This window comes from Callospermophilus lateralis, chromosome 4 (assembly GCF_048772815.1).
Source record: "Callospermophilus lateralis isolate mCalLat2 chromosome 4, mCalLat2.hap1, whole genome shotgun sequence".
Lineage (NCBI taxonomy): Eukaryota > Metazoa > Chordata > Mammalia > Rodentia > Sciuridae > Callospermophilus > Callospermophilus lateralis.
This window is the reverse complement of record NC_135308.1, coordinates 76,196,059-76,322,554: the sequence shown is the minus strand read 5'-3', so window position 1 is coordinate 76,322,554 and position 126,496 is coordinate 76,196,059. Positions and strand designations below refer to the sequence as shown.

Genomic DNA, 126,496 nt, shown 5'->3' with positions numbered 1-126,496 from the left:
ATAAATGACAGAGAATTGGACTGTTAGCTGAATGTGCCTATAATCACAGGGGGAAAAAAAATATATTTCCCAGGTATGTTTTGTGAATATGACATACTCCTGTCTTCCCCAAAACATTCTTCCAGGTGTGCTCTAACCTCTATTCTTCAGACTGTCAGAAATTCCATTAATTTTTTTCTCCCTGTTGTCTTATTTTTATAAGAAAAGACAAACATAAAGAAGAGCAAATTAAACAAATACATACAAAAGTGTTAGTAATTTATTTCTAGTAATGAAAGTTTACTAAAAAATTAAAGTGGGCTGGGGATATAGCTCACTTGGTAGAGGGCTTGCCTCACATGCACAAGGCCCTGGGTTCAATCCCAGCACCACACACACACACAAAAAAAAAAAAAAAAAAAATCAAAGTAAGAAAACAGAAATTGGGGGCTTGGTTTGTGGCTCAGCGGTAGAGTGCTTGCCATACTCAACATCACATAAAAATAAATAAATAAATAATAAGTGTGTTGTGTCCAACTACACCTAAAAAAATTTTTTTAAAGAAAAACAGAAATTGAAACTCTTAAGAATAGATAAGATCACCAAATGAAAGTGCATAAAGTTAGTAGAAAAGAAGAAGAGAAACAAGGATAGCATATTGATAAAAATTAATAGAGTTCTGCTTCTGGTCACAACAGAGTGGTATTGAACTTGCCGTCCAACCAAAAAATTACACATGCAAATATACACATTAGCACAAACAGGCTGCATTGTGATCCTCAGGGGAAGAGAAACCCAAATGCAAGTGCTACAGTGCATCATCATAGTTTCCTGCATAGAGGCACTTTCTGACACAGACAGGAAAACAAATCCTAAACAGAACAGTAGTCTCATTAAACTAAAGGGGCAGAGATTGGAGTTATGAGCTGCTTGAGTGGCTGGAATTTGTAGAGCAGGAAAACTGACAAGAGAGAGCTGCACAGAGAGAGAGGGTCCTAGGAGACTGCATGAAAACTAACCACAGGTTCGTGGCTAAGAGCTAAGTTGCATGCTCAGGCTAAGACTGAGGGCTGGAGATGTGTCTCAGTGGTAGACCATTTACCTGGAGTTTGTGAGGCTCTGGATTCGATACTTGGTGGGGGGGCGGCGGGGGGGGCCCGGAATCCAGCTCATATAAGTTAAAACAATGCAACCCCTAGTGGAGAGGGCCTCCCTCAGAGTCAAAGGCTAAACAGCCAGAACAGACATGCATTTCTTAGCAGCAGTAACAAACAAACAAAAAAAAGCCTGACAGTATCAAAAAGATCCACCAGTAATTTGGCTGCTTATAAGAACAAATTTTGATGCCCTTAAAAGGAAGGGAACACAAACAAAAGGTGTTTGACAGGAACTGGGAGGAAGGGAGAAAGGAAAGTTATTCAATACATATAAGGTTTCACCCTTGGGGAGGGAAAGGGCCTGGTATTGTGGTTCAGTGGTAGAGCACTTGCCTAGCTAGTGTGAGGCCCTGGTTCAATTCTCAGCACCATAATTTATATATATATCCACTGACTACTAGAAAATATACTAAAAAAAAAAAAAAAAAAAAAAGGTTTCAGCTTTGCAAGACAAAAAGTTCAGATCTGTTGCATGTTTGAAACTTACTTGTATTAGCCTTCTAAGGCTGCCATAACAAAATACCACATACTAGCAGATTTAAGTAACAGTAATTTATTTTCTCACAGTTCTGAGACTTTAAGTCCAAGATCAATGTGTCAGCAGGGGTAGTGTCTGGTGAGGGGCTCCCCCCTTGAATTGCAGGCTTCTTGGTATATTCTCAAATGTCCTTTCCTCATTGTGTACACAGGATAGTGAACTTTGGTATATCTTTTTTTAATATTTATTTTTTAGTTGTAGTTGGACACAATACCTTTATTTTATTTATTTATTTTTATGTGGTGCTGAGGATTAAACCCAGGGCCTCACACTTGGTAGGTAAGCGCTCACCCCTGAGCCACACAACCCAAGCCTGGTATGTCTTCTTATAAAACACTAACCTATCAGATCAAATTTGACCTCATTTAACTTTAATAACTTGTTTAAAGGCCCCATTTTGGAAAACACTCATATTGGAGGTTAGGGTTTCAAAATATATGTATTTTTCGGGGGACACAAACATTTAGTCCATAATAGTACTTAACATTACTGATCTGTATGCTTAAAAATGGTTGTGGAAAAAAATAAAAGGAAGGCAACACAAGAGCCAGAGTTTCCTTGAAGAAATGACTAATTCTAGGGCTAGGGCAGAGAAAACTCAAAATGAGCTTGGAGCCTCTTAAAGTCTTTTAGTATAAGAAAGTTTTTTTTTTTTTTTAATTGAAGGCATATCAGGACACATAACTAACCCCCAAAAAAATTCCCAATAGAACAATTTGAATCACAAAATAATAATTCATATTGAATTATAACTCAAAGAAAAAAAGACTGTGAATCCATATTGATTTAATAAATGAGGAAGAAGTAATAAATTTTTCTTACCAAAGATCTCAAATAATATATGTAGATACTATCCCTTCAGTATGTAGAATATTATTCCCCTCCTTTTGAGTGTGGCCAAGACTTAAATACCTGCTTCCACAGAGCAAAACAGGTAGAGGCAAAAAGTGACTCTACTGAAGAGAAACCTGGTAAATAGTACCTGAACCACATGAACATCTGAACCACCAATGATGAATCTTGGTGATTTCATATACCCCCAAATATGACACAATGAGGATACCTAGTTATTAGGTATTTTCCCCAAAACCAATAACCCATGTGAAATATCAAGAAAAAAATGAAATAACTCTAAATTGAGGAGGATTCTATTAAATACATGCCCATTACTTATCAACTATATCAAGATAATGAAAAATGAGAAAACACTGATAAACTGTCATAGAACAGTGAAGAATGCGTAACAAGATAAATAAATGCATATGGTATCCTGGATTGGATCCTATAATGGAAAAAAGACATTAGTAGAAAACTGGTGACATTCAAATAATCATTTTAAAGGAATGAAGATTGTCTATTTAAAAGAACTCAGGAAAATTCTATGCTTTTCACTTAAGCATTAGATATTAGATATGTAACATTAGATATGTTTCTCTGTTAGAATTTCTTTCTTTCTTTCTTTCTTTTTTTTTTTTTTTTTGTAGTACTAGGGATTAAACCTAGGATCTGGCACAAGCTAAGTAAGTGCTCTACCACTGAGCAACATCCCAGCTCTTTTTATTTTTGTTCTGAGACAGGGTTTTGCTATAATAATGTAACAATGTTAATTTTTTACTTTTGACAGTGCAGTGATTATTTAAGAGGTTAACATAAAGAAATATGGCATAAAGAGTATAAAGGAATGCTCTGTAATATATTTAAAACATTTCTGTAAATCTGAAATTATCCCCAAATAGAAATTTTATTTCAAAAAGGAAAAAGGCATAATGCAGGCTAGCTATAAATATCATATTTAAAGCCAAGAATAGAATAAAATTTATTAGAATGCAAAAAATAAGAAAATGTGGGCCATGGTCCAGAGAATAATCAATAAATAGAAGATAAATGAACATGACATAGATGTTGCAATTAGCAAACAATAAATTTACTAAATGTATCAATATGTTCAAAGACTTAGAAGAAAACAGTCATAATGAATAAAAAGCTGAAGAATTTCATCATAGAAATAGAAGCTATAAAAAGAATCCAGTGAATCCTCTAGAATAATATTCATAATTTTAAAAAACAACCAAATGGTACTTATAGCAGATTGGAGAGGGAAGAGAAAAGGTCAGTGAACATGAAGACAGATTACTATAAATTACCTAATATGAAGAATAGAGGGAAAATGAGGTGAAAGATAAACAGAACTTTAGTAACCTATAGGGTAATACCAAGTAATATAACATATATACAATTGAACTCCAAGAAATAAACAGGAGCTATAATGGAGTTAGAAACGAATTTGAAAAATTAATGGTCTAATGCTTCCCAAATTTGGTGTATAACTTAAATATAAGAAACTCAATGAATCCCAATAAACATAAAGAAAGTAACACAGATCACATAAAACTGATTTTAAAAATATAAAAATATTAAAAGCAGCTAATAAAAAGAACACATTAATAATTATCACATAAATGATACCTGAATTTTCATCAGAAATCAAGAGGGAGAAAGATAATGGAATAAATACCATCTTAAAATGGTAAGCCATCAGGGCTGGGGTTGTAGCTCCGTGGTAGAGCATCTGTCTCACATGCATGAGGCACTGGGTTCGATCCTCAGCACCACATAAAAATAAATAAAATAAAAATATTGTGTCCATCTACAACTAAAAAAAAAGTTTTAAAATATTTTTAAAAAATGGTAAGCCATCCAGAATTCTACATACAGCAAAAATATCCAGTAAAAATGAAGAGGAAATAAAGCCATTTTCAGACCAAAGAAAACAGAATTTGTCATGAGCAGCCCCACACTATAAGAAATGCTAAAGGAAGTTCTTTGAAAAGAAATTCACTAAAGGAAAACTTATATCTACAGAAAAGACAGAAGACAAGAAATGGGAAGTATATAGGTACATACAAAATATTTTATTGTTTTCTCTCACTTTCTTTAAAAGAAAAAAGAAATTAAATCAGGTAAGACAAATTATAAGCAAATAGCTTAAAATGATAAATGTAAAGCCAGTAATATCAGTACGATCAAGCATTGTTTAACAACAGGAATATAATTTTAGGAAATGTGCCATTAAGCAATTATCATTGTATGAACATCATCATCGGATCACTGTCATATATGCAGTTGCTGAAATGTTACTATGCAGTGTTATGATTGTAATTGTATTCACCTAAATGGACTAGCACACCAAATAAACAGCAGAAATTAAAAGACTTGAAGAAAAATCAAGAACCAATTCTGTCTATAAGATACGCACTTCATCTACAATAACACAGATAGGTTGAAAGAAAAAGATACACAAAGAAAAACATCAAACAGTAAGCAAAAGAAAACTGTAGTTGTGTATTAGTTTTTTTATCATAGCTGTAGTGAATTACCTATCACAAACTTATTAGCTTAAAATGAAATATATTTTTTTCTTAAAGTTCTGGAATCAGACACCTCAAGTTAAGGTGCTGGCAGGACTGCTTTCCTTCTGGAGGCATCAGAAAAGAATCCATTTTCTTAATTCTTCCAGCTCATGATGTAGGCTTGCATTCCTTAATTTGTGGCTTATTCCACCACCTTCAAAGTGTATCCTATCAGAGAGTGCTAAGAGTATTTGCCTACCATGTGGAAGGCCCTGGGTTCATTCTCCAGTGCCACAATAAACAAAAGTCATCCTCAGCTTCCACTATCATATTCCCTTTTTCTGACTTTGACTCCACTGTGTCCTTCATATAAAGTCCCCATAACTACACTAGACCCATCTGGATAATCCAGCATAATCTCTCTGTCTTAAGATTTTTAATCATCTATGCAAAGTTTCTTTTGCCATATAAGGTAACATATACACAGGTATTAGAGATTAGTACATGCACATCTTTGGGATGGGGCACCATTAAGCCTATCACAAGTAGTCATATTAACATAAGACAAAATAGACAGATATATTTCATAATATATGAGTCACTGCATCAAGCATACTTAACTACAAATGAGCATGCCAAAACTGGAACTTGAAAATGTATGAAGCAAAAACTAACTGAATTAAGAGAGAATGAAATAAGTCCATAATCATATTTGGAGAGTTATTGGTTACTTTTTCTCAGTAACTGATAATTATTAAACACAAAAATCAGTAATAATATAAAATATCTCAACAACACTATCAGCTACCTTGACCGCTTTTTAATTAAAATGTCCCCAATGACATCTAACAACTAAGAAAATATGTAAAAAAAAAAAAAAAAAATCCACAAAGATCACAATTTCCCACCCAGTCCTGGAATCATGCAGACACACCTTTCAGATTGACCCACCACACACTCCCGATAATTGGGGCCCACACATGTCCCCCAAAATCCTCACACCTATGTCAACCCAGTGTATTGTGTAGACCACCCAGTCCACATATGGAAGTCTTTCCCAAGTGAATGTAATCTGTAGAGACTGGACAAGGTAACTGTTTTTTCAAACACATAGGGGCCAGCACAAGGCTGCAAAAATAGGAAAAGCATTTTTTTTTTAATTTTTTTTGTGGTGCTGGGGATTGAACTCAGGGCCTCACACATGTTCAGCAAGTGCTCTGCCACTGAGCTACTACCCCAGCCGGGAAAAAAAGCAATTTTTTAAATGATATCACCAAAATAAATTTTCAGTTACTAACCCCAAAGAAAGGGAGACTTATAAAATCCCTGTCAAAGATTTCAAAATATGTGTTTTTAAGGAAACTCAGTGAGCTAAAGATAACACAGATGGATAACTCAATAGTATCAGGGAAATAATACATGAACAAAATGAGAAGTTAAACAAAAAAAGGTAGAAGTCATTAAAAGAACAAAACAAATTCTGGAGCTGAAGAGTATACAATAAGTTAATGAAAAAGTGAAAAACAAAATTTTATTATGGATCTGGAATGTCCCCCAACTTTACATGCTGCAAGTGTGAGCCCAATGCCGCAAGATTCAGATGCGAAGATTTTTTTTAAATGACTGGTTCATAAGGCTCTGAATGAACAACTGGGAAGTGGAACCTAGTTAGATGGCCTAGGTCACTAGGCTGGGTCTTGGAAGGGTCTATGTTCTCCCTGGCCCCTTCCCTCCACCCTACATTCTTTCTCTTTCCCAGCTGCTATGAGCTGAGCAGCTAGCCTCCTCTAGGACCTTCTCCCATAATTTTTCTGCCTTAAGAGTCATCATCCATGGCCTGAATCTCTGAAATTGTAAGCCAAAATAAATCCTTCCTCCTCTAAATTGTTAACCTCAGGCATTTTAGTCACAGAAATGAAAAGCTGACTAACACAACCTTCAACAGCATATTTAATCAAGCAAAAGAAAGAATCAACAAACTCAAGACAGGTATTTAAAATTTTCCAGTCAGAGAGGAAAAAAAGAATGAAAAAGAGTGAAGACAGTCTGAGATTTTGGAGACATAGCAAACCAATAAAGAATGTATTGAAATCCCACAGGAAAAGAAATGAAGATTCAGAAAACTTATTTTTTAAAAAATGATCAAAAACTACTCAAACCAAGGGAAAGATATAGACATCCAGGTTCAATAAGTCTGAAAGATCCCAAATAGGTTGAATACAAAAATTTCTACACTTAGATACATTATTATTAAGTGGATAAAAGACAGAGAATTTTGAAAGCCCTGAGAGAAAGGTGGTTCATTACATATAAGACTGGGATTTCAAAGAAGAAACTTTACAGGCCAGGAGAATGAAATGATGTACTCAAAATTACTAGAAGAGAAAACTGTCAACCAATAATACTATACCTAAAAAAAATATTTTTTTTAAAATGGAGAAGAAGCAGGCTTGTTGAATTAACCTGTAATCCCAGTGATTTGGGAGGCTGAGGTAGAAGGATCACAAATTTGAGGACAGCCTCAGAAGTTTAGTAAAACCCTAAGCAACTTAGTGAGACCCCCCCATCTCAAAATTTTAAAAAAATAAATAAATAGAGCTAGGGTGTAGTTTATTCATTAAGTGTCCCTGGGTTCAAACCCCAATACTGAAAAAATAAAATAAAGATAATATTAATTTTTTCTGCACCAACAAAAATTGACAGAGTACAATCATTATCAGACCAGCCTTACTGGAAATGCTTAAGAAAGTTCTTCAAAACTTGAAACAAGACACGCTAAACAGCAACATGAAAACATATGAAAGCATAAATCTCACTGACATAGATATAAATATCATGTAACACTGTAATGATGGAGCATAAATTAATATTAGTCATAACATAAATAATAAAACTTGTTAATCAATAGTACTATAAAAAGAAGTAATCTCTGACTTCAAGAATACAAACTTTATGGGCTGGGGATATGGCTCAAGTGGTAGCGTGCTCTCCTGATATGCGTGGGGGCCCTGGGTTAGATCCTCAGCACCACATACAAATAAAGATGTTGTGTCTACCAAAAACTAAAAAATAAATGTTAAAAAAACTCTCTCTCTCTTTAAAAAAAAAAAAAATACAAACTTTAGCAAGATGCTGTGGCACATGCCTGTAATCCCAGCTCAGGCGGCTAAGGCAAGAGGATCTCTAGTTCAATGGATCCCAGCAAAAAGTGAGGCACTAACTCAGTAAGACCCTGTCTCTAAATAAAATACAAAATAGGGCTGGGGATGTGGCTCAGTGGTCCAGTGCCCCGGAGTTCAATCCCCACACACACAGGAAAAAAAAAAAAAAAAGAATATAAACTTCAAAAGAGATGAAATAACAGTGTAGAGATTTTGTACAAAATTAAGTTGTTCTCAGCCTAAAATCACAAGGTTATTTTACAAGGTCTTCTATTCAAGCCTCCAAATAACTACAAAGAAAATTCAATAATAAATAAAACAAAAGATAAAGAAAAAAGAATAAAAGCAAATCACTTCAGAAATCATCAAATAACAAAGGAAGACAACAAAAGAGGAAGAGAGGAACAATACAATTGCAAAACAACAAATGATAAAACAGCAATGATAAAGCTTTGCTATTAAATATAAATGAATTAAATTCCCCAATCAAAAAGCACATACTGGCCAGGTGAGTGGAGCACACCTGTAATCCCAGCAGCTCAGGAAGCTGAGACAGGAGGATTGCAAATTCAAAGCCAGGTTCAGCAAAAAAGCGAGGCACTAAGCAACTCAGTGAGACCCTGTCTCTAAATAAAATACAAAATGGAGCTGGGGATGTGGCTCAGTGGCCTAGTACCCCTGAATACAATCCCCAATACCCACCCCCACAAAAAAGCACATAATGGCTGAATGAGTGAAAAAAAAAAAATGGGTTAAAAAAAAATCAAGACCAAGCAATGTGTTTTCTGGGGGGGAACAATTCACTTAAGGACTCACATAAACTGAAAGTAAAGAGATGGGAAAAAATGTTTCATGCAAAAGGTAACCTCATAGAGCATGAGTAGCTATACTTACATCAGACAAAACAGACTTCATGGTCAAAAACTGTCTCCAGAAGTAAAAATAATTTTCTTATGATAAAAGAGTCAATTCAACAGATAATTGTACACTTAAAAATGTATTTTCTCCCAACAAAAGAGCACCTAAATTTAGAAAACAAGTATTAATATATCTAAAGGGAGAAATTGATAATAATACAATAATACTATGATACTTCACTATCCCACTTTCAATACTGAATAGAACATTCAGACAGAAAATAAAGCAACAGCCAACTTGGACAACATAATGAATCAAATAAACTTAACATGTGTACAGAAGTTTCCACCCAACAGCACCAGAATACTACACCAGTACAAGTGGAACACTCTCCAGAGTAGATCATATATTAAAAAACAGATCTTATCAAACTTAAGGAGGCCAAAATCATTCCAAGAATCTTTTAGAAACACACTCATAACATAATTTGCTTAATTTCATTCACCAGTACATGTGCTTTCCCTTCTCACCTCCCTCCCCCTAGAATCCTTTCCCTACTCTACTGGTCTGCCTTCTGTTTTCATTAGATTTCACTTCCTTTTTTCTTCCTTTTTTCTCTGTAGCTTTCATATCAGAGAAAATATGTAACCCTTTCTCATTCTGGCTTATTTTGCTTAACATAATGCTCTCAAATTCTATCCATTTCCTGCAAATAATATAATTTCATTCTATATAACTAAGTAAAACTCCATTATATGTATATACAATATTTTCTTTATCCATTCACCTGTTAATAAACCTAATTGTTGATGGACGAATGAATAAAGGAAATTCTCTCTCTCTCTCTCTCTCTCTCTCTCTCTCACACACACACACACACACACACACACACACACACACATGCACACACAATGGAATACTACTCAGCCTTTAAAAAGAAGAGCCTGCCATTTGTAATGGCAGCATGGATGAACGTGTAAGACATTTTGCTAAGTAGAATAATCCAGGAATACAAATACTGCATAAGCTCACTTACTAGGTGGTATTTAAAATAGTCAAATTTAGCTTGGCATGGTGGTGAATGACTGTAATCCCAGATACTTGGGAGGCAGAGGTAAAAGAATTGTGAAATTGAGGACAACTGGGCAACAGAACTAGACTCTGTCTCAAAAATAAAATAGTCCTGAGAACAACCACCTCATTCACAATATCCTCAAAAAAAATAAAATACTTGGGAATTAACCTAACAAAAGAGGTGAAAGAACTACACAAAGAAAACTACAAAACACCAAAGAGAGAAATAGAAGAAGATCTTATAAGAGGGAAAGATATACCTTGTTCATTGATAGGCGGAACTAACATCATTAAAATGGCCATATTACCAAAAGTACTCTATAGGTTTAATGCAATACCAATCAAAATCCCAACGGCATTCCTCACAGAAATAGAAAAAGCAATCATGAAATTCATCTGGAAAAATAAAAGACCTAGAATAGCAAAAGCAATTCTAAGCAGGAAGAGTGAAACTGGCATTATAGCGATACAGATTTTAAACCATACTAAAGAGCAATAGTAACAAAAACAGCATGGTCCTGGTACCAAAACAGGCAGGTAGACCAATGGTACAGAATACAGGACACAGAGACCAATCCACAAAATTACAACTACCTTATATTAGACAAAGGTGCTAAAAGCATGCAATGGAGAAAGGATAGCATCTTCAACAAATGGTGCTGGGGAAACTAGAAATCCATATGCAACAAAATGAAACTGAATCCCTTTCTCTCGCCATGCACAAAAGTTAACTCAAAATGGATCAAGGAGCTAGGGATCAAACCAGAAACTCCGCATCTGATAGAAGAAAAAGTTGGCTCTAATCTCCATCTCGTGGGGTGGGGCTCCAAATTTCTTAATAGGACATCTATAGCACAAGAGTTAAAATCAAGAATCAACAAATGGGACGTACTCAAACTAAAAAGTTTTTTTCTCAGCAAGAGAAACAATAAGAGAGGTAAATAGGGAGCCTACATCCTGGGAACAAATATTTACCCCTCACACTTCAGATAGAGCTCTAATCTCTAGAGTATACAAAGAACTCAAAAAATTAAACAACAAGAAAATAAATAACCCAATCAACAAATGGGCCAAGGATCTGAACAGACACTTCTCAGAGGAGGATATACAATCAATCAACAAATACATGAAAAAATGCTCACCATCTCTAGCAATCAGAGAAATGCAAATTAAAACCACTCTCCGATACCATCTCACTCCCAGTAAGAATGGCAGCCATTATGAAGTCAAACAATAATAAGTGCTGGCGAGGATGTGGGGAAAAGGGTAAACTTGTACATTGCTGGTGGGACTGCAAATTGGTGCAGCCAATTTGGAAAGCAGTATGGAGATTCCTTGGAAAGCTGGGAATGGAACCACCATTTGACCCAGCTATTCCCCTTCTTGGACTATTCCCTAAAGACCTTAAAAGAGCATATTACAGGGGCATAGCTACATCAATGTTCATAGCAGCACAATTCATAATAACTAGACTGTGATACCAACCCAGATGCCCTTCAATAGATGAATGGATAAAAAAAATGTGGAATTTATACACAATGGAATATTACTCAGCACTAAAAAATAACAAAATCATGGCATTTGCAGGGAAATAGATGGCATTAGAGCAGATTGTGCTAAGTGAAGCTAGCCAATCCTTAAGGAGCAAATGCCGAATGTCTTCTTTGATATAAGGGGGATGACTCAAAACAGAGCAGGGAGGAAGAGCATGAGAAGAAGATTACCATTAAATAGGGATGAGAGATGCATGGGAATGGGAGAGAGAAGGGGAATCGAATGGAAGATGGAAGGAGACCCTCATTGTTATGCAAAATTACATATAAGATGGTGTGAGGAAGAAAGAGAGAGAGAGAGAGAGAGAGAGTGAGAGAGAGAGAGAGAGAGAGAGAGAAAGAGAGAAAAGTGTCATAGAGTGGGTAGAGAGAGGTGATGGGAGGGGAAGGGTGGGGACAGGGGAATAGGAAGGGTAGCAGAATACAATAGACACTAGTATGGCTGTATGTATAAACGTGGCTGTAAAACCAATGCGATACTGCAATCTGTGCATGTGGAAAAATAAGAATTCATACCCCACTTGAATCAAATGTATGATATGTCAAGATCATTGTAATGTTTTGCGCAACTAATAAAAATAAATAAATAAAATAAAATAGTCCAAATTATACAAGCAGAGAGTAAATGGTGATTGTCAAGGGAAGTGAGAGAAATGGAGAGATGGTCAAAGGACACAAAGTTTCAGTTATACATGATAAATAAGTCTGGACATCTAATATACAGCAATATGACTACATACAACAAGACTCCATTTGTCCTGGAGATTTGCTAAGAGTATACATAAGTGCTCTTACCACACTAAAATTTAAATTAAAAAAAAAAAAAGGAAAGAAAGAAAAAGAAGACAAAAAAAATGTGTGTCGATGTGTATGCAAGCTAAGTGATTATAATTAGTTCACAATGTATACATATTAAAACATCAAGTCCTATACCTTAAATATATACAATTTTTGTCAATTACATCTCAATAAAACTAGGAGAAATTCTCTCTTAAACAACTACTTGGCTTGGACAAAATAAAAATAGAAATAATAATAAAATTTTGTCAGGCATGGAGGCACAGGCTTGTAATCCTAGTAACTCAGGAGGTTGAGGCAGGAGGATCACAAATTCAAAACCAGCCTGAGCAACTTAGCAAGGCCCTGTCTCAAAATAAAAAGGGCTGGGGATGTGGCTCAGTAGTTAGGAGCCCCTGAGTTCAATCCATAGTACCAAAAATAATAAAAATTTTTAAAATAATAATAAAATGTTTTAAAAGACTGATCAAAACACAAAGGAAGGGCCGAGGTTGTGGCACAGAAAGAGAGGGGGGAGGTAAGAAAAGGAACTAAGGAGGCAGAGAAGGAAGGAAGGAAGGATTGAGAGTTCAAAGCCAGCCTCAGCAAAAAACAAGGCACTAAGCAACTCAGTGAGACTCTGTTTCTAAATAAAATACAAAATAGGGCTGGGGATTTGGTTTAGTAGTCAAGTGCCTCTGAGTTCTATCCCCAGTACCAAAGAAAGAAGAGCAGCACTCCTCTGCCACACCATTCTGCCATGATGTTCTACCTCATCTTGGGCCTAGAGCAACAGAGTTGGCCAATCATGGACTAAATCTCTGAAACTGTGAGCCAAATAAACTTTCCTCTCTTAAGTTGTTCTGGTAAGGGCTTTTGATCACAGCAATGTAAAGCTAATAGAGCTCATTTTGGTTTTAATTGGCATTTCCTTAAAGATATAGTAATGCTGAGCATTTTTCATAGCTCTTCTGGCCATTTGTATCTTTTGAGAAATATTTTTTCAGATTCTTCATCCATTTTTCAATTGAGTAATTTGTTTTCTTGTTATTATTTGAGTTCCTTATATATTTGAATGTCAGCCCTTTATCAGATGTATTATTTGCAAGCATTTTTTCTCCTTTTTTTATGTTGGAAAAAAAAAAAAGTATATTTAGACTTAGACAGCTGGACTCCGTTTAGATGATCCCAATTTTGTTGGCAACATCCAAAGCACCATAATCAGGAGCCAGTCAAACATATGCCTTTTTCTCTCCATCAGGCCTGATCAGGGTGTTAACCTTGGCCACATCAATGTCATAGAGCTTCTTTATAGTTTGTTTGATCTGGTGTTTGTTGGCCTTGACATCCACAATAAACACAAGTGTGTTGTTGTTTTCAATCTTCTTCATGGTTGACTCAGTGATCAGAGGGAATTTGATGATGACATAGTGGTCAAGCTTGTTTGTCCTGGGGGCGCTCTTCCCAAGATATTTGGGCTGTAAAAGAAAAGTGACCACAACACTCGGAGCAACCAAAAGATCTTTATTGCAGCAGTGCAACAGAGGAGAAAAGAAAGAAGGAGAGAGACAGAGAGAGAAAAGAGAAAAGGAGAGATGAAGAGGGAGAGAGCAAGAGCAAGAGACAGAGAGAGAGCACAAGAAAGACAAAGAGAGCAAGAGAGAGAGAGCAAGAGAGAGGGGGGCCTGGCAAGAGGGAGTTTTTATAGCCCAAATCTAATGGGGCCTCTGGGTCTGCAAGCTGCCTTGTTGGCCCAAGGCGGGGTTAAGTGTTCAGCCTTGGGCAGGGTTGAATGTTCAGACTTGAGGCAAACAGGTGATAAAGGACCAGATAGAGGGGGGTTTGAGTGTGTGGGCTATCTTGCAGCCAACATCTGTTCAGCCTGCCTTGCAGACAACACAGTTCAGCCTGCTCTGCACCCAACAGACTGCCTCTGGAGCCGCAATGTCTTGGGTCCCCGAAGGTAGGTGATGTGCAGATCATCTTTTTATGACTGTGGACACGCTTTGACACTGCCTTCTTGGCCTGCAAAGCTTTTGCTTTGGCTTCAGCTTTGGGAAGGGCAGGAGCTTCCATCTTAGCTTTAGGTGTCATCTTGGTAAAAAGGCTCTCCTTCTTCTAAGGTTGTCTTTTCACTTCGAAGTTTCTTAGGCTGCACGAAGGTTTTCAGTTCGATGTAATCCCATCAGTCTGTTCGATTTCATTATCTGTGCTTTCAAGGTCATATACAAAATATCATTGCCGAACCAATATCATGGAGCTTTCCTGTTTTTCTCTATTAGTTTGATAATTTGGAGTCTTATAACTTTAATTGAGTTGATTTTTATTATAGCCTATGTTATGGTTTGCATGTGAGGTATCCCCCAAAAGTTCATGTGTGAGACAATGCAAGAAGGTTCAGAGGAGAAATGATTGGTCTATAAGAGTCTTAATCCAATCAGTGAATCAATCCCCTCATAGGGATTAACTGAGTGACAACTGAAGTGGTAGGGTGTGACTGGAGGAGGTGGGAATTGGGGCATGGCTTTAGGGTATATATTTGTATATGGCAAGTGGGGACTGACTCCCTGCTTCCTGACCACCATGTAAGCTGCTTCCCTCCGCCACACTCTTCTACCATAATGTTCAACCTCATCTCAAGCCCTGAGGAATGAAGCCAGCCTTCTACCTATTAAGACCTCTGAAACCATGAGCCCCATATAAATTTTTCCTCCTCTCCAATAGAGTCTTTAAGTCACAGCGGTGAAAAAGCTGACTAAAAACGGCATAATACTAAGATTTAATCTTATTCTTCTCCAAGTGGATTTCTAGTTTTCCCAATACAATTTATGGAAGACTCTGTCCTTCACTCATTGTGTGTCCTATTTAGCACTTTTGTCAAAAATTGATTGACCATAAATGCATGGGTTTATTTTGGAATTTTTCTATCCTATCCCATTTTTTGATGTTTCCGTTTTTATACTAATACCATGCTGGTTTTGGTTTATTTTTTATTCTGTTTTTGGTTTTAATCCAGTTCTGAGGAATGAGCCCAGGACCTTCTGCATGCTGGCAAGCACTCTAAAACAGAGCTATACCAACAATCTTTTATTATTTTTTATTGTGAGATAGAGTCCAGTTTGCCCAGGCTGACCTCAAACTTGTGATCCTCCTGCCTCAGCCTCCTGAGTAGCTGAGTTTATAGGCAGGCACCACCCTCTGGTACCCCATTGTTTTGATTCCAACCATTTTACATTTTGAAATCAGGGAATATGAGATCTCCAGGTTTGTTTATGGTAATTGTTCTTTGCTTGTTTCGTTTTGTTATTTTGGGGGTTTTATCATTTTGGGTTTGGGGAATTCCACATACGAATCCTAAGGATTTTTTCCATTTCCATGAAAAATGACACTGAAATTTCAACAAGGATTGGATGAATCTGTAGACCAATTCTGGAAGTGTAAACACTTTTACAATATTAATTCTCCCAATCCATAAAAATAAAATTATCTTTTCACTTTTTTTTAATTTTCTTTTATCAATGTTTTATAGTTTTCAGGATACAAGTCTTTTACCTCCTTGATTAAATTTACACCTAGGTATTTAATTTTTTAGTTGTTATTGTAAATGGAATTGTTTTCTTGATTTCATTTTCAGGTAGTTTGTTATGAGTACATAAAAACATTGCTGATTCTTGTATTTTGATTTTGTATCCTGTAACTTACTGACTTTATCAACTCTAACAGATTTCTTGATAGTGTCTTAGAGGTTTTTATATATAAGATCATGTCTTCTGTAAATGAGACTACTTCAATTCTTTTTATTATTTTTGTTTGTTTTACTTAGTTGTACATGACAGCAGAATGCACTTCAACTCCTCATACACAAATGGAGCGCAACATTTCACTTCTCTGGTTGTACACGATGTAGAGATGCACCATTCGTGCAATCATACGTGTACCTAGGGTAATGATGTCCATCTCATTCCATCATCTTTTCTACCCTCATGACCCCTCCTCATCCTCCCCTTTGCCCAATCCAAAGTTCCTCCATTCTTCCCATACCAGTCCCCATCATAGATCAGCATCCACTATCAGAGAAAACATTTGGCCTTTAATTTTTGTGGACTAGCTTACTTCTCTTAGCACAATATTCTCCAACTCCATCCATTTACCTGCAAATGCCATAATTTTATTCTTTTTTAACGCTGAGTAGTAATATTCCATTGTGTATATATGTACCACAGTGTCTGTTCATCTATTGATGGGCATCTAGGTTGGTTCCATAGTTTAGCTATTCTGAATTCAGCTGCCATAAACATTGATATGGCTGTGTCATTATAGTAGGCTGATTTTATCATGACAAGGTGTTGAATTTTGTCAAATGCTTTTTCTGCATCTATTGAGATAATGATCATATTATGTTTATTGATTTGCATGTGTTTGACCATTCAGAGATAAATCCCACTTGATCATGCTGAATGATTTTTTAATTCAGTTTATTAATATTATATTGAAGATTTTGTATCATCAGGGATATTGGCCAATGATTTTCTTTTCTTGTAGTATTATCTGGCTTTGGTATCAGAGTAATGCTATTCTTGTAAAATAAGTATGGAAGTATTGCCTCTACTTCAATTTTTTTAGGAGTCTGATAATTGGTATTAGTCCTTGAAATGTTTAATAAAATTCAACAGTGAAGTCATCCACTCCTGGCCATTTCTTTGACTGGAGATTTTTTAGTACTAATTCAATCTCCTTACTGGTTATTGGTCTGTTCTATTTTCTATTTCTTCATGATCCATTATTAATAGGTTGTATGTGTCTAGGAATTTATTTCTTCTAAGTTATCCAAATAATTGTTAGGCACATAATTGTTCACAGTAGTTCACAGGAGTTTTCATTCTCCTCTTCCCTCTCCCCCTACCCTCCCCTTCCCTCCTTCTCCTCCTTTTTTGAGAGTCATGCTAAGTTGCCCAGGCTGGGCTGGAACTTGTGGTCCTCTTGCCTTGGCCCCCCAAACAGTGCCACCACATCCAGATTCATAGTAGTTTTTTATGATCCTTTTTATTTTAGTAATATCAATTATAATGTCTCCTCTTACAAGATTACATACAAAATAAAACTGTAAGGCTTATTAGAAGAAAACACAGATAAAACTCAAATACCCATTTAAAGTATGGATAAACAAGAGTGAGAAATATGCACACAATATACTACAACCCAACCAAAAAGAAAAAAAATTGCTACTGATACATGCAAAAACAGAATCTGGGGGCTGGAGATATAGCTCAGTTTATGCTTGCCTTGCATGCACAAGGCCCTGGGTTCAATCCCCAGCACCACAAAAGGAGAAAAAAAAAACAAAAAACAGAATCTGTAAATATTGTTGAGTGAAAGAAATCAAACGGACACAAAAGGTACATATTATGTGATTCAATTTACATGACGTTCTAAACTAGGAAAATTATGATGAAAATATTAGAACAATACAGGGCCAGGAAAAATTAGTGGAAAGGAATATGTGAAAATTGGAGGGGGTGAAAATCTTGATGGTAACAGAGTGGTAATAGGTATGATGCATTTGACAAAATTCACTGAATTGTGTAACTAAAAGTTGTACTCTTCATGATATATAAATTTTTCCTCAATATTACACAACATATAAAAACATCACATACTTCAGTATGTATATATTTATATTTTTGTCAGTTAAAAATAACTTTAATTTACAGGTTAAAAAAAATCTGAAATGTTAATCTATCCCCTTAGGATATCACTGTGTAGCATGTGATCTTCTCTGCTGCTAAAAGTGTAAATAGGTTTTAACACCACTCAAACCACATCAATTTTCCCATAGGCTTAGGTATACATTAACTACTGCAGCAGTTATACCCTTTCCATTACAGATATCCAGACTGAATAGAAATTTTAATTTCCATCTTCTCTCTTTCCCTTGGTCTTTTCATATTGTTCTGTCTATATAAAACAGAATGTTAAAGAAAAAGCAGACTGGCAATCTGCATATAGGCTGAATTGATTAAAGACAACTACTTGATTATACTACTGTTTCTTGAGTGTGTTCTCTCCCTGACTAGGTAGAAAACACCTGTTTTTATTACTGTTGTTATTGACCATGTTACTTTTATAAACTTACATAATTTTACTGATAATGAAATTACAGAAACTGAATGTTATTAAATTATTTATATTTTAATTTTTAAAAATATATTTTACCCCAACAAGAAAAAAAAATAGAACTTTAAACAAACACTGAACACTACTTAATAGGCATGCTTTACATAGTGCTATGATTTATCAGTTATAAAACTACTTCCTGTGCTTTCTTTTGTGTGAACAAATGTACACAGTAATTATGTTAAGTATACTGGGAACCTGGGTCATTCTCAGAAATACACATAGATTTCCTAACTCTGCTGAGAGGAATTAGAGCAATGGCATATAAGTAACAATAAATACCACTGTAATCAGGTCTTGATTTCTCTGTTAAAGAACCCCTTAAGAAATGAAGGATTCTAGGGTAAGAAAAGTACAAAAGTTTTTGTTGTTGCTGTTATTTTTTATTCTACATATTTGTAATATCTTTTGATTACAGACACAGAGAGAAGTGACTACTATAATCAGGGAAATTAACATATCCATCATCTCATAAAATAACCTATCCACTTTTTTCCCCATGTCTTATTCTTCTTTTCCTCTTTCCCTCTCACCCTCTCCCTTTCTTGGGAAGAATACCTAAAATCCACTTTCTAGCTAAATTTCCAGTATACAATATGATATCATTAACTACTGTCTTCATATTATGTATAAAAAACTATATTTATTCATCCTATATAACTGCAAATTTGTACCCCTTGACCTACATTTTCTCATTTCCTCTACCCCCATCCCTGGTAACCACCTTTCTGATCTTTGCATGTAATTTTTTTAGATTGATTTATAAGATTTCATATACAAGAGAAATCATGCAATAGTTTTCTTTTTGTATGTCTTATTTCACCTAGCATAATGTCCTTTAGATTCGCCAATGTTGAAAAGTATAAGATAAACTTGGAATATCTTATATGTCTCAATACTATAGAATTAATCAAAAAATAATATGAACATATCAAAAGAATAAGAGAATCACCATAAAGAGACTCCAATTGGCTATTCAACAGTGGCCCATATCCTCCAAAAGCAAAGTCTCTGCCTCATCAGGGGGCTGCCTGTTCCTGTGACAGGAACCACACCCTCTCCTCAGAGGTCTGAATTTCTGAACTTGTGGTTGGGGAGGGGAACATTTCCTTTAAGTTTTTAAGTTACTTCCTTTATTGCTACTTCTGTATAACATAGTCCTTTTATCATTTTTTAGTAATTGATCATATCTACTAGAAAATAATTCTTTAAATTTTTCCTGTTAAAAAAAAAAAAAGTTATTATGCCTGATATCCCAGTTGCTGGTGAGGCTGAGTCAAAAGGATCACAAGTTCAAGGGTAATCTAGGCAATTCAGGGAGAGCCTCTCTCAAAATAAAAAATAAAAAGGGCAGGGGATGTAGCTCATGGTAAAGCACCCCTGGGTTTAATCACCAGTATTGGCCATAGGAGGAGTAAACAAAAGACAAATTCAAACTGAGAGACATTATACAAAATAAGTGGACCTTCAAATTTTCAAGGTCAAATAAGATAACCAACTAATTGCATTAGGTGCTTCTAGTTTGGCTCCAATGGTTGGGGAATGGAAAGTACTATAGAGTATTTATTGGGACAGATGATGAAATTCTGAATATGGACTACAAATTTGATAATATTATGTCAAGGTTATAGTGCTTGATTTTGATAATTATATTGCATTAATGCAAGAGAATGCCATTGCTCTTAGGAAACACACCCTGATGTATTTATTGGAATTAAGAATTTATTCTTAAATTGTTCAATATGAACCAATGGGGAGGGCAGATTAGTGGGGAAGAGAAAATAAGTAAATGGGGCAACAGGTAAACTATTGAAGAATCAAGGTAGAGCATATACCAGCGTTCTTTGTACTATCTTCCATTTTTTAATAAATGTTAACTTATAGTAAACTGAAAGTTACCAAAACAAAAAAAAAAAACCTAGTCTTTGAAATATGTTAAATGGGATTATTTCAAAAGGAATCAGTGAAAAATGTTAAATTGAAATCTGGTTCAAGATAGCACACTGAATACATGCATAGCAAGATTGAGAAACCACCAAATAAATTCCAAAAGATCCCTGAGCAGATCAGAAACTGTAAGCATGAAGGATTTTTTTAAATATTTTTTTTTAGTTGTTGATAGACCTTTATTTTATTTATTTATATGTGGTGCTGAGAATCAAACCCAGTAACTTACACATGGTAGGCAAGCGCTCTACCACTGAGCCATAACTTCAGCCCAGGAAGGATATTGTTAACAGTGAAACCAGGTCAAAAATCTGTAAACACAAGGTTCACACAGAAGAACAGTGTCAAGAGGTTAAAGAAGTCATTCCCAGAAAGGCTCCCAGATTAGACTCAACAACTTTTGCCCTTGACCAGAACCTCTCTTCTGAAGTTCAAACACAGAAAGCACCCAGAACATGCACTGAGACCCTACATGCAGTAAGTAATCTAGTTTATTTGCAACTGATTAGGAAGAGAAACCCACCTCGGTTTCCACCCCCAGAGAATTTCTGTAGTTATTATTTGAGTGGTTATTCTACCTACTAAATGCATTTCTGACCTATTCTCCACTTTCAACATGTACACTTCTCACCCACCAACTCAATGCTACTCTAGGCAATGACCAAGAGGCACGCTTTCTGAAGTCAAACTTGAATTCACCAACAAATTAATTTCAATTCTAGAATGAAAGTTTTTGGTTTTTAGGATTTTGAGGGTTTTTTGTTTGTTTTTGTTTTTTTCTGTACTTGGGACTTAACCTAGAGGACCTTTTTACATCCCCAGTCCTTTATTTCTTATTTTGAAACAGAGGCTGCTTAGTTCCTAAGTTGCTGAGGCCGGCCTTTGAACTTATGATCCTCCTGTCTTTGCCTCCAGAGTCACTGAGATTACTGCATGCACCACTGAACCCAGGTGGGGATTTTTGGTTTTTTTAGTTGCAGATGGACATGATACCTTTGTTTATTTATTTTTAGGTGATGCTAAGGATTGAACACAGTGCCTTTGCACGTGCTAGGCAAGCACTCTACCACTGAGCTACAATCCCAGCCCAGTTAAAGGTTCTTTAAAACAGGAACTTTTGTCTTAGTTCTCTACCCTGAAAACTTATAATAAGGCTAGGGCTAATAGGATGTAGCTCAGTGGTAACACACTTGCCTAGCATGCATGAGGCCCTGGGTTCGATCTCCAGCACCACAGGCACACACACACACACCACACACACACACACACACAATTACATAATAGTTTTGGCACATAGTAATTGCTCAGTGAATGTTTATTTATAAAAGCAATTCAATAGAAAAACCTTAAATGCCCAACATTTATAGATTAAATAACAATTGATAAAATTAAATATTATGCAGCTATTGAAAAATTTATTTGAACATGCTGGGCCCTGGATTTGATCCTCAACACCAGAAAAAACATGAAGTCTATCTGGAAAATTAATGATATGGAGAAGTATTGGATATACTCATTTTTTTTAAGAAAGGAAACAACTACTTCCAAGAAGAAAACATGCAACCTTTTGTTGTGTTTATGTATGATTTTCTGTTGTTCTGTTTTCTGATCTCAAATTACTCTTATTATAAGAAGGAAAATCACATTTTAACTTTTTTCCCTGAGGAAACATCCAATATCCAATCCAGAACTAAATAGATCAATTAATAAACAATTGTGGTATGGGGGGTTTTATTGTCCTGGAGACTGAATCCAGGGGGAGCTGATTAGCAGTTTTTAGTTTTATTTTGAAATAGAGTTTCACAGAGTTGCCAAGGCTAATGTCAAACTCAATCCTCCCTCCTCAGCCTCTCTAGTCATTGGAATTATAATAGGCACACCAATATGCCTGGCACTAACAAATGTAGAACAATATACAATCAATATGGTGGTTCAAGGATTAAGAGCGGGATTCTGGGGATTATGTGCCTAAATCTGAATACTTAATAGCTGTGGCACCCAGAGCAGGTTATATAACTTAGCTATTTTACTCATCTGAAAAATCACATAAGGTACTTCTTCATAAGGATGGTGTGAATTAAGTGAACTACTTACTACTTTTTTAACAGCACTTACACAGTTGATGCTTGAGCCCAAAGAACAACCTTTGAGACAGTGCTAGGAAGCAGTCCCAGGAACAGGTGGCATTAAGATCCAAATGGAGTCACAATAGCCCAGGAACACTGCACTGCTATCCAGGACTCTAAATATATGGCCACATGGCATACTACCTCAGGCTTCACAGGGCCTTAATTTGCTAGTAGCTTCATGCAATATCAGATTTTCTATTTCTGACTTAAAATTCAAATACTTAGGGCTGGGGATGTGGCTCAAGCGGCAGCGCGCTAGCCTGGCATGCCTGCGGCCAGGATTCCATCCTCAGCACCACATACAAACAAAGATGTTGTGTTCACCAAAAACTAAAAAATAAATATTAAAAAATTATCTCTCTCTCTCTCTTTAAAAAAAAATTCAAATACTTAACACTTAATAATTAAACTTAATTTTCATCAAGGGATTCAAATTTTCTAATTACCTGTGAAATCGTGGCCCACCTGGGTAATGCTTGGACTTTCCCAAGCATTACCCTGTGTGACACTCAGGGGGAAATAGAGAAAGGCATTAGCAGCTGTGAGTTACTGTGAACTCCCCTACCAGAAGTCTGTTCCAGATTTATCAAAAAAAAACTTTAGCCACTGTGCTGATCAAATTATTTTCTCAGTAAAATAAAAGTTGGGTTCCTTCTAAGACATTAAAAATTTTTTTAAAATTTAAAAAGGCACTTACAAAAGTGCCCAGCCCCTCAGAGATGTGCACATTTTTGGTGATATTAATATTATTATTAGATTCAAAACACTGTAACAGTTCTAATAAGGGGGCCCCTATTTGCATGGGAGACACAAACAAGTCAAGTAATGTCAAGCAGAATAAAACAAGATAAATGAAGCCACGCACAAGCCAACAAACCAGCGTTCTGAGGAAGGAAGAGTTCATTGTGGGAGTGAATCCAGGAAGTTACAGTAGCAGGAATATCTGAACTAAGGTCTAAGAACAAGCAGGGCTTCGACAAATAGCTAATAAAACATAAGGAAACCGCAAAGGATCTTACCAAAGACACAAAGACTAGAACTGTGTTGCTTGTTCCCCAGGACACCAGAAATGCAGAGAGATGAAAAGAACAGGGCATGCATAAGAAACCTCTGGTGAACACCGATGGTTGCAGAGTATGCTTATCAAGCAAATGCCACAAGATGAGAGATAAAAATAACAGTAACAACAACAACAAAACACCCCAAGGTACTACACCGTAAAAAGGACGTAAAGAAAAAAGTGTTAACAGAACCAAGACACCAACGACCCCATCGTTCTATAGCGGCCACCCGTACGCAGGTACACTCAAGCCCACAAACGGCGGAACAGCGGCTCCCACTGGCTGCGAAGAATCTGGGGAGACGCTGAACGAGAATGTTTGGCAAAAGAACTGCAATTCCCAGAAAGTCCGCAGCGCGGGCCGCTTTGCTTCCGCCTGCGCCCTCACGTACCCTCTTCAAGCGGACCTATCAGAAGTCGACCTGGGGCGTGACCCCCGCGTGACTTGGGCGCGCGAGCGAAGCGTGCCCGGAGGCGGGACTCTGAGACTCCATTGGTAGAAAGGCGAAGGGAAAAGCAGACCCCAAATTTGACAGTCTCCATTGTAATTGGAATTAACGGTAGGGGCGGAGCTAAACACCCTAGGATATCGGCCAATCAGCGTTTAGGGTTGTCAGTGAGACCGGGAAGGAGAAAAGGGAGAAATGGTTCTGTAGTCACATGCCGCGGGGTCTAGTGGGAGGAGCAGTTGCCCACGGCCGCCTGGCGCTTCCTGTTTCCGGTTCCCTGAGTAGAGCACAGCAAAGCGCCTGGGGAAACGCTGGCCTCTGACACGATCTCTGGGACCGGGGTCTGTGGCTGGCCCCTTGCTAGCCCGGTCTCCCATTCTCAGAAAGCTATTCGCCAGGGGGTTCTGAGCTTTGGCCACGCCATTTGCCCGTGACACGTGAGTCTGAGGGGCGTGGAGGAGGAGGCGGACTGGGGTTTGCTCACACCTCTGAGCCGGGATCGCAAAGTCTCACTTGGCAGTAGTTTTCTTCCAAAGATGTGGCACATGAGCCCTAGAGCAGAATAGAGGTGAGGGCGGGGAGGCGCAGACTCCCGAAAGATATAAGGGAGATAGGACTTCAAAGACTAGAAAGAGGACTTAAAGATATTTGGTAGACAGGGAATAGAAGGTCCCCAGCTATTATGGAGTTAGGTTTGAATAGTCACTGGATACTTATAGAAGGAATTTGGGCATGCATCATGAAAGGAGGTGAAGTGGCCTCGTTTGAATAAGGATTGGCTCCAAGCAGTTGGAAAGTGAAAATCCTACGAGAGGTTTAAAGGAAATGTTTGCTTTGTGTGGAGAAGAGTAACTGGGATTGTCTCGTGTTCCTTCTTGTGGGGAGCTTCACCTCTTGGGACACAGAACTACTCCTCAAGAGTTTCTTTCTTTCAACATTGGGCTTTTTGACCAATTGAGGCTGTTCTTCTAAATGTGTAGGTTACTGCGGGAGAGGAAATAAGGAGTCAGAAATGAACCGGGCGGGGGGGGGGGGGGGGAGTAAGAATTTCCATTGATAAGTGGAAAATGGGCATGGCTAGTCGTGAAGGTGAGGAAGTGTGCTACCAAGGCCCAGTGGTGTAACTGCTTCCCAATTCCTGGCATTGCCATTGGCAATCCCACTTAAGGAGAATTTTTCAGTATTGCCAAATAGATCTGTCTTTATAGAATAAGAAAATTAAAGATTTTTCAAGATTCTGAAATCCTCTCCTTTTGTCCAAAGTGTTTAGACAAACGTTTGTATCTTGTGAATATAAGTGTAGCATATCAAAAAATGGATTACCCAGCCCTTGGATTTCAATACTCTTTATAATTGTTGTGCCCTTTTGTTTATCAGTTGTTTTCCAGTAAATATCTTTATGCCGTGAGTTGTCCAGGTTGCTCTGATAACTTGTATAGCATTGAACAAGTAACTCTGTAAGTCTTGGATTCCTCATCTTGAACATGGGAAAAATTATACATACTTTTTCTGGGTTGTGAAGGTTAACGAATATAACCTAGGCAAAGTATTTAGAGCATAGGCCACACTAAATCAAAAAGAAACAGCTTAGCCAGAAGCAGTGGCACATGCCTGTAGTTCCAGTGGCTTGGGAGGCTGAGGCAGGAGAAGGCAAGTTCAAAGCCAGCCTCAGCAACTTAGCAAGGCCCTAAGCAACTCAGTGAGGCCCTGTCCCAAAATAAAATATAAAAAGTGCTGGGTGTATGGTTGTGGTTAAGTGCCCCTGAGTTCAATTCCTGTTACCAAAAAAAAAAAAGGAAATAGCTTAAATTGATAATCAAACCTTAAGCAGAAAAGAAGGAAGAATGTTAATTTACTCTCATTCTAACTTTTTGAACCAATAAGAGAAAAAAAGGTAACTCTTAATGCCAGCTGCAGGGTATTTAGCTCTCCATCTCTTCCCAGTTTTGTGAGATTCTTTGTTCTCATTTGGGAAGAGAAACCATCAACTGTTTACAAATAAGGAACTAACTTTGAGGCCAAAGAACACAGCATTCTTTGTGAGCATCCTTCCAGAAACTGCTTCTGGAAAAAAAAGATCTTGAGAGCCTGAAGTTAACATTTCAAATTAGGCCCCGAGAGAACATAAGGTAAATGGCATGCCAGATCAATCTAACAAAAGTAGTATACTTTCTTTTTATGAATCAACTGGTCACGTTGTGTGTTGAGTGATAGGTTTACTTAGGGAAAGTGGAAGTTTGAGATCTGAGTTCTTTATTCCACCTCCTATTTAGTCAACTGGGTGAGAAGTCATTTCCCCTTCTTGCTTTGCTTTTAAAAAAAAAAAAAAAAAAAAAAGGCAGGGGCGGGCAGCACAGCTTTGGCTGCCTACTTTCATTCCCCAAAAAAATTATGCATAGACCATGAGTTCTGGAAACAGACTATCTGGTATGCTCCACTAGCTGTGTCGGTTTTCTTATCTATTAAGTAGAGACAAAAATTGTATTTCTTGCATAGAGTTATATGTTAAGTGCTTCCAGCAATGCCTGGCCAGAGGCTTTTATTTCATTAAGTGTTTCCTGCTCTTGTGGTTATGGTGCTTTAACTATGTTATGGGGGCCTTTGACCTCTTGGCTAAGGAATTATTTTATGAAAATATCTTAATTAATATTTATTCAATGAATTGATGTACACACAGTCAGGTAGATAACTTCCTAAGCATTTGATGGCCTAATGGGGTGTGAGAAATAGATGGTAAAATGTAAATTTGTTGAGGGGAGAAGGGGAAAGTGCATTCAGGGCTCAGTGTTGGAGGTTCCATTTACCCATCTCAGGTGAGAAAAATTTGGAAGAGTTAAGCTTTGTACTGGGAAAATTAGTGATATTTTATAAAACTAACAAGAAGCAATGGTCTGAAGGATTAATGGATGCCAGAATGAAATCTTTTGCAAGATTAAACCAGTGTGCCTAGATACAAAGATGGATTAGAGAAAAGGAATTTGAGAAACAGAGTCACAATGTTGTTCCATTCCTGGAGTAGTACAAGCATCAGATGAACCCAGAGTTGCCATCAGATAAGACTGTCAAAGACAACTATACTTACTGAAAATATAAAAGCCCCTGAGATTTTGTGACTTGTAGTCAAAATGTAGATGTGACTTGGTTTTGGGTGACTTCATGAAACCACTTATTTTGATCTATAGACTTTTCTTTTTCCTATAATTTGAATGATTTTTCAAAGATGAAATATTAGAGTAGATAAATCTCAAGTATTAGGTGCTGCCAATGTATTTACCTGTATTCTGCATTCTTAGAATAAATATGAAAGAGGATTGTTAAATGTTCCTGAATAATGATATGAGAAGTTAGGGCCAAAATATTCAAGTTTTAATAACTTCCAACTAGACATAGTCAAGGGTTTATTTAAATCATAATGACTGTTTTCTTAGGGAAGGCCACTGGTTTAAGCTTTATTTGTGAACTAATATTAAACTTTAATGAGGCAATCTAACTTTTCTCCAGACAGTAAAGAGGCAAGGATGGCTACTCCCAGGCTAGCAAAATTAAATAATTCTTTTACTCTTCCTCTTTTCCTTTTTCTCACCCCCAGTTTGTTTTGGAAGATTCCTCTGTAAATTAGACTAAAAGTTTATTTTTGGGCTTTCTGCTATAGGTGTTCTTGTTAAAATGTAATACTTGTTGCTTATGCCAAAGAATCATACTTTCTGCACAATCAGAATATCATTCATTTATTACATGTTCACATGCTTTATCTCTTTCCCTTTTCTCCTGATCCTGCCTGCCCCTCCGTAATACACACTCTTCCAAAAGGATGTTCCCTTTCTATAGCTGGAGGACTAGACTGCTACTGCTGTTGTTCCTGGCTGTGGCAGTGAGAGAATCCTGGCAGACAGAAGAAAAAACTTGTGACCTGGTAGGAGACAAGGAAAAAGAGTCAAAGAGTGAGTTGGCTCTATTGCAGAGGCTAACTCCACTGTTTAACAAAAGGTAAATGAGAAGAACTGTAAAGGGCTTGGGAGAATATCTTTATTAATAAAGAGTCTTCTTTTTACTGATTTTATTTCACTTTTAATCTGGAGGAAATCCATGTAAAATAACAGGTTCTGATCTGCACTTAAAATATTAGTTTTAATGAACCATGATACCCTTCTTTCTTCAATGATATAGAGAAAATTCTCAATCCAGTTTTTAGTATAACATGGTTCTCTTAACCTTTCACAGTAGAGTAGCTGGTTCTAAGACTGGATTCAGAAAACCAGCTTGTGGAAATCCAAGCATTATTTGATACCTTCATATAATAGGACTTTAGTAGTATCAGGTGAACATCTTTAGGCCTGTACATATCATTGTTGGTGTCAGGAATCTTCAGATAAATCTGAAGGTGATCCTTAAGAAACAGTGTCTTTGTGATATATGGTTCCATAATCGTGCCATACTGGGAAGAAGGATTTAGTATTTCTTTCACTGAAGAGTTTTACAAAATTATGGTTGTTTATAAAACATGGTGTAGTATATATGGTATGTGCACTCTGTAAAAATAAATTTTGTCTTAAAAAAAAAAAAAAAGCAGTGTCTCTCATGTTCCTGAGGAAGTAGTAAATAACACTTTAGCATAGCTTAGAATAAGCATTCTAGAAATATCTGAAATATCTAGCTGCAATGGGTGGTATATTGTGATCATGTATCAACAATTATGGTCTATCAGGGTCATGAATATTTCATAACTCAACAAATACTACTCAGCCATGATATCAGATAAATAAATGAAGCATGTTTTTTAATTATTGTCAAAGAAAGGGAGGAAAGCTGGTTCTTCCTGAGGCTAATAGCTAGTAACTCTATTCTTCCTTTCTTCCCACTTTTTCTTACAGCTTTGAGAGCACCGTGGGCCAGGGCTCAGACACATATATCTACGTATTCAGGGTATGCCGGGAAGCTGGCAACCACACCTCTGGAGCAGGCCTGGTACAGATCAACAAAAGTAATGGAAAAGAGACAGTAGTAGGGAGACTCAATCAGACACACATCTTCAATGGAAGTAAGATTTTCCCTGTTGATTAATCTCAAATCAGTTGTTTTAACAGTCTTATTTTTATTTTTTCCCAGTCTTTTCCAGTATATGTTATGTGTAGTTTGACACATCCAAGACTATAAACCACAGGACACCTAGTTCCACTGCTCCCTGAAACCATAGTTGAGAACACCTACATGTATGAAGGTAGTGAAAAACCAAGTGTAGCAGTACATGCCTATGATCCCAGCTCAGGAGGCAGGAGGATTACAAATTCAAGGCCAGCCTGGGCAACTTAGTGAGTTCCTGTCTCAAAATAAAAAGGGCTGGAGGTGTAGCTCAGTAGTTGAGTACCCCTGGATTTAGTTCCTAGTACGACCACACACACACACACATATACACATACACATATAAAAAAGAACAGTCTAACCAAAATTGTGTGGCCTGTAGACCTTTTATTCACCCAAATACTTACTTAGTTCCACACCAACCACCACCATTTCCTACCAAATTAACCAAAGCTTTCCAGTTAAATTTTAAGAGATCAAGACTTTTTGGAAAACAATTTATCTATAAAATATTCCCCATCAACTTGTGCCAGTGGTGATATTTCTCAAGTCATAAAATCATATTGCTGTAAAGGAGTCTGTGAGCACTTATGGTCTAATTCCATCCCAAAAACAACTAAGGTCTCTAGTAGAGATATTTATTCCTTTAAATAATACAATAAACATAACACAAGAGCTTTATGGCTAGGGTCAGGTGAGTGGGTTCTTTACTGCTCATTATATTTCCTAATGCTATGACTTTGAAAAATTGTTTTACCTTTTTGACCTTGTTTTCTCACATGCAAAATTGGAACCCTGTAATCCCAGTGGCTCAGGAGGCAGAGGCAGGAGAATCATGATTTCAAAGCCAGCCTCAGCAACAGCGAGATGCTAAGCAACTCAGTGAGACCCTCTCTCTAAAAAGAAAAAAATAGGGCTGGGGATGTGGCTTAGTGGTTGAGCACCTCTGGGTTCAATCCTCAGTACCAAAAACAAAAAAAATTAGAAGCAAAATCCTTACCGTATTGACCTTACATGATTGTTAAGTCAGGTGATATTTTTTGCAAAAGAACGTTGAACATAATAAATGCTAAAGAAGAGAAATGCATTACCATTTCAATAAAATCATCCACTTTGAATTTGCAAATAATTCATCTTCTCCCTGATGCTCCTCTTTTGGTAATAAATGATTTATGATTACTTCTTTTGGTATTAGCAGGTGTTCTGAAAACGTGAATCATTGTTAAGGTATGGAACCTTAACAAATATTTGTTAAAGTGAAAATAATTATTTTCACACTACCAGTTGCCTATCTTAATGTGGAAAATTAAGATGATTCCTACATAGATATGTGGTTCTTAGTTCCTAAAACAAGGGAACACGCTTTGTAAAGAAGCAAAGTTTTAGCATGGCACATCTGATATAGAGCTCATTCCCATAAGGGTTATTTTAATTAAAACTAATTTCACTGATTCCTTTATTCCACTCTGCCATACTACCTAGAGTTGCCTCTCCTTTCCCTCTTACCCCATAGCACCATTTTCCTTGTCCCTCCTCAGGTAATTGGATCATGCTGATCTATAAAGGGGGTGATGAATATGACAACCACTGTGGCAAGGAGCAGCGTCGTGCAGTGGTGATGATCTCCTGCAATCGACATACCCTAGCGGTGAGACACCCTGGAAAACATAAACCTAGGGAAGAGATTCAAAGGATTGACCTGAGGTGGAATATTCAGAGGGGATAAGATTCTTACATTGGGGTGGACAGAAAAATATAGGTCAATTTTCCCTGTGTCCAATACCTATTTTCCATCTTAAATGGAAGTAGACTACTGAACCAGGAGGAAGCAAAATGGTTTTTGGGTTGTTTCTTTAGTTGGATATTTTATCACACTGTGTTCTGTCCTCTCACTGTCATTAGGACAATTTTAATCCTGTGACTGAGGAGCGAGGCAAAGTCCAAGATTGTTTCTACCTCTTTGAGATGGATAGCAGCCTGGCTTGCTCCCCAGAGGTCTCCCACCTCAGCGTGGGTTCTATCTTACTTGTTATGTGAGTATTTTTTTCCTATAGCTACTTGGTGATATATAGGCACAAATGGTGGTGGGTGCATATGTTATACTAAATTAGGAAAGATGATCATGTAAACATACTCTATGAACTGTTGCAGGTTTTTAAGAAATTAGATTTAATGTTTAATCCCCCACAAGTATTTGCATTTGGAGATGCTTTTTTTTAATCCACTGGAAGGCTGGACGGTTTTGATTACTATCCTATTAAACTGATTAGAACTATGGAAAAACAGAATTATGTATCTAGTAGTGGTTATCCTTGGTTACACACTAGGTCACATTTTCTTCTGAGCAACACTCTTAGCTGGTTTTCTAAAGAAGCTTCCCTTCCACCCCCTGCCCTCTCCCCACCATCCCTTTTCCACAAATGTAGCTTAGGAAACTGTTAACATTGAATACAGGGGTCATCCTTAGTACCTGAGTTTTAGCTTTTCTCTCTTCGTTTTGAGTATTTTTTTGATTTGACCCAAATTGGCATTAAAATCATGATTTGTATTGGCTTCCCAAGTTGGAAGTACAGACTCATACCACCATGTTCAGTTTTGGTCTTTAAGTATACGTCTTTTCTACAGATTTGCATCACTGGTTGCTGTCTATGTCATTGGAGGTTTCTTATACCAGCGACTAGTGGTGGGAGCCAAGGGAATGGAGCAGTTTCCCCACTTAGCCTTCTGGCAAGATCTTGGCAACCTGGTAGCAGTAAGTAACAAGGCAATTGGCTGGGTCCATAACCTTTATAGAAGGTTGGGTAACCAGTTATCCTGGTTTGCTGAGTTTCCTGGGATACAGGACATTGAGTGCTAATACTACAAAAGTCCCTTCAAGTTAAAATAGTTGGCTGTCCTAGTACAAACTAGTAAGTGGCATAGCATAAGTTTCTGGCCTTGCTAAGATGTGACTGGAAGGTCAATACTGTCAATTTGATGATCTCCCAGATTGCTACTGGGGCAGATTGGGGATTGATGCAGCAGAGAAGCTGTGGCCTAATTAGAAGATACACTTGTTTTCTTAAATTGAAATTAGGCTAATCCTTGGATATTTTGAGTTTGTCATTATCCCTGGCAAAAACCAGTTTTGTCACATTCTTAGACCATAAATATGAACTTTTGTCTTTTTAAGTCGGATATTCCAAACTCTGATTTCATTTGCTTTTCCTACAGGATGGTTGTGACTTTGTGTGTCGTTCTAAACCCCGCAATGTGCCTGCTGCATATCGTGGCGTGGGGGATGACCAGCTGGGAGAGGAGTCAGAAGAAAGGGATGATCATTTATTACCAATGTGATTGCACTTTAAATGTCCAGCCTCTTTAGTCCCCCAAACCAAAGCATACTCAGCCAGATTTCTCAAGCAGTCTCTACTCCATTCTTGCTCTTATCATTCCTGCTTTCCAGTCTGCTGTTGATTTGCATCCTCTTCTCACTAAAACTTCCTTCCCTTTGTTCCCTATCTTGTTTTTCTTTTAGAGAGGTATTAATTTTAAGAGATGAGACCTGTGAAAACAGAGGTGCTGCACTCTCTTGCTATCAGAGGGTACAGGTAGGACAGTTAAAGTGGGCAAAAGGGTCACTGGCCCTTTCTTTTTTAATGCATTTTCACAAATTTTTGAGACACTGGATTTCTTTAATTAAAGAAAAAACAAAGAAGCATTATTTATACAGGTTTGATTGCTTTCATGCTATAACTCTACCCTATGATAGTCTCCATGAGAATCTGGATGATATTTCTTGCTGCTTGGATCTGCTTTGTAGTGATTACTTGGTTGCAATCCAAGTATTCCCATTTGGTCTGAGCCAAATGTTCTAGATTTGATCTCCCACATCTGGGATTAGACAGGAAAATGTGAAATTTCCTAATTACAGGATTATAAGGTACCATCACACCATTGTCACTGGGATGATATAGCTGGAATTGGGCCGGCCCTGGATTGTGGTCTTGTGGTTATCAATCCATGTGTGGCCAAAATGCCTAATCCAGCAATCTAGTCCATTGGAAAGACAAGTTGAATCAGCAAATATGTTTACCTTATGCTTGGATCTCCATGACAGCTTTCTTCTGTTGTAGTAAAAGCTGGAAAAGCTGTTCTTGTTTCCCTCTACTAGTATTATAAACATATGTTGCACTTTTTTTCACAGGCATATTGGTTTTGAACACCACCCCCCACCCCCCACCCCCAAAAAAAATCTTCTGGAAAGGGAATGGAAGCAGAAGTGGAACACTGAGGGTTCTAAGGTCCTCTGCTCTGGGTGTGGAATGCTGCTGCACCTGTCCCTTCTGCTGGCTCAGGGAAGTGTCTTCTTGCCCACATTTCTGTGGGGAAAGGTTTTTAATCCTCTGATGCTTCTATCTTTCTATTTAGGCCATGTGCCCAGAATCCCAGGCTGATATTTCTATCTATAATAGTGAACCCCTGGGCCACTAAGAGTAACATGGCTCCACTGGACACGAAAGAGGGGTAGAATCAATAGGCAGGGGGCCTTTTATAAACCTTTAGAGAAGAAAATGAAATTATTTCATCTTTGGACTTTAATACTATTGGAATGTTTTTGTTTTTCTTCTTTCTAAACAGGGAAAATAATGTTATAAAAGCATCTCCTTTGTCATTATTTGTTTGCATCCTTCCCCCATACCCTGGTGTTTTAAATGAAAAATAATACACCACTTTTGTACAAAAACACTTAATGATTAAAAAACAAACAAAACATGCTGGCCTAGTCATTTGTGTAAAACAGGAGGGTAGAGCTACTGGAATGGAGTAAGAGACCACTGAGACCAATTTTCATCCTTTACTGAGGAAGAAAAAAAATATTTAATATTTTGCTGTATAAGGAATAGCGCCACCTCAGCCCCACACACTCCTGTTTTATAAAGCTATAGGAAAGAAAGTTGGAATTGAAAGAGTAAAAGGTTAACAGGTAAATTGGAAGGGAGCAGGGGGATGTGGAAAAAAATGACAACAGCCACACCATGTGCCAGTCAAACACTTTTAGTCCCTGCAGCAAATCAGAAAGATTCCAACCAAGTTTCTACCCTGGCTGGTGACCCTGCCACGGATGCAGGAGAAATATTCAATACTAAGGGAATAAGTGATAACAAAATACTGAGCCACAGCTACAGTGGGACAATCCAGAAGGAAGAGGGAAAGTACCAGAATTTTGCTACTTGTGTCACACAAGCTAGAAAAACCCTACCTCTCCCACTGGAGAAACAAAACTACATTCCACCCATTTCCCTGCCTTACCATACACATATTTCTCCTCTTGGAAAACCCTGGCTAGACGCTCCACTCCAGGATAAGGCTGAGCAGTCCTAGTTCTCTGGACTGCCTTTGTTAAAAAGACTGGATTGGGGTAGGTGGGATTGATGAGTACTGTAAAGATTAAGCTGCCACTATGTAGCACCAGCAACCAATTCTTGCACTTCTCTTCCCTGTCTCAGTAATCTCCCTACAGAAGGTCACATAATTCGAATAGCTCTTTCTTCCCTGCAAAATCTGCTGATACCAGGTTATAACCTGGACAGTGGGGAGTGTCTGCCTTCGGCTGGTTTGTGCAAGAGGGCCACCTTAGGTCTCCTTCAGGACATTTATCTTGGCGCAGATCTTGAGGGCAGGGCCCAATTTGATGTTCATGGCACTCATAAGATGTTCTTCTTTAAGTAATAAAAGGGCCTGTCCATCAATCTCCTGGGAACGAAACTCTTCTGCAATTTCTTGGCAGCCTAGAAGGCAATGGTGAGACCCTGTATTAGAAACTACGTGGTAGGACAAGAGAGGAGACGAAACAATCCCAAAGTCCTTGCCCTAAATTAGTAATATAAAGGTATGAGATGGTAAGCTTTGAAAGCAAAAATAAAATTAGAGACACTGGTTATCTTAAAAATGAAAAATAAGCCAGATGTGGAACACACCTATAATCCCAGCAAATGAGAAGGCTGAGACAAGAAGATTAAATGTTCAAAGTCAGCCTCAGCAACTTGAAAAGACCCTGTCTCAAAAATGAAAAATTGGCTACAGATGTAGCTCAGAGATAGAGCATCCCTGAGTTCTATCCCCAATACTAAAAAGAATAAAACAACATCAAGAAAGGAATAATGACCTAAGTTGTTCAGCCATAGAAGTAACTTCATGTTGGGCAGGGTGGCGCATGCCTGTAATCCCATCGACTCAGAGGCTAAGGTAGGAGGATCATGAGTTCAAAGCCAGTCTTAGAAACTTAATGAGAAACTAAGCAACTTAGCGAGATCCTGTCTCAAAAAAATGGAAGGGCTGGGGATGTAGCTCAGTGTTAAAGCCCCTGGGTTGAGTCCCTAGTATCCCACCCCGCTCCCAAAAAAAGAACTTACTTCAAACAAGAAGGAAGGCATAGCCCCTGCTCATTTATTTCTAGATGGCTTGGCAACTAACTGCTGGTAATCAATTGAGACATTTACTTTATACAAAAAGTTATTATTCGAAATCAGCCAAAGGAAAGCTGCAGAGGGCACTGTTTGTCATCATTGGACCTCTGGTAGTACAGTTTGACAAGATAGGGAATATAGGAAGAACACCCAAGTGTGGAGAAGAAGTTTTAGAAGTGTTTGATGTAAAATGAGAGTTCATATAGGTAATTGTGTATTTGAAGATCAGGTGCTCATGGAAGGATCTGAGCTCTATATAGATTTGGCAGATGTCAGTTATATATGACGATTTAAATCATGAAAATAGATGATGTCATCTAGTGAGAGTATATAAGAGGAGAGGCCCCAAACCAGCTATCCTTAAGGAAAATAACAGAAGAAAGAGCCTTTTGTGAGAGGAAATAATCAAAGGAGAGTACCCTAATCAAAGAAATACTGCCAAAGGTGAGCAGCAATTCCTGACTTGTGAAATGTGATAAATGTTCCGCTCTATGCAATGTTCTGAGAGTAAATGAAATGTCAATGAAAATCCTTTGTAAAATGCAAATATGTTAAATAAATGAAGTGTCCCCATTGCTCAAAAAATTTTAAAAATAAAACCAGAGAGGAAGAGCAATAATATATGCATGTTTTCTTATATGTTGGCAAAAAGATTAAATCAAATAATAATGAGGACAGGGTGTTTTTGTTTTTTTTTTTTATGGAGAACAGCCCTATCTTGAATAAAAATAGGCCAACAATGTCCCTTAGTTTCTAACCCCGTCCTTCTTCACTGAAAAAAGTCTTAGCCAGGCTTCCTGGGAGGCTGAGGCAGGAGGATCACAAGTTCTAAACAACTTAGTGAAACCCTGTCTCAAAATTAAAAATGAAGAGCTAGAGATATGGCTCAGTGGTACAGCACCCCTGGGTTCAATCCCCAGTACCAAAAAAGGGGAAAACTTTATGCATGGTGAGAATCGTAGTTAATCACATCAAAATAATTTTTATCCAAAAATTATTGGTGAGAAATAAAGCTGAATCATAAAAAAACCAAATTGCAAAATTGCTCACACAGTAGAAGACAATATTAACCCAGAAGGAAATTAAGAAACCAAACTGTGGGCAAGCAACTTGAATAACTATCAAGGCAGAGTACTATCACATTCAAGCCCATGCTGCTTACAGGTTAGTAATGTTCCCTCATACAAAGGCCCATGTGGAATGATCCAAGAAAAATGAAGACTTGGGTTCTGTTGGAGACCCCTCTGTACCTTGGAGAGAAGCGATAAACTCATACACCTCCTCTACACTCCAACGACTAGGATTGCTGGACAGGAACACAGGGTTGATGCCATGTAATTCTGGTGTGGGGGGAGCTGTAATGGTGTTCCCAAGGTCACGATCTCCATGTCCAGCTCTTACTGACAATGGCCCAGGAGATGTTGGAGAGAGCGCTTCATCATAACTGGAATTATCTGAACCCCGGCTAGAGTCCTCTTGACCCTATAGAAAAAATGGCAAAACAGTAAAGTCAGGAATAACAGTGTCATGAGTGCTTCTCTTCTTCTACCACCACCCTAGCTTAGGCATAGAGGAAAAACTAGTCTTAACGTATGTGAAATAATCTGCACAATATTTGCAAATGCCCAAATTCTACTCTCAAGTGCCTTTCAAGTATGAACTTCCTTGATTCTCTTCTTGTATTAAAAGAGATCTAGACTGTCTTCACTTAAGTACAGTGTAAGGATTAATAGATATATGTACCAGCAGTGAGGAAAAAGGAGACAAAGGCACTCAGGATCTCTCAGAATATGAAGTAACACAATCAATAGGAAACCAAAGTTCTGGTCTTGTATCCTTTCACCTGGGCAAAGGATTGCCTTGCAAGGAAAAGAAAAAGGCCTATTTTAGAAATAGCTGGCTCAGTAACAACAGCTCACCCGGTGACGCTTGCCCTGGATCTTGGCACGGGCAATGTCAGAGGAGCTGCGGCGGGGTCCACGCCTACGAACACGAGCATAGTTGGCTTCCTGGAACTCTTTCATTTTTTTCCTCTTCAACCGGAACTGATGGCTACAGCTCACATTGTACCTACAAATGAGGGCATATACAGGATGTCAAGGCATTAGAAGAGACTATTTGCTACCCTGCCCCACACAGGAATTGGTACTTTAAGAGCTGATTTGGACAAAGGAATGAAAACGAAAGAGACAAAGTGTGTGTTCGCTGTGAGATGACTCTAGGGAAGCAAGGTAACATTAGATGGAGAAACTAGTGCTCAAGGCAAGGCAGACAATGCACACATACCTCTTTGCACAAGTCATGGAGCAAAACCTCTTAGAGCCACGAAATTGCTCTGCAGGGGCATACTTCCCACAGTACTCGCACTTCAGGAGATTCGCCTTCTTATCTAACTCTGAAAAACAAGGAGAGTTACGATGGGCTTCTGTTGCCCCTAAATCTATTACACCAAGAGTTGGATTCTAATTTTCCCAAAGACCTACACAACCAAACTGAGAATTCCTAAAACCAAATACCATGATGAGTTACCCTTGAAGAAGATTATAAAGTCCTCAAAGTCTTCCTTTTTTGTTTTGCAGACTGGGTATTGAGCTCATGATTATACTAGACTTCACTACATCCCCAGTCCCTTTTATTTTTTATTTTAAGACAGGGTTTCACTAAATTGCCCAGTATGGCCTTGAACTTGTGATCCTTCTGCCCCAGCTTCCCAGGTAACTGGAATTACAGGCGTGCACTACAGTATCCACCAGCCCTTAAAGCCTTATTATTTCCATTTTAAGCCTGATTATTTCCATTTTAAATGTCTTACTAATTTTATCCTAATTCAACTCAGATTTCAATATGACTCCATTTCTTAATAGGAAAGAGGAACTAATTATTAATGCCTAGGAAGATATCCAAACCCTCTCCCACAAAGATTTCCAAAAGCATGGAGGAAATTTTAAATAAAAGTCCTCACTATAGATTATTAAAATCTAAAATAAGGAGAGCAGGAAGTTGTGAATTTAAATGTCCTATGTGGAAACCAAGGAGAAAAAGGAAAAAAGGACAGGGGGAGGTACCTCAATAAAATAGAAGAAAGACTAGTAGAGAAGGGGAACAGGGAGAGGGAGGAGGGAAAGGAAAGAGGAGGTAAAGGGAATAAAATTGACCAAATTATATTATTATATTGTGTGCACATACACATATATAACAAATCCCACTATTATGAATAATAACAATGTACCTATTAAATATATTTTAAAAATAATTTAAATGTCCCTCTTCTTTTTCTTTGTAGTGCTGAAGATCAAACCCAGCTAGGTAAACACTATACCATAGAATTCCAGCCCCAGCCTAGCCCCAGCCTATATCATCTTTTGGAAAATATATCCTTATACAGTAAACGATAATTCAACAAGTTACTTTAGCTTGATAAACACTCCTCACCCTATTAACTCCTTTTGTGTGATTCTATATACTCTGATATACAATATGGTTTCTATGTATAGATGGACTTCATCTAATTCCTACTTTACATAAACAGAAAATTACTCTATTACACTGAGCCCTCAAACATTCCCATAAGCCTCTTTCTCCCAGGTGGGTCTCTAAATAATACTTACCAGCAGAAGGGCTGTCCCCTCCCAAGGGTCCACTTGACTGACTCTCATTCAGTCCAGTTTGAAGGCCAGGCTGTAGTGGCTTCTCAGACTCCTTCAGTAACTGAGAACAACCCACCTGTCCCAGAAAAAGTTTTTAATTAAGGTAGCCTAATTCCTTTCTGCCTCTCTACAGTGTTCCCTAACACTTCCTGTCATCATGTCCTTGCCTGCATCTCTGAGTTAATGGTCAAGTCTGGCTCAGAGAAAATTCCTTACAGTACTGCAATCAAGAATCTTCTAGTTTTTTCAGATAAGCTACTAGAGAACAGGTTCCTAGCCTGGTTCCCTCTATCTTATCCTTCCCTTCCTAAGCTACAGGGGACACAAGAAAAATCAGGATACCTGGGTTATAATCCTGGTTCTGTAACTCATATTCTAGAAAAGTTCTCTACTATAATTTTCTTCATTATCAAAACACCTAGTTTACCTATCTAAAAAGTTTTAAAAGGTGATTTTCTTCCTTTTCTTCTCTTCCCAACATTTTTACTGTCTGGTCCACAAACATGTGCTTTCCTTTCTTCCTTTCCTTCTTTTGCAACTAAATAAACAAAATAAATAAATCATTCTCTAATAATTGATAAATTAACAATTAATAAGTCCTGTACCTTTTTTTAATTTTCTTGGTAGTTGGGATTGAACCCAGAGTGCTTTACTACCGAGCCACATCCCCAGCCCTTTTTATTTTTAATTTTGAGACAGCGTCGAACTAAGTTGCTTAGGGCCTCACTAAGCTGCTGAAGTTGACCTTGAACCCACAATCCTACTGCCTTGGCTTCCCAAGTAACTAGGATTACAGACTTGGTGCCCAGCTGCCTTTGTTTTTAGAGGAATTTGAAGATAAAATCAGACCAAATGCCCTCCTGAAGTCCCACCATATGGCCCTGTTCTCACCGGGAAAGGTTCTGCTCCTTCCTGGATAACAAAGCCTTCAATGATGTGGGTGAGAATCTGGGGCTTCACAATGGCCTGTGGGGGTTTGGAGTCTCCCATTTGTCTGGACACCATGGCTAGCGTAGGAGGTGGTGCTGATGGGGCAGGAGTCAAGGCTACCAGTTCATTGCTTGGGGTACTAGCATTCACATTGGCCACAGGTTCAGCTTTCTCTGGAAAACAAACACACGTTAAAGAACAAATATGGGATAATATAACGAATCCACCTATTAGCTGAGCCAGCCTGATTTTCCACAATAAACTATATTCTCCTTTGATCATTCACCCTCTGATTATATTTCTTTATTTTTTAGTTTTCGGCGGACACACATCTTTATTTGTATGTGGTGCTGAGGATCGAACCCAGGCAGCACGCATGCCAGGCGAGCGTGCTACCGCTTGAGCCACATCCCCAGCCCCTCTGATTATATTTCTGGATCTACCAAATATTTAGGCCCATTTTCTACTGAACCAGAATTATCTGTAGCTCTTTCAAAATAATTTTCTATTCTTTGTGTGTTCCAATAATAGCATTTTAGAAACCAGTTACCTCCAAGACTACTCTTCTCCTCCATGACTTTTGGGCTCTCTGCTGCTGGAGAAGCCTTGGGGGGAAGTATTGAACCCAAAGTGGAGATATCATCTCTCTCTTCCTCAGACTCAGCTTTGCGTTTCACAGCCAGTGTCTGAGGTTTACCCTGTACAGTAAAGAATAGGGAAAAAACAACAACAACAACAACAACAAGATTTAGGCATAAAGAATGAAAAGGAATTATAATTACTTCTATACTTTCAGAGAAGACTTTCTGAACTCCCTATCTCCTGCTTCCTATACACTAAATTCTTGGTCATCCCTAATCAGTATAATGTCTACATAAGGACAAAACAAAATGCAATACCATTTTAATGCATAGTCATAACTTAGACCACTGTGGCCCAAACAAAAACTGTCTTTCCAAAGATTGTTTTGGTTAAGGCTCTCTTCTTTGCTGTTATCATTCCTTTAGATTTATACAATTTTTTATTCATTTTTTTAAATTAGAGCTTTATAGTTACACACAGTAGTTGGGTTCATCCTGACAAACTCATACATACATAGAATTTTGATTTTAGTTCATGATCCTTTCCTTTTCTTCCCATCTTCTCTCCCCTCTGCTTTCTCCTTCTTCTACTAGACTTCCTTTACTCATCTATTTATTCATATTTGATTGGTTCCTTTTACTTATATATAAAAGTGAAATTCCCTATGGAATATTTATATATCCCTGTGGAATATTAATACATGATTTCTTAAATATTAATACATGATTTTTAAGAATTCATTCTGCATTGCCTCCCCCATCTACTTCTCCACACTGCCTCTCAAACTCATTTATCCACATTACTCATCTTCCCTTTATCTTTATGATATCCTATCCTTCCCTCTCCCTTTCCTTTATTTTACTCTAGCCTCCACATGAGAAAAAACATTCAAATTGAGTTTCTGAGTTGTCTTATTTCATTTGGCATGATGTTCTCCATTTCTCCATTTCTATACATTTACTGGCAAATGCCACTATTTTTTTATGGCTAAGTATAACTACACTGTGTGCGCGCACATACATATAAATACATATATATACACACACACACACACACTATAATTTTTTTAATCCACTCATCTACTGTCAATCACCTGGGTTGTTGATTCCATAATTTGGCTATTGTGAATTGTGCTGTTATAAACACTGAAGAGACTATATTGCTACAGTATACCAATTTTAGATCTTTTGGAAAAATATCAAGCAGTGGGATAGCTAGATTAGTTAAGCTACCTCAAGCTAACTTAGTATATATCCCAAACCTCAGAATGATTTACAAGTACAAAGTTCAGATGTTATACATATTAAACTCTTATGTTATACATATTATGACTCTTATAAAAAGAGCACATAAACACCAGTACCAAACTTCTCAACACTTCATTCCCCTACTCAATTTGAGTTCTAGTTCCATTCAGTACAAGTCCACTCTCATGGGTAGCAGCATCAGACATCACTCACCGGTAGATGCACAGACTGCATGTAGAAGGCAGCAGGAACCTGGGCTACAACAGGTGAAGAGCTAGTAGCCCCACCCTTAACCACATGTGCTGTCCCCTGCACAGAAGCAAGGGTCATCCCGGGGGCCAACGTAGGAGAACACTCCTGCAGTGCACCAGGAGCCTGGGATGAAGGTGGTGAGGAGGCCAAATGGGCCTGGCCAGGCTGCACTGTACCTGGCATCCCCCGGGAAGTAGGTACAGCAGCTGCCAGCTGTGCCAACCCCAAAGCCTGTGCCTGGGCTGTACCTGGTTGCCGGGTACCCACAACTTGCACGGGGATATGGGGTGGTGGTTGCTGGGTAGCTGACATCTTAGCAGCACCTAACTGAGGAGGTTTAATAGGTGCTACAGGTGGTTTGGACTGGATGGGAATGGGTGGCTTGGGGGTTGGGTCAGGTGGAAGGGACAGGGGTGAAGACTGAAGCATGGGCTGAACTACAAGGGTTTGGGCTTGCTGCTGGGACTGGGACGGTGGGACCTGCTGAGTAGGTGGGACCTGTGGTGGCTGAGGGGCAGTGAGGGTTGTGGCTTGCTGCTGCTGCTGCTGCTGCTGTTGTTGCTGCTGCTGTTGTTGTTGCTGCTGCTGCTGTTGTTGTTGCTGTTGCTGCTGCTGCTGCTGAGCCAACTGGAGGTGTGTAGCTGTGTGAAGTAGCTGGGACTGACGGTGTTGGAACTGTTGCTGGTGATGAATGGCAATCTGCTGTTGGATCACTACCTGCTTCTGCTGGAGGTGGATCTGTTGCTGCTGCTGAATCAGAGAATGGGGCTGGATCTGCGTGTACGTGGCTATAGGAACAAACCCAGAATAGAACAAAGGGGAAAAAAGAACACAAAATAATAATCCTTCAAAATTAAAAGTAAAATCATTTTCCAAGGCTTACCTAGTTTTAAACTACACTGAATAGAAATCTAGCCTGTACAGAACTTGGACATCACTTCATTAATATTCTACCCACTAAGTCAAAGCATTACTAACCACCTCTAGTGTAGATACCATAGAATAACTCCCTGGCTCAATCAACATCCTAACTCAGTAATTTCAAACAAAACTTATCCTTTTACTCTGTATTCAGGAGTACAGAGGTTGGCTCTTTCTCCATGTGATTAGACTTTGAGTTTTGCAAAAGCTGATTCTATGTTTTATTCACGTTCACACCCCTAAACGGAGTCCAGTGCTGACACACAAAAAATATTCACTGAAAGAATACCAACAAAGTTAGAAACATCAATATCTTTTCATCAATGTCTCAGTTTTCAAAAATTCATCAGGTTAGGTTACCATCTAAGAACTCTGAGGAGTCAGTAGTTGCAGGCTCAGACTTTTACAATCTCCAACCTTCCATATTTTACCAGACTGTCCAGAGAACACATAAAGTATGTATAAAATATGTAATGAGAGCACTGTGGAAATATAAGTGCTATAGTATTCTGTCGGGCACACCTGTAATACCAATTACTTGGGAGGCTGAGGCTGGAGGATCACAAGTTCAAGGCCAGACTGGACAGTTTTGCAAGACTCTGTCTCAAAAATAAAAAATAAAAAGGGATGGGGATGTAGCTCAGTGGTAAAGCACCCCAAGTTCTATCCTCAGTACCTCAAAAAAACCACAAATGCTTCGGTATTTAAATACCTAGTTATTAGTAATGTCTAATTAACTCATTAAATTTTTGTGACCAAATTATTCAAACATACCAATGACTAAGGTATTAGAAACAAAGAAAGCAGAAAAAAATTAACATTACCAAGGAAGATACATCTAACTATATTTTACCCACTATATCTTATCTGAAAGGAAGTATAAACTACTTACAGCTATTATTATTATGTATTCCTTTTTATCCTCATCACTGATACAGATGATCACAATTTGACTATATTAAATCCTGGTTCTATTTCTTAAGTGTTCTAAAACATTTATATTATTTTGTTTTTGGTTTTTTTTTTTTTTTTTTTTTGTACTGGGTATTTAACCCAGGGGTAGCCCTTTTTATTTTTTATTTTGAGTAAGGGTCTCACTAAGGTGCTTAGATCCTTGTTGAGTTCCTGAGGCTAGCCTTGAACTTGTGATCCTTCTGCTTCAGCTCCAGAGTCACTGGGATTACGGGCATGAGCCACCATGCCTGGCTAAAGTATTTATATTATATCTGTCCTACACTGGACCAACTAACTACCATTAAACAGAATTAATATCCTATACTAAACTGTAAGTAACATGAGGACACAGAATCTGCTTTAGAAAGATGTATCAGCACCTCCTAGAACACAGTAGGCAAGTCAGTAAGAACTGGGTTCATGAATAAGTAGAATGAGTAAACTACAGAACTCAGGGGCCTATGAAATTAACAAGAGTAACTTAAAACCTGATTGTTGCCTGGAAGATATAGATAAGACCTTTATCTGTTAACTATTTTCCTGTCCCTGAACTAATACACTCAAGGCTAATGTAATTCTCTTTTCTTCCACTACTCCAGGGCCAAGCGAAAAACGGGGCAAAGAAAGGTAATTTGAAAGATTTCAAATAAGTTCATGATATTATGTGAGGTGACAATATACCTGAGCTAATGAGGGTCTGGCTGGGCGCAGGTGTAGCTGTCCGTGTCAAGTTCATGCCCACATTCTGTTGACCACTCCCATCAGCATCTGCTTTCTTGGCTGCTGCACTTTCTGCCTCTGTCTGGCTGCCCTGGCTCACAGTCACCGTTTGGGCCGCAGGCAAGGGCTGAACCACTCCTGTGCCCTTCCTGGGACAGTTTCCACCACCCATTCCTGAAGAAGGCAACTGACCCAAACCCCCTGGAGCTTGGCCACCTCCACCTGGACCCATTGGCCCTGAGAGGCTGTTTCCACTGCCTCCACCAGCTTGACTGAGGTTGAGAGATTGGCCTGAGGCCCCTGGAGAAGCCTGTGCCACAGCTAGGGCCTGGCTAGAGGCCTGAGAAAGGCTGGAGACAGGGGAGGCTCCAGGAGGTATGGCCTTCTGGGTGGAGCCTTGCATTTGGGGTCCTTGAGCTGAGGCCTGTTGATTCCTCACTGCCAAGTTCTGCACCTGAAAAACATTTAAAAAACAGATTTCTCTGATTGATTAAAAAACAGCAGATAGCTATAGTGTCTTATTCATAGCCTACCTCAACTTGTACCCCCACCTCCAACATATATTAAAGGCCTTCTAGTCTCCCAAGGAGGAACTTTGTAGATACATCTGATTTTTTAGCCTCCTCCATTCACTATTAAGACTATCATCAAATTTTATCATTTATTTCTAGAAAATCTCTTTGATTTTCCCTTTCCTCTCCATTCATTCATTCATTCATTCATTCAGCAGTTACTACACAGCTACACTTCAAATACTACACTAAATACTGATAATGCAGGTATGAAAGACACAGTCTTTACTCCTAATAAAAACTTTCTAATAAAGAAAATTATGTAATAATACGCACAAATATAAATAAAGTTCTATGGAAATATAGAGGAGGAAAAATCAAGTCACACTGGGGAGATCAAAATGACTTCCTAAAATGAGAGATATATTATCTAAGACTGTAGGTCATAGTGAAGATGGTGATGTGAAGAAATAGCTAAGAGCATTTGCAAGGACACAAACCCACAAAAGAGCACTGTACTTTCAGAAATTATAATTATTTCAGGCTGGGGGTATAGCTCAGTTGGTAGTGCTTGCCTTGCATGCACAAGGTCCTGAGTTCAACCTCCAGCACCAAAAAGAAAAGAAAAAGAAATTATAACTATTTCATTATATTTGGATTGAGTTGCAGGAAGTAGAAAGAAATGAAACAAGGAAGGTAGGTTGAGGCTGGGAGCTAAAAACGTACTAGATTATTAAGGGCCTATTATGTTAAGGATAATATGAACTTCAGTTTAGATAGCAAGTTTATGTCTTATTCATTATATAGTCCCAGTACCTAATGCAGCAACTAGCACATAGTGCTCTATGAATGAGAGAAGAAATTATGACTCCCTAAATGATTATAGGAAGCCACTGAAAACACTAATCAGCACAAACATTACCAAGGGCTGGGGTCTAGTTTAGTGCACATGCACATACACACCCTGAAACCTAGAATTCCACAAGGGAAATTACTACCATATACAACAGGATGCGTGTACAGGAATTATCAATCACACCATCACTGTTGAGATTAACAAAAGCCTACAAACAACCCAAACTGCCATTTATAGGAGAAAAAGAAGCCAGGCATGGTGGCACATACCTGTAATCCCAGCAACTTCGGAGGCTGAGGCAATAGGATAGCAAGTTCAAAACCAGCCTCAGCAACTTAGCAAGGCCCTACTCAACTAAGTGAGACCCCATCTCAAAATTTAAAAAGTAAAAAGGCACAGGGATGTGGCTCAGTGATTAAGCACCTCTGGGTTCAATTCCCAGTTCCAAAGGAAAAACAAAAAGAGAAGATGAATAAAAAAAGAAGAAAAAATGAAACAACTGTAGTATATTCATACTATATAATATTATATAGAAATTAAAATTAACCAATGATGGCTACAAAACAAATAGAACTTGAAAATATGCTATTAAGAAAGTATTCTCAGTCAAGATACTCTTTTGCCTACATGATCAATAAAAGTAATTGGAAAATAAGTTAAAAAAAAACATTCTCAGGCTGGGGATGTGGCTCAAGCGGTGGTGCACTCGCCTGGCATGCATGCAGCCCGGGTTCGATCCTCAGCACCACATACAAACAAGGATGTTGTGTCCGCCGAAAACTGAAAAATAAATATTGAAACTCTCTCTCTCTCTCTCTCTCTCTCTCTAAAAAAAAAAAAAAAAAAAACATTCTCAGTCCAGGTGCAGTGGTGTGAACCTACCTGTGATCCCAGTCACTGGTAGACTGAGGCAAGAGGATCTCTTGATCCCAGGAGTCCAAGGATAGTCTAGGCAACATAGAAACGCACCACCACAAAGAAAAGTGTTCTCTGCCCAGCACAGTGGTGCAAACCTGTAATCCCAGTGATTCAGGAGACTGAAGCAAGAGGATCACAAATTTAAGGCCAGCTTTAGCAATTTAGCAAGACACTGTCTCAAAATAAAATTTAAAAAGCTAAGGATGTAGTTCAGTGATACAGAGCCCCTGGGTTCAACCCAGTACCATCACCAAAAAAAAAAAAAAAAAAAGTATTCTCACAAATAAAGATTATAAACAAGTGCCTCATAAATTTAAACAAAAATTGTGTGTGTATGTGTATATATGTGTGTGTGTGTATGTGCGCGCACGGTGTGTGTATGTGTGTGTGTGTGTGTGTGTATGTGTGTGAGAGAGAGAGAGAGAAAGAGAGAGAGAGAAGGGTGAGGGTCTGGGATTTCCTTCAAATTAATCCACCAGCAGAGGACCTAAATAGAATGTGCCAAGAATTTTTGTCTGAAAATTTTTCATGATCGAAAGTACTTCTTTTTTTTGGAAATGGGGATTGAACTCAGGGGTGCTTTACCAATAAGCTACATCCCCAACCCTTTTTTTTTTTTCCTATTTTGAGACAAAGTCTCATTAAGTTGCTTAGGGCCTTACTAATTTGCTGAGGCTGTCCTTAAACCTGTGCTCCTCCTGCCTCAGCCTCCAAGATGACATTTTTAGAAATGTACAGAGATGCAATAAGACTATATAAAAGAGACCCAAAGGAAGAATGAACCTAGGAATCAGAATGATTATTATCATGGGTAGGGGTAGGCAGTGTATGGAAGTAGGGACTACTTATTACACTTTTATTTTTTGTGGTGCTGAGGATCGACTCAAGGCCTTACACACGCTAGACCAACAACATTTTACCAGCAAATTATACTCCTAGTCCACTTATTATTTTGTTAAGAAATTACTGAGTAAATAAATAAAAGTAGACCAATGAGGACTATTGTAGTCAAGGACTATGAATTATCTAATTCTGTGTATAGCAGGAACAATTTTTTTTTTAATTTGTAACAATATGTTTTCTTATTTCAAAACAGTGATAGTAACATGGAAGAGGATCACAAGAAGACAAGCCTGAAGTCAAGAAGGCCATTTAGGAAACTGATACAGTAAGTCAGGTAAAAAATAAGAACCTGAATTCAGGTAGAAGCAGCAAAAAGGAGGATCTAGCTTTGGAGAGAAATTTACAAGAACCTTCAGGGCTGAAAAAACAAACACAACAATAACAAAACAAGAACATCAAGACTGGGCACTAGGGCACATAATATCTGGCAATTATGCCATTTTTAAAATCAGCTTCTTTCTCACAATGGCTATTTCCAACTTTCCTACTCTCCCTATACCTTAGAACCACTTTCTCAGTCAGGCGTGGTGGCACACACCTGTAATTCCAGAGACTCGGGAGGCTGAGGCAGGAGGATTAAAAGAAGCCAGCCTCAGCAACTTAACAATTATATTTTATTTATTTCAAAACTTAAAAAAAGGCAGGAGGGACACTGGATGCAGTGGCACATGCCTGTAATCCCAGCAGCTTGGGAAGCTGAGCCAGGAAGATCATGGGTTCAAAGGCAGCCTCAGCAACTTGTCGAGGCACTAAGCAACTCAGCAAGACCCTGTCTCCAAATAAAAATATAAAAGAGGGGTGGGGATGTGGTTCAGTAGTTAAGCACCCCTGGGCTCAATCCCTGGTACAAAAAAAGAAAGAACCACTTTCTCTTCTTACTCTTCACCTCTGCAGAGAACATAAAAACCATTATATGAACACTACCTCATCACAGTTTTACCACCCAATATATACATTTACCCTTCTTTCCTTCCTCCTATCAAAGGGCAATCCTTCTCTATGTTCTGGGTCCATCTATTCCTGTCTTCTCAGCAAGTTTATCACAGAAATTATCTCTTCAACCTCCCCTTCTCTATCAGCCCCTCGAATCTCTGAACAAGACATTCCCTTTCCCCAGTTTTGTCCTCCTTCCCCAACAATGCTAAATTCTTGTGTACCTTAACTGTATTCAATCCCACTATCCACTCATTCCTCAAATTCATACAATTTTGGATTCAACCCCCCTCCAACTCTACTGAAGCAGCTGTCCCTCCGCATAAATAAATCCATCCATCTTCTCATATTCAAAAGAGATGAGCACTCCCCTACACCTATATTTCCATCTTGTATCATCTTATTCCCTTTTCTTCATGACACTAAGGAGTCCAGATTTTCCTATCCGTCATTCCTGTTTCTCTATATCAGCCCATTCCTCTCTAACCAACCTTGAACTGCTTTATTAAGGGTTCATCCTAACCCTCAGGGCTCCCTATCCCATGTTCTTCTCTTTAATCCATACCATCTCCCTAAGAAATTGTAAACATTACCTTGGCTGCAATTATTATCTATATGTCTACTCCTTTCACATATCTACTTCAGACCCAGACCTCTGAATTTAAGAACCATATATTGCTGTCTCAGTATCTCTTCACGTGGCTCACATTCACCTCAAGTCTTCATGTCCAAACCTAAACTTCACTCTAAATCCAGTTCTCCAATGTCCATCTTATGAATATTATCAACAGCCATCCATCTGACTGCTAGACAAGAGCTTGGAGCCAACATCTCCCTCAATTTCCCTGTCTACTGAAACAGTTCACCTTCTTTTATGACTCTTCTAAGTTATTCTCAAATCTACACATTTCTGTTCTACTCCATTGTTAAACACCTAATCCAAACACAATTTACCTCCTAAACTGTTCTAACACTGTTATTCTCCCTATTCACACACCATTTTATTTAGTGTCCACAGAGGAGTACACACGGTTTTTCAAAAAAGACCTCTCCCCATTACTTCCATGTTTTAAATCTTTCTACAGCTTCCTATTACCCTTTGCAAAAAGCTCAAAAGCCTAATTACAGCCACCAAGGCCCTGCAAGATGAGGTTCCTCCCACTTGTCTAGCCCCCTTTGCCAAATGTCAGCAAAACAAGCCTTCTTTTGATTCTTCAAATAAATCAAGTTCCTTCCCTCCTCAGGACCTTTAGACATAACATTCTCCTGGCCTTCAACACTCTCCCACATCCATACCTGGCAAATTTCTATAGGCTCTAATTTAAATGTCACCTCTTTGATTTCTATCCCCCATCCCTTATTCTGAGAGCACCCTGTACTTTGCAGTAAAGCAATTATGACACCATTCACTAAATGGTGTTTAACATCTACTGTTTAACATCTACGGCTTTGATGGCTATAATTTCCATAAACATAGTGATCATGACTTTGCTGGGCCTCCAAGGCTAAGAATGTGTGATATGTCAACAACAGTTAACACTCTTAAATATTATGCCCAGGCACTGTTGAAGCAGTTGCACACATCAACTCAATTTGTCCTTCATACACACTATCAGGCAGGTATATTATAATACCTAGTTTATAGATAAAGAAAACATAGTAGAAAGATGCCAGGTCACTTGCCCATGGGCACAGTAAGTAATGGAGCTAGAATCTGACCCAAACAACAGAGCACATTGTAACCACTACCATCTGTCCCTCAACATACTGATACCTCAGGATTTGATGAATGAATGAACTGGTAAATGAAAAAACTGGACATGGAAAGAGGACAGCCTTATTCTTGGCTCCCACTGTTATTAGCAAAGTCTGAAACAAAGACTATATAACTAGCTGACCAAGGTCTCCAAGCAGGTTTCCTAGTGTCTCTTATCCAGGCACATGCTTTGTTCCTCGATAATTTTTTTCTTTCTCTTCTTTTCTAATACTGGGGATTGAACTCTAAGCCTTACACATTCTAGGCAAATGTTCTACCACTGAGCTATATCCCTAGTCCTTTTTATTTCTTATTTTGAGACAGGGTTTCACTAAATTGCTCAGGCTAGTCTCAAATTTGTGATCTTCCTGCCTCGGCCTCCTGAGTAGCTGTGATTACAAATGTGTAACACCACATCTGGCCTCAATGATTCTTCTTAAAGAACTTTCTTATCCTGTAATCTGCTGTAAAATATCACTAATGGTCCCTATAGCCTATGAAGTTGACTACAACCTCCTATTCTTGGATTTTAGGTTGCTCATTAGCACTGACTACTTCTACCACAGGCCTATTATCTCTCCTTTATCCTCATCTCTATCCTTCCACATACACTCATGTTTACACATATGACCTATACCCTAACACTTGGTGCTCTCTCTCGTTTTCTCCTCATTCCAAATCAAATCCTACCCAGCCTTTTTAAGGTAACTCAGGTATCCTGCAACCAAGTCTTCTCTATAAACTTGTGGTATACTCAAAGTTAGTACCATTTACCTGAGTGCTTTTGTTCTCCAACCTCTTTGAAGACTTGACATATCCCTTTTTGATCCTCCAAAATTTCTAATACATATCTGAGTGTATCAATAAAAAGGGCTCAATATTACTTACTGATAGACTAAAAGAATGAAATAATCATTATCAAATCCTACTTTGATAATATATCCAATAAGCTAAAAAAATAAAATATATGTATTTTGGAAATAAGTCATAGAGAGTAATGGTAAAGAAGACTTTTATTAGAGAAAAAAATGAACAAAAGATTAAAAGTTGAGAATGACAGTAAGAGACATGAGCAGAAGACATGATCGAAAGTTCAAATATTCCTTCAGCAACTCAGCCAGGTCTGCTTCACGTGTAACAACAGAATTCCCTCGACCATTCCTTATCTTCAGGAGACATTACTATGGGAAAGAATTAAGACTGAATAAAACTGAACCACCAAGGACTACAAGTATAGTCTGGAAATTTATCCTGTATTCAAAGTAAGACTCTCCAGATCCACAGAGCTCTTTTCAGACAATTCTATCCTTTCTAAATCAAGTCAACCCAAAAGCTTTAAAGAATTCACATTTTATAGGGATTAATAAAAGGGAAAACAACACACAAAAAAATAAGAGTTCTGAAAAGCAATAATGGGGCAGAGGGTGGTCCCTAGTCTAGGCCATTCCCTTCATCCTTCCCAGAGCCCATCCACAGTAAAGTGGTTGCCACTGACCTGATCTGCATCTGCATGAACTCCAGGAGACTGAGCGGATGGCACCTCCTGCTGGACTGCAGCCACTGCCCCATTAGGCATCAGGATGAGTTGGGAGGCTAGAGGCACATTCCGGCCCAGGGTCCGATTTACCTGCAATAGGTTTCCCAGCTGTGGCTGGCAAGGAGAGGAGGAAGAAGAAGAGCAAAGAAGAAAAAAGTAGACAGAAGAAATAGAAGGGAAGGACCACAAGAAAAAATAAACAGCAGGTATTAAATAGCTAAGCCCTGTCCCGTTCCACACCAACCCAGGAATCTCTTATTCTCCATATGTATGTATGTATATGTGTGTATATGTGCATGTATGTGTGTGTGTGTGTGTGTGTGTGTGTGTGTGTATATATATATATATGTAAAATAAATCATCCAGAAAAAAAAAACCTAGAATGTACAGAAAACTATGGATTGATAACAAAGACTCAAACATCAAAGAAGCTGAAACAAGGGTCTTAGAATGAGTTAGTAGATAAGCTGAAAGACAACCCTTAACAATTTGTATACTTAAATCACAGGTTTAAAAGTTAGACTACATCTAACACTAATTTAGCCAAATATTAGTTTAGAATCTCAATATAATCTGTAGGCTACCTGTGAATACTGAGCATCATCACTTCAAGGGTAAATTAAGACATGGGAAGTAGATCAACTTGTCTCAAAACATCTGGGTAACCAAAGTTACATAAAAGTTTTCAGATTGAGGATGTAGCTCAGTGGTCAAGTGCTTGTCTAGCATCGTAAGATTCTGGTGTTGATCCCCAGCACCACAAAACAACAAATAAATACATAAACAAATAAATAAAATTGCTCTTACTCAAGTCCTTGGCATGGAAAGTATAAATAGGAACTTATGTCCCCAAGACAACGGTTACTATGTCTACAGCTTACCCGCAGATACATCTGGGCCTGGGACTGGTTGAGGGGTGGGGAAGTAGTATTCCCCAGCAGCACAGATTGAGTCAAGGTGGTAGCACTGGGAGAGCTCACACTCTGTGATCGGCTGATAAGCTGGGCAGCTGACGTGGTGGCCAGATTAATCTGCATGACACAAAGGAATCCAGACTAAGGATTTGGGAGAAGTAAAAGGAAAGTTACATGACTGACAAATTCAGAGTGACCCAGTCAATAAATGAATATCTCACTCTCAAGGAGTCAGAGGGAAATGCATAATAACTTCCTATCCAAAACTGTTATCCTGGCTACCTTGGTATAACCAAAGTCAAAAATAAAATAAAGATGGGTCTGGTGGCACATGCCTGTAATCCCAGTGACTCAGGAGCCTGACGCAGAAGGATCGAAAGTTCAAGGTCAGCCTCATCAACTTAGTTAGGCCTAAGCAAGTCGGTGAGAGTCTATCTCAAAATAAAGAACGAGGAATGTAACTGAGCATCAATGGGTCCAATTCACAGTACAAATAAATAAATAAATAAAATAGGATCAATCCTGACCACTTTGTAACTCAGCATCAATGGGTTCAATCCACAGTACCAATAAATAAATAGATAAATAGATAGATAGATAGATTAGATAGATAGATCCTAACCACTTGTGTTAATACTTGAGAAGGCAAAAATATGCAATGGCACCAGGCATGGTGGCACACACCTGTAATCCCAGCAACTCAAAAGACTGAGAAAGAGAATCTCAAGATTGAGGCCAGCTTTGGCAAGTTAGTGAGACTCTGCCTCACCAAAAAAAAAAAAAAAGGATTAAAATCGGCTGTGCATGTAGTTCAGTGGTAGAGCACCCTGGGTTTAATCCCCAGGACCCCAACACACAAAAAGGTAATAAATAATAATGAAATGAAACATATTTCATTTCTTTCTAACTGAGCCCCTTTCCTTTATCTTCTTTTCTTCATCAGTGTTTTCTTCTTCCTTCCTTAGGTTCCTTATTAAAGATTCCTGTACAGATGCAAGCTGGTTATCTTCCCTTTTAGTACAAATATGTTCTGTATTAGAATAGTAAATATCCACTTGATGGCTCAATAAACACCCTCAAATCAACTATGCTAAGTAGTTTAACCCAGGGACAAGGGCTCAGTGAGAGAGGCAGTACTCACTGAGGCCTGAGTGGTGGTAGTCTGCTGCTGTGCAGTGCTGGTGTTTGGGGAGCTGGCTTGCCGACTAGCAGCAATCGTGGCCTATTAAAGTGGAAGGGAAACAAGAAATAGTACAGACAATGAAAAAGCCGTTCTCAGTCTTACAGTAATAAATCACAGACATAAAATATATAGAGATTTCAGGTAATAACAGAGTATGGGAAAGTATATTCACTAACCCAACAACCCTCGCATAACCCTCCTGAAGCAGACAGGCAACATGTCTTCTTATTTCCACTTTCTTTTAGGTGGATAAAAAACTTTTAGACAGGTCACATCATGAGTCAATAATAAATACAGGGTATAGGTGTCCAATACTAATATAATGTGAGCCACGTATATAATTGTCTACTATGTACAATTTTTTAAAAAGTAAAAAGAAGCAAGGGACATTAACTTCACTAACTTATTTTCCCCAATATACCAAAAGTATTATCATTTCAACGTGTAATTAGTATTAAAATACTACTGAGATATTTTACATTCTTTTTGTCATTCTATGTCTTCAAAGTCAAAAATCTTAGACCCCATCTTAATTTGGACTAAAGACATTTCAAGCATTCAGAACAGGTCTAGAACACAGCCATTCTACCTCTAAAAGGTGATTCCTCCCCAGTTCTTACTGCAACTGCAGAAACTAAGATGTATCCATGCTCCTATAAAAGCACAGGAAGCAAAGGAGACTTTGCCCCTAGTCTGGCTTAGTGAGGATGCAATATTCCCCAAAAGTCCCCTACCCACCCATGGTGCCTATCCTCTCCCTCTTGGGTCAGCTGGCTGCTGACCTCTCACCTGCTGGACGGCAGCCAAGCTATGCAGTTGGGCATTACTGAGCTGCTGCTGGAGCATGAACTGGTGGAAATACTGAGCTGCATTGGGCTGCCGCTGCAATGCCTGCAGAGCCTAGACGACAGGATGCAACAGTTAGAACAAATCACTCCTTAACTCCTGTTCTACTCAAATCATTGTACTAGTGTGAAAGATAGCCATGGGAAGGAGAAAAACCAAAGAGAAGGGAGATTGGGCTAAATCATCTGATTTATCCATTTTTATATTAAAACTAGCAAGTCTATGTAGATCTCCAAAAACTGGAGAAACAACTAATTCTATGGTCTACCCTCACATATAAAGAAAAGAGTACATTTCATATGAATTCTTATGTCCAATGTGAGACCTAGAAATATATGATATGATATAGCAAGGACTAACAGGTTGAAAATAAACAGGATATCAATTAACATAAAGAAAAGAAGAAAATAAGCCAGGTGCAGTGGCACATGCCCGTAATCCCAGAGACTCGGGAGACTGAGGCAGGCAGGAGGATAGAAAGTTCAAGGTCAGCCTCAGCAACTTAGTAAAACCCAGTCTCAAAATAAAAAATAAAAAGGGCTGGGGATGTAGCTTATGGTAATTCCCAATACCAAAAGAAAAAAGAAGAAGAAAGTGAAAGACCATATTCTAGGCATATAGTAAAGGGTAAAGAGCCATTAGGGGTTAGAAATAATAGAAAATTAATTAGTGGCTTCTGAAAGATTCTATCAGGTAAAATTTTCAATTGACAATTTCAAATACCAACAATATGATATTAAGGATGTCTATGAAAATGTTATTGGTAGTTCAGTTTTTGTGTTAACTAGATTTTACTGCATTCTTATTCTTTAACAATTACAACATTCTGCCAGGAATGGAGGTACACATCTGTAAATGGAAGGTTGAGACAGGGGGATAGTAAGTTGGGGACTAGCCTGGACAACTTAGCAAGACCCTAACTTAAAATAGAAAGTGAAATAAGAAAGAGAGAGAGAAAGAAAAGGTCTGGGGCTGTATTGTAGCCCTGGGTTCAACTGCCAGTACCCTCTCAAATTTTAATAATAATAATTACAAGTATTCCAATTACATTCATAGTTACTCTAGCAAGAAAAGTCTTTTAAGTAAAAGGCCTCAATCCCCAATAGAATTTAAAAATTTTTAAATTGAAATTTGTTATTTATCTAAAAATAAATCTTTAAAGAGATCCACAAGGGCTAGGGCTGTGGCTCAGTGGTAGCACACTTGCCTGGCACATGTAAGACACTGAGTTCGATTCTCAGCACCACATATAAATAAATCAAGGTCTATCGACAACTAAAATATATAATATATATATATACACATATATATATAAATATATATATGTATATTTATATTTTTTTTATTATTAAAAAAAAGAGAGAGAGAGGTCCATGACACCTCTCCATTCTTCAGGGTAATTTACAAGAACAGTCAAAGGAAAAATCCTGTCAATCCATGAAAAGAAATAGTTTGAATCTAGCTAGATGGCTGAATACTAGTTTAAAAAAAAAAAAAAAAAAAAAATCCTTAGTTGAAAAACTGAATTTCACTCTCTGTTTGTCCCAACTTTTCTCAGAGCTGGAAGAAGCCTTAGTCATCACCTAATCCAACTGACTCCCTCCAACTGCTTAAAAGAAACTAAAAACAATTACCTTTCAGCATCTTTGCCTACACAAACCCATATTCACAGATCCTAGCCCCTCAGACTTCAGCCTCACCTGCACTGCTTGTCGTTCATACAGGGACATTTGAGCTATCTGGGGCCGAGAGCTGCCCCCTGAGCTGGAACTCCCATTGGTGGAGCTGGAGTTCTGCTCGCTCTCAGTCTCCATGATAGTGTTCCAGGGTCCCCAAGGGTGGTGGTCTGAGCCAAGACCTAGATGGAAGGAGTAAAGGATTAAAATTCACACCTTGATAATTAACTGTTTTTTTCATGTTATTACTCAAGACCACAGTAAATCCATAAGTTGTCTAAAAATCTTTCTCTTAGAGAAAACTCTAAAATTCCCCAATCTACAATACAATCTCAACAGCCCCACCCCACCACCTTTTTAAGCTATTAATTGTCTCAAAGGAAATAATCTTTGCATGCTTGTCATTAAATAAAATCACCAGAAAGCAACATGGTACTCAGAAAAGGTAAAGCCACCTAACACCCGCTTCGCACTTTTTAAGTTTAAAATCTCCCCCAAACTTGCTGTTGTCTTATTTTTATCTTCACCTACATCATTGTCATCTTAGCAATGGTCATCATTTACAGTAAAGCTTCTAGCTGCCTTCTTTCACTGGGTTAGATGCTTGATCTGTATTATATCCCACGGTGCTATAAAGTAAAATATTATTGTCCCTGTTTTATAATTGTCAATATAAAGTTTTTCTGGGGCTGGGGATGTGGCTCAAGCAGTAGCGCGCTAGCCTGGCATGTGTGCGGCCCAGGTTCGATCCCCAGCACCACATACAAAGATGTTGTGTCCGACGAAAACTAAAAAATAAATATTTAAAAAAAAAAAATTATATATATATATAAAGTTTTTCTGAGTATCAAATCTTTACATTAGGGGCTGGGGATATGGCTCAAGTAGTAGCATGCTTGCCTAGCATGCATGAGGCACTGGGTTCGATCCTCAGCACCACATAAAAATAAAATAAAGATATTGTGTCCATCTAAAGCTAAAAAATAAATATTTAAAAAAAATTTTTACATTAGTACATATCTTCTTCTAGTCAAAAAATCTGTGATAGGGCTGGGATGTAGCTCAGTGGCAAAGCGTCTGCCTTGCATTCGCAAAGCCCTGGGTTCGACCCCCAGTTCCAAAAAAAAAAAAAGAACCCCACCAAAAAATCTGTGATTAAAGCAGTACCATTCACTAAGTATGAGCAATCATTATCCTCATGTCAAGAGGAGGGCCTGAAGATGTTAAATGGATCATGGAAGGGTATAAAACTTGGAAGCAAAAGAGTTAGCCCTCAGTCTATAAAGCACAAATTGTTACCTGGCTTCAGTCCATACTACTAATAACATCACCTCAAACCATGTCATTTTTCCTCCTTACATACCTCAGTTTCTGGATTTGTAAAGGTTTCACACTGATTGAACTATGTCATCTTAACAGGTTAAACATTAAATATATAACAATGAAAATCTTCAAAAAAAGTAATATTCACCTTTTAGTTTTTACCAAAGTGTCAGAATTTAGCCGCTCAGAACTACACTAAATTTGCAAAACCCATATGAAAATACTACTGAGAACCAAGCAAAGACACAGGAGATGAAAAGAAATATTCTTCCAAAGCAGCACTAAATGACAACATGGATTGCTGCTCATTCTTATTTTTCTTCCTCTTTTAAACTTGCACACTTTATTCTCTACTTTTGAGGCACTAAGCCACTAGATATATCAGGTCACCAAAGCACTATTTGGTTTAGGAATGTAAACATCAAACCAGAATTTCTACTAAGGGCTGTCAGCAGTTTTATTAGGGCGAACAGATTTATCTTAGAAATTGCATCCAAAACAAACAAGCAAAGAAAATAAAATTAAACCAGCTGGCCTTGGCAATAAAATTATGATTTTTCCTTACTCTATTCCCAATGTCATTCAATCACATCATTATTCCCCAAGAATACCCATCTCTTCTGTTTCCTTTAGAAATAGCAAATATCACTGCAAACATGGATATAACCCAAAAAGTAAAAAGGAGAAATCATATCAGCTTCAACTCCAGTCTACCTTCTCCCCACATCTTTTGCCAAAATATCAAAGCACTAAACAGATACAGACCCATGAATCCTCATTATCAGCATGTGAAGAAAAAAAGTGGGTAAGGATTAGAGGCAGCACGGCATAGTTGTATAGAATTTTTTGGACTTAGTTCACTGGACTGAGATACATAAGACCCCAAATTAGCTATAGATGGGACAATTCCTATGCTTGTATAAAAATGCTCAATAACTCATTTCCCCCAAAATGGAAGTCTTATTAATATTTTTTTTCAGACTGTGAAATAGAAATAAAGGGGCCAACTTAAAAGTCTTTCTATGGGGGAGGGCGGGGGAACTCATCAAATGAATCCTGGGCACATAAATCTATTTATGATCAATGTTGTGACTGCAAGACTAAATACAGAAAGTGAAGACAACAAACAGTATGGGAGGCGCAATGAACTGAAAATTTCGGAATTAAACCGAGAGAGAGAGAGAGAGAGAGAGAGAGAGAGAGAGAGAGAGAGACTGACTGACATACAGAGGACTTTAGAGTAGCTAAGCCCTGGTCATGTTGGAAGGTAGCATTCGGGTGTGCATGTGTTCAGTTGGGTAGGCGCACAGACCTACCGAAGCTAGAAAAGGAAACTGAGGTAGACCTGGTACTGGGCTTAATTGGTTCAGGAATTGGAGGAAGTCAATTATCTCTAAGCATAAAACTCTATCTTGCAGAAAGAATGGAGCATGAGAAGGGAGGTGAGAGAGGGAGGGTGGTTCAGGGAAGACTGTGCCAAAGAAATGGAAGTAATCTACGGAATAAGGATAACAGACGCCCAGGAGTTCTTGCTTTATACAGAACCTTAATGAAAATGCCGGTCCAAAGAGAAATCAAATACACCGAGGGAAGGGAGCAAATACAGTGCCAGCAGTGAACAGATTTAAGTGAGCAGGGGCAGGCAGGAGGGACATAAAAGTCCAGGAATTGGAGACTGAGGAACCCAGCGGACCATGAAAAGCAGGGAGGTAACTAGAAAACATGCTCGCATGGAAGGACCAAAGTCAGAGAGGGTAAAAATGAATGGGAAAATGAGCAGTCAGAGGCAACAGGGGTGACGGACAGACAGCACTAAGCACAGCGAAATGAATAGCAATTATACTTGGACAGGCAGAGCCAAAAGACGGTAGAGCTACGCGCTGGAGGTAGGCAGGGAAAGCAACTGGGGGAGGTACCTGGGGCGTTACACAGACGGAGGTGGCTGAAGAAACATCCCCGCGCAGCCAAGCCCCCAAAGGTCCTGCCCCTCCCCGGCCCGCGGTCGCCCGGTTACCTTCGCGCCGGGCTCCGTACCCGAGTCCTCGCGGGGGGCGTCCACCTCATGTGCCGGGGTCCCCAGTCGCCAGGCTGGGCGGGGGGCTTGCTCGGCCTCCGCGGCGGGCTCCCCTCGCCTCCTCCCCTTCCTGGAGGGGCGGGGGCGCCGAGGGCGGGGTGGGAGGTGCCCTGTGCGGCCGCCGCTCCCCGCCCCTCCCGCCGCTCCGGGTGCCGGCCCGGCCGCGGCTCTGCCAGGCCTGGGGGCTCGCTCCGGGCCTGTCACTTCCTGCCGGGCCGAGAGGGTGGGGGATGCAGGCCGGGGGCTGCAGGCCGGGCTGGAGGAGGGGGCTGGTGGGGAGGTGCTTCCGGGGCAGCCGGACCCCTCCCCCGACCCTCCCCCTCCCCTCGGCGCCCTCCGCCCCCCTCCCGCGCGTCCCTCGTTTCCTGCCGGCGCCCGTTGCCATGACGACGCCGCTCCCGGGCCTCTGCGCTCTAGGCCCCGAGGTTTTTTCCTCTCTCGCTCTTTCTCCTCTTTTTTCCCCCCTTCTTTCTCTCCGAATGCTGCTCCTTGGTTGGGAGGAGAAATCGAGAAAGTGCTGGCCTCTAGTGGGGAACTCACCTCTCTGAGAGGAGAGGGAGATGGAGAAGGGAGGGAAGTGACGTGAAAGGGGAAAAGAAGGTATTTTCTGGAGCTTCTGGGAATAAGGGATAGAAAGAACGGATCAAAGGGACTAACTGGAGTGAGAGAAAGCAAGCAACGATCCTAGAGAAACGATAGTTTGGGGGAAAGAAATAAAGCAGAGAAAAGAAGAGAGAAAGAAAGAAAAACTTGAGGGAAAAGAAGGAAAGAAAAAGATTGAGGGAAAAGAGAATGTTGATTGTTTAATCCCTCTCAACTCCAAGAAGGCGGGAAAGAACGCTGCGCAGAAACAGTGAACCCTTTAGGAGTTAACATTCAAAAGCAGCAACTTGCTTTGAATAACATTTAAGTCAGCAATTTCAGGGATATTTGTATGCATATGTGTTCTTAGATTTAAGTATATATGTAGAGGAATTAGAACGGCAAAAGCAATGGAAAAGGCAGGGTATAAAGAGATGTAGAACAATGGGTTGTATTTGGAAACAGGAAACATTTTGTGGGGGAGCCTTTGTCATTTTGTTTGTGATATCAATTTGTCAATTTTTAATTATTCTCTCAACCTTTGAATATGAAACATATTTATAGGGCACTCATTTCATGCTAACCAGTTTTAGAAGCTTGAATTGAACCAGTGCACAAAACAAAGATAACTGTCCTCATTAACCTTTACAGAAGGGGTGGAACCCGCTGTTGCCTAATAACTAGGATTGATGCTTTTTATGCTGCTATCATAGTCTTTTGCTAACCTTTGCTCTAGCCAGTCATTTTCTCTGACAACTCACACTTCATTTTCTCCTTAAAAGCCCATGCATGATTTGGTTTTGGAGGAAAAAATAGAAGCATTCTCTTTGTTTATAAATTAGATCCATTTATATTTGCATTGAGAGAGGAGTGTGTGGTCTCCCAGCTTTTAATTTGTGGTAGTCAGATTTATATCAGGTAAAATCTCTGCTAGGCTTCTAGGAACCAGTCAGACAAGTAAGTGTGTAAAGGAAGAAACCAGAGGGCAGCCAAAGGACTGGAAAATCAAAAACTGGGGTGTGAGGAGGTGAAAAGGTATGTTGCCAGGCCATGAATGACATTGGCTCAGGATGAATTGAAAAGATTTTGGCAAGGAGAACTAGTGTTTAAAAACTAAGTAAAGCATTAGTCACTTAATTCAAACCTAGACTTTTGGCATGTTAAAGAAGTTTAAAGCTTTCTTGCAGAGAATTACAAATGGATATGTTGAACCTAAGCTGAATTTAGCACCAATAAAAAGTATCTGTAGGTTCAATTTTCAGATTATACAGCTTTCAGCAAAAAAAAAAAAAAAAAAAAAAAAAAAAAATTTACTCACATGATTAATTAATCACTATAAAGTGTCCAAAGAAGGACTGTAATATAGTCACAGAATAAGGAATTCAGATGCCAAAGGGCATGCACTTTTTTCCCCCAATAACCTGTGGAACTTGTATTCCTAGACAGTATGTGGCCATTTCACATTTCAGCCCCTTTAGAAGTAACGCAGAATCACTGCTGTTGCATATAGTTAGATTCTACTTCTGAATAGTGTGTGTGTGTGTGTGTGTGTGTGTGTGTGTGTGTGCACGCGCGCGCTCCCTAGGCCACAGGCTTCTACATCTATTTTATGTTATTAGGGGATAAGAGAGTGATGTTTGATATAAATTTAGCATGGAAATAATCTATCACTGAGTGCCCTGTATTGATTATGAGCCAATAGTTCAATTCTTATACATAAAAGTGTGTGCCCTGTGTTTTACAGAATTCTTTTCAAGTTCATTTTTCTCCAAAACAGACCACTCTTCCATGATCATAAGTCTAAGCAATTTCCATCCCCCAAAATAAAAACAAAAGGCAAACATTTATGCATAAAAGAGAAATGTTTCAACAGAAAACTGAAGTTATAGAAAATCCTCTACAAGAAAGTCATTTTTCATAGACTAAATTAGTTCAAGAGCAGGCACTTAGAGTTATCCCATCTAAACAAAGCAAAACAATGTGTGTTCCCTAGAGACTCTTCAACTTACTTTTTTTTTTTTTTTAATCTTTGCTAAACTTTCTCATTTTCATTTAATGATTCTGTTGGAATTAGTCTATTCTTTTTCAAACCAAATACTTCTTATGAATGGAGGCTAGGTAATGTCTTTACTCTGCATAACACTAAAGGTCATTAGCCTAAACAGGTGAAAAGGAAATGCATTCAATTTGTTTTGTAGAACTCCAAGCCCTCAGGGATAAAGGGCCTCTGGGTTCAATCCCAGTGCCACAAAAGAGAAAGAGAGAAAGTGAGCCCTCCTGCAAACTTACCTAAAGGAAGTATCAAGATTTGAAAGGAAATCAACTATTTGGCCACAATTAAAACAAATAGAATAGAAAGTAAGCTAATATACTTTTTCACAACAAAGAACATTGAATAACATTCTTTATGCTTCTCCTCTAAACCCAGCATTGTGCAATAAATTGTGAAAAAATTGATAGTTCTTAACCTGGATGTGTTAGTATTATTACAGTGTGTGTCTACAATTAATCAAGAATGTGTGACCACATTTTATGCAAATATGGATAGGATACTGTAGAGAAAAAAAAAGGAAATCATAGCCTTTAAAATACATAGCATCTAATTGTAGAAGTCAACTACCACATACATTCCACCTCACCTCATCACTATTCTCTATACCACTTTGAGGTCTAGTTGGGAGAAAATGAAATGAAGGTCAAGAAGATTTCTAGATTCTTAGATATTTAAAACAAAAGAGGAACTTTAAAACTATACAACTTCAGTTTTCAGTGGAGAACATTAAAACCTTAAAGATACGTATAGAGAAGTGATATTTCAGGGCTAAAGATGTAGTTCAAATTCTTTGTATTTCTTGTGAGCTTGACAAGTCACAAACATTTTATATGCAGTCCTCATTATGACTTGAAATCACTTCTAGTGACTTGAAATGCACTTCAAGTAGTGCATGGTTGACAGTATTATGATGAACATAAATAAGAAAAACCATGGCTACATGGCTAATGTGAAATCTTTAGTTAAAACAAACAAAAAATTAATAAAAACTAATGAAATTATACTCAATCCCATTTCAAAAAACAAAAACCCAACTAGAAATAAATAGCAGAACAATAAGTAGAGTAGAGGGAAGGTAAGAGGGGTGAGAGATGGAAGGGAGAAGGGGAATGGGGAAATTAGAGCATTATATTCCGTGATATAATTATATGCAAATGAATCCTTATGTTATGTATAACTAAAAAGAACCAATATAAAAATTAAAAACCCATGAACATTGATTAAAAAAAAAAAAAAAGATGTAGCTCAGTGGTAAAAGTGCTTGCTTCACATACACAAGGCCCTAAGTTTGATCCCCAACACACTAAAATGAAATAATACCTAGTAATTGATAGAAATGAATGAGAGGCTTACACAATAATTCATATAATATTTAACACACAGTACAAGCAATTATTATTATGTTTTGGTAACCCAAGATACTTTCATCATTACCAAACACATATTAATCTACTATGCTTTATTCAGTTTATGTCACACTTATAATTTAACTTATAACTTATTAACTTATAATTTAATGAGTTTATACATTAATGAGTTTAGTCAATGAACTTAACATCACATGAAAAGAATATTCCCTTTCTTATGTGCTAAATTTATCTTTGTTAGACTTCATACTCTCTAGGCTGCTATTTCAGGATTTAAGTAAAAATTCATGTTGACAACAGGCACTATATTTATGCCCTCTGGAATTATGCACCCTAGTCCAAGAGAGCTAGGCCCAGAGAATTCTAAAGGGAAAAACAATTCATATTTTATGTAGTCTTTGCTTATGACTTCAAACATGTTTTTGTTCCTGGGGTTTTGTTGTTAGTTAGTTTGTTTGTTTAGTGTTTTGTTTGCAGTACTAAGAATGGAAACCAGGGTACTTTACCACTGAGCTACATCCTCAGCTCTTTTAATTTTATATGGGGAAAGGGTTTTGCTAAATTGCCTAGACTGGCCTTAAACTTGCCATCCTCCTGCCTTGGCTTCCCAAACCTGTAGAATTATAGGTATGCACCATCATGCTGATGAATTCAACCCCCTCAATAATCTTTTCTGCTAATTACTAATCTTTAATTAGAAGACAAGGAAATTAAAGCTCAGGAAGGTTAAATAATTTACTCAAGGTTTATAGGAGTAGTAAGTAGTAGAATTAGATCTGAATTTAAGTTCAGAAAGCTCATAATTACTTCAAGTCTTTCACAGCATGAAAATAGAGTAGTGCAAAAAGATCTATTTAAAATGCTTAGCACACACATAAATGTTTGCAAAACGAAGCTTGGCATTTGCCATTGTAAATTCCTGCAGTGGAAGGTCCACTCTGCCTTTGTTAACTAGGGAAATAGCTCTATTCTCAGTCCACAAAAATACTGGGAGAAATGTCTCTGCAAACAATCAAAAATACATTTCTATATGATTTCCCCTAATTCTGTTCTCTTGTCTGCTTGTAAACTGTGGTAAGCAAAAAAATTGACCTGAAAAATGTCCTCATCCATGAAACATGAATATGTTATGAAAAGGGTAATTAAAGTTATTAAGGTTGCTATTGAAATTAAGCTTATTAATCAACTAACATTTTTTTTTTAGTGCTGATAGTCGAACCCAGGGCTTCATGCATGCTAGTCAAGCGATCTACCACTGAGCTACAACCTAGTCCTCAACTGACTTTTTAAAAAAAAAAATTAATCAGTTTATCTGAAATGACATTTTTACTCAGCTGAATTTTAATAAAGGGAGATTATCTTTTTTAAAAAAACAGGTCTTGCTGAGTTGCTTAGGGCTTAGCTAAATTGCTGAGGTTGACTTTAAACTTGCCATTCTCCTGCCTCAACCTCCCAAGCCAGTGGGATCACAGGCATGCACCACCATGCCCAGCCTAAAGGGAGATTATCATGAGATTATCATAAATGCAATGCAATCACAAGTGTCTTTTAAAATGAAAGTCCTTGTCCCTGATGCCAATTCAATAACAAGGATACAGTTTTGAGAAAAAGGGAAAAGGAGGTTTATTGCTTTGCTAGCAAAGGAGAACACAGGGGACTCCTGTCCCAGAGGCTGTGATTCTGTTCATCAGGGAGAGCAAGAGGTTTCTAAAGAGGTGATTCAAAGGCTACATTCTAGGTGTTCTTTGTTGGAGTTGTAATCCACTTGTTATTTTGGGAGACAGTCATTTCTGAGAACTTCTGGTGCCATTCCCAAGTCTGAATTGGTTCCTGTGGTAGGTATGTGCTCAAGAGCAGATAACTCTGCCTAGGATGGGGGAGAAAGATAATCCTGTTTCCCCTGAGATTAGGGAGGAGGAGGGAGAAAGAAAGAGAAATATGGCCTTTTAAAAATAAATTACAGTGGCAGAGCAGCAAGTGCTATATTCAAAGCATAAAATGGACCACTGTTACAAAAGAAGGAGGCAGAATGGACAGGTTGAGTGATATGATATGAGAAGTATTTGAAAATGGAAGAGGACCATGAAATAAGCAATGTGATAAATCTCCAGAAGCTACCAAAAGCAAAGAAGTGGATCTCCCTTTATAGCCTCCAGAAAAGAACACAGCCCTACTGACATCTTGATTTTCTCCCATGAGATGCATGTCAAAATTTTCTGACCTACAGAACTATAAGATAATACATTTGTGTTGTTCTAAACCACTAAATTTGTGGCAAATTATTATAGCAGCATTAGGAAATTACATGTAAGCTAGCATAGGAGAGGAACATTTCCATGTATTTTTATAGATTTTATGGCTGGTCTAAGAATTAAACTGACATAAAATAGCCAGATATGGTAACTTTGTCCTGTAATCCAGCCTTCCTGAAGCTGAGACAGAAGGATAGCAAATTTCAGGCCAGCCTCAGCAATTTAGTGAGACCCTTTCTCAAAATAAAATATTAAAAAGTGTTGGGGATATAGTTCAGTGGAAGAGTGCCTCTTGGTTCAATTTCCAGTACCATAGATCAAAAATTAATAAATAATAAACTGACATAAAACAGATTAACAGGAGAAAAAGATACAAAGTGTATTAAATATTTTTAAGTGTACATGAAAATCTCTGGATGGAAAATGAAGACCCAAAGAAGTAGTTAGGCCCCAAACCACCTATAGATCTTTACACAAAGAATGATAAAATATGGGGAAGTGACAGGACAAAGAGGCTTAGTCTGGGGGCAATAAATTGTGGGACAGTGACTAGGAAATATATGGGGGAAACTAAAAGATAAGGATTATTTTAGTAAAGTTAGTTTGTATATGTCCATTCCAGTGTCAACTCCTACTCTGGTGATAAGAATGTGGTCCTCCCTTATTGAAGGTTTTGCTTTCTGCTATTTCTGCAGTAAACCACTGACCAAAAAAATATATGAAATGGAATATTCCAGAAATAAACAATTCATAAATTTTAAATTGCATGCCATTTTGAGTAACATAATGAAATCTTACACCATTGACCATCTTGCACCATCCCGTCCTGAACATGAATCATCCCTTTGTCCAGTATTCTGGACTGTATATACTAAGCCCCCACCCATTTGTCACTCAGTAGCTCATCTTGGTTATCAGCTGAACTGTAGGTGGTGTTCAAGTTACCTTTAAATAGTATCCTCTTTTTTTACAGTGTTATGTGTCAAACCCAGGACCTTCCACTTGATAGTCAAGTGCTCTACCACTGAACTACATACACAGCCCCTTCTTACATAGTATCCTAATGGTAAATTATAATGTCTAAGTCTTTCACCTCACTGTGTCATCATTGTATCCTCTCAGATCATCACTAAAAGAAGAGTAAATATAGAAAAGTAAGATTCTTTGAGAGGGAGAGATCACATTATGTAAATGTTATTACAATTGATCTACTTTATTATTAGTTATTGTTGTTAATCTCTTACTGTGCCAAACATATAAATTAAACTTAATCATGGTGGGTATATATAGGAATAAACAATATAAATAGGATTTGTATCTAAAAAATGTATTGAAACGTATCTACAATGGATAAGAAGGGACACCTTTATTTCAAAAAACAGCAGCTAAAAATTGCTGTATAAAGTCCAGCAGCCAACTACATAACTCCTTTGTTTCATAGCAACAGGGAAGCTTCTTGTATCACAAGCTTGGCCTAATCAATGAGTAATTGTTCAAGAATCATTTTGCATGGTAGCTTTTCAGTTCTGTGAAAATTATATTGTAGTTTTCAAAAAGATAGAATCACAATTTTCATGCGAACGTAAAATGAACACATGATAAAGATTTTATACAAGTAGTTAACTGATGAAAGAACCAATGTATTAAAATCAATTCAATCCAGTTGCAGTGGAACATGCCTGTAATCCTAGTGACTCTAGAGGCTGCAGCAGAAGAATTGCAAGTCTGAGGCCAGCCCCAGCAATCTAATGAGGCCCTAAGCAACTTGGTGAAACCCAGTCTCAAAATTAAAAATCAAAAAAGGTCAGGGATGTAGGTCAGAAGTAAAGTGCCACTGACTCAATTCCTAGTACCGCCCCCCCCAAAAAAAAAAATTAAAAAGCATTTGAGAAGCTTGGGTAGTTTTAGACAATTTAATAAAGGAGTGTTAGAGTAAGTGTTAGAGTAAGTCATATAGTAATATATGAAATCATTTAATGCCCCAAAGGAACATAACCATAACCTTCAGGATTATCTTTTCTGCTACAAGATAAGAATTTGAAAACAGGAACTACTTGAAGAGAAATATCTACCTCTTAAGAATTGTGAAGTAACCCAGTCAGTAGAAAATCAAAGATGAAAGCTCAGAGCTGGACTCCAAGTAAGCTTCCCCTTGTTTCCAACTTTCCAGTAATTTTTTTGACGACTATAAATCTGACTAAAGAAACTATTAAAGTTGCCAGAGTGAGAGAAAATAGATCTCTTAATCTGCCTACGATCTCTTTCTTGACTGTACTCTGGGAAAACTTCAGCAAACCTACTCCCCCTCTCATTTTCCCTGTCTTAGAAAATGACAATCTCAGTTGATGAGGCAAAAAACTTTTGACTCCTCTCTTTAGATCACACTCTATTCTAATTCATTCATTTATTCAGTAGGCATCAAAAATAGTTTAACAGGCTTCTCTAAAATAAGTCAATTGCCAGGTGTGGTGGCACACACCTATAATCCCAGTGGTTTGGGAGGCTAAAACAGGAGAATCTCAAATTCAAAGCCAGCCTCAGCAGATTAGTGAGGCACTTAACAACTCAGGGAGACTCTGTGTGTAAATAAAATATAAAAAAGGGTTGGGGATGTTGCTTACTGTTTAAGTACCTCTGGATTCAATCCTTAGTACCAAAAGAAAAAAAAAAGACAAGTCACCTTTTTCTCTCATGGATGACCATCAAGGGTAGATGAAACTTCCTATCCTCATGGAGCTTGCATTGCAGTGGGGTCAAGGATAGCATTTAAAAAAATAATAATAAAATTAATGGGCCTGTGACTTTTATCATATATCTACCCCCATAATGAATTAATAAACTATTTTCCAGAAAAAAATAAAATAAAATTTAAAGTCTACAGTATGCTTACATGATAACAAGTGCAATGGGGCAAATTTTTTTTTTAAATGAAAATGTGTTAGGAGAATTGAGGGGTAGTGCTTAAAATTTAAATATGGTGATCAGGGAAGACCTTTTCCTAACAGAAAAAGAGATCTGAGTCAGGCATGTGGCCCATGACAATAATTCCAGCCAATTTGGAGGCGAAGTTTGGAGGATCGACAGCCAGGACAACTTAGTGAGATCCTAACTCAAAATAAAAAGGACTGAGGATGTATCTCAGTGGTAAAGCACCCCTGAGTTCAATCAGTACCAAAAAGCAAAAAATAAGGGGGGGGGGGTTGAATGAGAGGGAGCTTGTGTATATATGTTCTAGGCACAGAAATCAGGTACCCAGTGTGTTAAAAGATCAGAAAGCAATGTGACTGGATCAGAGTGAAAAGAGTTGGAGATGAGGTCAGAGTTGTAAGGAAGTGTACAAATGCCAGGGGAGGGGAAGCTGAAGGCAAGAGCAAATGACAGTTATAAAAACTGACTTTGGCTCTTATTCTGAGAACTATTAAGAGAATGGGAATAGAAGAATAACATGACCTGACTTATATTTTAACAAGATTACTGTGGCTGACCATTTGTACACAGGGAAGAGATGGGGGAGGGAAGGATAAGAGGAAAGACTGGGGAGTCAAACTGATCAAATTATGTTGTATACATATACAAATATGCCACAATGAAACCCACTCTCTATATAATTAATATGAACTAATTAAAAAAACAAAAAACAAAGAATGGACTTGAGAAATGAGTATAGAAACAGATAGGTAGTAAGCTATTGCAGTAGACCAGAGTGGTAAAAATGAACGTGTTGGGAAATAATCAAATACTGGGTGTATTTTGAAGTTAGAGCCAACAACATTTACTGACACAGTGGGGCAACAGAATAAACACTTTTGATGGTTTTTGTTTATAATAAATTTGTGCTGAGTTTTCTGTTTTCCTTGGACTAACATCATATTTACAAGACCCTGGTTATGATTAAAAATATAGTATATTATTTGACTGTGAATGAGTTTTCTAAATATAAATTTGTGCATAAACTGAAATTACTGAATTTAAAAAATAAGCAAAATAGATTTTGGCATCAAGAATATTAGTGAATAATGTGGAAGTATTGTCAATACTGATATGTTTAGCTATGTAATTCTATGTTTACATAAGCTAGATATGTTTAGCTTTAGTAATTCTATGCTTTTCCCAATTCTACCATTTTCCCAATAAGTTCTAACTTCTCAGTGGAAAGAAGTTTAGATTTTTGAAACTTTAAACTGAAATAGTATATGTATCTTTCATTTTTTACTGAAAATAATTTATAATGATGACTCAGTGAAAGCAATAACATTAATCCTGTGCAGGATATGGCTCCTGTCAACTAATTAATAGATTTGTGTTCCTACTCAGGATTATTATTTTACTGTCCAAGTGCACAAACATAGCTTGATTTCTCAACTTTGTGTGTATCACTCATAAAAATCTGAGTTCCTATACCCTTATCAAGAATTCTTTGTACATGTGGAAAGTTATTATGGTTTGGATATGAGGTATCCCTCAAAGCTCCTCTGTTAATGCAGGCATGTTAAGAGGTGAAAGGGTTGTACTGTGAGAGCTGAAACTTAATCAGTCCATTCTAGTTCAAATGGACTGAGGGTAATTGTAGGCAGGTGTTTACCTTTCCAAAATTTGCCACCTCCAAGAAGGTTCAGAAACCATTTCCCTTTGTCCTGCTACTTCCATAAATGTGTATAAGCACTTCTTTGGGGGGAAGGATTGAACCCACAACCTTACGTATGCTAAGTACATACTCTGCTACTGAGCTACAGCCCCAGCCCAAATAAATATTTATTTTATCAGATAGATGAAATTGATTTTAAAAAGTGTGTGTGGGGATGGATTTTTGTTCTTATCATGGCTGTTCACAAATTTTCTACCATTTCTTCTATGTACTTGGTAAATGTAACCAATTCCCTCCCATTCTTTTAAAGTCAAATGTAGCTGTTAATTCATGTTAGCCAATGGCATGTGTTATTTCTGGGTAGAAGCTTTTTGTTGGTTGGTTAGTTGGTTGGTTGGTTGGTTGGCTGGTTGGTTAGTTGGTTGGTTGGTTGATTGGTTGGTTGGAGGTAGCCTAGGGTCTCACATATGCTAGGCAAGTGCTCTGCCACCAAGTTACAGCCTCAAAACCAAGGCAGGCATTTTGAGCGATGGTGTGTGATTCATCACACTTTCTTTTCTTTCGTGTTAAAGCCAGCCATGTTCTAGATTGTGGCTGTGCCATTAGCCGCATTTATAAATTGAGCTTTTTTTTCCCTCCATACTAAGAGTGGTACCCAGGAATGTTCAACCACTGAGCCATATCTTCAGCCCTTTTAATTTTTTATTTTGAGACAGTTTCGTTAAGTTGTTTAGAACCTCACTAAATTGCTTAGGGCTTTGTTGAGGCTAGGCTTGCTTTGAGCTGGTGATCCTCCTGCCTTGGCCTCCCAAGCACTGGGATTACAGGGATGTGCCACCACACCCCAACCCAGCCAACTCTTGATAGGAGAGCAGGCTGAATGAGAAACAATCCTTTAATTTAAACTATAGACCAAGAAACCATTTTCATCTTTAAACCAAGATAACTTTGAAGAAGGTAAACGAAGTGGAAGTCCTTGCTTTAACAGATTTCAAGACTTGAAACAGGACTAGGGATATAGCTCAGTAGTAGAGCTCTAGGGTTCTATCCCTAGCACATAAAAACAAAAAATGGTGGGGAGAGAGGACAGAGAAAAGTCTCAACACAAAACTATAGTAAAGATGACTGTGATGTTTGTAGAAGGACAGAAAAAAAAGGTAACATGAACAGAAAGAAAGTTCAAAAGTAGACATATAAACACACATAGACACATATACAGAAACTTATAACCAATAGAGTACTAGAAGACAATGAAGAAAGTATGGTATTTATAAATTATGCTGGAGTGGTTGGATATTTATATGTAAACAAATCATTCTTGGTAAGTTGTAGAGCTAAAAAAACAAAATCATTGATAAAACAGACATGGTGGCACATGCCTTTAATTTAGCTATCTGGCATGCTGAGGCAGAAGGATCACAAGTTTGAGACCAGCCAGGGAAATTTAGGGAGATCTTGTCTCAAAATTTAAAAAAGAAGGGCTAGGGCAGTTGTGCAGTGGCAGAGCACTTGCCTCACATGTGTGGGGCACTGGGTTCCTTAGCACCACATAAAAAAATAAGCAAATAAATAAAGGCATTCTGTCCATCCACAACTACAAAAAAATGTTTTTAAATTATTTTAAAAGAAGAACAGAAGGACTGGGGATGCAGTTCAGTGGTAAAGCACTTGCCTAGCATGTGGGAGGCCCTGAGTTCAATTCCCAGTAAAACACACACACACACACACACACACACACACACACACACAAAGACTGTCAATAAAACTTCTGAACAAAAATATAGGAAATTATCTGCATGACCTTGGAGTAAGGAAAAAGTTCTTAAACAGGTCATCAAATACACTAACAATAAACAGAAAGATTGTTATATTGAACATAAGAGCATTTGTTTGTTAAATCATCATTAAAAGGCAAGCCACAAATTCACACACAAAGTCACTGAGATATTACTTCACACCCATTAATTAGAATGGCTAGAACGAAAAAGATAGATAATAATAAGCATTGGCAAGGATGTGGAGAAATCAGAACCCTCAGACTCTGCTGGTAGGAATGTAAAATGGTGCAAGTCACTATAGAAAACATTTGAGTTCCTCAAAAAGCTTTTAAGCAGAGTTACCATATGACTGAGCAATTCCACTTCCAGGTATATTACTAAGAGAAATGAAAGCATCTGAGTACCTGTACATAAATGTTCTTACCAGCATTATTCATAACTAAAGAGTGGAAATTACCCAAATGTCCATCAATTGATGAATGAATAAACAAATGTGTCATATACACAGTGGAATATTGTTCAGCCATAAAAGGGAATGAAGTACTAACACATGCTGCAATATGTATTAAACCTGAAACACACTGAGTGAAAGGAGTCAGACCAAAAAAGGCTGCATATTGTGATTCCATGTTCATGAAATTTCTAGAATAGGCAAATACAGAAGACAGAAAGTAGATTTATGGTTGCCAGGGGAAGCAGAGAATGGGGAGTGATTGCTCACTGGTACTGATTTCTTCAGTGAATATGGCGATATGTTCCACAATTGGTAGTGTTAACGATTGAGCATTTGGCAGATATACTGAAATCCACTGCATTTCACACAGTAAGTTTTCAAAATAATTTTTATAAGAAAGTCACAAAGTGGGAGAAGATATTTGTATAGTACGTATAACCCAAATGAGCTCTCATACAGAGTAAAAACTCCTAAAAATAAGAAAGAAATATGTTAGAGAACCCAAAAGAAAAATGGATAACGGATTCAAATTGACACAAAACAATATATCCAAATAGCCAAAAATATTTAAACGAAAGTTTCAGTTAGTAATAATTGGAAGTATACATTAAAGCTTGAAATACTTTATACCTCTTCCAAATTAGCCAAAACTTAAAAATCTGGTAATGTCAAATGTTAAGTTGGAGTAGAGCATGACACTAACTTTGGTGGTGGTAGTGTAAAGTGGTAAATTTTTTTTTCTTTTTTTTTTTTTGCTATTGGGGATTAAACCCAGCTACATCCTCAAGGTGGCCTGAAACAACTTTTTTTTTTTTTTTAATATTTATTTTTTCAGTTTTCGGCGGACACAACATCTTTGTTTGTATGTGGTGCTGAGAATCGAACCCGGGCCACACGCACGACAGGCAAGTGTGCTACCGCTTGAGCCACATCCCCAGCCCCCTGAAACAACTTATGATCCTCTCGTCTCAGTCTTCCAAGACACTGGGATTACTGGTGTGCACCATTGACCCCAGCTATAAAGTGTTAAACTTTTTTTTTTAAGGGTTCAGCATTATCTAGTAAAATTAAAGATTCAAATATCTGTGGCGCAGTCAATGGAATAAGACCACACGAACAATGAAAGTTAACTAAGTAAGTAAGTATGGCTTCATGCAACAATATATATGAATTTTAAAAACCTAATAAAATAAAAAATAAAAACAGTATGAAAGAATACAAGGCTGGGGGTTTACAGTAGTAGAGCTCTTGCATGGCATGCATGAGGTCCTGGGTTCATCCCCAGAACCATAAACAAAACAAAATAAAAAATGCATATTATCTGAAATACTTGTCCACTTATGCCAAAGTGAAAACCAGACACAACTAAACTTTGATGTTTGTAAATACATATATGAGTATTATAACTATAAAGTAAAGCAAGGAAGTAATTATGACAATGTCAAGATAGTGGTTGCCTCTGAGGCACACAGGGGCTTTGAGTTGCTGGCAATCTATTTCTAGATCTAAGGAGTATTCCAATAATGTTCTCTTTATATTAACCTAGTGTTAAGGCACTCTTCTTTTAATAAAAGTTTAACTCTAGAAAATCAGGTTTAGAAATCATGGCTGTGAGTGACTTCTGCTCATTGCAGGCATTTGTGGTAAAGGTTGCTTGTCTGTTGACACTTTTGTGGTCACAGTGGAAAAGGAAAGAGGGACCTAAGTAAATAGCCACTTCTATAGCATCTTTGTTTTTAGATATTTTGTGGTTTGTAATGTACTTTCTCTCAGGGAAATAAAGTTTTAGAGAATTAACATGAGAATTCAGAAAATCTAATATGCTAATTAACTTTTATAAAATTAACTTTATAATCTTAAAGCAAAATATATTTCAAAATAAAATTTATATATGTGCCACATATATTTTTTAAGTTGACATCTAAAATTTGTTATAAATTTAAATAGTTACAAAGAATATAACTTCTGGCATGTTATGAAAGTTGACATTATTATTATTATTATTATTATTATTATTATTATTATTATTATTATTATTATTTAGTACTGGAGATTGAACCCAGGAGTACTCCACCAATGAGCTGCATCCCTAGACCTTTTTATTTTGCTTTGAGACAGGGTCTCACTAAGTTGCTCAGGCTGACTGGAACTTGCCAGACTCCTGCTTCAGTCTCACATGTTGCTGAGTTTTAAGTGAAAATCTGGTTGATCAGAGAAAATTGACATTTTATATTAAAAACAAATCTATTCCAATGGACTCTATTTAAAAGAAATAGGCCATTGCCTATGAAAAATGAAAAGATTTTTATATATACTTGATTTAATTTTTTTTTTTTTTTTTTTGGTGCTGGGGATTGAAACCAGAGTCAAATGCATGCTAAGTGTGTGCTCTACCACTGATCTATACCCCCAGCCCTTAATGAAAACTTCATGTCATTTTTCCTCCTCCTGATCTGACATTCCATTAATTTTACATATTTCATCTTAACATTTTATGCTTGTATTTATCACTTTCTCCCTAGAACTTCTGAATAAAGTGCAGCCCTGCTGGCAACTTGGTTTTAGCCCAGAGAAATTCATTTCAGACTTCTGACCTCTGGAACTATAAACTGACTAAAAATCTGTATATAAAATCTATTTTTATTTTTAAAAATTACTTGTGCCTGATGAAGTCATGCAACCTGTAATCCCAGCCACTCAGGAGGCTGAGACAGAAGAATCACAATTTCGAGACCAACCTCAGCAATTTAGTGAGGCCCTAGGCAACTTAACAAGACCTGTCTCAAAATAAAAAATAAAAAGGGCTGGGATGTAGCTCACTAATGAAGCACCCCTGGGCTCAATCCCCAGTACAGGAAAAAAAAAATCACTTGTCATTATAAGTGAATTCATTCCAAATTGTATTATCATAACAATTCTTAGCAGGACATGATAGATTAAAAGAACAATAATACAGAGTTTGATAAGTTATTATTAAATAAATTATTATTATTATTATTTGCTTTTTGGTGTTGGGGATGAAATTCAGGGCCTTGTATCTGCTAGGCAAGTGCTCTGCCACTGAGTTAAATTTCTGTCCTATCCCTACATCTCTTAATTAAATGAGAAGCCTGTTGTGCCCTGATTCATCCCAGCTTAGGGCAGTGGCAAAAGCATAACAAAGAGGGTACCGGGCCTTTTAAGAGAATGGTTATCTGTCACAAGCCTTGTGACCCTGGATTTACCAGACCCTGGCCATAGGTCTGTGTAGAAGAGACCGGGTGGTCTGCAGCGTTTCTCCCTCTCTGTCCTTCCAGGAGAATATGCACAGAATTGGCGTGGAAGAGAGAGGGTACATTTAGGAGTGCCTGCTGCTCTGCTTCCCTTCACTGCCTCACACATATCCAAAGTGCAGCTTGGGAGAGTTGAGGGACTGACTCACGTTGTACCTCTTTAACCCCACTCCTGGATAACTTGATTCCACCTCTGTCTCTAATTATCTGACAGGTAGCTGACCATATGGGATTCATTCTTGGCCTTTGATTCTGATTCCCAACAACTTTGGGTGGCACAATCAACATTTGAGAAAAGACAATTGCTCCTCTTTATTTCCCAGATCTAAATTCTGATAGTGATGCTTGGCCAAATTCCCCATCCCCTGAAGGATTTGCAATTGGTTAGGGAAACTCTGTATGTAGCAAAACATTAAAGTTGATCTGTCAAAGTAGATGTGATTGTCATCATTTTGATTTCATTGTCTGCCAAAGTTCTCAAAATTGCTTTGTAAATATACAAATAAAATGTAAGTGGTTTGCTACAGCTATTTTATTTTATAAAATGCCCTTTAAAAAAATGAGTGGGCTATCTTTTTTCTTTTCTCTATAATTAGTTCATACATCCATGACTAAATAGTTAATAATTTTTGCTAGAATAGGACAGAGTTCTCATCAATTATATTCCTTTCTTTTCTTTCTTTTTTGATGGATATAAATGCTTTACATACATAAGTAGATAGAAAGAATTTTTGTTACAGTAATGTCACTAAATTTTTTTAACTCCTTTCATATTATAGGCCAAAAGTTACTAGTGGCTATCATTTTAAAATATTTGAAATACTTATCAGCTAATAACACAATTTGATAGCATATTAATGAAACAAAGAATTAAAACCACTTAGTTTATTGGGTTTTTAAAAAATATTTTTATCAGCTATATGGACCTTTATTTATTTGTTTATATGTGGTGCTGAGAATCAAACCCAGTGCCTCACACATGCTAGGCAAGAGCTCTACCACTGAGCCACAACCCCAGCCCCTTGAATGGTTTTATTATCCAGTTTGCCTTCTTGTATTAACATGGGTATTTTTATTTTAAAAAATATATATATTTATAACAGGCAAGCAGGAAATCAGAGGGACAGAATGTGACTTAAAATGATGGAGACAGAAATTTGTAGATGTTAGACTGTTGCTTTTAAGAGAAAAGAGGAGAAGACGAGCTAAGGAAAGCAAGGAATGCAGCTCTCAAGCTTCAAAAGACAGGGAACAGATTTTTTAAAAAAAATATTTATTCACAATACCTTTATTTCACTCATTTATTTTTTACGTGGTGATGAGGATCAAACCCAGGGTCCTGCGCGTGCAAGACGAATGCTCTACTACTGAGCCACAACCCCAACCACTCCCCCACAACAGATTTTTTTTAAAATTATTTATTTATTTTGTGGTACTTGAGATGGAACCCAGGTTCTCCCACATATTAGGTGAGTGCTGTATCACTGCATTACACATACCACAGACCTAAGGAACAAATTCTTTCCTAAATCCTTGAGGGCATGTGGCCCCACTAATTACTTGGTTTTAACCCATTCAAACCCTGTACAGACTTCTGAATGGTATTTGTGTTCTTTGAGGCTGCTAAATTTGTGATAATTTGTGATAGTAGTGATAGGAAATGAATAAAGAGTATGCCATGGAAGTCAGAGGTATAGCTCGGTGATAAAGCACACCTAGGGTCAATCCCAGTATTGTGAAAAAAAATATTTTGGATCTCAGTTTTCTTGTTTTTCAACTAAAAAGATCAGACTACATGATTTATTTATTTAATTGATTGATTATTTTGGTACTGAGGGTTGAATCCAGGACACTTTACCACTCAGCTACATTTTTAATTTTTAGAGAAAGGGTCTTGCTAAGTTGCTTAGAGCCTCACTAATTTGCTGAAGCTGTCTTCAAATTTGCAATCCTTCTGCCTCAGCCTCCCGAATTGCTGGAGTTATAGTTGTACCACCATGTCCAGCTAGACTACATGATTTATTTATTTTTAAATTTTTTTTAGTTGTAGTTGGACACAATATCTTTATTTTGTTTTTTTTTTTAATTGACTTTATTTATTTATTTTTTAATATTTGGCAGACACAACATCTTTGTTTGTATGTGGTGCTGAGGATCGAACCCGGGCCGCACGCGTGCCAGGCAAACGCGCTACCGCTTGAGCCACATCTCCAGTCCCTCTTTATTTTGTTTATTTATTTTTAGGTGGTACTGAAGATCGAACCCAGGGCCTCACATGTGTCAGGCAAGCACTCTACACTAAGCCACAGTCACAGCCCCCAGACTACATGATTTATAAAGACATTTTCAATTCTACAAACTTATAATTCTACTTTTTTGGCCATAACCTGTCTTTTGTAAATTCATCTTACTCATAACTACCCATTCAGTGCTTCTCTCTCTTACTGAACCAAGCCCTGTACTGGTAGATAGTGTTGTAACCATTATCAACCTGTGCCCATCACTGAGTAGGTGCCCAACAGATGAGTATTTAATGAAGGCTCCTCTGGTTGTCTTCAGATTTCAGGGCTTATAAAATAAATATTTTGGTCCCTGTCACACAGTCCTACAATTGTGCTTTATGACAGAAAAGGAAAAACCAGGAATGAGAGAAAATGAGCCCCGCAGGTTTTGCCAAAACCACGATCTGTTAGATAAATTGCTAAAGTAGACAATAATAGTAGAATCCTTCAAACAGTAATTCCATAATCATCACAATAGTTTAAAATTATACATACTCGGAGCTGGGGATGTGACTCAAGTGGTAGCGGTAACATGCTCATCTGGCATGCGCTTGGCATGCGCTGGGCGCTGGGTTGGATCCTCAGCACCACATAAAAATAAAATAAAGATGTGTCCATTGAAAACTAAAAAATAAATATTAAAAATTTTTTTAAAATTATACATACTCTGAAGAAGTACGTATAACACAGAACAAATACTATTGGACAGGTGTTATTTAAGCAATCTCATTGAATTTCTGGATTTTGCAACAACAGTTAAAGGATAAAAATCACATTTCTTAAATGTATATATATAAAATCAAACATGCACAGAATATTTCTGAAAAGATATACAGGAAACTGAGAATCGTCCTTACCTACAGTTTACTATCCACATTAACTTGAATTTACTGTCCCACTGTCTTCATTAGCATGATTCAAGTTCCAGGAAAACTCTTACTCAGGAAATAAAAGTTAATTTGGGGAAGATCCAGAGAACCTATTTTAATGGCTTGGCTTCTCAATAGACTGTTATCAAATGATTATTTACTAAGGCTTTTTGAAACCCTCAAAAAAGGGCCATGATCCTAACCATGATCCTTACCCAAACTTAAAGACTGATCCTGTAAGAACCGCTTAACCAGATCCTAAAAGCTCATAAATATTCACACTTTACTTTCTCTTCCCAGATACTGCCAAGACTCCATCAAGGCAGTGTGCTCCCTTACCATGGTATGAATAAGTCTGGATTTGCTTAATCAATGGAGTTTTGGATGGTGTTTTCAAGGAGCTAGTACTGCATTTGACAAACTGATAGAGGTGCTTTCTTTTCTTTCTTTCTTTTTTTTTCTTTTCTTGAAGTACCAGGATCTAATCCAGGGATCCTCTACCACTGAGCTACATCCCCAACTATTTTTTAAAGTTTACTTTGTTTTTTAATTTTTTAAAATTTGTTCTTATTAGTTACATGACAGTAGAATATATTTTTAAAAAATAATTTTTGGGGGGTTGGGATTGTGACTCAGCGGTAGAGTGCTCCATTAGCCCTGAGTTCGATCCTCAGCACCACAAAAAAATAAATAAACAAAATAAGGGTATTGTGTCCAACTACTTTTTTTTTTTTTTTTTTTTAAAGAGAGAGTGAGAGAGAGAGAGAATTTTAATATTTATTTTTTAGTATTTGGCGGACACAACATCTTTGTTTGTATGTGGTGCTGAGGATCGAACCCAGGCCGCATGCATGCCAGGCGAGCGCGCTACCGCTTGAGCCACATTCCCCAGCCCTTGTGTCCAACTACTTCTAAAAAATAAATATTTAAAATAATAATGATAATAATAATTTTTTAGTTGTAAATGACACAATGCCCTTATTTATTTATTTTTATGTAGTGCTGAGGATTGAACCCAGTGCCTCATGTGTGCTAATCAAGCACTCTACCACTGAGCCATGACTCCAGCCCCTAGAATGTATTTTGACATATCGTATATACATGGAGCTTTGTTTTGTTTTAAACAAGGTCTTGCTATATTGCTCAGGTTGACTTTGCTTTCCGTCCTCCTGCCTCAGCCACCCAAGTAGCTGAGATTACAGGCATAAGCCACCTGCCCAGCTATTAGTGGTAATTATTATTGAGGAGGAAATTAGAGATGTGGAAGACTTCTTTTTGTTCACTTGAATTTTTACAAGGAAGTGTCATCTATTGTGAGATGTGTGTGTGTGTGTGTGTGTGTGTGTATTTATTTATTTATTTATTTATTTATTTATTTATTTTAGTGGTGCAGAGGATCCAACCCAGGGTGTCATGCAAGATAGGCAAGCACTGTACCACTGAGCTATACCTCCAACCCCTAAACAGCATTATTAAGGCAAAATCAGTACATGATTAATTACACATATTTAAAGTATATAGTTGATGAATATTGATCAATCATGAAATAGTCAGTCAGCACAATTAAAGTAATGAATATATCATTACCCCCTAAATCATCCTCCTACTAGTTTGTAATCTTTCTTCTTTCTGCTGTTAGATGAGTTTTAAACTACTATACATGATTTTTTTTTTTTTTTTTTTGGTACTGGGGATTGACCAGTGGGCTACATCCCCAACCCTTTTTATTTTAACACAGGTTCTCACTAAATTTCTAAGGCTGGCCTCAAACCTGGAAATCCTCCTGCCTCAGCCTCCTAATTTGCTGGGATTGCAAGAGAGCACCACAGTGCAGGCTTAAGGATAATCTTATCACATCCTCATCATCACTTCTCAAAGCAAATCTTAACTCCAGTTTTACCAATAAGAAAATTGAGATATAGGTAGGTTGAAAATTTTGCCCCATATCATTCATCTAGCAAGTTGTAGAATTGATATTTGAACACAGGCAGACTAATGGCAAATATATACTAAATCTGTTTTCTGTTTTTATTTTTGCTGAGCAGGGTATAGAATCCAAGGCCCCATGCATGCTAGGCAAGCACTGAACTACACTCCATCCTACCAAATCACTAAATTAGCAATTTTCAAACTAGAATACATTTATATCTAAGGCTATATAATGATTTTTTAAAACATCTAGAGTTTTTATAGTCCAGATCTTGAATTTCCACATGCAGTCTGTAACTGAACTCTTCACTGAGAATGGCCTATAAGGGTCAAAGCTTCATAATCATGATCTCTTCTCACTCCCTTTTCACTCTTTCTGTATTAAAGATGTAACTCATTCATTCCACAGTGTATTGTTCTGGGATTTAAAAAAAAAAAAAAAAAAACCTTCTTGACCACCAAAGGCAATTTGAGATATTGTGACTGTGTAGGTAAATTTTTTTATTTTTTTGGTACCAGGGATTGAACTCAGGGGCACTTGGCCACTGAGACACATTCCCAGCCCTTTTTTGTATTTTATATAGAGATAGGATCTCACTTAGTTGCTTGGCACCTCACCGTTGCTGAGTCTGGCTTTGAATTCATGATCCTCCTGCCTCAGCCTCCTGAGCCTCTGGGATGGCAGGTCTGTGCCACTGTTCCCAACCTAGGTAAATTTTTTTAATGTAGAATTCTTTTTCAAATCAAGATTTAGTGATTCTCTCAACATATTGAAGGAGGACCCCATCAAATGGAGCACTGATAGATCATTAAAATTAATTTTGTGTGTGTATGTGGTAGTAGAAAAAAAGTGATAATCATGCAGGGATAAATTCATTGAGAAAATACCACATTCACCTCAACACAAGATATGTTCCAATTTTATTTTGCTTTTGATGTCTAATATATATTTGTCAAAATATATAATGTAAGTTTTAACTATTTTAAAATTTTATGCTTGGTTTGGTCCATTGTGTCTATTCATACTTGAATTATTAACTCAATCCATAAAAAGTCTTAAATATGTGAGACTTTTAAAATAGAAATACTTTGAAATTTCAAGTTAATAATGTATATACACATACTTACCTTTTATAATACTTACAGAATTTTCACATTGCTTCATTTCTTATCACAAGAAATGTAATATTTCAATCACTAGACAATGGGGTAAACAGGCAGGGAATAATCACTCTCGTTTTATGGACAGAAAAGAGAAATCAAAATGGAGATACTAATAGAATTTATGTGTAAACTTAAATAAATGAGAATTTACAGTAAATTTTTCATTCTAAAACTTACCTTGGCCAATGTACATTACCCAAAGCCCCCTACTAGGCTAGAGAAGGAAAGGCCAACTTCCTATGAAAGCACAAACAACCCAGACAACCCAGCAGCCACCTAAAGCCCAGAGGTGTCTGGCGAGGGGCATGTGAAATGTGGATGACATTGGCCAAAGATATAGGAAGATAAGTGAAAAGAAAAGAGACAAAGAAAGAAAAGAGTAGTAAATTAAACATAATTATAGGGCAAAGAACACTAAGACGCCTCAAGATTTTTTCAAGGGAGAGGGCTATGCCAGATCTAAAAGGCAGGAGGATACAATCACTAGACAATGGGACTACCACACCAAGGGGTTATCTCACCTCTGACCACAGACCTTGCAATGAAAGCCCAGCAAACACACTAGGAAGGCTGTACCCCTGGAGGGCAACAAGAGCAGAAGCTTCTTAGTGATGCAGGTGCCTCACTCAGTAAAGCAGTCCAGCAGAATATCTTCTGGGCCCTTCTATTGAAAACTGCAGCAAATTTATTTCCCCTGATCTGTACCTATGGGGAAACGAAGAGTGAAAGTTTGGACAGAGTGAGATGTTGGGCAGCAATTTGGCCACAACTACTCTTGTGAAGGTACCAGAGATAAGGTACTTGTGTAGAGTGGTCCTAAACTGAGGCAAGAAGGTAGAACCTTTATCCTATACATTGGTCCATTTTTTATTATGAGCTGTCTGTCCTAGCAAGTGGCAGAAAATAATCCAGAGGGGACACTACTGGGAGTCACCAGCTACCAACTCTCTCAACAACTGAGGAGTGCGCTTAGTTATGAAAAGAAATGTTTCTGGGTGGTGTACCACAAAGCCCACTGCAACATTCAAGGACTATGAGATTGTTCACCTAGATAATCTAAAAGAATCCAGGGGAGCCAGGCATGGCGGCTACTTGGGAGACTGAGGTAGAAGGACCACAACTTTGAAACCAGCTTCAGAAATCTGAGGAAGTCTTAAGCCACTTAGTGAGACTCTGTCTTAAAATAAAATAAAAGGATGGGAGATGAGGATATGGGTCAGTGGTAAAGCACCCCTGGGTTCAACCCCCAGTACAAAAAAAAAAAAAAGAAAAAGAAAAGAAGAAAAATCTTGGGGGAAATCAGGACAGTAAGTAAATGTAGCAAAGTTGACAGATTCAAGGCCCAAATACAAGACAAATATAAAATTAAATGAAAATAACATTAACAGGGGCTGGGGTTGTGGCTCAGCGGTAGAGCGCTCACCTAGCACATGCGAGGCCCTGGGTTCGATCCTCAGCACCACATAAAAATAAATAAATAAAGATATTGTGTCCAGCTAAAAAATAAATATTAAAAAAAAGAAAATAACATTAACAATAACATCAAATAACCAAATACCTAGAAATAAATTTAAATAAAATGTAAATGTGTAACACTACCACATTGAAAACTATAAAACATTGCTGAAAGAAACTGAAGATGGCCTTAATACTTAAGAGATAGGAGACAGTATTATAAAAAATATCATTTTCTACAGTTTCAAAGCAATCTTCCCAAATTCCCAGAAATTTTTTTTTAATTAAAACTGATTCAAATTCATATGGAAATTCAGATTGCCAAGATTAGTCAAGTTTATCCTAAATTAGAATAATTACAAAACTAAAGGACTACACTACCAGGTATCAACAATTACCTCTAATCCCAGCTACATGGGAGGCTAAGACAGAAGAATCATAAGTTTAAGGCCAGCTTGGGCAATTTAGTGAGACTCTGTTTCAAAATAAAATTTCAAAAGGGCTGACTGTGTAGCTCAGAAATAGAATGTTCCTAGATTCATTTCTCAGTACTGAAAACAAAGCAAAACAAAGGAATTACAATGAAAGTCTATCTGTCTGTGTGTGTGTGTGTGTGTGTGTGTGTGTGTTAGAGGGTATTATAAGAGAGACAAACCAAACAATGAAATAAAACAGAATCCAGAAATAAACTCTCAGTTGTCCTTATTTATGATAATAACAACAACAACAACAAAAGACACTGTAATGTAGTAGATAAAGATCAGTCTTTCCACAGATGATGCTGAGTCTGGCTATATAACTGGATATACACATACTAAAACAATGCATTGTGATCCCTATCGTGCTAAAAGCAACTTTAGGTATATTGTATATCTAAATATGAAAATTAAACCAAAAATATCTTCTAGATGAAGAAAGTAAGATAAATATTTTTATGACTCTGGGACAGATAAAAATTCTGTTTGATAGAATATAAAAAGCACTACTATATTGAAATTGAGACCTTTTAACTAAGCATGGTGGCACATAACTATAATCCCAGGGTCTCAGGAAGCTGAAATGGGAGGATCATTGAATCTAGGGGTTTAAGACCAGCCTGGAAAACAATGAGACCCATCCCCCACCACCTTGTGAAAGAAAGAAACAGAACCAAACTAAAATTTTAATTTCATTAAAAAACAAAACACGAAATTAAGAACTTTTGTTCACCAAAAGGCACTATTCAAAGAGTAAGAAGGCAAACTGTAGACCAAAAGACGATGTTTGCAATATTTATATATGTGTAAAGACTCTTATCTAGACTATAAAAAATTACAAAAGAAAGTCCAATACAAAAGTAGATAAAAAAAACAGAGTGTGAGAGGCTAGGCAAAGGTTAAAAAAAAATATCTATTTCATCAAGGATAACTGATAATATAAATAAATATAAATTATTAAGGGAAAAAAGTAAGCAAAAGACTTAGACACTTTCTTTTTATTCATTTATTTTTGCAGTGCTGGGGATGCAACCCAGGCCCTCACACACAGTAGGCAAGTACACTTCCATGAGCTCTATTCCCAGCCCAGACATAGATACTTGGTAAAAGAGGATTTCCAATCCTAAAAAGGTACCATTTCACACCCATTAACATGGCTATAGCCAAAGAGTCTGAGAGCAACAACCATTTGGGAGGATATGTGCACCACTAGTGGGGATGGTAAAGTGGGGATGCAACCACTTTGGAAAATGATCTAGCAAATGTAGAGTTACCATATGGCCCAACAATTCCACCCTTAGGTGGAAAAGAAATGAAAATGTACATCCACTCACAAACTTCTACTTGAATGTTTACAGTAGCATTATTATAGCAAAAAGGTGGAAAAAAAATGTCCATCAACAGATGAATAAACAAAATGTGACATATCTGTATAATTAAATATTATCTGACCATAAAAAGAAATGAAATGCTCATGATACAACTTGGATGAATCTTGAAAGCATTAAGTTAGGCAAAACAAGCCAGTCACAAAAGTCTACATATTATCTAACAGCATTCATATGAAAGTTCAGAATAAGAAAATCTATAGAGACAGAAAGTAGGTTAGTAGTTGCTTAGGGCTGGGCAGGGAGAGTCAGGAGATAAAGAATGATAACTTAAGGGGATAACATTTCTTTTTGAAATGACAAAAATTTTCTAAAATTGACTGTACATATCGGGGAAAATACTAAAATCCGTTGAATTGCATCATTGAAACAGGTGAATTGTAGAGTATGTGAATTATATCTCAAAAGTTTTTTTTTTTAAAGGGGATATTCAAATGACCAATTAAAAAAATTTTTTTGGAGTGCTTAACTTTATCAGTTACCAGGAAAATACAAAGGAAAACCCAATGTAATATCAGTGTACATTCACATACTAGTTAAATAAATAAGGAAATTGCAGTTTTGTCAAAAATCTAGAATAACTAGAATTTTCCATAACTTTCTGTTGAAGGTATAAATTGGTCCGAACATTTTGGAAAATAGTTTTGTAGTATTAACTAATGCAAAATATATGTATAGCCTATGACCCAGCAATTACATTTCCAGGCACACACCCATAAAAAATATATGCAATATGTTCACCTAAAGGCATTTATTAGAATAGTCGAAGCAGTGCTATACAGGCAAATCTAATAATCATAAAACCTTGAAACTATCCTACTTTCCACCAGTTACACAAAGGATAGGTAAACTTAGGTATCAACTGATATAATGGAATACTGTGTAGCAATGAGAATGAAAGATTCATAGAACAATATTGATGAATATCACAAGCATGTTCACAGGGGATTTGTTTGCTTATTTGTAGTATTGGGGACTGAACCCAGGGCTCTCATCTACTAAGCTACACACTCGGCCCTTTTTTTTTTTTTAATTTGTGCTGATGAAAGACCCACCGATTCCCTGTCCAGGAAAGACGCACGAAGCACTGGCTGCAAACGCATGAGGTTTATTCAGACACAGGCGCCTGTGGGTGCTCAGCGAAACCTCAGCCGGAGCTTTGGTGAGCTGGCACACCGGGCTTTGGGGTACAGGTCTTTTATAGGGTCAAGGGGCAGGTTTCACGCGCGCGGTAAGCAACAGGTTTCTTATTGGCTATTTTGAACCCAGCATATAGGTTACCTAAAGGGTAAAGTTATTTTTCATTTTATGTTCCTGGAACAATACCACATGACAGTTACATATGAGCATTCTGATTTTTCTGTTCCTGCTTATTAGCCCCTGTTTATTCAGGCATGCCCTGGAATCTGTTTTTCTGCTCTTTCCCAACCATCCTGTTTTTCCCTTTTCAATCGGTCACACTTAACTGATTATCTGAAAAACACATTGTCTGCAGGTTTGTGACGTGCCCTAATAATTTTGTAACTAAGCCTAAGGTTGCTGGGCTGGGGTCTTTCATTCCCCCCTTTGTCTGGAAACTTGGGAACTAATCATGGTTCCCTCAGTTAGGGGCCTATTTGGGCTGGCTCTACATCTTGGTAAACAGTAATCCTCAGGGGACAGTCTTTAACTTCCCAGACTTACTTAAAATTGACCTCCTAGATCCAACCTGACTCGATTTACCTATCTATACTATCTATCTACTTTTGGCTTTGTTCCCCCCCTAATTTTAGAAACTTTATTGCTGTGTGGAGAAGGGGCGATGACTCGTTCTGGCTGCTTCAGAGCTGAAAAATGGGTGTTGAACATGAGGGGGCTTGAAGACGTTGGGGAGCGACGTGGGGGACGTGAGTTTTCTTTTAGAAGTCAGTTCCATTTGAGGTCTGGTTGGGGAAAAACAGGTTGTCATCTGGGGATGGGTGCTTCTATGAGAGAAACAAAAACCATGAGTACTGAATAAGTGTTGCAGCAGCTGGAACATGTCACTGTACATAAGTTTCCTCACCAGGCTTTAACATCCCCAGTTACTAGGACTATAAACATAACATTTAACTTTTAGGGTTACAGATGTCTTTTTTTTTTAAGACACAGTTTAATAATTTAATGTCATCTGATCTTGCAAAATTTTTTACTAATTTGACCTCTGTGTCTAATAGAGAAATCTTTAATTCTGTTACTAGGGCTGGATAACCATATTAGTAAACATTAAGCCTACCTGTGTAGGTTAGAAATAAAAGCCTTGAACTAAAAACTACTCTGGCAGTTCCTTTTGATAGTTATCAGGCATTTCTACCTAAGAATCTCTTTTGTAGCCTCCAGTTTACTTATTTATGGAAGTTACATTTAACTATTATTTTATTATTTAAAATGTCCAGGAATAGCTGTGTTTTGGCTTTGACTGTCTTTGCTAAGTGTTTAAGATGAAGCAAGTCAAACTGACCTTTGTTTTTATCTATTGTTAACAGTCAGCTGAGTTTCCCTGGGAGTCCTCGGGAACTTACAGCAGCTTCTCAGATCTGCTAGTGCCATTTGCGCTAGGATGGGTCCAGGCCTTGCTTGACCATGTGGCTTCCCTCGGAAACATCAGGGATGTCTCCCTTTTCTGATGACCCTCCTCTTCACAGCAAATGCACTGATTGGCTTTCTGTCCTTCACTGGTCTCATTAATCTCCCTGTTCAGGAGGTTATGTGGCCTAGAGTTGCAGAGCCCTTTGGGAAAGTCCCCTATCCCCTGACTCAGACTGACTCAGAGGGCAAAAGCCAAATTTTTAATTTTAAAACTTGATCTTAAACATCCAGCAAATAAGTCAACAGCCTTATATTAAGAGCACTGGGCTTTAATGTCTATCTCTCTATCCTGTAGGTGATAACTTTTTATCTTACATTAACCCAGGTTGTGAGTTCTTAAATCAGTACCTCTGCAGAACATTAACAGGCAGTCTTTCAGCCATTTTGAAAACTACAAGATAAAATTATCAAAGAGTAAAAACATATTTAGTTCATATAATAGCTACCTTGAATTTTGGCAGAGTTATACATTATAATTTCCTGTTTGAGATCTTAGTAATCTTAACAAAAACTAACTTTTGGACATAACTTTAAATGTACTGAAATCTAGCCTACTTTTTTTATAGTCACTTTTACATATAGTGGGATGGGACATAGAGCTTTATCTCAAGTAAGGCGGGGCTCTTTATAAATCTTAAGTACTGCAGTTCTGAGACTGATCTTTACTTTTTAGACATCATTTTACAAAAGTCTACATAAATTGTTGTGAACTTGAGCAAACATAACATAATATCACATCTAAAACATGAATTAAAGAAAGGCTGAAAGCTTTTAACCTTTTGTAGAAAAGTGGCAAAGTACTTTTGTGTTTTGCAATGAAACCTTTACACAGATTAGGCTCTCATTAACTTAAAAATATATTTAAATTGTATCTCAGTGTAAAAAGTAACATAGAACTTTACATATCTTATTGATAACAAGTCCAGTTATAGAACACAAATGATATAAATAAATCTCTAACATTTTTTTTTTAAGCCTAAAATTACCATACAACTTTAGGACACCAGTTTGATATAATGTTCTTTTGAAGCTTTTACCTTACAGACTTGTATACCTGGAAGATATAAACATATTAATGGCACCACAATTACATTGATGTTTTTATATTAACCAAGTTTAGCTTTTTAAAGAGATAACATAGCACAATTTTTTTAAAACAACAGCACTTGTTTAACCAGCTGTTTAATTTTTTTTTAAGATTACTTGTTCGAAAACTTACACTTATAAGCAACTTATACAGACCTTTTTTTATATCATTTACTTAAACTTTTTAATTATTTAATCATATAGACTTTTATCCAGAAAATTTTTTTTATTAAATTTATATCTAGAACCTTCTAGTTTTTTTTTATCTGTTTACCCAATTTAAATTGAATCATTTTAATCACGTGAGTCAAAGATATTTGGATCCATTTTTAAAATTTTTTTATGAGCGCTCCTCATCTGTCAATTGTCATGTCACTACATGATACACGGACATACACACATACAGACATACTGACATATAACACGTAACAAGTGTAACACAATACAATAGCAAAGGCCTTGTTGCTTTCTCAGGTGATATCTCATTGCAATGTTTAAAAACGCCATAGTTGATCAAAAATAGAACTTATCAGAAAAACATTAACTTGTCTGTAGGATCAAAATCATGAGCTCAAAAAAATACAAAATTTAAGGAAAAAGCAAAAATCCTAGAAAAAATTGACTGGCCAGTAATTAGTAAATGCCATACAATTTACCCTCTGGTTTAATCTAGTTTGAGTTTCCATAAAAAGACACTTTTACTATTTTTTTTTTATACTAGAAAAACTTGCTCACACAAAACTGAAAATAGGAATTTACTTAATAATATAAAGCTACCATCAGAAGAGATCCCTTCAGGATCATTAAGTCACTTTCTTTGTTCTGAAGTTTTTTAAAGTAGTACTAAGTTACATTAAATCACCTGGAAAAAAAAAAAATCTTAAAAGAGAACCACACACTACCACTACCTTGTATATCCAAAATTAAGCTTTAAATATTTCCAAGACTGTTGCTATTTAATGTTATTTTAATAAGCCAGACCAACATCTTAATTTAACGTTTTTTTTATCTCAAGTATTTAAGTTTTCTGGCATGAATTATCTGAAATCACAAACTAAACAATTACTTAACCCCAACTTTTAACTGCAGGATTATGCAATGCTTCAAACTCATTTAGGTACCAGATTGTTACAATAAAAAAAATTATCTTTTAGACACACATTTAACCTAGATTATCCCCAAGAAACAATCAGACAACTAGATAAGAAAATATCTCTCCAGGTTTTGAACTTTTATTTAATTATGACTCCTATCAGTGGCACCATAGATTTTCCCACGAGTGGACCAGATGTTTTTACATAGGGGCAACTATAGGTGTAAAATCAAGGGTCTCAGTGTGACTTACTTTACTGCATTCAGGTGGAGTAATCCTTGTAGTGCAGGGAAAGAATGAGGAAATTCCCCAGAGCGAAGATGGCTCTGGCAGCTGCTGGGAGTTTCTCAGTCTCTCCTTTACTTACAGGATTAACTTCTTTGGATAGACCCAATTTCAGGCAATCTGGCATATCTCCTAACTTTCCAGTAGAGTCAGTTTTTATCTGTCTTAGGTCTTAAAGGGGGAAGAGGGTATGTACTTTGATCGGCTAAAATTTCTCTCTTGACTCTTTTTTTTTTCTTTATGGCGGATCTGTAGACTAAAGAAGCCACCTAAGTGTTAAGGGATATCTACTGGTTTTAAGGTCCCATGTTAGTCTTAGATGGAATGAGAAAGTACAAAGGCAAGAAGACAGACACAAATATCAGACTGGACACAGAGAACGCTGCGCGGCTCGAGCACAAACCGAACAGATTAGGGAGAGGAGGGATACCGTCACCTCCGTCACCCATGAGTACAGTGTACTCTACAGAACATTGGAGGCCCCCCAAGATGGGCCTCCCTGATTCCCTGGGATGTCTCCCAGGGTGGCAGGGGAGAAGTCTGAGTTCGTCAACTCCTTCTCAAGCTGCCCAGAATACAGAGCAATTACGCGTAATCGTACAGACGCTGCGCATGAACAGATAACAATCAGACATAGACAGAGACACAAAATGACACGAACTGGCCAGCTTACCTCCCAGTGGTTATCGGGTGTTCCTCGGGCAGGGATCCGGATGGGGTTACAGGAGTTCTCCTGGCTGGCTCGCCAAATGAAAGACCCACCGATTCCCTGTCCAGGAAAGACGCACGAGGCACTGGCTGCAAACGCATGAGGTTTATTCAGACACAGGCGCCTGTGGGTGCTCAGCGAAACCTCAGCCGGAGCTTTGGTGAGCTGGCACACCGGGCTTTGGGGTACAGGTCTTTTATAGGGTCAAGGGGCAGGTTTCACGCGCGCGGTAAGCAACAGGTTTCTTATTGGCTATTTTGAACCCAGCATATAGGTTACCTAAAGGGTAAAGTTATTTTTCATTTTATGTTCCTGGAACAATACCACATGACAGTTACATATGAGCATTCTTGGTCATTTTCTATTCCTGTTTATTAGCCCCTGTTTATTCAGGCATGCCCTGGAATCTGTTTTTCTGCTCTTTCCCAACCATCCTGTTTTTCCCTTTTCAATCGGTCACACTTAACTGATTATCTGAAAAACACATTGTCTGCAGGTTTGTGACGTGCCCTAATAATTTTGTAACTAAGCCTAAGGTTGCTGGGCTGGGGTCTTTCACTGAGAATCAAACCCAGGTCCTTATGCATGTTAAGCAAGTACTCTACCACTGAGTGACATCTCCAGCCCTTATTTATTTATTTATTTAAATTAATTAATTTATTTTTTGTTTTGAGACAGGGTGTAAGTTGTCCAGGCTAGCCCCAAACTTGTAATTCTCCTGCTTTCACTTTCGGAGTATGTGGGATTACAGATTGTGAACCACAATACCTGGCTGAAATACTTATTTATATAGGCAAAGAGTACAGGCAAATCTAATTTATGTTCTTAGAAATAAGCATAAATAGTTTACTTTTGAAGATTGGAAATCAAGGTTGTGGATGTGGCTCAAGCGGTAGTGCGCTCGCCTGGCATGCGTGCGGCCCGGGTTCGATCCTTAGTACCACATAAAAACAAAGATGTTGTGTCCGCCGATAACTAAAAAATAAATATTAAAAAATTCTCTCTCATCTCTCTCTCTAAAAAAAAAAGAAATTAAATTAAAAAAAAAAAGATTGGAAATCAAAATTGGGGAGTGGGCTTTAAGGATGCTGGCTACGTAGGTATTCTCAATTTGTAAAAATTCATTGAACTATCAACTTCTGATATGTATACTTTTGGTGTGTTTATTATACTTCAAAAGGTAAGTATGAAAAGTAAAAATAAACCATTCATTTTTCTCATTGCCTATCCAAGATGTCCAAGGGTAGGGAGTCCAGGCTGGGTCAGGACGTAAGTCATCAAGAAGCCAGGCTCTTTTGTGGCTCTACTTTCTCCTCTTCATGCATGTGGTTCTATCTGCACAGCTGCAGAATGGTTACTTTACTTCCAGGTATCTTACCTTGTTCCAGTCAGGAGAAGATGAGGCCAAGAGGTTTCCCTTGAGAAGCTTTGTCATTTTATTCAGGAAGGGAACACTGTCTGGAGACTACCCTTTTTTTTTTTTTTTTTTTTTAAAGGTTTATTTTTTTACTTTTCGGCGGACACAACATCTTTGTTTGTAGGTGGTGCTGAGGATCCAACCCTGGCCCCACGCATGCCAGGGGAGCGCGTTACCGCTTGAGCCACATCCCCAGCCCTCCCTTTTCTTTTGGTAGTCTGTAATTCTGCTTCATGTCCACACCTAACTGCAAGTGATTCTGAGAAGGTGACAATTATAGTGAGCATGATGCTCTAAATAAAATTGTGCTTTGTTGGGCTGGGGATGTGGCTCAAGCGGTAGCGCGCTCGCCTGGCGTGCGTGCGGCCGGGGTTCGATCCTCAGCACCACTTACAAAGATGTTGTGTCCGCCGAGAACTAAAAAATAAATATTAAAAAATTCTCTCTCTCTCTCTCTCTCTTTAAAAAAAAAAATTGTGCTTTGTTAGTGATGAAGAGAATAGATAATGGGGAGGCAATAAAAGTGTCCAGAATAGGATATAAGCTCTCAAGGACCTTACATTCTAGTGGAGGAGAGAAGAGGGTTAACAGAAAACTCAATTTAGCAAGTCCTCTGCAGGAAGTACAAACCGCTACAGAGTAGAGTGTTCTTGGAGGAGACCTACCCGAGTAGCAACACATTTGGAAAGCCACACCTTAGAAGACTAGTGGGAACTTTCCAGGTAGAAGAGATGGAAATGATTTTCAAAAGTGATATTGAAAGACCCTCCGAGTCCCTGTCCAAGGAAGAACGCAGGAGAAACTGGCTGCAAAAAACATGAGGCAATTTATTGATACACAGACGCCTGCGGGTGCTCAGCAAAACCTCAGCCGGAGCTTTGGTGAACTGGCACACTGGGCTTTGGGGTACAGGTCTTTTATAGGATAAAGGGGCAGGTTTTGCGCGCGCGTTAAGCAACAGGTTTCTTATTGGTTATTTTAAAGAGGCAGGTTTTACGCACGCGTTAAGCAACAGGTTTCTTATTGGTTATTTTGAACCCAGCATATAGATTACCTAAAGGGCAAAGTTGTTCTTCACTTTATGTTATCAGTTCCTATTTGCCTAAGAATGCCCTGGGACCTGGGTTTTTTTGTTCTTTTCCAACCATCCTGTCCTTTCACAATAGACTACCCTTAACTGATTAACAGATAGACCTCTCTGGTGTTTAGTGGGTTAGCAACACGCCCTGATGGTTTCACAATGGGGCCTGGGGTTTCTGGGCTGGGGTCTTTCAATATAAAGCATAAAACAACTATGCACAGAGTGCAACCTACAATCCCAGCTACTCAGGAGGCTGAGGCAGGAGGATGGCAAGTTTGAAGCCAGTATGGACAACTTGGTGAGAACTTGTCTCAAAAAATAAAAGGTATTGGGGGTACAGCCCAGAGTTAGAGTACTCTGAGTTCAACCCCCAGTACTGGAAGAAGAAGGAGATGGTGACCGAAGAAAAAGCATATATCAGAAAGTTATCATAGAGTCTAGTAGAAATTGGAACTCAATGTTGTCTAGTAGTCCTGGTGAAAGGTTGATGGTGGTGTTAGAAGGGAGGAAAAGATCCGGTTATGAAAGACTTGGGTGTCATGAAAAGGAAGTAGAATTACTGAGCTATTCCCCTAGACCCCCCACTTTTGTTTTGTTTTTAGATAGGATCTCCTTAAGTTTGGGCCTCAAATTTGTGAACCTCCTGCCTTAGTCTCCTGAGTAGCTGGGAATACAGGCATGTGCTCTCATACCTGGCTGACCCTAACGGTTTTTAAGCAAAGAAATAAAATAGATTAGGATTTTAAGTAGATATTTCTAGTAGCACATCACCTGGAAAAATTAAACACTCAGAGGTATTAGTTGAATGAATGGGGACAGCCATGAGTATAGAGAATACCTAGTATGAATTAATAGATGAAGTGGTAGAGGAATGTTTCAAGAGAAGAGCAGAAATAAGGTTTTTGCAACAATGTGGATGAGATGTGATAATGTGTGTTTGGAGCTCCAGGAAGAGGGATGAAATGTTTTCCATCCTTTAAATATGCTGTTGTATACATTGCTTTTTAAGGTAGGGCTCTTTCCTGGCATTGCTTCCCTTCCTTAATTCCATTTCCTCCTAAATCCTTGAAATAGAGTGGAAATTAAGGAGAAAGGAGAAGAGAAAGCCTTCTTTAAGTGATCATTGTTAAGGAAAGAAATGTGTGCAGGGTCCTGGGTTCTGTACCCCTCTCCCTTCCTTTGTCATATGAATGTGGGCACTACCTTCCTCTCTCTCCTCCTCCTCTCTTTCCAAGATCCTTAGCTAATTCTATGCATAGCCCTGACTTCTTACCATCTACTTGCTGCTAACTCCCCATCTTTACCTCCTATTCAGATTTTTCTTTAGTAGTTTATATGTTCCTTTGTATCACACTGGCACTACATTTCCTCCTACAAGCCTCACAACTCCTCGGACTTAAAGCACTGAATAGAACACACTACTCCCTACATCTTATTTTTTTTTTTTTTAATATTTATTTTTTGGTTTTCAGCGGACACAACATCTTTGTTTGTATGTGGTGCTGAGGATCGAACCTGGGCCGCACGCATGCCAGGCGAGTGTACTACCGCTTGAGCCACATCCCCAGCCCCCTCAGAAGAGTTTTTGTAACCATTTAAAATGTTTTCTGCCCATATAACAACTGCTCCTCCTCCTCCCCCTCCCCCTCCCCGTCCCCATCTCCTTCTCCCCACTCCTCCTCCTTTTCTGTTCCATAGGAGATTGAACCCAGGATCTCATGCATAATAGACAAGTACTCTACCACTGATCTACATCCTTTGCTCTGAACACAACACCTTAACTAAATTCTCCACTCTGATCCCTCCTGCATCTTTAATATGATTCTCTGAGAAATTTTGGTCAAGATTTAAGAAAGAAGCCAAAGACTTGAGTTTTCGTTAAAGGATGGTCACTATCTTTTAAAAGAAACTTTGGTGTCCAAAGAATTATACACAGAGCCAAATGCACAGATTTTCTTTTTAGAGATTTGTTTTTTTTTTTTTTTTTTTTAAGAGAGAGAGAGAATTTTTAATATTTATTTTTTAGTTTTTGGCGGACACAAAATCTTTGTATGTGATGCTGAGGATCTCTGTATGTAGTGCTGAGGATTGAACCTGGGCCCCACGCATGCCAGGCGAGCGCGCTACTGCTTGAGCCACATCCCCAGCACTAGAGTTTATTTTTTAAAACCTATCCTCAATCCCTAAATCCCAGCTTCCCAATACTTAACCCCCAGGAAGATGTTCTTATCTCCTTAATTACCCTCTACCACCATCCCTTCTCTGGCTGGTGAGTGGCTGAACAGAACCACTAAACCACTGCTCTGCCCACTCTGATTTTTCTGTGCAATGCCTCCTTTGTGTGATTATTCCTATCCCATCTCCCTGAGAAGTGGCAGAGAGTAGCTGAACCTTGGGCATGCTCCTCTGTTACCCACCCACTAGTCAATCAGAGAAATCAAGTAAGTTGATTGAATGAATCCTGCTTCAAGAGGCAGAAGAAAATTCTACCCTTCAGCAATGCCACAGAGGACTACTTCAGTCTCTTTTCAGCTTCTATCCCGAAAAGCAAGCAAACGAAAAAATAATAACCAAAAGACATCAAGATACTCAGATCTTTGGAGCTTTTCTTATGACAGATGTCAGAGTATCTAACTCTCTCCCCATCCCTCCATTCAAGTGCACACACACGCACACATACACACACACACACACAGACTCTCAAATATTGTATTGTATTCAAAAATCTCACAAACACATGATGAGATTACTAATAGTGCTATCTCATAGAAGTGGAATCAAAGTAATCTTTATTTTCATTTTAGTACTGTTATATAATGAAGATATATTATGTAAAAATAATTAGAAAAAATCTACCTATTTTCAATCTCATAGAAAAAATATTGTTTTTTAAAAATCACATAGAAACCTCCATACTCATGCCACTATTAGCTTTTTCTCATCTGTACTATGGAGATTATTATTCTATCTTCAAGAATTTAGGACAGAAAAGGAAAGCACACTTTCTGTCAAAAATAAGCTTCCAAGAGACAGTAACTCAAAAAAGGTTTCTCTTCTGAATGCTACCAACCTTTCCCAAAACTCTATTGTTTTCTCTGCTGAATTAACCTCATTCACAGGAATTGGAAAACTGAATTGCTGCTTGTTCATCTGTAAAACAAAATAATGAATTGTTACTTGGGGGCTTCTCATATATCCAGAATAAAAATGTGTCATAAAACCTACTGCATTGCCCTCTTCTGAGCATATTCAGAGTTATAAGAGGATTTCAATCGCTCATATTCTCATGTTGTAGTGATTTTTTTTTTTTTTTTTTTGGGTACTGGATTTTCAACCCAAAGGTGCTCTACCACTGACCTATATCCCCAGCCCTTCTTATTTATTTTTTTTAATTTTTATTTATTTTTTTTTTTAAAGAAAGAATTTTAATATTTATTTTTTCGTTTTCAGCGGACACAACATCTTTGTTTGTATGTGGTGCTGAGGATCAAACCCTGGCCGCACTCATGCCAGGCGAGCGCGCTACCGCTTGAGCCACATCCCTAGCCTTTTTTTTAAATTTTGAGATGGGGTCTTGCTAAGTTGCCCAGGCTGGCCTAGAACTTGTGTTCCTCCTGCCTCAGCCTCCCAAGTAGTTGGGATTACAGGTGTGCAGCACTGCACCTGGCTACAGTGAATTTTTTTTTTTTTCCCCAAAGAGAGAGTGAGAGAGAGGGGGAGAGAGAGAGAATTTTCAATATTCACTCTTTAGTTTTTCGGCGGACACAACATCTTTGTTTGTATGTGGTACTGAGGATCGAACCCGGGCCACATGCATGCCAGGCAAGCGCACTACCGCTTGAGCCACATCCCCAGCCCTACAGTGAATTATTAATCACAGCAAAAATATTAGGAATAGTTAGTCCCTTGAGAACAATGATTTATAAAGTTCTTTTGGTCTAAAGACTACATCATATAAAATGTCTTTGATGTGGAAGACTTCAAAAAATGTTTTAAGAGGTCAGATAGTATAATGTGCTACATGTCTTAGGAAGGAATACCTGTAAAACTCAGAGAGAGACCATGAAGAATGAAGCAGAAATATGTCAGGAGATGAAAGTGAAATCTCAGCAATCACCTAGATAGTAGTCACAGACTCTGATGGTTGCTATTTTCAGGTTGGTGGCCAACACTCTTTGGCCAATGATAAAAGTATAAGTCTTGAGTCTTTTTACTGAGCTGTGGGGAAGTTAGATGAAATAGCTCAGTAAAACAATGGAAATAGGGCTGGGGATACAGATCAGTGGGTGAGTGTATGTTTAGCATGTGCTAGGCCCTGGGTTCTCTCTGTAGCACTGAAAACCAACCAACCAATCAACCAGCCCACACTGTCTCCCTGGAAAATAAGAAACCACAGCTAGATAAATGAGTTGGTAGGAGGGCAGGGGTTGGAAACAGATGAACTAACAACAGTAAGTATTAATTTCAATACCCTTATTGATGATTATACAATAAGGATATCTTTATTCCCTGTGTGGAAAAAAAATATGATGAAAATAAGTACTGTACCAATTTTTAGAACATGACTAGTCCTTGAGAACCTACAGTTTTGTTGAAATATAAGGGAAAAGCAGGACATGGTGGGTACACCTCTAATTCCAGCTCTTAAGGAGGTTAATATCTCTACCGAACATTCCAACTATTAAAATTTGCTCATTCTCCCAAGTTTAATTTACATGTTACATCTTCAGGAAAACTGCCCTTAATTTCAACCAGTTAATTTGTAATTACCAGGAGGACAAGAAATATTTTCTTCTTTATTTCTGTATTCTTGCTGAAGTAATACGAACATTGTAGATATTTAATAATATTTTCGGAATAAAAGTACTACTCTTGTGACAATCTAATATTGTGTGTGTGCACATGTGCATGCTTGGGATCTAATCCAGGGCAAGTGCTCTACCACTAAGCTATATCCACAGCTCCTAAGATAATTTTTGATGTAATTTGAATTTATCATACAATTCTATGCTTCCTTTTTTCTTCTACTGATACCCCACTAATTCAATTTCCCCTTACTGCTAATCTTGGCAAATGAAACAATCTCCTGGGCTGGGGGTGTGGCTCAAGCGGTAGCGCGCTCGCCTAGCATGCGTGCAGCCCGAGTTCGATCCTCAGCACCACATACAAACAAAGATGTTATGCCTGCTGAAAACTAAAAAATAAATATTAAAAGTCTCTATCTATCTCTATTTAAAATATATATATATATATATTAAAAAAAAAAAAAGAAACAATCTCCTGATCCCTCAAGTCCAGATTCTTTGACCTCTAAATTATCCCATATACCAAGAGACAGATTAATCTTTCTGAAACCAAGTTTAAAAAGAGAATCATTAATAGCTCCTCAGAATTAGACACAAACTCAAGGCTTCCATAATATGAGCTTATCCTGTGTTTCCAACTGAGTCCCAACTTGAGTACAACTTCAGCTAAACCCAATAGCCATTCATTACTTTTGCAAATTGGTACCTCTGTTCACACTCCCTCTTCCTTTCAAGAGTTGTCTAACAAAACTTTACATATTCTTTTAGATCACCCCCAAATGCCACTCCCTTGTAATGACTTTTTTTATCCCCCAGCTGAGGAGTAGCTCAGTGGTGCAGCACTTGCCTAGCATGTGCAAGGCCCTAGGTAGTATCCTCAGTACTGCTAAACAACAACAAAAAGACTTCTCTTATCCCTTAACCTGATATCAGCTCTTTCTCCCTTTTGAAATCCAATATATTTTACTTTTTGTATGTTATATAATCAGATCCTGCTTTGTAATCTGTAGAATGTAACCTAGCTTTCCTTCTATACTACACACTTTTTTTTTTTTTTCTGTGATGGCACCAAATCCAGGGCCTGATGCATGCTAGGCAAGCACTCTACCTCTGATCTACATCCCCAGCCCTATACTGTAAACTTTTTAGAGTAGAGATTGTATCTTACTAGCTTTCTGATACCTACAATAGTAGAAGAAAGAGGTACATCCATAAATCTTGTTTTTATGTTCTGATCTACATCCCCAGCCCTATACTGTAAACTTTTTAGAGTAGAGATTGTATCTTTCTAGCTTCTGATACCTACAATAGTAGAAGAAAGAGGTACATCCATAAATCTTGTTTTTATGTTTACAAATCCAATAATGTATTTTCTAATTTGTGTGTGTGTGTATATATATAGATATAGATATAATGATATATGTCCTGTTTACATGTAAAATATCTCATGATATTTCACATTCTATGAAGAAAGAAAATTAAAAGCTTCTGGTATTATTTTTGTTTTCTTATGACCCAATTTTATTAATCCTTTTTTTATTTTTCATATACTTTTTCTTCCTCTCTATAGAATTATAAGGACCTAGAAGGTAAGAGCAATATGTTCTTCTCTATCTCAGATCAGGATCTTAGCCTACCCAGTAAGTGGCTATAGGAGAATAGGCTGCTTACCTGAATGGAAGACAAGCCCCATTGTCCACTGTGTTGCTTAGCCAACTAAGCCATTATGCTTGTGGTCTTGGCTACCTCCTTAAGTTAGGCTGGCCTTAATAAACTGGGCCAATGATACATAGGCTGTGAGTTCCACAATAAGAATCTCATGCTCAGAGCAAGACCTGGTATCCAAAGACCAAGTAGGTGTCTGGCTTCATGAATGGATACTCAAGTGGATAAAGAAGCATTGCTAGGAAGGTTTTGGAAGAAACTAAGTTTCTCATTTATGGTTTGTAAATATGTATCCTACTGCAGAGAAAGTACCAACTAAGAATTAATCATGGATTATAAAAACTATTTCTCAGAATTAGCTGATGAATTGACCATGAGGCAAATGCAGGTATGTGTGTGTGTGTGTGTGTGTGTGTGTGTCCACGTGTATGTGTGTGTGTGTGTGTCTGTCTGTCTGTCTGTTTCTCTGTGTGTGTATACTCCTTTTTTTTTTTAAAGAGAGAGGGAGAGAGGGAGAGAGAGAGTTTTTCATATTTATTTTTTAGTTATCAGCGGACACAACATCTTTGTTTTGTATGTGGTGCTGAGGATTGAACCTGGGCCGCACGCATGCCAGGCGAGCACGCTACCACTTGAGCCACATCACCAGCCCCTGTGTGTGTATACTCACACATAATTTCCTAAAGCTAGAACATCAGTAAATTTTCTTATGTCTGGGGATCTAGCTCAGTTGGTAGAGTGCTTGCCTTGCATACACAAGACCCTGGGTTCAATCAAAAAAAAAAAAAAAAAAAAAAGAAGAAGAAGAAGAAGAAGAAGAAGAGGAGAAAAGAAAAGAAAGAAAAAAAAATGTTCTTGCCACTGGAAAGGACATGAAAACCACCGTTATTAATTTATAGGGTCCAATACTAATGTAAACAGGTAAGAGGAAACTTCTACCATCTAGTTTCTCTTTGTGTTAAAATGTATATAATGCCCTTTGAGGACTTAAATGGGCTCTCACAAAGCTCCCAACATTGATTTTATGAGTTAGCTATTTCTACTAAATGAATCCTAGAATTGAAGAATGTATGCGGGACAGAGAATACCAGAAAAATGATAGGCAACATGCAGCATATTTTCACAATTCCAAAGAACTTCTAATGTGACCAATACACCTGAGATCACAGCCTATTGACCTAACTTTTTAATAAGTGTATTCCTGAAATCCATTTCTCCAGCCAGGGAGAAAACATAAACTAACAGGATCTGTGTATACAGGTTGTTGCTGGAAGGGACAAAATTTTTCCAGAGTCTGCAGACCCTGACTCACCATTGGGTCCTAAAATGTGAAGATAAAAGAACTCATGGCCAAGCATGGTGGTGCACACACCTGTAATTCCAGCAGCTCAGGAGGCTGAGACAGGAGGATCACAAGTTCAAAGCCAGCTTCAGCAATGGTAAGGCACTAAACAACTCAGTGAGATCCTGTCTCTAAATAAAATACAAAATAAAGCTGGGGATATGGTTCAGTGGTTGAGTGACCCTGAATTCAATCCCCAATACCAAAACCAAAATAAAACAAAACAAAAACTGAACTCATAAGGCATTCCTTATAAGATGAAAATGAATAAGGAAATCATCACATCCTCCTTGACCTCAAAAGCTTGAATAGGGGCAAAGATAGGTGAATGCCTCTAAGAACAGTCATGACAAGAAGAGTATAAAGAGAAGCTAAAGCCAGGTGCAGTGGCACATGCCTGAAATCCCAGCAGCTGGTGAGGCTGAGGCAGGAGGATCTGAAGTTCAAAGCCAGCCTCAGCAACTTAGTGAGGCCCTAAGCAACTTAGTGAGACCCTATCTCAAAACAAAAAATAAAAAAGGCTGGAATGTGGCTCAGTGGTAAATGCCTCTGGGTTCATTCCCCAGTACCCCCATCCCCGCAAAAAAGAAGCTAGCAAAGCTCGAATCTTTGATGCTTCCCATATCCAGCAATGCTGCTGCATTGTACTCAACACTACCCTAGAGGGAAGAGGGAGACAGGAAGTCAGAGCAGCAGACAACACCTGCCATAATTATGTGCAAATTGTAAAAAGCATTCTCTCTGAATGGATAAATTATTAATTTTTATTAATTAAATAAAATTAAAGCTATCACATTCTGCAAGCTTTCTGTAGCTTCAACATTCCAGGACAACACTGAGGGGAGAACGGACAGGACTTCAGTAACAGCAGCACAATCTTAGCAGTGGCCTGTTGGACCCAGCATGAGGTTTTCAACTGAGCATGCATTTAGGAAACTCAATGAACTGGAGGAATTGCGGCTTAAAAAGGGAAGACTAAGGGGAGAGACTGCCGTGTTACTGAACCTGAACTTCCAAAATGGAACTCCCCTCAAGTCCAGCTCCTTCTCCAAGAGAGATTAAATGAGACCTTCTTTGCTTAGCACCCTTCCCAGAAAGACCTTAGCAAGTTTTAAAAACTATGTCATCTAAATTATCATCCTCATTCTGTAGATAATAAAACAAACACTTAAAAAGATTAAATATCTTGTTCAAGATTACACAGCTTGTAGGCAACAGGACTAGGAAGTTAAACTTGAACACCTGTGCCAAACCACCAAACTTGACAGTGACAGGATTCTTAATGCAATGTCTGGCTCTGGAATGAAAGGAGGAGGAAACACCTCTGGGATCTTGTTGTAGTCAAGCCATGTCTTGTACCTCCTAGTATGCTATATTTCACAGCATGCTATAGCTTGGATCAAGTATACCCCAAAATGCTTGTGTGTTAAAGATTTGGTTACCAGCCTATGGTACTATTAGGAGGTGGTGGAACTTTTAGGAGGTGGAGCTGAGTTTGGGAGGCAGTTAGGTCATCGGGGACATACCTTTGAAGGGGATATTTGGACCCTCGCCTACTTTCCTGTCTTGCTTTCTTTGATTACCATGAAGTGAATAGGCCTCCTCTACCATGTGCTCCTGTCATAACATACTGTGCTATTGCAACACAGCCAAGCAACCTCTGAAACCATGAGCCAAAGTAAGCCTTCCTCCTTATAAGTTTTTTATTGCAGATATTGCAGGAAGGAAGGGTACATAGGGAAACTGATAAAATCTGTATGAGGAATACTAATGAATCTATACAGATATTTTATTTTGATATTCAAGATTATTAATGTAGGCTGGGCACAGAGGCACATGCCTATAATCCCAGAGGCTTGGGAAGCTGAGCAGGAGGATGGCGCGTTCAAAGCCCCCCTCAGCAATGGCCAGGGGCTAAGCAACTCAGTGAGACCCTGTCTCTAAATAAAATACAAAATAGGGCTGGATTTGTGGCTCAGTGGTTGAGTGCCCCTGAGTTCAATCCCTTGTACTCTTGACCCCGCCAATGAGAAATTAATGTAGGTCCTGAAATAGCAATGTAAATGATTTCTCTGGAAAAGTCTGTACAAATTTTTCTTTCACAGGGTGTATTATGAAATGAACAAATTATCCTGTAGCATCAATGCTTCATTCTGTGTTTGGAAGTGAGAGAGGAAATATATTGCCTCTGGAATCAAATTGCCATGGTCACATTAGTCCTGCAATTTTATTTATTTATATATTTATACATACATATACATACATACCAGGGATTGAACCCAGCAGTGCTTAACCACTGAGCAACAATCCCAGCCATTTTTGTATTTTACTTAGAGACAGGGTCTTGCTAAGTTCCTTAGGGCCTTGCTAAGTTGCTGAGGCTGTCTTTGAACTTGAGATCCTCCTGCCTCAGCCTCCCAAACTGCTGGGATTCTAGGTGTATGCCATTCCACTCTGGGCTAGTCCTATCATTTATTAGTGTGCACCTTTGGTAATTTACTGAGTCTCTGTGCTTAGTTCCTTCATCTGTAAATCAGAATTGATAATGGTATGACAGTACCTAGCTGACTGATTTACTGTAAACATTAAATAGTATCAGAGCAGTGCCTGGTACAGAGGAGCAAACCTGTTACAAAAGTCACTGAGCTACCTGCTAGACCACCACAGGAAATGGCTTTGCTTTGGTTTGGGGAGATAGTAACAGGCCCAAAGACTCTCTACTCCAGTGGTCTGAAATCTCAGCATCTATCAGAATCATCTGGAGGCTCTGTTAAAATACAAATTGCTGGCTTACACCCCCAGAGCTTCTGTTAACTAGGTCTGGGCTGGGAGCCAGAAGTTGCATTTCAAACAAATTCCCAGGTATAACTGATGCCCTTGATCTGAGGACCACATTTTGAGAACCACTCTCATTCTACAGACATTAAAGCTGAGACCCAGACTGGAAAGTATATTCACCAAGGTCACCCATAGCCTGGACTGATACTAAAGAAAACTAACTCCTAGGGCATACTCTTTTGATTTTGTTCAGAGATTAGAGATATGAATTCCTCTAGACACAGAAGGGGAGCTGCAGGCCCCTGCACAGATCTGCACTTTCACAGCTTTGTGCATGGTTCCCTACTAACCCCTTCAGAGCATTCTGGATGTTCTGAAGATGTATGCTGAGAGCCATAGCCAAGTAGGAATGATGCATGGCAATTTCCTTGTCAGCCTACCCAATGTTGCTTAGAGGGAGGACTCTCCATTGTGGAAATGGGCTTGCCTTGGACCCAGGTCATTTGCAGTGACATTGCATGAATGTTTGAGAAAGGTGACCCTGCTCAAGGACCAGGGTGGATCCGGGTTTAGGGTGGACCCTGCTGGGAATAGGACATATCCTGCTGCCTCAGGCGCCCGCTCCTTGAGTTCCCGCGGGATTCAGAGAGTATTTGGTATGCAGAGCCTGGTGGAGTGTGTGTATTTTCCCCAGAACGTGTGTGTAGAGTGCCAGTGACAGTTCGAGAACAAAGAGTTGCTGTTTGAATCTACAAGGTGTGTGGTGGCCCGGTTATTTTGTGCCCAGCCAGACTGTGGCAGATGTATATCTGGGCATGACCAAAATATTTTGTGACAAATGTTGTCCATCTACATGGGTAAAAAGGAAAACAGCATGCATGGAGATTTCCAGGTGAGGGTGCACAATTTTATAGTTCATTCTGGTGGATGTTCCAGAAGGGGAGTTGAGGAGACAATGCCACAGGAGGCCTAGTAAAGGGAGGCATTAATGGATATTAACAAGGACAAGAACAGGGGAGGTACAAGGTTCAAGAGAGGAGTGAAGGACTTTACCAGATATGTGGCTAAACAGTATTAAAGAGGTAGAAGACTGAGTGCAAGGAGGAATAGGGTAATAGCGAGAGGTCAAGAAACAGTTCCAGAATCATGCATTGGAGTACAGAATTCCTGGGAAGTGAGCAATATTTCCATCCTGCTCCCCAAAAGCACTGTATGATACTTTGCTGTATTTGTATATCAGCTCCTTCTGGTAATCTGAGAAGCCAGATGTGATTTGAGATGTCAGTGATAACTTCAAAAAACATCCCCATGCCTTTCAAGAATGGGGACCTTTCAGGGGCTAGAACTTCCCTATATCTTACTAACCTATCATGGGCCTTGAGGAGAAAAATATTTAAAAAGACTGAAACAACTTACCTATCTCCAGGAAACCTACTGTCTGAGACCTGATTTCCTCAGGCAGCAACCCTGCCCTCTCAAAGTACCACAAGACAGATGATGGGAGCAAAAAAGACCCTGTTCTGCTCCCCACAGTGACTGGGCATGTGCACCAGACTGTCTAGGTTCTATAGGTTCTCCCCATGATATCTACTGAGGTCCAAAAGGAGAGAGAAAGAATGTGGCTGTAGAGAGAAGCAACTATTATGAGTTATTATTACTTATTCAACAAATATGTATTTGCTATCATTTAGCGAATACCTACTATGTGACCTGGGGAAACAAGTCAAACACACTATCTTTAAAAAGCTCACAGTCAGAGGGAAAAACAATTAGAATTATAATTCACTACAAATGATTTTTATTTTTTTTTAATTTTTTTTTAAACATTTATTTATTTATTTTTTAGTTTTCCGCGGACACAACATCTTTTATGTGGTGTTGAGGATCGAACCCGGGTCGCACACATGCCAGGCGAGCGTGCTACCACTTGAGCCACATCCCCAGCCCTACAAATGATTTTTAATATAGTATTATACTATTGGGTGTGTACAAGATGCTGGAGCACACAGAAGGGTTTACAGGTCACCTAAGGGAGTTCAGAGCTTTTTAGAGGACATGTCACCAGAGCTGACAAATAACAAAACTTACCCTGAGACACCAACATCTCATCTTTTCCTAGGGAGCACTTGTATGCTTACAATTTAAGGACAGACTTAGTGGGGGAAGGGTTGGTTGCCGTGTGGCTCCTATTTCCTGTATTCCTGGCTCTCACCCTGGTCTAGTACTTTAGGCAATTGAAGACAGCGGCAGTTAAGGCAAAAGGATTCACGCCAACAAAGGATGGCTGGAAAGCAGTTAGTCCCACAATGGGTGAAAGACAAGTCTCTGGACTGGGAGGTGCAGAATGTCACGGCCTTCCACTCCGTGACGGCATCAGGAACGCCTCCTTGCCTGAGTGACTGTGAAAACAGGAGAGCTCTCATCTGCATGTTTATTTCTGTTGCGGTTTTCCAGGTGTAGGGTAGGCGGGACCCAGGGCTTGGATAGCAGAAGTAGCAGAAGGAAATCTTTCTCAGGAGTATTGATGTTTGCAAGCTGCTGCTGCCTCATCTACAGGAACTGCAAACGGAAGGATGGTGTTCAGAAAATGTGAAAAGAAACTTGGTACTGTTATCACCCCAGATATATGGAAGGATGGTGCAGGCATCACAGAAAGTGGTGAAAGAAAGCTAAATGAAAAGAAAGCTTCGACTTCAAAAAGAGCAAGATTTGATCCATATGGAAAGAATAAGTTCTCCTCTTGCAGACTTTGTAAAAATTCTGTGCATCAACCGGGTTCTCATTACTCCCAGGACTATACCTGCAAAAAACCCATCTGCCATGTGTGGGAAGAAAAGTTTGGATACCCAAACTACAAGCAAACTTCTATGTAGATGTATTGATGAGGTTTCTGGCTTTTTATGATTTTGCTTTCTGCTTTGAATTTTTAAGACATAGTAGAGATAGTCAACTTAAAAATAATCTATTTCTGGACAAATGATTAAGTTTTAACCAAGAAAGTTGGTAGGCATCCATTCTTTTGCTCTCAAGTTCTGAACAACCATTTTTGCATTAAGTGATTATTTTCCTTATGAGCATTTTATTGAACTAAAGTAAGTAATGAATTTAATGAAAAAACATTCTCACGTTCAATATGTACCTTAACATTACTTAACATTACACTTGGGGGGCGGGTACCAGAGATTGAACTCAGGGGCCTTCAATCACTATGCCACATCCCCAGCGCTATTTAGAGACAGTGTCTCACTGAGTTGCTGAGTTGCTTAGCGCCTGACAGTTGCTGAGGGGGGCTTTGAACTCATGACCCTCCTGTCTCAGTTTCCTGAGCTGCTAGGATTACAGACATTTGCCTCTGTGCCTGGGTTAACATTACTCTTATTATCTCCTCCATCTATTTTATTTATAGATATTGCAAAAATGAGATTATTAATATTTTGCTTTGAACTAATTCTAATTCTAATCCAGAATTAGAATTCTTCCCTCATTTTTTTTTTAGTTGATGGCAAAGTTCTTAGAATCAGCAATTCCTTAATTAATTGCAGTGTCAGAGGATATTTAAATGTTTGAAGCTATTATTGCTAAATGGTTCCTTGGAAATTAATCTAGACCCAAATCAGATAAAAGTTAGGTTTGTGATTTTTTTTTTTTTTTAATTTGTTTTTGAAGCCAAAGCACCAGTTCCTTTCATATAGGAACAAGAACACAAGGAAAACCCATGTGTCCAAATGAATATACTGGATTTCAGAAAAGCACATATTACACACATTGCCTTGAATTCAAGTTGTCATGAACAGTGTGCATATTGATGTGTAAATGAAAATGCCCCCCCCCACACCCTTTTTGGAAAACTCTTTGAAGCTGAAAAAAATTTTTTTCTTTTTTTTTTTAAAAAACCTCCTTTCTATCTCTCATAGAAATAAATAGAACAAAGTAAACATCTTGACTTTTTGTTTATAACATAGATGCAAGAAACCACTCTGAGGTTTCAAATGAAGATTTTTCTTACACTGCTTTTATAGGTTGATGACTTTTATTTTTAAAATTTGTAGCCTAGTATAGGTGGCCAAAAGGGTATTCTCTATTTCTAAGGGACCAGAGGAAGGAGGAGGGGAAGGAAAGGGGAGATTCTAGGGATTGGCATTGACCAAATTATATTATTATATTGTGTGCACATTCAAATATGTAACAACAAATCCCACCATTATGTATAACTATAATGCACCAATAAAAAAAATTAAGAAAAACTGGTAATGGTGGCACATGTCTATATCCCAGTGACTCAGGAGGCTAAGGCAGGAGCCAAGTTCAGCAGCTTAGCAAGGCTCTAAACAATTTAGCAAGATCCTGTCTTGAAATAAAAACATCCAGGGATGTGGATCAGTGGTTAAGCACCTCTGGGTTCAATTCCCTATACAAAAAGAGAGAGAGAGAGAGAAAGAAAGAAAAAAACAATAACACAGTGGGAAAAAAACTAAAGTCAATACCTGCATTTAGATTTGTGTGACCTAGAGTAAGAATGCATGGTCTGTATTGTAAGGAGGTGAAGATTTGTAAATCTGTTTTGGTGATTGCATATGATTATATAAGAATTCAGGGAGGGGCTGGGATTGTGGCTCAGCGGTGGAGCGCTCACCTAGCATGGGCAGGACCCAGGTTTGATCCTCAGCACCACATTGTGTTGTGTCCATCTATACCTAGGGAAAAAAAAACATATTAAAAAAAAAAATGAATTCAGGGAAGGAAGGAAGTTCCCATACCCCACCAAACTTTCTTGGGTTTAGACTTAGATTCATTAGAAATTATCTGAATTTTCTGGGGACTCCACATTGTGTTATCTTGCTGTGCTTTTGAGTTGTCACTTATCCAATATAGGAAACAGATCCCAGAGTCAGGTCTCTGGGAAGAACTGAGGGGCCTGATAACCTTCCAACTGGAGTGATGGAGATGATAATTCAGCCTCTGAATGAATATCACTACTTCTTGATGAGGTTAAGAATAAGAGAATTTTGGAAACACAAGATTTCTGTTATGAGCTAAGCTGGGATGGAGGGACCACTAGAAAAAAAGAGAGAAAAGCAGAGAACACTCAGAGAAAAGGAGGAAAAACTGAGGGGCTGATTGGTTACACAAGCCAACAAAGGTGAGTGATAGATGAGGTTTGATGGGGAAATGAACAGATTAAGACTTAAGGTTTTGAAAGCCCTAACCTGAGAGAGAAATTCTTGGGAAAATTCCTGCACCTGTGACTCACAACCCAGTAGTATTCCACAGCAAGAAACTCAGTACAAAAACAGGAGACAGAAAGGAAGCTTCCAAAGCTCCACAACTAAGAATGTCTGGAGAATCCACAGACCTCAAAGGTAACTTACCTTCTACACCCATTACGGTGCTGTAGTTTGGAAATTGGTGACTAATATCTACTGGCTCCTTGATTTTGATACTTGACGGTGCTCCTTTCCCCTCCTACAAGAACTACTGCCAAGAAATTCCGTTCTCAATCAGGTTGAACCAAAATATTACTTTTTTATTAATAGCGAGATTGGTGATTATTAATACTCATTCAGTCATCAAGATGGGTTCAATTCTTGCCTGGGGTGAAGCTCAGTGGTAGAACACATGCTTAACTTATGCAAAGCTCTGGGTTTAATTCCCAACACTCCTTCCCCACCATACACACACACAAAATAGATGGGTTGACTCTTGTGGCTTGCTCTCTCTCTCTCTCTTTTTTAGTGGTGGGGATTGAACCCAGGGCCTTGTGCATGCTGGCAAGCACTCTACCACCTGAACTATATCCCCAGCCCCCAGAAGGCTTTTGATTAAACTTAACATTATTATTAAAAGTGTTTACTGTTTCTTCCAAATGTTAGTCATTGTGTCCTTACTCTTTGACTTACATTCTGAATTTTCTGAGGAGAGGGACAATATTAGCTTAGTTGATTCAACAAAAATACAGTGAGAATTATGTATGACCAAACATTAGAGAGATGTAGAAGACATGGTCCCTGACCTCAGATACCTCCTGGCCAAAGAGAGGTTACATATCATCCCAAGCCCCAGTTCATAAAACAGGTGCAAAAACTTTTTTTTTTTTTTTTTAGCTAAAAAATTATAGCTTTATTTGGGGCTGGGGTTATGGCTCTGTGGTAGCTCACACTTGCCTGGTTCAAAATAAATAAATAAAATAAAACTATTGTGTCCATCTACAACTAAAATAAAAAAAAATAGCTTTATTCATCTTTCAGAGATTATTCTTTGGATAAGAAAATTATGTAAAAAAATAACAATGATTTTTGTTTGAAAAAGTCTATCATGTTTATTTGCTAACACAATTCTATTAACTGTAGTATATGTAAGTCCCAGGATATGCCGTTCATACAGGTGTCTTATTTATGTGCTTGAGGAAGACATGGGAATATGTGTTGAATCTCCCTGGTGTCTTTTAAACTAACTTTAGCAATTAATGGCTTGGAGAACCCAGCACATGAAACTGTCTAGCCTCTTTTTCTTTTAAATCTCTACTATTACTTCAAATCCCCTTTGTGGCAACAGGCACTTCCAGGTGGCTCTACCTGCTGAAAGCTGCTTTTCTAAGTAGTGAGACTTGATCCTCACTGTCCACTTCTTCAGCTTCTGCTGCTTCCCTTGAGCCTCTGATTTCTAGGTTAAACTGACCAATCTCATCATTTTTCTCCATGATGTATTTTAGTGCTAACCACTATCTTCTAAGCAGTATATTTCATTATATGAGTTCCTTGAATGATTGAAAGAACTAGAAATGTGAAGTTTGAATGTGAAAGGCCCCAATGCAGTGAATTATTCCTCTTGGCTAAGAGCTTCACATACTCAGGGTTAATTGTGGTTCTTTTCACATGTCTGCTGGTAAGAGAATCACTGCTGCTCCTCAGCCTTGGCCTCCTCCTCCACCACTCAGACCACTCAGAACAACCCAGGAAGGTACACCAAGGAAAAAAGAGGCAGCTGCCCAGATGGTCTGGTCAGATTTTTTCACAAAAACTTTTTAATAATAATGATAACAGACTTCTGATTTGCCTTCCCTAATGTTCTTTCTTGACTGATCCCATGGAAATCAACGTCTGAGGACAACAGAAAGAGAAGGACTGGTTGTATACCCTCTCACAGTGTTTCTCTTCCAACACAGCTGGGGAACTCCTTCAAGCAGAAGGACCAAGAAAAGCTACCTCATACAACAGAAGATTCTTCCAAGATTTTCTTTCTTTCAGTGCCTAGATGAACCTCTCTTCTTTCTTACATATGAACTTCCCTTTACCTCCCTCCTCTACCGTTGTTTCCAAAAGAACAAATTGGTTAGAGCAGCTCTTTGGAAAAACTGGAAAGATCCACGCCTTCAAAGAACCAGAGCCTCCAGATAATAGAATGCTTGCTCAGATGCTCTCCAAACCCCAGATCAATGAGAGCTTGAGAAAAACCCCATGGGCCAGTCTCTGGACACTCATCATATTCAGCCGCTTGTGGTAGTGATGATACTGTTACCACTGTTGACCGGTGACGAGTCCTTGCTTCCCCAATGTTGAAGAATAACACCAGAGAAGCACGCCGAGGCAAGGTCAGAGTAGAAATTAGAGGTTTATTAAAGGACAGCAGAAAAGACTTCTCCCGGAGGAAGAAGGGGACCCAAGAGGTGGAATCCATGGAAGTGCGGTTGTTTCCCTTTTTTTTTTTTTTTTTTTTTGAATTTTTTAATATTTATTTTTTTTATGGACTGTAGGTTGGTAGGCCTGAGGGGTGGGACACAGGTGGGCCAAAGAAGTAATCTGGGCACTTCAGAGTCAGCATCTTCAAGTTTGCTGTTCATTAACATTTCTTTGGGATGGGCTATCTTCAAATCTGCTGGGGCTGTTCATTAACATTTCTTTGGGATGGGCTATCTTCAAATCTGTTGGGGGCTGTTTCCTGGACTTCATTAACATTCCAGGAGAGTTGCTCAACTTTTCCGGGAATTCATTCTCAACATGGCCTCCATTTTAGATTTCACTCGATATTAGACCCGATTTACCTAACTACACTGACTACCTAACTTTAAATCTGGCTTCAATACCAGGAAGAAAACACCATATAGGCCTGACAAGAGGGGAAAAAGGGAACAGAGTATTGAAACAGTGAAACCAGTTGAGAAACCTGGTGTCACAGTTCATTACTCCCCAATTACTTTTATTTGTTACTCCAGAATTCTTATATTCATTCTATCATAATTATCTTCTTACTCTTTAAATGTTAACCTCTACTGCACCATTTTTCATAATCTTCATGCCTTCAATTTCATCCTCTTTTCTTATTAACATCCATATTAACTATGCCCATCTCACATCGTCCTTCCTACTTTCATTTCCATACCAGCTTTTCTACCACCTGATGGTGCTGTATTATTTCCCTAAGACTTTCTTTCCTACTTGCTGAAATTTCTCTCATTCTGATGCAAACTGTCCTCTTTCAATTCCCTCCCCCGACTCCAGTAGCAGACTACTCACAGAGCTGTTGTTCACCTCTCTCCAGCAAGACAGTTTCATCCACCACCTGGAGAACACTTAGGGATCCCAGAGCTGTTTACAGCTACAGCTGCACATCTGCTCCTGGCAACTGCTGGGAAAGTGAGAAGCCAAGTGAAAGCCAGGGAAGGGAAAGGTCGACCATGGGGATGAGATCAGCCTGTAGAGGAGGGGAACAATGTGACTTGGATCATCAGCCAACATACCCAGATTCCTTCACTGTTACATTTACTTGTCTTTGTAACATCCAGCTTTTCAGGACTAATATATTTGACCGAGGTAGAAAAAGCGAGCAGCACAGTAGAGTAATATAGAAAGTTAGGGAAAAAAACAAGTAGAAAGTAGAAAAGCTCAATAGAACACATGACTCCCTGGAATGAATTTTTAAAAAGCAGCAGCAGGAAATTTATTTCAACATGAATCTAAAACACTAAAGATATTAATACCAGATAGCATCCGATTTTCATTTTATCTAGGTATTTTCCTGAGTCTACCTTGTCTCCAAAATCAGTGCACACAGATCTTTTCTCCATACCCAGCTCTTTTTATCACCCCATTCAGTTGCCATTTTACATGGCTGTTAAACCACATTTCTTTCTCTCTTTTTTTTTAATATCTTTATTTTATTTTTATGTGGTGCTGAGGATCGAACCCAGTGCCTCATGCATGCCAGGGGAGCAAGCAACCACTTGAGCCACATCCTGAGTCCCATAAAGCACATTTCTATGGAGAACTAAATGTTGTCAGCTCTAACACCTCACTGGGTAAAATGCCATATATCACCAGGGAGGGAGCGGGGGTTAGTCTGGAAGTGAATGTCAGTGAGAGAAACAGAAGGAGCCCTTCAGTGCTGAAAGAGAGCAGGGGACATACATGTGCACCCACCATTGCCACCTGAACACACTTCTCACTGGACCACCACAAGCCTCAGTTAGTTGCCCGTCATGTCTGATTTTGCTATTATTCTGTTTGTGTTGCGTTCTTGTTGCTTCTATGCATAAAACTCTTCTCTGGGATTTTAAACTATCCTTTTCTCTTCCAGGAGGAGCATGTATACTCACCTTTCTTCTCAGAGTTCACATGTTTCTGCCCTTGTATCTCCAAACTCCCATTCTCAATTACTTAAAAAAGAGAAGAAAATAATGAACAGCACAGAAGTTACGGAGTTTCACCCAGGCCTTACCTGTAGAGCATCTTTGCATCCCTCCTCCCGCAGCTCAGCGTCTGGGGAAAATTATCAAATAAAGGATGCTGCTAATGGGTCCCAATGTCTCTTCCTCCAGTTAGAGATTTGGCTGAGAACCATGGGTGGGGGGGTGGAGGCAATGGGGAGACAAAAAGGTCAGACAGTATTGAAATCATTCCTCACAATAGATAGCTATCTTTCATTTCTTGGAAATTTCCAGACTTTTTTTTTTCCTACCTATAACCCTTATAAAATCAGCGAAAAATCCATCCTCATAATTTTTTTTTTTTAAATCACAGTGCAATTCAAAATTAGTGGAAATAAATGCACCCTAAAATACCCTGTGCCCTTGTGATGGTGGAGAAATCTTCCCTAACTCCACCTTCCTGTCCACTCACTGGAATTATTGCTCAGTGAATTATTGCTCAGCAGGCTGACAGCTCCTGCTCCTGTTGAGGGCTTGATGTCAGTTTCTCAAATTCCCACTTGACCCCCAGAGGTTCCATGAGACTTGGCCAGAATTTCACTTTCCTCCTAGGCCCCTCCTAGGCATGAGGCAGTGGGTTCCATTCTTAGCACTGCAAAGCAAATTAACAAATGAACCAGTAGTTTACAAAATGAAATTTCCCCCTGAGTTCCATGTCCTTCTCACCTTCCATTAACCAAGGTCTCCACCTTTTGTCCCTGCCCAACAAGTTTCTCAGTTAATTTCTCATTTTATTTTCCCACACAATTGTCCTGGGATTCTATTTAAAATCTATTTTCATTTTTTTTTTTTGACATGGTGCAGCAATACAGTAACCATTAGCCACGTGTGAATACTAAATGCACTATTCAACATTCACTGACTATTGAAATGGGGTTAATCTAAACTGAGATATGTTTTAAGTATAAAATATACTGTTTCAAAAAGTTAGTTGAAACAAAGAATGTGAAGCATCTATTAAAATAATCTTTTTTTTTTTAGAGAGAGAGAATTTTAATATTTATTTATATTTTTTTAGTTTTGGCGGACACAATATCTTTGTTTGTATGTGGTGCTGAGGATCATCAAACCTGGGCTGCACACATGCCAGCGAGCTACGGCTTGAGCCACATTCCCAGCTCCTGAAGTATCTGTTAATGGGCCGAGTGTGGTGGTTCACACCTATAATCTAAGCAGCTCAAGAGGCTAGACAGGAGCATCACAAGTTCTAAGCCAGCCTCAGCAACCTAGTGAGGCATTAAGCAACTTACTGGGATCCTGTCTCAAAATAAAAAATAGAAAGGGCTGGGGATGTGGCTCAATGGTTAAGTCCTCCTGGATTTAATCCCTGGTACCCCCCAAAATATATATATAAAATATCTAAAATATAAATATATTTAAAATATAAAATATATATAAAATATCTAGCTGGGTTTGTAGCTCAGCAGTAGAGAGCTTGCCTAGCATGTGCGAGGCCCTGGGTTCGATTCTCACACCACATAAAAATATTGTGTCCAACAACAACTAAAAAATAAATGTTTTTAAAAATCATCTATTAATAATATATATATTTCAGGTTGAAATGATATTTGGAACATATTGGGTTATGTAGAAAGACCTGTCTCAAAATAAAAAATAAAAAAGGGCTGAGGATGTAGCTTAGTGGTAGAGCACCCCTAGAGCCAATCCTAGTACTCCCTACAAACATAAAATATATTTAAAAAATTAATTTTACTTGTTCTTTATATTTTATTTTTCTTTGTGTATGTGTGTGCAGGGTACTGGGTCTGAACTCAGGAGCACTCTACTACTGACACCCCTGTCCTTTTTATTTTTATTTTGAGACAAGGTCTTGCTTAGTTGCAAAGGTTAGCCTTGAACTTGATCTTCTTGCCTCAACTTTAATTTGGTAGTGTAGCATCTAAAATTTTTGAAATTACATATATGCCTTGCATTATATCTCCATGTAGACAGTCAATCGATCCATCCTCTCTGGCTGACTCTCCCCATTCCCTTTCCTGGTAAGTATATTCTCACCCATCCCTATTTCCTGTCTCACATAGTAGGAGAAGACAATTTCTTGGTTAGAGCTTGCATCAGCTAGATCAATGTAGTAATTCACCAGCACTTCCTGGGGCTGGTTACATTTCAAGAGGCCATTTAGCCTGTAGATGCAAGGAAGCTGTGGGTTGTGTTACAGAAGGGTCACAGGTGCATTTTGGTAGTAATGAGCCATTGTTCTGAATTATACATTAAATCTTCCATGTGGAACCTACCCTGAAAGAAAGAGTAGGTTCCACAACCTTGGAACTTGTACTGAAAGACCCACCGATTCCCTGTCCAGGAAAGACGCACGAGGCACTGGCTGCAAACTCATGAGGTTTATTCAGACACAGACGCCTGCGGGTGCTCAGCGAAACCTCAGCCGGAGCTTTGGTGAGCTGGCACACCGGGCTTTGGGGTACAGGTTTTTTATAGGGTCAAGGGGCAGGTTTCGCGCGCGCAGTAAGCAACAGGTTTCTTATTGGCTATTTTGAACCCAACATATAGGTTACCTAAAGGGTAAAGTTATTTTTCATTTTATGTTCCTGGAAAAATACCACATGACAGTTACATATGAGCATTCTTGGTCATTTTCTATTCCTGCTTATTAGCCCCTGTTTATTCAGGCATGCCCTGGAATCTATTTTTCTGCTCTTTCCCAACCATCCTGTTTTTCCCTTTTCAATCGGTCACACTTAACTGATTATCTGAAAAACACATTGTCTGCAGGTTTGTGACGTGCCCTAATAATTTTGTAACTAAGCCTAAGGTTGCTGGGCTGGGGTCTTTCAGTACCCCAACCATCTTATCTCCCTGTAAACTTGTGATTATGATTTCCAAATAGAGCTCTTTCTCTCAAATCTTCATTACCTAAGAGTGGCATGTGGGTACTTCACTAGAGGTCCAGCCAAGGACAATTGAGGAAGCCTGGTTGTGGTGCTGAAACATGCTGACATATAGAGTAAGAGGAGGGTTGAGGTATAATTGTCAAATGATGAAAAATTATGGGTGATAATACCTTCCCGAATTGATGTCTAGCAGAGAGATAAGCATGACCAAGATTATATAGAAATCAAATATTATATTTTAGGGGTAAGAAAATGAGGCTTAGAACATAATAAGATTGAAAATAGTTAGGTCTGAGTACAGTGATTGTGCAATGCCTACAATAAAGAAATAGTCCAATTAACTACAAGACAGGAAGTATGTGATGGCTTAAGTAATGTGGCTGAATGATTGCTGTAATTTCTCCAATTCTTCTCCCTCTGTGTATCAATATTCTTTACCATGTAATTTTATAGTACCCTCTTCGCTGACTGTGAGCCCACCAGGTGACCTTGAAAGGGATATTGGGATCCTGGCCCCTTCCTGTCTTTCTCTTTGTTTTCCAAATACCACAAGGTGAGCAGGTCTCCAAGGCCATGTGCTCCTGCTGAGATGCATTGTGTTGCCACAGGGCCAAAGAACAGTGGCCTGAGACCTTTGAAACAAGAGCCAAATAAACTTCCTCCCTTTAAGCTGATTATCTTAGGTATTTTGGTCTAATGATAGAAAGCAGACTGACAAAAATCATTTTTATAAGTAATAGAAGAGAGAAGAAGGAAGAATAGAAAGAAAACTTCACTCTGAGCCATTTTTTCTTCTCAAGCCTGCTTTCCAATAGGATCAGAGAGAGATAGGGATAAGTTATAAGACAAATTAGTAGAAATAGTGGTTTTTATTTGAAAAGTTATTTGATAAATATTAAAAACAGGATCTAGGAAAGACGTTTTGTCAACTGTGGAGTAGGATTGCTGAGTAAAAGAGATGGAATCATAGATGGATGATTAAAAACAGGAAAATTCTGACATTTTCCTGTAGTGAAGCCTTCCTCTCTAAGAAGCCAACCTCCTGGTGCTAACCTTGAAAAACCAGCCTCTACCTCAGAGCAAAGCCTGTCCAAGGAAGGGGGCGTGACCTTTGTCCTCAGAAAGACCCACAGAGCACTCCTAGGCACACACCCACCCTGCTGAGTTGTTTATCTACAAATAACAGGAGAGATCTGCTGCGCCAGGTGTCCCTGACTCAGTCAGGCTAGGTGGGGGCCCATAGTAACCCCCTAGCAGCCACCAATCAGCATGAGACAGGGAAATACCTGGAATGCCAGATGACCCTCCCAGTAGTTTATGGTGGTTGATAACACCCCTCTTGGCTTAAACCAATCAGTTCAAACAAATCCCCCTCTTGTAGTAACCAGTCACCCCTGCCCAACTTGTTCCCACCAATGAATGTGCTAATCGTGTTTTAGAGTTGTTTTATGATTTTCCCGCGGTGTGTGATGATTTGCTAAGAGATGCTATGATGTATGTGAAATCCCTGCCTTCCCCAAAGAGTGTATAAAACTGCTGCAAACCCTGGGTTCGGGGCCTCTCAGCGTCACCAGTTGCTATGTGTGCGTGCGGAGGACTGAGCTAGTTCCCAATAAACACCTCTTTGCTGCTTACATCGATCTTGGTCGCTGGTGGTCTTTTGGGGGTCCCAAATTCGAGCATAACAATCTCCAGAGAAATATCTGTCCCATTCCAGCCAACTGTATCCAGTGAAGAAGAAGCAAGACCCTGCTGTGAGTAATTAGGGTCTGGTGGTTCCATTTATGCCATAAATCACCAGGAACACTGGATGATTTTTTAAAATTTTTATTTGTTCTTTTTAGTTAACATGACAATAGTTGGATGATTCTTGAGGAGGGAGTCATCATGGACCCTAACTCCGACATTTCCCCCCTTGATTGTGAGTTAAGAACAGGCCACCTCCAATCCCTCATGAGGGGAGGGTTTGGATACTTTGAGTGGGTAGGTTCCTGGGACAGCCCTTTTCCTTTCTTTTTTCTTAATGAACCAGGAAGACCTATCTTACCTCTTTCTCCATCAACAAAGCCACATTTATTTGTGTTTGTACACACACCACTGAAGTTGAAAGTGGACATTTACCAGATGCCACGACTCATCCTGCTTTGTCAATCTACTGAGGCAGAGAGAGGGAGGGAGGGAGGGAGGGAGAGAAGAGAAGAGAGGGAAAGAAGAGATGGATAATGTAATTCTTACTTTCATTTCATAATGTATTACAGAAGGAAGTAATTTCTTATCTTCATACTTTAGATTCTTCATCTTTAAGACAGAAAAACTCTCCTATAACATGGAGTATTCACCCAAACATACATGATGGTGAAACATCACTGAAGCTCCAAGATACGTCAAGGGGAAAAGAACCAATTGTAGAACTAGAAAACTGTATCTTACAAAATTTGGGTTAATTTTAGACAGACTGAAAAAAAACATCTGTCTAGGATAATGAACACTTCTTCTTTGGAGCTGGAATAATAATCCCTGTGAAATGCTTTTTACTTTGGGCTTTTTACTACTTTTCTACATTGGTGCTTTCTGACTCTTTGGGATATGTGTGGATGAGTGTACTTTTCTTTCTTCTTTTTAAAATGTCGGTGTACTTTTCTACATTTCATTTTCTCACCTGTCCAGAGAGTTTCCTGCATCTGTCAGGGAACTGATTTTTTTTCCACCTCTTGATACCAGCAAACACTAGTCTTCTAACACACAGACACCCCCACTGCCTCCCTCCATGTGGGCTTCCCATTGCTGTACCTGAAAAGAGGAGCACAGAGCTGGAAAACCCCACTTGAGATTCTGCCCTCTTCCCCAGACACTGCAGTTCCCTCTTCCCTGCATTGCAGCCATGGAAGTGCCCTGAAAATCCTACCCTGCTTTAATTAGCTCTCTTACCCTCTCCTGCTTTACTCAGAACCTTAGAATATTCCCACTACACATAAGTACCACCCTAAATGCAGAAACGGTATCTTTTCTCCTTACTCTTCTTTCCTGTGAGATTTAACACTGGACTCTACACAAACTAGACACTAAAATCAATAAACTGACCAAGAGAGCAATGGAAAATGAAAGCAGAAACATCATTATTAAAATTTGTTCTGGGATAAGTCATGACTCTAAACCACATAACATCATGAATTTTAACCTAACCATAATTCCCCTCCTCATACACAGCTTCATCACTTCTCTCACTACAGCTTTAATATCCATGAGATCCAGAACTTCTACTCTTACCTAAGACATAATTTTGTAAAGAAAGATTCCTCCATTGTCAATAATTGTTTGGGTTCCAACACCTCCACTTTAAACTAGACAATACTGGGGAGAGTGGAAAGAGACATGGAAAAGGAACAGGAGGAGGACATGACTAAATAGGTAGTGAACAGAGGGGCATAAAAGATAGTAATATTAATTTAATTAATGATCGTAACTGGTCCTCTTTGTGCTTTGCATATAGCCTTTGCTGCTCTGCCACTGTGTTTATTTTTTTAATAATATTTTTTAGTTGTAGGTGGACACAATATCTTTATTTCATTTTTATGTGGTGCTGAGGATCGAACCCAGTGCCTCACACATGCTAGGCAAGCGCTCTACCTCTGAGCCCCAGCCCCAGCCCCAGCCCCAGCCCCAGCCCCAGCCCCAGCCCCAGCCTTTGTGATTTATTTCTTGAATGGACATGTTTCTTTCTCATCTTCTCTCCCTTTCACCCTAATTTCAGAAGAACTAGGACTATCTATCTTCCCCAACCTAGGCAGAATTATCTGTCCTTGAGCACATACCCACCACAGGAACAAATTCAGATTTGAGGATAGCACCAAAAGATCTCAGAAATGACAAGGGAACTATAACTCTGACAGAGAACACATAGAATATAGCCTTTGAATCACCTTTTTTAAAACCTGCTATTCACCTTTTTAAAAACATGCCTCTAATCTTGGCTACTCAAGAGGAGACAGGAGGATTGCAAGTTCAAAGCCAGCCTCAGCAACAGCGAAGTGCTAAGCAATACAGTGAGACCCTGTCTCTAAATGAGATACAAAATAGGGCTGGGATGTGGCTCAGTGGTCAAGTGCCCCTGAGTTCAATCCCTAGTACCCCCCACCTCCCCCCAAAAAACAAACCTGCCCCATGGTTCCCCCAGATGGGCAGAATCATAGCCTCTGGGACAGAAGTCCTCTGTGTATCTCTGCTAGCAAAGCAATTAAACTCCCTTTCCTTTTTTCTCAAAGTCATGTCCTCATTATTGTATTGGGATCAGGTATAAGGACCAGCTAATTAATTTAATTAATTATTAATCTAATTAATGCTTTTGGCTAACAGCATTACTCAAAATGCACTGAAGTTATTAACTCATTTAGCACTAATGCAAAAATGAATAAATAGCCCCTCCCTCAGAGCAGATTTTACTTTGCCTTTGTTGATTTTGAGACAAGAGTATGCCCAGCATTTTGATCTGCTAACTCCTCCACTTACCATATTTTTCCATGCTGAAAATTGTAGATTATGACCTCTGCCACTGTCACTATAAAGGTGCCCAACATTGCCCTCTGGTGTCAGTTGGAAGGATAGGTCTACAATGCCTTACTTGAGCACCACTTCCAGCCATTTTGCGATCCCATTGCTATTTGGATCCTGGGTCCAATAAAGAGAAACTGCATGATGTGCCTGTCTGCTTCTTATTCCGTGCTGTGAAAAGCAGGCAAAGAAGCCAAGAGCAGGTAAAGAATCCTACCTATTACTCATGATTCCTGTGATCTGCATCCAGGAAGAGCTACTCCCTGTCTGATTTATAATTGTTTTTATTACTGAATCAGATAAATATTTCTAGAGATTCAGACTTACTTGGGAGAGGAAAAAGTCCTCAGGAATTCAAATTATTAGACTGAGTTCTCTAGGGTGTTATTGGTTTTAGAGAGTGGGCTTTAGGCTCTTATTATTTACTTACTTACTTACTCATTTATTTTGGAATGGAGATTGAACCCAGAGGCACTCAACCACTGAGTCTCATCCCAGCCTTTTTTTTTTCCTTTTCTTTCTTTTTTTTTTTTTTAGAGAGAGAGAGAGAGAAAATCTCTTTTAATATTTATTTATTTATTTTAGTTTTCGGCAGACACAACATCTTTGTTTGTATGTGGTGCTGAGGATCGAACCCGGGCCACACGCATGCCAGGCGGGTGCGCTACCGCTTGAGCCACATCCCCAGCGCCCCCTTTAAAAAAAAAAAAAAAAAAAAAAAAAAAATTTAGAGACAAGTTCTTGGTGAGTTGTTTAGGGCCTTGGTACCTTGGTATGTTACTGAGGCTGGCCTTTTTTTTTTTTTTTTTACTGAGGCTGGCTTTGAACTCACTATCCTTCTGCCTCAGCCTTTCAAACCTCTGGGATTATAGGCATGAGCCACTCTGCCCAGTTAGGATCTTATTTATAAAGAAATGTTTTGTTTATGTTTGTTCTCTTTTAAGAAACAAGACTGAGGGAATTGATTGTAAAATACCTTAGGTGTAATTTAAAGGAAAAATAGAGGTGATACTGTGAGGAATTCACCCTTTTGTTCCTGTTCCTCTGAGACTTCTCACATATATTCATGGTAGTATTTAGCCACTGTCCATGACAAGACCTATTACAAAATGAAGAATAGCACAAAACCATTCCTGGTTAAATTGGCATGGCATGGAAAATCACAGGAATGGCAGGGAGTGTGGTTACAGTGGGGATTGGTGTCCTTGTCTACAGAGGATATGGGGGCTGGATAAGAGAACAGAAATAATTTAGGGAAACTGGGTTCTTGGTGCTGAAGCATTCTTGGAATTCTGGACCAAGATCTCAGAGGTGTTTCTGCCTTCAAGGTTTAGTACTATACACTCACTCTTCTTTCCCCACACCTAACAAAGACTTACTTGTAGTTCACCCTGGAGTACTGAGGAAGGAAAGCCAGGTAGTGTAAGTTAAAGCAGGATATGAAAAAGAATAAGTTTGCTAAAAGCAAAAAATGCACAAAAAACTCTTCCTATCTCTCTTGCCCATTTCTTTCTTTCTACCTGTCTCTTTTGTGCCCTGAGAAGAGAATACTTGAGGGAAAGACTTATCAGGAATGGGAGGAGAGAGATTGCTCAAAGGGATGGCCAGTCTCCAAAAGTTTTCAAGAAATGGAGCTCCCAGATCCTTTAGCAGTCTTAAGTGCCTTAGGACTAAATTTTTTCACAACAAATAAACCTACAGAAAAATGTTAGTATCCTGGGGCTTATCAGTATTTAAACAACTTCTTGGAAACCAATCATCTCTTAACCTCTTCCTATGTATCTAAAAGCCTATAGACAGGGACCTTACTTTCACTTATTATAAAATAATTTTGGAAAAATTTTGTTTGAAAACCTTCCATCAAAGGCTCATGTATAATTTCCCCCAAAACATGGTTGCCAAATCTAAAGGCTAAATCTGTAAGTTGGTCAAAACAGGTCATTGTGTTTGTAAGTAGATGAGATTGAAAGCTGAAATTTGGTTAAGAAAGGGCTCAGAGAGGATGCAAAGTCATTCAAAGGAGAAAATCAGTTTGGGTTCTAACTTGGAAAGGAAAAGGAATGAAATCAGATGATGCTTGCCTTTGAGTCTTAGGCAGTCCCATGTGATGCCAACCAGTGAAGAAGTTGATACAAGGGATATTGGCAAAAACTAAGGAGGGGAAAAGGATTAAAGTACCCCAAGATTTCCACAAACCTGAGACCATATAGACAATGAGGAGGCAAATATCACTCATATTGCTACGAATTGTCACAAAGTCCAGAAAAGGAACACTTCCTCTGACAACAAAGTACTGTTCTCACACAGGAGGCCAAGACTCAGGAAGGACATAGGTTAGTCAGAAGTAGATTCTCGAAGGAAATAAGTACTCAACTAGGTAGGCAACACTAACTGTAAATTGCCTGAGGTTTCTGAATATTTGGATAGAGCAATTAAATTAGACACGGTCAGTTCATCTTGGTCATAATTTTGTTGATTGAGGATAAAATATTATACTCTATAAACTCATAATTTTTGTTCCTCAGTTCTTGGTAAAATTCCTTTTCTTAGTCTCAGTGTTTCAGCTGAACCTGCAGGATGTTGCTATGTATGTAAAAAGAATGAAGACCGGAAATATTTTACAAGAGGATTAGAGCCTAACTAAAAAAATCACGGCACCTCTGAGAAATTCAACATAATCTGAACGGAGCATGACAGGGGTTGATGATGAGATCAACCTCCAGGGGGCAGTAGAGTCTAAGACAGATCTGGTGTTTCCTCCGTAGGTCTAGAATTTCTGTAAGGAAATACTCAACATTTATACCAAACTCCTGCTGAAGAGGGAAAATAGATGATGGGAGGGAAGAACTAAAATTAATTCTAAATTGGAAAAGTGGTGGAGGAGGCTACTAGCTTCCCTGTACACAGGGAAATAAAACAGCAGCTAAAAGATCATGGAGTAGAAAATGAAAATAATGCATTCCCCATGTACATCTTAAAAAGTTCACTTGAGTGCATGGTCTGTGACTGAAGGAAAAAGAATGCAGCAGGGGCATCTAAGAGATAAGTATCTCAGAAGCATGTAGAAATTATGATAGCCCCAAAATGGGATCAAACCTATCATGAGACATTGTCAGGAACAAATTTCTGTTCAAGGAAAATGTAAGTATATTTGCCAAATGTTATCACATTTTTACCTTTCATAGTATATGTTTAATGTTGCCTTAAGAGAATTATCTACTTCACAAATTTCTTTGCTTCATACTAAACCAAAGATAGTGACAGTGCATGTATTTTCATTTTATCTTTTTCCTTTTGTTAAATACATTCCTAAACTGTCCTCCCTCACTCCAGTACTGGGGTTTGAACCCAGTACTAAGCACAAGCTCTTACATTCCTAACCTACTATATATCTTCTTTCTCCCACCCTCAGGCTGGAGATTGAACCCATAGCCCAGCACATGCTAGGCAAGTGCTCTACCACTGACCGGTATTCCTAGCCCACCAGCCCCTATTTCTTAATATCTGAACTGCAGAGCCACTTGGCATTACTCCTGAGGAGAAGGTCTTGAAATGTGCAAAAAGTTTTTTTAAAAAACAAAAGCTAATGTACTCATCTCTCAGGAATGTTAACCTAATTGACATGTAAATACTCAGAGTAAGAACTGGTCATCTCTGCTGGTTCTTAGGTGGACAGAAGTGAGGATATAGGCCAGTGGTTGCTGCTTCCTTTTGCATATGTGTTCTACAACCCAGCAGACATGAGAATTTCTACCCAGGAGACTCTCTTCTCTGCTTCATTATTCTCTCTCATTCTTTTTTAACCCTTTCCCTTTCTCTCCTCCCAACTAGATTCTTACCTTGCTTACCTTGTCATTCACTGGAACTAAGTCATCTCTCTCTCTCTCTCTCTCTCTCTCTCTCTCTCTCTCTCTCTCTCTCGATACTGGGAATTGAAATTGAGCCCAGGGGCACTTTCGCTTTTATTTATTTATTTATTTTTTTTTTAAAGAGAGAGAGAGAATTTTTTAATATTTATTTTATTTTAGTTATTGGCGGACACAACATCTTTGTATGTGGTGCTGAGGATCGAACCCGGGCCGGGCCGCACGCATGCCAGGCGAGCGCGCTACCGCTTGAGCCACATCCCCAGCCCCTCGCTTTTATTTTTTATTTGAGGCAGAGTCTCACTAAGTTGCTTAGCCCC

At 38.4% G+C, this 126,496-nt stretch overlaps 2 protein-coding genes and 2 pseudogenes across 4 annotated transcripts; 2 read left to right on the top strand and 2 right to left on the bottom strand.

Moving 5' to 3' along the window:
* Positions 1-13,625: 13,625 nt before the first annotated feature.
* Positions 13,626-14,541, bottom strand: LOC143397458 (large ribosomal subunit protein uL23-like; annotated as a pseudogene).
* Positions 14,542-24,376: 9,835 nt separating this feature from the next.
* On the top strand, positions 24,377-34,040 carry M6pr (mannose-6-phosphate receptor, cation dependent). Its single transcript, XM_076854118.1, has 7 exons — positions 24,377-24,643; positions 28,017-28,193; positions 29,078-29,244; positions 30,824-30,933; positions 31,188-31,318; positions 31,911-32,037; positions 32,499-34,040. Exons 2-7 carry the CDS (start codon positions 28,018-28,020, stop codon positions 32,619-32,621), a joined length of 834 nt encoding a protein of 277 aa, XP_076710233.1. The 5' UTR covers positions 24,377-24,643; position 28,017; the 3' UTR covers positions 32,622-34,040.
* Positions 34,041-34,178: 138 nt separating this feature from the next.
* On the bottom strand, positions 34,179-60,623 carry Phc1 (polyhomeotic homolog 1). Of its 3 annotated transcripts, none has more exons than XM_076854115.1 (15): positions 60,379-60,623; positions 57,046-57,203; positions 55,289-55,399; positions 54,458-54,538; positions 53,284-53,433; positions 52,361-52,516; positions 44,949-45,441; positions 42,354-43,180; positions 40,862-41,009; positions 40,273-40,484; positions 39,343-39,457; positions 38,021-38,129; positions 37,654-37,804; positions 36,985-37,216; positions 34,179-35,056 (listed from the first exon to the last, which is right to left on the bottom strand). In XM_076854115.1, the coding sequence occupies exons 2-15, from the start codon at positions 57,157-57,159 to the stop codon at positions 34,902-34,904; spliced, it is 3,054 nt and encodes a 1,017-aa protein (XP_076710230.1). In that variant the 5' UTR covers positions 57,160-57,203; positions 60,379-60,623; the 3' UTR covers positions 34,179-34,901. The 3 variants fall into 3 exon arrangements, with proteins under 3 accessions (XP_076710230.1, XP_076710228.1, XP_076710229.1); XM_076854113.1 differs by having other exon boundaries at positions 60,359-60,430; XM_076854114.1 differs by lacking the exon at positions 52,361-52,516 and having other exon boundaries at positions 60,359-60,430.
* A 47,142-nt stretch (positions 60,624-107,765) lies between these two features.
* On the top strand, positions 107,766-108,065 carry LOC143398342 (cysteine-rich PDZ-binding protein pseudogene; annotated as a pseudogene).
* Positions 108,066-126,496: the final 18,431 nt, after the last annotated feature.

What these genes read in the sequence shown, in the direction of transcription:
- Phc1 (XM_076854115.1), bottom strand. Translation starts at nt 57,159, where the DNA reads ATGGAGACTGAGAGCGAGCAGAACTCCAGCTCCACCAATGGGAGTTCC. An exon ending in CCAGACCCTCATTAGCTCAG is followed by an intron (nt 43,181 to 44,948) that starts GTATATTGTCAC and finishes TTGTTCCTATAG; the next exon opens with CCACGTACACGCAGATCCAG. An exon ending in AGGGGACAGCCCTTCTGCTG is followed by an intron (nt 38,130 to 39,342) that starts GTAAGTATTATT and finishes CTTGTTTTTCAG; the next exon opens with AGTTAGATAAGAAGGCGAAT.
- M6pr (XM_076854118.1), top strand. Translation starts at nt 28,018, where the DNA reads ATGTTCCCTTTCTATAGCTGGAGGACTAGACTGCTACTGCTGTTGTTC. An exon ending in ACTCCACTGTTTAACAAAAG is followed by an intron (nt 28,194 to 29,077) that starts GTAAATGAGAAG and finishes TTTTTCTTACAG; the next exon opens with CTTTGAGAGCACCGTGGGCC. An exon ending in GCAATCGACATACCCTAGCG is followed by an intron (nt 30,934 to 31,187) that starts GTGAGACACCCT and finishes CACTGTCATTAG; the next exon opens with GACAATTTTAATCCTGTGAC.